General features: G+C 47.7%; 5 protein-coding genes and 2 long non-coding RNA genes across 12 annotated transcripts in view; 3 read left to right on the plus strand and 4 right to left on the minus strand.

Moving 5' to 3' along the window:
* Positions 1-8,366: 8,366 nt before the first annotated feature.
* On the plus strand, positions 8,367-36,072 carry LOC128342707 (E3 ubiquitin-protein ligase TRIM7-like). Its single transcript, XM_053290454.1, has 7 exons — positions 8,367-8,833; positions 14,185-14,280; positions 19,395-19,625; positions 22,423-22,445; positions 26,901-27,025; positions 30,336-30,368; positions 34,484-36,072. The coding sequence occupies exons 1-7, from the start codon at positions 8,411-8,413 to the stop codon at positions 34,999-35,001; spliced, it is 1,449 nt and encodes a 482-aa protein (XP_053146429.1). The 5' UTR covers positions 8,367-8,410; the 3' UTR covers positions 35,002-36,072.
* Positions 33,702-35,155, minus strand: LOC128342719 (uncharacterized). The gene is made up of 2 exons (XR_008315128.1): positions 34,989-35,155; positions 33,702-34,708 (listed from the first exon to the last, which is right to left on the minus strand). It is a non-coding gene; the product is annotated as an uncharacterized LOC128342719 (long non-coding RNA).
* Positions 36,073-55,126: 19,054 nt separating the features above from the next.
* LOC128342644 (zinc finger protein 397-like) lies at positions 55,127-67,844 on the minus strand. Its single transcript, XM_053290256.1, has 4 exons — positions 67,717-67,844; positions 61,017-61,757; positions 58,897-59,005; positions 55,127-57,374 (listed from the first exon to the last, which is right to left on the minus strand). Exons 2-4 carry the CDS (start codon positions 61,719-61,721, stop codon positions 56,431-56,433), a joined length of 1,758 nt encoding a protein of 585 aa, XP_053146231.1. The 5' UTR covers positions 61,722-61,757; positions 67,717-67,844; the 3' UTR covers positions 55,127-56,430.
* Positions 67,845-75,937: 8,093 nt separating this feature from the next.
* LOC128342656 (zinc finger protein 397-like) lies at positions 75,938-94,995 on the minus strand. 3 transcript variants are annotated; one of them, XM_053290297.1, is made up of 5 exons: positions 94,943-94,994; positions 90,358-90,389; positions 85,652-86,389; positions 80,728-80,854; positions 75,938-77,299 (listed from the first exon to the last, which is right to left on the minus strand). In XM_053290297.1, exons 3-5 carry the CDS (start codon positions 86,345-86,347, stop codon positions 76,797-76,799), a joined length of 1,326 nt encoding a protein of 441 aa, XP_053146272.1. In that variant the 5' UTR covers positions 86,348-86,389; positions 90,358-90,389; positions 94,943-94,994; the 3' UTR covers positions 75,938-76,796. The 3 variants fall into 3 exon arrangements, with proteins under 3 accessions (XP_053146272.1, XP_053146270.1, XP_053146271.1); XM_053290295.1 differs by having other exon boundaries at positions 90,266-90,389; positions 94,943-94,959; XM_053290296.1 differs by lacking the exon at positions 90,358-90,389 and having other exon boundaries at positions 94,943-94,995.
* Positions 94,996-109,042: 14,047 nt separating this feature from the next.
* Positions 109,043-132,933, minus strand: LOC128342582 (zinc finger protein 420-like). Of its 4 annotated transcripts, XM_053290011.1 has the most exons (6): positions 132,792-132,933; positions 132,474-132,614; positions 128,688-128,772; positions 126,752-127,733; positions 124,751-124,868; positions 109,043-112,220 (listed from the first exon to the last, which is right to left on the minus strand). In XM_053290011.1, the coding sequence occupies exons 4-6, from the start codon at positions 127,538-127,540 to the stop codon at positions 110,086-110,088; spliced, it is 3,042 nt and encodes a 1,013-aa protein (XP_053145986.1). In that variant the 5' UTR covers positions 127,541-127,733; positions 128,688-128,772; positions 132,474-132,614; positions 132,792-132,933; the 3' UTR covers positions 109,043-110,085. The 4 variants fall into 4 exon arrangements, with proteins under 4 accessions (XP_053145986.1, XP_053145988.1, XP_053145985.1 ...); XM_053290013.1 differs by lacking the exon at positions 128,688-128,772 and having other exon boundaries at positions 109,043-112,217; XM_053290010.1 differs by lacking the exon at positions 128,688-128,772.
* On the plus strand, positions 115,928-120,042 carry LOC128342710 (uncharacterized). The gene is made up of 3 exons (XR_008315112.1): positions 115,928-116,136; positions 119,072-119,304; positions 119,763-120,042. It is a non-coding gene; the product is annotated as an uncharacterized LOC128342710 (long non-coding RNA).
* LOC128342668 (zinc finger protein 24-like) overlaps positions 129,240-141,299 on the plus strand; it is a 13,510-nt gene continuing 1,450 nt past the window's right edge. Inside the window, exons 1-4 of the mRNA XM_053290326.1 lie at positions 129,240-129,280; positions 136,266-137,003; positions 139,680-139,797; positions 141,159-141,299. The exon at positions 141,159-141,299 is cut by the window's right edge and continues 1,450 nt beyond it. Of these exons, the coding sequence (XP_053146301.1) occupies positions 136,308-137,003; positions 139,680-139,797; positions 141,159-141,299 (955 nt within the window). The 5' untranslated portion in view covers positions 129,240-129,280; positions 136,266-136,307. The remainder of the gene's footprint in view (positions 129,281-136,265; positions 137,004-139,679; positions 139,798-141,158) is intronic.

The following is a 141,299-nucleotide window of genomic DNA, read 5'->3' on the forward strand; positions in this document are numbered from 1 at the left end:
CGAAATAAAGTATCTATCTGCAAGCTGCTACTGACGAGCAGCAGCATCCCTCTGGGATCCCGTGCGGTGGGCAGCCTCCTGCCTGGTGAGGGGCAGGTCCCGTTTGCCGTTGGGCCGCCAAATTGGGCTATTTCGAGATGAACTGGTTAGGCACATCCCTCCTACTACCACTCCCTTCTGAAAGCAGCTAATAGTGGCTGATCAGGGCTATAGCACCATCACTCTCTATTGTCTTGTTTACATCCTGGATTGACTAACCTTAAATGCCTGCCTGGAGGCAGTGACGGGCTGGATGAGAGATAAGGTTTTTAAATTGTGTTTTTAGAGGATTTTACATGGTTTAATATTTTATTTTATTTTATTTTTATTTTTTTACATTTCTATACCGCCTTTCGTTAAAAGAAAAGCCCAAGGTGGTTTACAAAAATTAAAACATACAATAAAAGCAATAAAAACATCAAGCAATAAAAACATCAAGCTAAAAACATATAAAACAAGCATAAAAACAAAACAACAGATAACAGATAAAAACACAGAGAAGCCGCAGTAAAACGATTATGTAAAAGCCTGGGTAAAAAGCCAAATCTTTAAAAGCTTTCTAAAAGCCGTGATGGAGTCTGAGGAACGAATGGCCACTGGGAGAGCATTCCAGAGTCTAGGGGCAGCAACAGAGAAGGCCATGTCCCAAGTGCACGAAAGCCAGGCCTCCCTCATTGTCGGCACCCAGAGCAGGGCCCCCTCAGATGTCCTTGTCAAGCGGGCAACAACCCTTGGGAGCAGGCGGTCCCTCAAATACCCCGGGCCCAAACCGTTAAGGGCTTTAAAGGTCAAAACCAGCACCTTGAATTGGACCCGGAAACGAACCGGCAGCCAGTGCAGCTCTTTCAAAATGGGGGTGATATGTTCCCAACGGGCAGCTCTGGATAACACCCTCGCTGCCCCCTTTTGCACTAGCTGCAGTTTCCGGATACTCTTCAAGGGCAGCCCCACGTAGAGCGCGTTACAGTAGTCCAGCCGTGACGTGACTAAGGCATGGGTAACCGTGGCCAGATCTGCCTTCTTGAGAAAGGGACGCAGCTGGCGCACCAGCCGAAGCCGTACAAAGGCACCCCTGGCCACCGCCTCCACCTGAGCTTCCAAAAGCAGAGCCGTGTCCAGTAGTACCCCCAAGCTGCATACTTGCTCCTTCAAGGGGAGTGCAACCCCATCCAGAACCGGTAAAATCTCCTCATCCCGATTGGCTCTCCTACTGACCAACAGAACCTCCGTCTTATCCGGATTCAACTTCAGTTTGTTAGCCCACATCCAAACCATCACGGCCTCCAGCCCCCGATTCAGGACATCCACCGCCTCCCTAGGATCAGATAACAAGGAGAGATAGAGCTGAGTGTCATCCGCATATTGCTGACAACTCAGTCCAAGTCCCCGGATGACCTCTCCCAGCGGCTTCATGTAGATGTTAAACAGCATGGGGGACAAGACCGAACCCTGCGGGACCCCACAGGCCAACGGCCACGGGGCCGAGCAGTAGTCCCCCAGCACCACCTTCTGGATCCTCCCCTCAAGAAAGGACCGGAACCACTGCAATGCAGTGCCTCCGATTCCCATACTCGAGAGGCGGCCCAGGAGGATACCATGGTCGATGGTATCGAATGCCGCCGTTGTTTTTAGCACTGTGTCTTAAATGGTGTTTTTATTAATGTCTTTTTAAATTTGATGTACACTGCTCAGAGCCTTTGGATGGGGCAGTTTATGAATGTAAATACATACATACATACATACATACATCAAACTGAGACTGAATCTAGATAAGACAGAGGTAATTATTGTGCAAGGTCGGAACTCGGGAGATGATTTTGATCTGCCAGTTCTGGATGGGGTCACACTTCCACAGAAGGAACAGATGCAACGCAATCTCTGGGGGTGCTTCTGCACCCAAACCTCTCTCTGGTGTCCCAGGCTGAGGCAGTGGCCAGAGGTGTTTTTTTATCAGCCTCAGCTGATACACCAGCTGCATCCATTCCTTGAGAGAAATGATCTCAGAACAGAAGTACATCTGCTAGTCACCTCCAGACTTTGAAGTACATCTGCTAGTCACCTCCAGACTTTGACTACTGCAATGTGCTCTATGTGGGGCTGCCCTTGTATGTAGACTGGAAACTGCAGTTGGTCCAGAATGAGGCAGTCAGGTTGGTCTCTGGGTCATCTCAGAGAGAGGGCCCGAACCCGCTCTCAGCGGCCCTGCTCACTACAATTGTACCAAATTTGGTTCAAATCGATTAGGCGGTCCATAAGGGGATGCCGGGATGCCCTTAGAGCTGCTTACAGAAATAGTGGCTCACAGACTGAGCAGCATCCCACGGGCGTTAACAAAAGTGCTCATACAGTCACACAAGCACTATTCTTTCCAGTGGCCGTCCATGACAGAATGCCATTTCTGCAATTCCAGTGCTAGCAAAACAGCCCTCTTACACAACTGCGTGGACACTTTTGTCTGGAGCACACATCAGGTTCCGTGCTGCTGACAAAGCCTGAAGGATGCTGCATGGGATGCTAGCCAACATCTGCATTTCGGAACGAGTGCAAAACAGGTGAGGTAGCGTAGCCCTCAAGTGGGATCAATTCATGCTTCGAATGCTGGAAGCAAGCACTTGAATGACATGGAACTCCTTTTTAAAAGCACAGTTGTCTAATGTTTAAATAACAAAACAGAAAAATAGACTTGGGTTGGTGCCAACCTTTTAGAACTTTGTATTTCACCAGGGCGCTTTCCAGATCACACACTACAACCGTGTCACTTCGTGTCCGTTAAATATGCTTCTGCGCTGCCTGTGCTTCAACATCGCACGGCATGCTTGCACAGCAGGGACCTGCAAGGTGCTGTTCCCATTTCCGATGCCTTCTTTTGGGTTTTATCTTTGCGTCACAGTGCTACAACGTTGCAAAAAGAGAGAGCGAGAGAAAGCTGTATTTTCTAGTGATGTGCACAGAACCGTGCCATTGCAGTTTGGCGCCGGTGGGGGTGTCATTCCTTAAGGGTGGGGGTGCACTTACCCCTCTTGCCACTTTCCCCCCACTGGTGCTCCTTTTTTTAAACAGTTCTTTGGGCAGCAGCATACCTCTCTGCTGCCCCTGCCCCTGTTTTTGGCTGGAAGTGGCGGAAAGTACCATGCGTGCATGCACACACGAAGTGCACCTGCCCATCCGACATGCACGTGCGCACACAGTACTTCCGGCCGCTTCCAGCCAAAAATGGGAGCAGGGGCAGCAGGGAGGTACGCTGCCAGCCCAAGAACTGTTTTTAAAAACTAAGTGCATCCACGAATCCATGTCTGATAACATCTGCTCCCAAACTGAAGTCCTTTCTACAGACAGAACATCTATAAAGCTTCTCTCCTGTCTGATCTCTCTGGGGTGTAACCAGGCCCCACGCTGGCTTGAAGCATTCCCCACAGTCTGAGCAGTTATATGATTTCTCTTCGGCATGGATGACCTCGTGGGCAAGGAGGTTAGTTTTCCGATAAAAACTTTCCCCACAATCAGAACATTTATGGGGCTTCACTCCTGTGTGAAAAAGGTGATGTCTGTTCAGGCTTTTCCACATATCGGGCATTTATGCTTTCCTGTCCCTTCGGGTAATCTTACAGAGGTCTTCGTTTTGCAAAGATCACCAGCCACTCCTGTTGCAGATGGATTCTTCCACTGATGGCTATAGGCTACGTCCAGGTTCAGAGGCAGGATGACAGTGAATATTTATATACCGCTTTTAAACATAAATTCACTAAGCAGTTTACACAGAGAAATAACAAATAAATAAAGATGGATCCCTGTCCCTAAAGGGCTCACAATCTAAAAATAAACATAAGAGAAACACCAGCAACAGCCACTGGAGGGATGTTGTGCCGGGGATGGATAGGGCCAGTTGCTCTCCCCCTGCTAGATAAAGAAAACCACCACTTTTAAAAGGTGCCTCCTTGCTCAGTTAGCAGGGGATGCTTCTGAGTACCAGTTTTGGGGGGGGGGGCAACTGGTACTCAAGGGAGAGGGGATGTCTTTGTCTCTACTTCTGAATGAGTGCAATACAGGAGAGGCAGCGTAGCACCCATGTTGGATCAGTTCATGCTTCGAATGCTGGAAGCAAGCGCTTGAATTACATGGAACTCTTTTTTTAAAGCCCAGTTGTCCAAAGTTTAAATAACAAAACAGAAATATATACTTGGGTTGGCGACAACCTTTTGGAACTTGTGTCTGTTAAGTGTGCTTCTCTACTGCAGTAAACGATCACGGTTGTAGTATGTAATCTGGAAAGCACCCAGCAGAGGGCCTGTAGCCAGGGCCAATGGCAGACTATTTTGCACCCTAGGCAAGGCTAAGTACTTGCACCCCGCCAAAAAAATTTCAACTTCGATTTCAAAAAACAGATGTTTTGTAGAAAAAATGAAAAGCACAAAACTTGAAACTGCTAAATTTATTTTAAATTGCAAGTTTAAGTAATACATCAATTTTTGATTATCTTTCTCAAATACAAAAGAAAATATTTTGGCACACAAATCATTTTGAACTAGAAGGGCACTTGGTAGAGCGCATACCTCCGCCAAGGGCAACACAACCCTCAACACCACATCAAAATCTCACTCTGCGGGCCTTTTCCTTTGCAAATGTTGTCGCCAGTTCAATCAGATCAAGTGCTGTTGCCTGTTCATGTTCAATTGATATAGTTGCTAAGCCAAGCCAACTAGTCTCTTTTGCAACATTGTTGAGCGTATGTCAGTTTTTATAAGTTTGAGCTTTGAGAAACTACATTCACCACAATGCCACTGATCCTGGAAGTGTGGGAAATCCTTAGAGCAACGGAAACATTAGGCACATGATCCAGGGTTTTTTTTGTTGTAGTATGAAGAGAAGTACTCCTCTTGGCGGCATAGACTTTGGAAGTCTTTGAGCTATTGCTATAAGTTCATAAAACAGATCTTCAGCATCAATATCTTTGTTCCCATTATACACCAATGATTTTTCCAAATTCTTGCAAGCCTTAAGTACATCTTCAGTAGATTTTTCTTTATAATTTATGAATTAATTTAACAGTATTGTTAGTGTTGAAAACAAGGAACTGGTTTCCCCCTCATATTTCTACTCATTATTCTGGTTTCTCATACTCTTAACGCATTGACCCTCTACACTCTGTGCCCCTCTGAGGTCTGCACCCTAGGCGGCTGACTAATTGGCCTCATGGTAGCACTGGCCCTGCCTGAAGCTCAGTGGTAGAGCAGGGGGTTCCCAATTTTGAGTCCCCAGATATTGGACTACTACTTCCATTCCATCATCCCCAGACACTGCCCTAGTGGCAGAGGATGATGGAGTGGTAGTCTAGCAACATCTAGAGACCCAAAGCTGGGAATCTCTGTGGTAGAGCACATGCTGCATCACTACTAATTCAAGTAGGGGGAAAGGCGTGGGCTTTTCCGAAATCAAGCTCAGCGACCCACTGGATGTCAGTGTTTTACTATGAACAACAACAACGACCTATGGATTATTTGAAGTGGCCAGCAGTGTAGACAGGGGTGGAGCTACCGTTGTCCAAAGGGGTTCAAAGAACCCAGGCCGTTGCCCCCCCTTCTTCAAAGGCACTTCATCGATACTAAGAAGGCACCCCCAGTCTCCACTCTCCAGCCAGATGGGGCCGTCGCCGCCCTCCACACTCCCAGCAGGAGAGGAGACTGGCAGCCTGAGCCTGAACTGCGCAGCGCAGCAAGACGCGAGTAAGCGGCAGGCTGAGAGAGTGAGAGAGAAGGTGGAGCAACTCTGTCTCCGCTTTTACTTAGGCAGCAAGCCAGCCGAAAGCAGCAGGGACCATCCGCTGGTCAGCCAAAGGAGCAAACGGAGCAGGGAGTGGGGAGAAGAAGGGGAGCACGGGTGGCGTGATCTCCAATCAGCAGCTGCAGCTCACACACACTCACTCTCTCCAGTGACTCCAGAGTGAGAGTCAGACAGACTCCTCCAGCCTGCTGCTGCTGCTGCCTTAACTCTCTGTGACTCAAGGTGTGTCCCGGACTCTGAGCTGGCTGGTGGAGCCTGCTTGGCCGCAGCAGAAGTGGGGTGGGGGTGGGGTGGGCAGGGGGCCCGTGCCCTGGGATGGAGCTATGGAGGGAGGGGCTTAGCTCACCGTTCAGTTCAGCTTCCCAATCATTCCAAGATTCCATTCCCCGCTGCGGCAGCCTCTTCTGAATCCGAGTTCCCCTTATACCAGGCAGGCATAAGAACATAAGAACAGCCCTGCTGGATCAGGCTCAGGGCCCATCTAGTCCAGCATCCTGTTTCGCACAGTGGCCCACCAGATGCCGCTGGAAGCCACAGACAGGAGTTGAGGGTGTGCCTTCTCTCCTGCCATTGCTCCCCTGCAACTGGTACCCAGAGGCAGCTCAGTGAGTTGCTTGCTCCTCTCTGTCCTCCCCAGCCCAGGCAGATGTTTTCACTTTGCAGGGCTTTTTAGTTTCCAGCTTAGCAAGAAATGCTCTCCGATGAGCCTGGCTGCAGCATGTGACAGCACCCAGCAGCCCAGCCTTCCACTCAGGAGGAGGCACTTTGTCATGTAATCTATGTGTTATTCTGCATTCTTCTTGGGAAAGAGTCCGACTGTGTCAGCTCAGCTGCTAATTTGCCTGAGGCGTTCTGATCAGCCCCTTAAATCGAGATCCTCCAGCAGGGAAGGAGCAGGCAGTCAATTCCTTATTTCCTGATTGTGTCCCGGAGTTGGAGAACCTGTTTTCAGTTCAGCAGCAGCTTTGTTTACTGAGACCACTGCTAGGCTGGCTGCTGCATGGCTCAGGCTCCTGGGAGCGTGCAGAGTGCAGACTTCACCATGAAGGATGCAGGGAGCAAAGCAAAGGGCGGCTGTGTGCCTTCACTGCACAGTGCCAGCACTATAGACTCTGGAGCAACAACAAGGCATGGTTAGAATCTCACCTGGTGCCCTACAGATGTTTCTGGCTGCCCATCCATCCATTAAAACCCATGCCCTATTTCCAGTAGCTCTTTGGGCTCTTTCAAGGAAGGGCTGTGACACTTAATTAGCCAGCCCTGTGCTCAAGTTCAACACTGCAATATTGCATTAAGAAAAATTTCATTTACCAAAGTTCTCTTTTTAGATCTAAATATTTATTAAGGGCAAACGTGCACATTTAGACTCTTGAGAGACAGGGAGTGGGGAGTGAGAATTCGCTGTGAAAATGTGAAATTTTATTGCATTTATTAGGCATGGATTCAGAAAATTGCAAACTCATTCAAGATAAGTGCCTGGAATCCAGCACTTGACTTTTGACCTTTGCACTAGTATAATATAAGTTGACTTTTGCACTAGTTCAAGATAAGTGCCTGGAATCAAGTCAACACTGCTGCGGTGAGGGACTGGCCTGGCCTAGAGGAGGACAGCTTAGCCAGCCTGGAAGCAGAGGGAGGAGGAGATTTTCTCGTTCTTAATATATTTGTTAAAAGGGGTAAGCTCTGGTTCCCACTTCCAGCTAGCTTGATATCAGTCCTGTGCTCTGCCTACTGGCTATTATATCATCTCTATTGATTGTTGAATGGGGGAAGGAGTCCCTCCCAAAGTCAGTCTGGTCTTTGTCTTCTGCACTCCCAAAGGTGGCTTTTAGCTCTGTCCTCCCAAAAATTCCAGTCCATGTTCCCAACAGGACCTCTTTGAAGGGTTTTCCTTATTGTATTGATCTATTACATTTTTTACCACCTTTCAATGCAGCAATCCCAAGGAGGTTTACCAGACACTTAAAATATAAGACTATGAAAAATGACAATACAAATATTGAAATGTTGTTATTCATTATAATTAAAGTCGTGTTTGCCTTTTAGTGTGTCCTTAAAGTTCTTGGCTCCTGCCTGGATACCCAACTTACCTGTCAGATGCTTGCTGCCTCTTGCCAGGATAGCAGAAGGAGACTGAAGCTGCTTTTCCCTCTAACCCCCTTCCTCTCTCTTTATATGGCACCACACACACACACACACACACACACACAAAGCAGCGGGGGGGGGCAATTTCAGTTCTTGAACACGGGCCCTTTCAGGGCTTTCTATGCCCCTGCTGACAACATCTAGAAAGTTGGGACCCTCTGGGGTAGTAGAGCACATGCTGAATACCTACTAATTCAAGTAGGGGAGAAGGCGTGGGCTTTTCCAAAAGCAGGCTCACTGGCCCACTGGATGTCCGTGTTTTACTAGGAACAACAATGACCTATAGATGATTTGAAGTGGCCAGCAGTGCAGACCATTCAGGCCGCTTTCCACATGCTGTTGAGATGTCCATCTGCAGACTACCAGGAAGGAGAACGCCCATTTGCTAGCTGGAAAGAGAGGAAACGAAAGTAAAACCTGGGATGTTTTCAGTCAGTGTGAGGCAGCCATGGCAGCTCCGGGTGCGGTCAGGGATCTCTGTGAGGAAGCCACTTGCTCCGTCTGTCTGGAGTATTTCAAGGACCCCGTGACCATCGTGGAGTGTGGGCACAATTTCTGCCGAGCCTGCCTGACCCAGTGCTGCGGGGAGCCGGACACAGAGGCTTTCTGCCCTCAGTGTAGAGAAACTGTTCAGCAAAGCAAGTTCATCCCAAATCGGCAACTGAAAAGTGTTGTAGAGATAGCCAAGAAACTCAGTCTTCAGGGAGGAAACAAGACCGAAGGAGAGGAGAGAGTCTGTGAGAAACACCGAGAGCCCCTGAAACTCTTCTGCAAAGACCACGAAAGCTCCATCTGTGTGGTGTGTGATAGATCCAAGGAGCATGAAAACCACAAGGTGATTCCTCTGGAAGAGGCTTACGAAGAGTACAAGGTAGGAAATCGCTGTGAACGGGGTTTTGTGGTGTGCGAAAAACATGTTATTGTTCAGTTCTCCCCAGCAAGTGATTAGAAGTCACCTGGTCTTTCCTTTCCTTTCTTCTTCTTTCTCTTGGCTGAAGTCTGCTCATCTGCAGCTGAAACCCAGGCATGAAGTCTCTATTTGGCCCCCCACCCCAAACAGGCAGCAGCCCTCTTGGCTGGACTGTGACAAGCCAGCTGCATCTCTCGGTCTGGCTAGTGAGCCTGAAGTTTCCTGCAATATGGTGACCCAAAACAACCAAGATTTTGAGAGCCCCAGAAGGTACAAAGGGTGTATATGATCATTGTGCAAGAGCACAAGACAAAGTACATGGAAAAATATCTGTGTGTGTCCCTCTGGAGAAGAAACCATGGAAAGCACAGTGCATGCTGTGAGAGGAGAAAAGCTGTTCAGTGAGAAATGGGTGTTTGTGTCTCAGTACTACTGTTTCAATATTGGTCAAAAACTTATAAAACATTTATAATCTTCCAATACTGTTTTATGCATTTTATGTAATTTGCATCATTTGGGGGAGGGGCTCCTAAGTTCCTTGTCAGGGCTGGAGGGCTTAGGACATGAATAGCCGCATGAGAGGCAGACAGTTGATAGGTGCTATTTATGAATACAAATACTATGCATATTTATATACTGCTTTTCAACAAAAGGTTCCCAAAGTGGTTTACATAGACATAAAATAGAAGGGCTCCCTGTCCCCAAAGGGCTCACAATCTAAAAAAGGAAACCTAAGATAGACATCAGTAACAGCCACTGGAGGGATGCCGTGCTGGGGATGGATAGGGCCAATTGCTCTCCCCCTGCTCAATAAAGAGAATCACCACTTTCAAAAGGAGCCTCCTTGCTCAGTTAGCAGGGATGATTTAATTTGTACCTCAGTTCTTTAATTTGTGCCCATTTGTCTGAGCTATAATATTCTGTACCTGAACTTGGGGATGGGTTGGGAGAAATACTGGCTGATGTCGTGCCCAGCTTGCTTCCCCTCACTTGTGAATGTGGAAAACTGTTTCTTTGCTCCTCAGCTGTGTGCAATGGCTGCTCTGCTGTTCCTGAAATTGGTGATGATGGCCAGTAGTGGCCCAACAGTGACTGTGCACCCCTTAGCAGCAGGCAGGGAAGAGGAAGGAGAAAGAGGGGCCTGTTCAGTGACTGGGAAGCAGCACAGACATGCCCCTCTTGGATGGGTGGCCTGCTGTGCAGTATGTCAGCCACTGCTTCTTTGTGTCTTTTCTATCTCAGAGGCTGGAAATGTCTTTGGCCTCATGATTTCAAGGGGATTTGGGAACTTGACTCACTTGGGACTAGTTCTCCTAATCATTTTCAGATATCAGGGTTAGCTCTGGGGGTTGGGCCTGCGTTGGATCACACAATTCCCCTCCCTGCTTGGAACATTGCCAGTTCTGCCCACACAGTCAACCTCTTTGGCTTGCTGCCAGCTCTGTGAGGTTGCCGCAGGGCATGACCCCTCCCCAATGGCTTCCTAGGCGCTGGATGCCCTCCCAACAGCCATTCCCCTGCTAACAGCTAGAGGGCAGCACCAATCCCACGCAGTGTTCCCTCTATAAGGGATTCCCAGATGTTGACTACAACTCCCATAACTCCCAAGCAAAAACCATTGCACCTGGGTATTCTGGGAGTTGTAGTCAACAGCATCTGGATATCCCTGTAAGAGGGAACACTGGTCCCACTCCCCTTGGCCCCGATGGAGGACCGGGCAAGCACAGCAGCTCCAAACACACTTGGGTGCCTTCGGCAAAGTCCAGAGCACTTTGAAACCGATTGGGCCACCTAGAAAAGCGGGGAGCCAGGAAAGCAAGTGGCACGTACTGTCACTCCTTCCCTGCTATGGGGCAGTTGGCAGGGCTGCACTCCAGTTGACCTGCCCTTCACCACAGCAGGAATGGGTAGGCAGAGGTAGGCACACTGTCCAGGACAGGATGCACAGGCTGGCTTTTCAATCATACTGCCCTGTCCAAAACCCATGTTGGAATAGGCAGATCCATGGAGCTTGGGGCATCCAGCGGGGCTGTTCTTATGTTCTTCTTGGCTTCAAAAGGGGCTTAGAGAAATTCATGGAGGACAGGTCTCTCTGGCTACTAGTCTGGTGGCTGTGGACCACCTTCAGCCTCAGAGGCAAGATCCCTCTCAATAACAATCGCAGGGGAGCAACAGCAGGTGAGCAGGCATGTCCTCACCTCTTGCCTGAGGGCTTTCCAGAGGCATCTGGTGAGGCGCTGTGTGAAGCAGGATGCAGGACTAGAGAGGCCTTGGGCCTGATCCAGCAGGGCTGTCCTTATCCGGACCGTGACCATTCCTGGCACACACACTGGGACACCAACATCAGCCACCCTTTGCAGCTGTTGATCAAGGGAGGGGAGATCAGGGAGGGGCTCTTCCCCCTCTCCACCTGCTGGGACAGAGGAAGCTCTTGCTCTTTGGCCGGGTTAGCAGGCAGGGGAGCCCTTGGGAATGAATGGTTGCTCCCCAGTCCCTGCCCTGGCCACATGAACTGTTTCCTCTGCATCCCTACCTTCCTATCTGAGCTCAATTTTTGGAGGAGGTTTCAGCCTCTCAACAGACATCTAATGGCGCAGCGGGGAAATGGCTAGACTAGCAAGCCAGAGGTTGCCGGTTCGAATCCCTGCTGGTATGTTTCCCAGATGATGGGAAACTCCTCTATCAGGCAGCAGCAATATAGGAAGATACTGAAAGGCATCATCACAAACTGCACGGGAGATAACAATGGTCAACCCCTCCTGTATTCTACCAAAGACAACCACAGGGCTCTGTGTTCGCCAGGAGTCGACACCGATTCAATGGCACACTTGACTTGAATTTCCGTCTCTCAGGCAGGAGTGCACAACACAAATGTTCCAGGGGGCCAGAAACAACGATGAGGATGTATCGGGTGGGGTGGGGGGCACTTTAAGTCACTTTTCAGTGCACTGATTATTTCAGTAAAATTAATTATAAAGATAAATATTAAAGCAATTACTAGTTAGTTGTGTCCTTCCCTCCCCCCATGGGCTGCATTCAACCAAAAATAGTGGACATAAAATAAGCCCTGTCCTTGCTCAGGTGCTTGTGTGTGACACCTTTCCAGCCCCACACAAATGCCAAATTTCGGGGCTCCTGCTGGCTACCTGGGCCATCAAAAATGTCCCCGTGGGCCAAATCCGGCTCCCGGGCCTTATGTTCTGCAGGGCTGCTCTCAGGTGAGAATGGAGAAGGTTCCAAGTTCTCTCCCTGGCAGCATCTCCAAGAAAGGACTGAGAGAGACTCCTGCCTACAGCCTTGGAGAAGCCGCTGCCAGTCTGTGTTGGCAATACTGAGCTAGATGGACCAATGGTCTGACTCGGTAGAAGGCAGCTTCCCATGTTTCCCTCCCCACTCACCACAGCCCCTGAATCACCTGCTGCCAGAAGCCACTGCCTCATTATACAGCCAACCAACCTGCTCAAGCCATTCCAAGTAACAAAGGATCTGAGAAGCAGGGCTGTCCTGGGCTTTGGTCTCTTTTGCAGGCTGTATACTCAATGACTGACATCCTGACTGTATGGCTCAGTAGTACCATTCAGCGCAGCGGGGAAATGCTTGATTAACAAGCAGAAGATTGCCCGTTCGAATCCCCACTGGTACTATATCGGGCGGCAGCAATATAGGAAGATGCTGAAAGGCATCATCTCACACTGTGTGGGAGGGCAATGGTAAGCCCCTCCTGTATTCTACCAAAGACAACCACAGAGCTCTGTGTTTGCCAGGAGTCGATACTGACTCAATGGCACACTTTACTTGACTTTCAGCCTCTCAGGTGAGAGAATGAAACTTGAGGCTGAGACTGAAAACAGCTCTTTTTGGCAGAGGTTGATGCAGCCAAGAATCTCTGGACTGTCTGCACATCCACCAGTTTTCTCTCTGTGTTTTGCAATGGGGTAGATGGAGTTCTGGCAGAGATCTGTGCAGCGGAGATCTCTGGAGGGAGGTTAGCAAGGCCCTTTCTCTCTGAGTGTTCTGGGTGGATTGTTTCAGGATTAGTGATCTGTGCAGCCAAGAATCCCTGGCTGGTTTCGCTCTCCAGGTTTTTCAAGGGGTAGGACTGTACAGTTGGCTGGTTCTGAGGTTGGGTTCCTTGAATTGAATGGAAGGAAGAAAAGATGTGAAGAGGTTCAGGAATGATTATGTGTTGAAGGGGAATGAAAAGAAAATCTTCCTCAGGATCACCTTGATGGTTTTTCCTATGGTTGTGGACTTAGAGAAAGAAACCTTTTTCTGTTGGATCCTGCTGCTGGTTCTTTCTCTTACAAATTGGAAGGGAAACCACCCTGGATACTTGGAAGTTTCTGATTGCTAGTCTTGGCCCAGCTGCAGACAAATCTCCATCTAAGGAGTTTTGTATGTTAATCACTGAGGGGGAGGAATCCTTCCTGGACCAGATACTGCTGTTTCTTAGTTTAACAGTCAAATTTAGAGATGAGTTAGGAAATTAGCTCCCCTGCTGAGCAAAGAGGCCCTCTTTTAAAGTGGTGATTCTCTTTATTGAGCAGGGGCAGGGGGAGAGCAATTGGCCCTATCCATCCCCAGCACAGCATCCCTCCAGTGGCTGTTTCCAGGGTCTATCTTATGTTTCTTTTTAGATTGTGAGCCCTTTGGGGACAGGGAGCCATCTCATTTATTTAAATCTATGTCAACCGCTTTGGGAACTTTTGTTGAAAAGCAGTATATCCATATTTGTCGTCGTAGTAGAAAGGCATTCCAATATCTACGTACCATCCCAGAAACTGCCAGTTCGATGACCCGGGATCTTCTCAGGTCAGTAGTTCAGACGTGTTCCCTTTTAGACAAAGGAGGTTTGCGAAGGATCTGGGCCTCTGACCTGCACGCACTCCAAACTTCCTTTTACACTGTACTTTTTCTTTAGCCATCTCTGGTAAATCTGGATCTTAGGTGCTGAGAAACTCCTGGGAATACTAAAGGGTGGAAAGAAGGGATCTGTCTGAAGCTTTGGACCCTGGATGTGGTGTTCCTCTCTGCCATCTCAGAGGGTCTGCAGCATGTACTTCAACTGTATCTGCTATGCATTATATGCCTTGACTGTTTTATAGGCATCAGTTTTTTTATTCCAATGGGATAACAATTCACAGGGGAACTGTTGGGGGAACCTTCCTGAAAAGCAATGCCAAGCACAGTGTTCAACCTTTTTCTTCGTGTTCACAGTTTTCCACAGTGTTCTGCCTTTTTCTTAGTTTTGATTCTTTCATATAGTAAATCTCCAAGGAGGAATCGAACGTGAACATTTGTTTTCTCTTCAGGATCAGATCTGCAGCCTTATAAAGACTTTGAGGAAGAAAGAGGAAAAAATGCTGGCGTATAAAGGAGACATAGAAAAGAAAAGCCAGGATCTGCTTGTAAGTGTCACTAGGAATGGGAAGTGGAAATCACACGAAACCATGTGTGGAGACATTGAGGCGGGTCTCCCGAATGGGAGAGCTAAGCCCACTCTCCCCGCAGACAATCAGCAAGCCCTGCCTGGGCGGGCGGAGAGACCCCCAAGCCAGGAGGCTGCTTTTTAGCCTCCCAGTCGGGGGTCTCCTTGTGAGTTGCCGCAGCACGGAGACGAGCCACGGCAGCACATGATCCATTAACCCCGGTTAGTGGAGCATTCACTTTGCTAACCTGGGCTAAGGAGAGGGCTTCTCAAGCGGGTTAGCCGCTAGTAAACCACCGGGCTCACCTGTGAGCCCGGTGGTTTACACAAGCAGCAAAAATCAGGCTAGGATCTCGTAGCCCGATTTTTGCTGGTCATGAGAATAGCCTCATTGCCTGACATTCTTGTTGAATTGACTAGAGGTAGTCCGATTGAAATTTAGGTCATAAGAACAGCCCTGCTGGATCAGGCCCAAGGATGCCCATCTAGTCGAGCATCCTGTTTCTCACAGTGGCCCACCAGATGCCGCTGGAAGCCACAGGTAGGAGTTGAGGGCGTGCCCTCTCTCCTGCCATTACTCCCCTGCAACTGGTTCTCAGGGCCATCCTGCCTTTGAAGCTGGAGGTGGCCCACAGCCCTCAAACTAGTAGCCATTGATGGACCTCTCCTCCATGAAGTTATCTAAACCCCTCTTAAAGCCATCCAGGTTGTTGGCTGTCATCACATCCTGTGGCAGAGAGTTCCACAAGTGGATCACGTGTTGTGTGAAAAAGTACTTCCGTTTGTTGGTCCTAGACCTCCTGGCAGTCAATTTCATGGAGTGACCCCTGGTTCTAGTGTTGTGTGAGAGGGAGAAGAATTTCTTTCTCTCCACTTTCTCCACACCATGAATGATTTTATAGACCTCTATCAGGTCTCCCCGCAGTCGTCTTTTTTCTAAACTAAAAAGCCTCAGGTGTTGTAGTCTTGCCTCATAAGAAAGGTGCTCTAGGCCCCTGATCATCTTGGTTGCCCTCTTCTGCACCTTTTCCAGTTCAACAATGTCCTTTTTAAGATGTGGTGACCAGAATTGTACGCAGTATTCCAAGTGTGGTCGCACCATAGTTTTGTATAAGGGCATTATAATATTAGCCGTTTTATTTTCAATCCCCTTTCTAATGATCCCTAGCATGAAATTGGCATTTTTCACAGCTGCCACACATTGAGTTGACACTTTCAACGAGCTGTCCACCACAACCCCAAGATCCCTCTCCTGGTCCGTCACCGACATCTCGGATCCCATCAGCATATACTTGAAGTTGGGGTTTTTCGTCCCAGTGTGCATCACTTTACACTTGCCAGCATTGAACTGCATTTGCCACTTTGTCGCCCACTTCCCCAGTTTGGAGAGATCCCTTTGGAACTCCTCACAATCCGTTTTGGATTTCACTACCCGAAAGAGTTTGGTATCATCTGCAAATCTGGCCACCTTGCTGCTTACCCCTGCTTCTAGATCATTGATGAATAAATTATAAAGCACCGGTCCCAGTACAGATCCCTGGGGGACCCCACTTCTTATTTCCCTCCATTTTGAAAACTCTCCATTTATACCTACCCTCTGTTTCCTGTCTTTCAACCAGTTAGCATTCCACACATGTACTTGTCCCCTTCTCCCATAACTGCTAAGTTTCCTCAGGAATCTTTGATGAGGAACTTTGTCAACAGCTTTTTGGAAGTCCAGGTATACTATGTCAACTGGATCACCTGGGTCCACACACTCGTTGACACCCTCAAAGAAGTCCAAAAGGTTGGTGAGGCAAGATTTACCTTTGCGGAAGCCATGCTGGCTCCCTCCCAGCAGGGCCTGTTCTTCTAGGTGCTTTACAATTTTATCCTTGAGGATGCTTTCCATCCATTTGCCTGGAACAGACGTTCGGCTAACTGGCCTGTAATTTCCCGGATCACCCCTGGATCCCTTTTTGAAAATCAGTGTTACATTTGCTACTCTCCAGTCCTCTGGTACAGAGCCCGATTTCAGGGATAAGTTGAGAATTTTAGCAAAGAGGTCGGCAATTTCACATTTGAGTTCTTTGAGGACTCTTGGATGGATGAGTCCTCAAGGACTCATCAAGGACCAAGTTACTCTAGGTCTTGTAGAGTAACTACTGAATAGTAAAGTAAAGTGTGCCATCAAGTCAATTTCGACTCCTGGCACCCACAAAGCCCTGTGGTTTTCTTTGGTAGAATACAGGAGGGGTTTACCATTGTCTCCTCCCACACAGTGTGAGATGATGCCTTTCAGCATCTTCCTATATCGCTGCTGCCCAGTATAGTACCAGTGTGGATTTGAACCAGCAACCTTCTGCTTGTTAGTCAAGCATCAAGTCTTTCCCCGCTGAGCTGAATGGTACTATGGAGCCATGCAGTCAGGATGTCAGCCATTGAGTATACAGCCTGCAAAAGAGACCAAAGCCCAGGACAGCCCTGCTTCTCGGATCCTTTGTTATTTGGAATGGCTTGAGCAGGTTGGCTGTATAATGAGGCAGTGGCTTCTGGCAGCAGGTGATTCAGGGGCTGTGGTGAGTGGGGAGGAAAACATGGGAAGCTGCCTTCTACCGAATCAGTCCATTGGTCCATTTTTACCTACACACAGACTGGCAGCGGCTTCTCCAAGGTTGCAGGCTGGAGTCTCTCTCAGCCCTTTTTTGGTGATTCCAGGGAGAGATCTTGGAACCTTCTGCTTATGAGCCTGCCAGGGCCCTCCACTCATCTCAGGCCCTGCTCATGGCCCCGCCACTAACAGATCCGGTTGGCGGGCAGTAGAGACAGGGCCTTTTCATTTGTGGCCTCTCGGCTTTGGAACGCCCTCCCTGAACAACTTCGCCATGCTCCCTCCCTCCCTCAGGCCCTCCTGCGCCTGGCCGCGGCTCCGTCAGGAGCTCCAGGAGTTGGGGAACGGGAGCACTGCTGTGTCCCCCCCCCCCGCTGAATCCCAGGAAGGCACAGTTCCTTCCTGCGGACCCCTCTCCCCCACACCCCAAGTGTGCCAGCTGCAGCTGCTGGATGACAAATTAGCAATAAAAATGGAGCACTCGTGCCATTAACCTCATTTAAGAGGAGGGTAGTTAGGTGGGCTAATGGCCAGAGGACCAATGGGCTCACCTGCATGGTTCTCATGACTGATCAAAACCGAGCGAAGGGAGCCCAGCCCGGTTTTGATCGCTTGTGTGAATAGCGTCATCTTTTAAATGAGGCTTTTTAATGGTTTGCTTGTTGCTTATATCTGGTAGGTTCTTTAGTTTTTATGATTCTCAGTTTTTAGCTTTTAAAAAACTTTTTATTTGAAACTTAAACAACAACCATAATTCTTGTTGGAAGTGAAGGACTATGCGCTGACTCTTGTCTCAATGATATAGGAGGACAGACTAGTGAGTCAGAGGGCTAGAGGGTCAAGACATTGGTCATCCCTTCTCTACTGCTCTGACAGTATCCCTTTGATATGTAGATTGCTACTCTTAGGGACTTCCTTCCTTTCCCCTCTCTTCCCTTCCTTCTACCTTGCAACATGCAAGGTCCTCTCCCCTGCACCATGTGTGCAGAGATGCAGAATCCATCTACATCCAGCTAGCTAGACAGATTAGAGATCCCATCTCCTTACTTTCCTATCTAGAATGGAGTTCTCTAATATACAGGTGAAACTCGGAAAATTAGAATATCGTGCAAAAGTCCATTAATTTCAGTAATGCAAATTAAAAGGTGAAACGGATATATGAGACAGACACATTACATGCAAAGCAAGATAAGTCAAGCCTTAATTTGTTATAATTGTGATGATCATGGCGTACAGCTCATGAAAACCCCAAATCCACAATCTCAGAAAATTAGAATATTACATGGAACCAAGAAGACAAGGATTGAAGAATAGAACAATATCGAACCTCTGAAAAGTATAAGCATGCATATGTATTCAGTACTTGGTTTGGGCCCCTTTTGCAGCAATTACTGCCTCAGTGCAGCGTGGCATGGATGCTATCAGCCTGTGGCACTGATGAGGTATTATGGAAGACCAGGATGCTTCATTAGCGGCCTTCAGCAATTCTGCATTGTTTGGTCTCATGTCTCTCATCCTTCTCTTGGCAATGCCCCATAGATTCTCTATGGGGTCAGGTCAGGAGAGTTTGCTGGCCAGTCAAGCACAGTATACTGTATACTTTTCAGAGGTCCGATATTGTTCTTTTCTTCAATCCTTGTCTTCTTGGTTCCATGTAATATTCTAATTTTCTGAGATTGTGGATTTGGGGGTTTTCATGAGCTGTACGCCATGATCATCACAATTATAACAAATTAAGGCTTGACTTATCTCGGTTTGCATGTAATGCGTCTGTCTCATATATCAGTTTCACCTTTTAATTTGCATTACTGAAATTAATGGACTTTTGCACGATATTCTAATTTTCCGAGTTTCACCTGTATACCATTTATACTGATTTGAAAATATGAACTGGCTCCAAGTTACATTACTCTCAGCATACACGCATGCCTAACTAAATCCGCTGTGTTGTGCCTCTGTGCACTCTGCTATAATGATAAGAGGTTTCTCTTCTCATAGATAATTCCCGACAATTCTGATTGTGGTTTTAGCCAAATTATCAATTTATACTTGGGTTTTTAACTGTTTAACTTAATTTGGTTAATTTCATTAGTCTTATTTTGCATTGTATCTATTTTATAAATGTTGTGAGCCGCACCAAGCAGTAGTTTACTGTATGGGTGGGGTAGAAATATTTTAAATAAATAAAAATAAATCAATAAGTCCCTCAGCACAACTTGGAAGAAGTAGTAAACAGGAAGGATTCAGGGTGAGTTTTCTGCTATCCCAGGCTATTTGCACAAGTTCAGGTTGCCCGATGGAGTTATTTTGGTCCCTCTAAGGCTTGTCTGACTTCTGGCTCCAAACGACTGTCTCTGGAACAGTTTCACTCAGGGTCAAGGCTAAATTTCAAAAGGGAGTTAGGCTCGCTTGCACCATTCTCATACATCGCTTTCTGACACTGCAAAGATTGACGGTATTCCTGACATCACTTGTTCTCTCCTCTTAAAATGTGCTTGTTCCAGGAGCAAACAAAAGCAGACAAGCAGAAGACGAGGGCTGAGTTCAGACAACTGCACCAGTTTCTGGAGGAGCAAGAGAAACGTTTGCTGGCCCAGATGGAGGAGCTGGAGAAAGAGATTGCGATCAAAAGGGATGCGCACCTGGCCACAGTCTCCAAGGAGCTCTCCTCCTTGGCAAGTTTCATTCAAGAGATGGAGGAGAAACGTCAGCAGCCAGCGAGTGAACTTCTGCAGGTGAGGCCTGGTCCATGCATGCCCTAGCAGGAGGCAGGAGAACCTGGATGGGGGAGAATGCGAGGCACCACTTCAGACTGCAGGGCAGGGATTCCATTTCGGAATTCTCTTCCACATGAAACATGGAATGGGAAGATGACAACTTGCACATCGGAGAAAGAGGTCCTAGCCTAGCCCTCCCCTCTAGGAATGTGCACGAACCAGTATGGCTAGTTCAGGGGGGAGGGTTGCCTTTAAGGAGCAGGGAGGGTGCTCTCCCCTCTTCCCGCCGCCTTGTTTCCGCTGCCGGCTGGCGTGGGGCAGCCTCATACCCTCTTGCCATACCCTCAGTGTCAGACCGGTGTGTGTGCATAATTAACCTATGGAATTCTCTGCCACAAGATGTGGTGACAGCCTACAACCTAGATGACTTTAAGAGGGGTTTGGATAAATTCATGGAGGAGAGGTCTATCAACGGCTACTACTCTGAGGGCTATAGGCCACCTCCAGCCGCAGAGGCAGGATGCCTCTGAATACCTATTGCAGGGGAGTAACAGGAGGAGAGGGGGCATGACCTCAGCTCTTGCCTGTGGCTTCCCGGAGGCATCTGGTGGGCCACTGTGTGAAACAGGGCGCTGGACTAGATGGGCCTTGGGCCTGATTCAGCAGGTCTGTTCTTATGTTCCCATTTTAATTTGCTACATGTGCAACTTCAGCTAAAGACAGTAGCAGAAACACCACGGACTCCTGTCCAGGGTAAGGCTACATCCAAACCTTTCCACAATTCCTTCACCTGTACAAGCAGTGAGGGAGTCTCGTTTATGGTGTTGATAACTGGGTTTCTTATGTTCAGGAACACCCAGGAGTCCTGTCTTTGGACCACTGTGAGCTACAGGATTCCCTTTCATGGCATTTCCTGCCATTTTCATCTCTCTGCTAATGCATGCTTTTCTCAAGTCTCCCAATAAAAGACTGTTGCCATCATGCTCTGCTTGTGGGCTTCTGGAAGCTAATCTGGCTGCTCATGGTTGGCAGCAATCAGGAGGCTGGACTGGAAGGTCTGATCTCTCAGGGCTCTTCTTTTGTACTCTTGCAGGGCTGAAATCTCTTCTCCTCCTCCTCATACTTCTTTATTTGTTTATTTTTAAGATCTTCACTGAATTTATCTTCCTGACTGCTCACAATGGATTTAGTTGGAGAAACATATAAAATGTCTGGATGGTGCATAATATGGACAGGCCACATCTTGTGGTAGCAAGCATGAAGTGTCCCCTTTGCTAAGCAGGGTCTGCCCTGGTTTGCATTGGAATGGGTGATTACATGTGGGAGCACTGTAAGAGATGGGGATCTCTTAGGGGATGGGGCCACCCTGGGAAGAGCACCTGCCTGCTTCCATGCAGAAGGTTCCAAGTTCCCTCCCTGGCTGCATCTCCAAGATAGGGCTGAGAGAGACTCCTGCCTGCAGCCTTGGAGAAGCAACTGCCAGTCTGTGTTGGCGATACTGAGCTAGATGGACCAATGGTCTGACTCGGTAGAAGGCAGCTTCCCATATTTTCCTCACCACAGCCCCTGAATCACCTGCTGCCAGAAGTCTCACCACACGTGTCCTGTTTAGGGCCCAATATTTTAAGAATACCATTGATAGACTGGAAGAGATTCAGAGGTTTGCAACCCAGATGATGAGGGGTCTGGAAACCAAGTCCTGTGAGGAATGGTGGAAGGACCTGGGTATGCTTAGCCTGGAGAAGAGAAGAGAGAAAAAGACAAGACAAAGGGGAGACAGGATAGACGTCTTTGACTATCTGAAGGGTGCTCTCATAGAAGAAGGAGTGGGCTTGTTCTGTTGCTCCTCATTGAGGGCAGGACTAGAACCAATGTGTTGCAATGACAAAAACAGATCGGAACTAGACAAGAGGCAGAATTTCCTCACTCTAAGAGCTCTTTGACTATGGAACAGTCTGCCTCATGCAAAGGCGAGATGGCCACTGCCAGGGAGACTTGAGCAGATTCCATCACTGAGCAGGAGGTGGGCCTAGAAGGCCTCCGAGGTGCCTGGCAGCTCTCACATGCCCTGCTTCTATGCTGCGGACTGGACAGTGATGGCTCCAGGCCCCTCCATCACTCAGTAGCTTCCCATCTCCTCTGACCCCCAGCAGAACTGCTGCTAACTGAGCAAAGAGGCACCTTTGAAAAGTGGCAATTCTCTCTTTATTTTGCAGGGGGAGAGCAACTGGCCCTCTCCAGCCCCAGCACAGCATCCCTCCAGTGGCTGTTGCTGGTGTCTGTCTTATGTTGCTTTTTTAAGATTGTGAGCCCTTTGGGGACAGGGAGCCATTCATTTATTTATATCTATTTATTTATTTATATCTGTGCAAACCGCTTAACGGGACTTCTGTTGAAAACTGGAATGTAAATATTTGTCATATTCGTAACCGCCAGTTGCAAAGTTCCCCAATCCCTGGTTGTACAGCCTGGGTATTTCCTTTTGTGAAAGCTGGACACGGACAGAGGCTCCTCCCCAATGGGACAAGCCACAAAGGGCCTCTTAGAATCCTCCCCTGATCTACTTCCGTTTCTAACTTCCACCTCTGTACCTTGGTTGCTGCTTTGACATCTGGAGGGAGCAGGAGGAGGAAGTGACAGACCTCCTTCCCTTGGTCTCCAGAGGGAGTGGCTCTGGCTTCTAAGAAGGAGATGGCTCTATTAACTGAAGTCTATAAGAAGAGCTTTGCTGGATCAGGCCAAGCTTCCTATTTCCTAAGCTCTCTGATGACATCACTAACTGAGTTCTTTCTTCTTTCTCTTCCCCCCACTCTAGGATGTTAGAAGGACCTTGGAGAGGTAAGTGGAACCCACTCATTTCCCTTACAGCTTCATGATGCTAGGCAGGGTCTAGATAGTATGTGACGAACCATTTCGGTCGTCACATAACCCGTCGGGCTCTGCGATTTGATTGGGCTGGTGGAATTTCCCCTTCCCAATAGTGCAATCTTGACTAATAGAGAATTCTGTTCCTGCATGGTTAACAGAAGCTCTTCAAAAGGCCAACTATCGGAGAAACTAAATTCTACATTTATTTCCAAGTGTAGCATTTATTTAAAATCACAGTTGATCTAGAGATTTGAGCAATGGTCTGTGATCTGTGCCCTACAACACGGAACACTTGATAGGCCATGTGGTGTAGTGAGACCTTGTCAGCAAGCGGAACAATATCCTGCCCGTAGCCAGAGCTGCGGTATTCATCAAATGGGCTTGGCGGAGGTTCAGTGGGGCATGCTACACATGGTTGCTCCAAAAGTAGCCTTATAGTGAATTTAATTACACTTCAACTTGCCCCAATTCAAATGGGGATTCCAATAAACTTTTTTAAAATAATTTACATTTATATCCCGCTCTTACTCCAAGGAGCCCAGAGCGGTGTACTACATACTTGAGTTTCTCCTCACAACAACCCTGTGAAGTAGGTTAGGCTGAGAGAGAAGTGACTGGCCCAGAGTCACCCAGCTATTATCATGGCTTAATGGGAATTTGAACTCGGGTCTCCCCGGTCCTAGTCCAGCACTCTAACCACTACACCACGCTGGCTCTTTCCCATCTGTTTCCCATCCCAACTTTCCCATCTTTTCTCAATGCCACACATCACTGATGATCACTTGAGAGGCTGCTTGCTGTGGTGCACAGCAAAAAGTTGATGTGGTCTGTTTGGTGAGTCGCTGATCTTGTGGAAGTAAACAGGGCCCCCCTCCGCAATTATAAAGGAATGAGGTACATCAAAACGATGTCCTGTGCACAAATGAAAAGACAGCATAAAACCCGGCAGAAGAGTGGCACCCGCAATTCTAACACAGGGTTTTTTTGTTGGGGGGGGGGGTTGGGGGGAAGGTCTGTGCCTGGTTTTGCAAGTCATCGCTCTAGCAAATGGCTCCTTCAAAATAATTTTTAAAAAATGGAAATGGAAAATAATTTTCATGGGTGAAATAAAAAGTTTCAGAAATGCACACGACGCATGCACAGTAGGTGAGAAAAGGAATGGCAGCCTGCCTCCTCTTGAGAGCCACTGGCCATAAGGGACCAGAGAAAGACCCGGGAGCAGGCGGTATGAATGGGGCAGGGTTAAAGTTTGGAAGGAATGGAGAGAAACTGCATCAAGGCAGCCCTATGCGAACGGCCCTCAGGTTTCTTCGAATTACTTTTATTTTGCTTATATGCGGGTAATATATGACCTCATAACTTGCCCTACTTGACCCCACTTAATCCTGCAGTAAAGCCTGCCATCTGGGAAAGGCCCCTATCTCTCCAGTGACACCTAGAGAAAGGAAATATCTGGTGTGATGTCATGGAGCTCAAAAGCTCCATGTCCCACTCAAGATGTGGGTCATAATATAGATACAGCAGCTTGGGGAAAATTATGGAAAACTGATTTAAAGTTCACTGCATGTTATACTTTAAAAGAAAATTATTATAAGATGATGTACAGGTGGTATTTGACACCAAAAAAAAATAGCATTAATGTATAAAAATGTTCCAAACAAATGTTGGAAATGTGGACAATGTGAAGGAACCTTTTTTCATGCAGGAAGGCAAAGGCCTTTTGGGATATGAAAATTTTTAAAATGTCATTTCCTAAGAGGCCAGAATCCTTCCTGCTGGGAATAACGCAAGGATAGTTCTCCAGAAGAAACTTAACATTTTTTATGTATGCAACCACGGCAGCTAGAATAGTATATGTGCAGAAATGGAAAGATAATAAAATGCCCTCAAAAGAAGATTGGTTGATACAAATTTTGGAATATGCTGAGATGGCAAAACCTACAGCACTTATAAGGGATGAAAACTTGGAATGTTTCAAAGAAGATTGGGAACCATTCTTACTTTACTTAAAGAACTATTTTTCCAATATGGTTTTCAGCAGGGTTTGAAATTTAGTAACAACAGCAGGTTGGGTAGGGTAAAATCGAGTTTGCAATGTGGAGTATATATGTTTTGAATTATTATAGCAATGGTAGATATGTATAGCTAATATGAACCATGCAGACTGGTAAGCGGGAAGTCAATATTTACTTAATTAAATGCAATTGGTTTGTTAAGATATTAACAATCTGTGCATTCCTGTCTCTTTTGAGGAGGTTTGTTTTTGCAGCCCCAGACCTTCTGAAGGACAGGCTTGGCTTGTGATTACTGCCCTGTTTCACCTGTGCCTTCTCTCTCAGTGCTTGACTTGTTTGTTTCACCTGTCCCCAAGGACAGGGTTGTCTGTTGTTAGTTCTCTCTTTTATTGGGTTGTGCCAGGCCTTCTGTTGTCATGTGTTTGGGCTCTCTTGGGCAGAATGATGCCAGGTGTGTGTCCAGTAGCTCAGGGGCAGCTATTACTGTCCTGGTGGGGAATAGAAGAATTGGCGTTGGCAGAGCAGCTGGCCATTACAGGGGAAGGGTAACCAGTAATTTAGTAACTGTTTCCACTTCCGGCTGTCTTGTCAGCTCTCTGGCCTCGGGGAGCTGTTCCAACTTCCCACAGAACCTAGTCTTGCTCCTTTGCAATGCCAGGTCGGTTCAGAATAAGACCGAAATCATCCATGACTTGATCATGGATGAGGGAGCCAACCTGGCTTGTATAACTGAGATCTGGATGGGGGAATCTAGTGGGCCAGTCTGGGCTCAGCTTCTTCCGCCGGGCTACTCTGTTGTGGAGCAGGCCAGGGGATGTGGGTGGGGGGTGGAGTGGCTGTGGTCCACAAGAATACCATCTCCCTTACCAGGGCCCCTGTGCGACATTTGACTTACATTGAGTGTGTTTTTCTAAGGCTGGCAACTAAGGATAGATTGGGGATTCTGTTGGTGTACCATCCACCCCACTGCCCAACTGACTCCCTAACTGAGCTGACGGAGTTGGTCTCTGAGTTGGTGTTGGAGTCACCCAGACTTTTGGTTCTGGGTGACTTCAATATCCATTGTGAGGCTGACTTGTCTGGTGCGGCTCAGGAGTTCATAGCGGCCATGACAACTATGGGCCTATCCCAACTAGTTTCAGGACCAACTCATGTTGCTGGCCACACACTTGATTTGGTCTTTTGTTCGGATCAGGGCGGTGTTCCGTGGGTGGGGGATCCTGTGGTCTCCCCATTGTCATGGACGTACCACAGGTACGCAGCTTGGGAGTGCTCTTGGATCCAGGCCTCACCATGGTATCTTAGGTGGAGGCTATGGCCAGGAGCACTTTCTATCAGCTTCGGCTGATTCAACAGCTGTGTCCATTCCTTGAAGAGAACGATCTCAAAACAGTGGTGCATCAGCTGGTAACCTCCAGGTTTGACTACTGCAATGCACTGTACATGGGGCTGCCTTTGTACGTAGTTTGGAAACTTCAGTTAGTCCAAAATGCGGCAGCCAGATTGGTCTCCGGGGTAACCCGGAGAGATCAAATTATGCCTGTCTTAAAACAGCTGCACTGGCTGCCAATGTGTTTCCGGGCGGTATACAATGTGCTGGTTATTACCTTAAAAACCCTGAACGGCTTGGGTCTGGGTTACCTCAGAGAGCACCTTCTTCGGTATGATCCCCATCGCTCGTTGAGGTCATCTGGAGAGGTCCGTCTCTGGTTGCCACCGGTACATCTGGTGGCAATTCGGAACCGGGCCTTTTCTGCAGCTGCTCCTGGTCTATGGAATGCACTCCCGGCAGATATCCGCAGTTTAGGCTCGCTGTCGGCCTTTAAGAGAGCCCTAAAAACCTATTTATTTGGCCTGACCTTCCAAGGCTTATAAAGTGTTGTTGTTTTTAAAAGTATTTTAATTAGTTTTAAATAGTTTTAATCATTTTTGAATTGTTTTTATATTGTTTTAGCATTGTTTTAATTGTGGTTTTATGTCTTTTAAAGTTATTGTACACTGCCCAGAGCCTCTGGATGGGGCGCTTTATAAATGTAATAAATAATAATAATAAATAATAAGATATTGTAAAAACCAATAAAATTTTAAATGCAAAAAAAAAGCTACATGTCCCTTGCAAAGAACAGCCATCAAGGAAGGGAAATGCTGAGCATGATGTCATATGATGTTTAGGAAAAGGAGAAATCACATGACTGCACACACACACGAGGAAATGTGAGGCTGCCACTAGTTTGGTTTGCAAATGCCTCACTTGTGGGGTGCCAGCAGCCATCATGAGGGACAATTCCCACCCCCAATCACCTCGATCACTTTTCTTTATCTCTCCTGTTTCATTGCCTTCCATTCATCTGCTGTGCTTGTAGATTCTAAATGGGATGGATGAAGCATGAATGTCTTTGCTCCCCACCAGGTGTGAGACGGAGAAAACATATGACAAGAAGAATCCAGTGGCTTTTCCTCCTGCCCTGAAGTGGAGGATCTGGGACTTCTCTGACATAAGCGCCTTTCTGGAGGGTGTCATGAAGCAGTTCCAAGGTAATGAGGAATGGCTTAAAGGAGAGATGACCAATGATATATCATCTCAGGGTGTGCTGGGTGGCGTGCTGCTGCCTGGAACAGCTTGCCGGTTCAGCTGGGACAGAGGTCAGCACCTTCTAATTTAGGGTTCAAGGTGCCTCTTGCTACCGTCCACCTGGGGGTGCCCTCACCGGCCACTACTGCCCTAGCAGGAGCCATGTTGCCCCAGAGCCCTAATACTTCCGAGTCCTGCCCCCACTCCAGAAGCACTCTGCAAGACTGGAAAGACACCCCTAATGATCTGATTGAGGTACCTAGAGCCATTTTTAAGAGACTGCTGTGGAATTAGGTCCATTTGTAGAGCTGTCATGATTTGTAATGTATCATGGCCGGCAGAAATCAAGGTGAACTGGCCCTGTGACAGGAGCAAGGCAGGGTCAACAGGCTAAGGTCCTGCTGCTTCTTCTGTCAAGAAGGAGCATGAATGGAGGTCCAACAAGCCAGAGTCAAGAGCCCGTAAGTCAGGTCTATGCAGGAGCTGTGCGAGTCACAGTCAAACCAGTGAGGGTTAAGATGCAGTAAGTGGGGTACAAGTAGAAGCAGGCGGGAGTCAAGGTCAAAGCAAGCCAAGGTCAAGCCAGTAAGCTGGGTCTACTTGGGAACTACTACAACTACTGTGTTGCTTCAGCAAAGTCCTGAAGCAGGCTGAGCCCTTTTAAAGGATCATGGATCCTGGCCATGCCCCTTTCTGTGGGGGGCTGGAGAGCTTAGAGGGCCTGTGCCCTATTCCTCAGACAGAAGCTGTGGTGAAGGTGAGGAGTCCCCCTCTCAGCAGGTGGATTGTCTGCGGAGTCCTTTGAGTCTGAGGACACCGTCCAGGGTGTATCCTCTCGTCCTTGTGGAGGGGGTGGATCTGGCACAGCTGGGACTTCCCATCCCAACTCATTCCCCCCACTGTCTCCTTCACCCCCTGGCTGAGATGTTTTGGGGCCCAGGGTTTCCTGTCCTGACTCATCCCCCAAACTGTCCACACCAACCCCTGGATGAGGGGCCTCAGAACTCAGGGTCATGATGCAAGTGAGATTTGTAGTGAAAAATGGCTTGAAGGGGATGTCATTAATTATATAACAATGACTACAAATACTTAGATACTGCTTTTCAACAAAAGTTTCCAAAGCAGTTCACATATAAATAAATAAATAAATGGCTCCCTGTCCCCAAAGGGCTTGCAATCTGAAAAGAAACATAAGATTGACACCATCAACACCCACTGGAGCGATGCTGCACTGAGGATGGATAGGGTCAGTTGCTCTCCCCCGCTAAATAAAGAGAATCACTTTTCTCAGTTAGCAGATCTAAATTATGATGTATTCTTACAAGATCCTTTCCTCAATCCCATGTTTTTAAACAATCCTTTAACCCTTTTATATGTGGAGATAAAAGGAAAAACCTGAAGGTGATCCAGCCAACCTCTTTGTTTTCCAGTGTTCTGGCCAATGAGTGAAAAGATCCTGTGGTAACTGGCAAGCCCAAGGTTTTATTGATCTAGTCAAGTGTTTTATAGAATTCTATTACTTCCCACATACAAGTCCACCTGTAGTTTCTTTCTACCAGCTCTGCACACTTCTATTGTTGTTTAACATCTACATGAAACTGCTGGGATTGATCATCAGGAGATTTGGTGCAGGGTGTTATCAATATGCTGATGACATCCAAATCTTTTTCTCCTTGTCAGCATCATCAGGAGAAGGCATAACCTCCCTAAATGCCTGACTGGTGGGGGTGCGCCCGAACCGGTCCGGAGGCCATTCTGGAGGCCTCCGAACCGGTCCGGTTCCGAGCCGGTCCAGCGGCTCGGCACGGAGGGGGTTGTAGCTTTAAGGGCGCGGGGGTAGTACTGCCGTGTGACGTGTAAGGAGCGCACGCGCGGCGGCGACAAATGCACACGCGCGCCAGAAGGGGCGCATGCGTGGAGTGTATTTTAGGTCTAGCAGGCTAACGACGGGGCCAGGGGCGGCAGGGAGGAACGCTGCCGCCCCAGAAACTTTTGCAAAAGTCACAGCACCGGAGGAGGAAGAGTGGTGGGGGGGGGGAAGTGCTACCCCCCCCCCCGCACTTAAAGCTACAAACACACACACACACACCCGTGCCCATCCGGACCGGTTTGGAGGCATGCACATCACTACTGACTGGAGGCAGTGATGGGCTGGATGAGAGGTAACAAGCTGAGCTGAAACCAGTTAAGACAGAGGTACTTAGTGTGTGGGGTCAGAACTCAGGAGATGATTTTGATCTGCCAGTTCTGGATGGGGTCACACTTCCCAGAAGGAGCAGATACGCAGTCTGGGGGTGCTTCTGGACACAAACCTCTCCCTGGTGTCCCAGGTTGAGGCAGTGGCCAGAGGTGCCTTTTATCGGCTTCGGCTGATATGCCAGTTGCGTCTGTTTCTTGAGATAAATGACCTCAGAACTGTAGTACTTATGCTGGTCACCTCTAGGCTGGATTACTGCAATGCGCTCTTTGTGGGGCTGCCTTTGTATGTAGTCCAGAAACTGCAGTTGGTCCAGAATGCGGCAGCCAGGTTGGTCTCTGGGTCATCTCGGAGAGACCTTATTGTTCAATCAATCAATCAATCAAATCCAATTAAAATATATTTTATTGAATACAGAGCAAGGTAGAGGTTATTGAAATATATGAACATGTAAGGCATTCCTCTATGACACAGAACACGCTAGATGGAATACGTGTCTGGGCACTAATGTTGATAAGATGGTTAGTGGATTGTCTTTGAGGCTTATAATGCTGGAACCTGTTTCCCCCCCCCCCAACTCACCTGAACTAAAGGGGCACCCGTGTGCTCTTTTGAAGGAGCATACAATTTAACCTTAACACTTCTATTCTCCTGCATGTGCAGTAAGTTAAAAAGTTCTAAATACTAAGTTATAACACCTTCATATATATGTTTCTCCAACGTGTATCCATCGCTAATCCCATGTGTGGCAGCTCTCACGAGAGTTTGCTAGCAGCTGCCTGGATAGCGCCAGGGACGGGGCGAGAAAATGGCGGAAGTGGCGGGCCGGGAGGGAATGTGCTGGCCGGGCTGGCCGGCAAGGGAAAGCAGACTGGGAGGGGGAGAATGGACTGGGGCAGAAGGGAGGGGGGGAAATGAAGATGGGGAGGAGAGACAGGGAGACTTTGGGGCTTGTTTCAGCTATTTCATGGCTATCTCGCCAGGAGTTCCAATGACCCAGCTACTCAAGGAAAGTGGATTTGTTATCAGCATGGTGATATGATGATGCTTAATATCTGTTCCCTTTGCTTCCCCAGACACTCTGGTATCTGGACTTCCACTGCAGAAAGGTAAATATGGAGAACCAATCAAGGCAGAAACGACCCCAGGTTTCAGAGGGCCCTCAGCTAATTGCCCTTGATGGGTCCCGTAGTACCAGTGGGGTGGGGCTCCAAGAATGACCAGCCACCTACAGACACAAAGGTTGTGGGCACAGATGGTCTTGGGGATCTGGAATGTGGCACATCAAATGGAGTCAATACAGGCATGAAGAGCAATATGGTAACCTTTATAATAGCAAAGATTGGGATTGGTTCTAAGTAGGAATCAATAGAAGCCAAATCGGTGAGTTTAGTGAAAGGCATGTGTCAGGCTCTCAGTCACACGCAGTATTTTATACTCCACAAAATGCTCAAGAAAAGGAATGTGCTCAACACACTGACCTGCAGATACTACATTTTGCATTGACAATCCTGCCAGTCCTGGCCATGCAGAGTGGGAGGGAGATTGGGCACTTGGATGCCACCTTCACCAGTCATGCTCAGCTGCCTGGTACAGCACAGGCCGGTGGCACAGCTACCAGACCACCCAGGACAGACTAAAGAGAATTTGGGGGCCCCAGAGTGTGTGGAGGCCATGAACCTCCACCTGGAAGTTGAGGGGTAAGAGCATCTCTGTCCAGGTCCCCTATAAGAACATAAGAACGGTCTTGCTAGATCAGGCCCAAGGCCCATCTAGTCCATCCTATTTCACACAGTGGCCCACCAGATGCCACTGGAAGCCTACAGGCAGGAGTTGAGGGCATGCCCTCTTTCCTGCTGTTACTCCCTGCAACTGGTACTTAGAGGCATCCTGCCTTTGAGGGTGAAGGTGGCCTATAGCCCTCTGACTAGTAGCTGTTGATAGACCTTTCTTCCTTGAAGTTATCTAAACCCCTTTTAAAGCCATCCAGGTTGTTGGCTGTCACCACATCTTGTGGCAGTGAATTCTACAAGTTGATTATGTGTTGTGTGAAAAAGTAACTCCGATTGTTGGTCGTAAATTTCCTGGCAATCAATTTCATGGGATGACCCCTAGTTCTAGTGTTACGTGAGAGGGAGAATTATTTCTCTCCATCCACTTTTTCCACACCATGCATGATTTTATAGACCTCTATCATGTCTCCCCACAGTCGTCTTTTTTTTAAATTAAATAGCCCCAGGTTTTGGAGCCTTGCCTCATAAGAAAGGTGCTCTAGGCCCCTGATCATCTTGGTTGCCCTCTTCTGCACCTTTTCCAGTTCTACAATGTCCTTTTTTAGTTGTGGTGACCAGAATTGTACGCAGTACTCCAGGTGTGTCCACACCATAGTTTTGTATAAGGGCATCATAATATTAGCAGTTTTATTTTCAATCCCCTTCCTAATGATCCCTAGCATGGAATTGGCCTTTTTCACAGCTGCCGCACATTGAGTTGACACTTTCAATGAGCTGTCCTCCATGATGCCAAGATCCCTCTCCTGGTCAGTCACCGACAGCTCAGATCCCATCAGTGTATACTTGAAATTGGGGTTTTTCGTCCCACTGTGCATCACTTTACACTTGCCAACACCGAACCACATTTGCCATTTTGTTGCCCACTCACCCAATTTGGAGAGATCCTTTTGGAGCTCCTCACAATCCATTTTGGATTTCACTAGCTGAAAGACTTTGGTATCATCTGCAAATCTGGCCACCTCACTGCTTACCCCTACTTCTAGATCATTGATGAATCAATGAAAAACCCTTCTACATAAACCTGCAAGGAGAGGCCATCTGAGGTTTGAACACTGTTAGAAGGCTGATGACATCCCACTCAATCTCACTATGCCATTCGATCCCAAGAAGGTGGTGGTCATTTCAATGGGTGCCTGGAGGAAGTGATGGTCTGAGACTTGTTCCAGACTAGACAGAGGTGCTTTTGATCAGTAGGAGAGCTGATGCAGGAAGAAGGGTTTAGCCTTTTTTGGACTGGAGAGCACTCCCTCTGCAAGAAGAGAGGCAATCTCTGGGGGTCATCCTGGACTTGGCTTTATTCCTGGATGCCCACCAGTCAGCTGTGACCACGATTGCCTGGCATGAGCCCTCTGGCACCTCATGTGCCTGGTGAGCAATCACTCACAGCCCTAGTCTCCCCCACACCTTCTTCCCACTCACCTGCTGAATCTCTTTACAGAGATTCTCCTGCAGCATCTCCCTGCAGAGGAGAGCTGGTCTTGTGGTAGCAAGCATGGATTGTCCCCTGAGCTAAGCAGGGTCTGCCCTGGTTGCATATAAATGGGAGACTTGATGTGTGAGCACTGTAAGATATTCCCCTCAGGGGATGGAGCCGCTCTGGGAAGAGCAGAAGGTTTCACGTTCTCTCCCTGGCTTCTCAAAAATAGTGCTGAGGGAGATTCCTGCCTGCATTTTGAAGAAGCCACTGCAAGTCTGTGAAGACAATACTGGGCTCAATAGACCAATGATCTGACTCAGTATATGGCAGCATCCTATGTTCCTATCTCCCTTGTAGCAGAGATGTGTGGAGTACTCCATGCAACCTTTTCCACCACCCAGATCTCTCCCCTTCCAAACACCCAATTTCCCTGCAACTCCCACCCAGCAGATCTGCACATTATTCTCCCATCATACCTCTCTCCCAGCTCCCAGATGGTATTGACCTTTTGCCCTGATAACCCAAATGACCACTAGGGGCATTAGGAGTAGAGATAGTCAGGGCCTACTTCTCTTTCCTGCTTTATCTCTGCTTCTATGACTCCTCCACCTTGATAGAAAATATTCGGGGACCTCCTGGGAGAGTGACCTCCTCCTCCTCCTTCTTCCCAGAACTTTGTCTGACGACCATGTAGGTAGCAGCTAGGGTTTAGGTCTTTCTTACTACCATGTACTTGTGAATAAAGTAGATTAGTGTAACCTTAAATCAGTCTTCATGCTTATTGTTTACAAGTTGTTGCCCCTGAGACATTGTTCGTTTTTGATGTAATGGGAGTGAGTTAGCACCTGAAATACTCTGCGCTCTCTCTCGTCCCGCCCACCCCAATATCTGTCTATCTCCTGCCCATAAACCCTAACAGGTTTGGGCACCCCAGGCTCAGGTTTTATATACTATGACTCTAACAAACCCCACCCAACCTAACCAAGTGCATAGCTTGGTCATAATCTGCAATGCGTTCCATGTGAGGCTGTCCTTTCAAAGTCTTTGGAAGCTGAAATTGCTGCAAAACGTGACGGCCAATCATATCAGGGGCATCTGGTCTGGAAGATATTAGGACTATCTTGCTCTCTTTTGCACTGAATGAAAGTTTGTTCTCAGGTCCATTCAAGGATCTGTCTAAAGCCCTAAACAACAAGAACCTGTCTTCATCTGAATCTATCCAACATAGCAACTACAACTACAAAGATTTATATACAGCTTTTCAACAAAAGTCAAAGCAGTTTACATAGAAAAAGGAACAAAAGTTGCTTCCCTGTCCCCAAAGGACTCACAGGCTAAAAAGAAACACCAAGTAGACACCAGCAGCCACCACTGATGCTGTCTGTGCTGGGGTTGGAGAGGGACAGTGGCTCCCCCCCACCCCCCATTCAGTACAAGAGAACCATCCCTTTCAATGGTGCCTCTTGGCTCCTTTAGCAGGGATCACTGCTAGTGAGTTCCTCGGCCTGGTCCGAAGTGTGGGGGGGACAAATTCTTGCCCTGGGCCCTCCAAGTCCTGAATAGACAGACACACGTAAGGGTATCTTATCATTTGCAAGCTTTGGAGCTGCCCTTCCTCCAAGAAGCACAGGCTAGTCTAAATTGTTTTTCCTTCTCCATTTTATTTCCACAACAATCCTGGGAGGCAGATGAGGGGGGTGGAGAATGTCTAGCTAAGAGTCATTCAGTCAGCTTCATGGCTGACCAGGGGAGGGTTTGAATCCAGATCTCCCCAGTCCTCCTCCAGCTCTCTATCCACTGCACCACATTGGCTCAGGGGATGTAATCCTATTCTCCCTTCCCAAGAAAGAAGAAGCCATTATTCTTGGAGGGTGGGCGTGATTGAGTTGGACTAAGAAAGGGCCTGTGGACCTTGGTCCCGAATCATTGAAGAACCTCGTAAGGCCCCTGACTTCCCTCCATCTCTCAGCTGACTCTGCTTCTGTTCCCTTCCTTTTCTTCTCCCCCTCAACAGCAAACGTCATTTTGGATCCAGACACAGCAAATCCCAGGCTCATCATGTCCGAGGATCCTAAAAGCCTGACATGTGGAGAAAAATATCAAGATCTGCCCCAGAATCCTGAGAGATTCGACTGCTGGCCTTGCGTGCTGGGATGTGAGGGATACTCAGCAGGCAGACATTCCTGGGAAGTGGCTGTGGGAGGTGAGGGAGACTGGGCTGTGGGGGTCGCCAGCAAGTCTGTGAAGAGAAAGGGCTGTTTTGAATTAGGTCCTGAGGAAGGGATCTGGGCTGTCGGGAAATTGGGAGGTCAATACAGGGCCTTCACCTCCCCTAAATGGACTCCTCTGTCCCTGTGTGGGGCGTTGAAGAGGGTCCGAGTGTCCCTGGATTGTGCTGGGCCGCGACTGACGTTTTCCGATGCTGATACAGCAGCCCCACTCTACGCTTTCTCAGGAGCCTCCTTCACCAGAGGGACCGTCTGCCCCTTCTTTCTTGTGTATAGAAATAGTCTCCTCACCCTCTCCCTCTGAGGCAGCCACGTGATCTTCCTCCCAGGCCCAGCTCGTTTTCTTCTCCAGACCAGGGCAATTAAGAAGAAATCAAAGCTTTTTAGACCAGGAGTCCCTTTTCTGGCTTCCTCTCCCTTCAACCAAAGCTGAAAATAGAAGTCTGATTTCTCCCCCCGCCCCCTTATCCAGAGTCCCCCCACTTTCCTCAGAAAATATTTCTTAAAGACACCGTAGTTCATTAATGGTTGTCAACACCACAGTTTAACTGCATGATGGAAGAAAAGAGGGATATAAAGGTGACCAGCAAAATAAATTACACTACAAACTCTTCTCAGAAAAGGCAAAACTCTGTCAATGGGTATCTCTCCAGTCCTGGTTCCCACCTCCCTGTTCTTCTCCCCTCAGGTCCCAAGATACCCTAACCCTGTTCAAATGTGGAAAAACCCACCACCCTTATTTATCATGGATCCCTGATCAGGAGGCTGATGTGACATTTCAGGCAGAATCCCTCTCTTCCCAAATCTCTGGCCCCAGCTGGTGCAGAATGCTGCAGTCAGAGTGCTGGCAGGGGCCGACTTTTTAGAGAATGTTTTTATGGTGGTGTTTAACTTAGATTGTAAGCACCTTGGGGCAAGGACTGACATCATATTTTTATGTTGTATGATTCATGTTGATGTTGCTTTTTAAAAATAAAATGCAGTGGTATTTTTCAATTGTGATGTTAACTCCTTGGGCATTTTACTGAAATGGAAAAACAAGAAATACAACTATATAAGTGCTAGAGAAAGTGATGGCCACTAGCTTAGATATCTTTAAAAATGAATGAGTCAAATTATTGCTGTTAGAGTGTTGCACTAGGACCAGGAAGACCCGAGTTTAAATCCCCATTCGTCCGTGAAGCTCACTGGGTGACTTGGGGCCAGTCATATATCTTTCAGCCTAACCTACCTCACAGGGTTGTTGTGAGGAGAAAAATAACCATGTACACCTCTCTGAGCTCTTCAGAGGAAGAGTGGGATATAAATGTAATTAATAAATAAATAAAATCAATAATACTATACATGTTTGTACAATAAAACCTCCATATATGAAGGCAGTCTATGCTTGAATACCAATTGCTGGGGGCCAATGTGGTAGAAAACAGTTGCAGTTGTGCCCTACATGAGGACATAAGAACAGCCCTGCTGGATCAGGCCCATCTATTCCAGCATCCTGTTTCGCACAGTGGCCCACCAGATACCACTGGAAGCCACAGGCAGGAGTTGAGGGCATGCCCTCTCTCCTGCTGTTACTCCCCTGCAACTGGAACTCAGAGGCATCCTACCTTTGAGGCTGGAGGTGGCCCACATCACTCTGACTGGTAGCCATTGACAGATCTCTCCTCCATGAAGTTGTCCAAACCCCTCTTAAAGCCATCCAGGCTTTAACCCCTCTTAAAACCACATCCTGTGGCAGAGAGTTCTGCCACAGTCTGGCCCAGCCCTACATCTGGGCTTTTCAAGGGCCTCTGGTTGGCCACTGTAGAAAGCAGGATGTTTCCCAAGATGGACTTGGTGTGATCCAGCAGGATTCTCCTTGCGTTAACTCCCACTTAGGGGTGTGCATGGACTATTTTTGTGGGGCCCTGATGAAAATTGAGCTGATTTCAGACCAGACCGTGTGGCCTGAACCAACTCTAGCAAATGGACATGGTGGGGCAGGGAGAAGGTCTTTGAAACGGTAAGGACTGAAGCATGCTTAACACGAGTGACCTCTTTGAGAAGAACTGGACTGAAGAGTGCCTCCGGCCCAGCGGTGGCAGCACTTGCAAGCTACTACTCACAAACTGGTGAACAGACATCTCTTGATTCTGCTCTACGCTGACGATATGGTCTTGTTAGCACAGACCCCAACTGGGTTGAGGCTCTTGCTTCGTTAAGTGCTTATTGTGCAGCGGAGGATTTAGAAGTTAACTAATCGGAAATGAAGGTGATGGTCTTTGCTAAACGACCCAAGCCTCACTTATGGTGTATGAATGGTCACAAAATTGAACAAGTGAGAACCTCCAAATACTTTGGTGTCGTTTTTCACTCCGCTGGATGCCGAAGAGCACACCTCAATTATGTAACCCCAAATGCCCAACAATCAGCCATCGCTATCAGGTCCTTCCATTTTACCAGGGGTGCTCTATCTCTCTATCTCTCTCTCTATCTATCTATCTATCTATCTAATTAAACTTATTTGTAAACCGCCCCAAACCAAGGTCTCAGGGCGGTTTACAATAAAACAGAAACGAAACATTAACAGAAACAAAACATTATTCCAGCTACTATAAAACTTTTTACAGCTAAAGTTTACCCGCAGCTTCTATATGGTGCTTAATTGGGCACTTTCGGGAATTTCACCCCGTTGGAAGTAATACAAACTCCTTTCTTGAGAGCTATCTTCCAGGTTCCTTGTAGTGTTCCCAATACTGCTCTCAGACATGAGGCAAGTGTCTTTGGGTTAGAAACGAGACATTGGCTGAGCATCATTCTGTTTTGGCTGAAGCTGAACTCCCAAGTGGGAAGGTGGCACTAAAATCCCAGCTACAACTTTATGGTCTCCCCCAGGAAGAGCTCATTAGGATGGGGTATGACCAAGCCACATGGGTTACTGAACAGCGTGTCCTGGATATAGAACTGAGAGATGAATGAGCAAAGTTGCTGAGGGGGTTGCATATAAGCAATCGGGCCTTAAATGCAAGGCTGCAGAATATCTAAACATCTTGTTAAGAGCAAAATTCAGGACAGCCATGACTCTTGCTCACCTAAATGCACTCCCCACTGCAGTTCTAGAGGGGAAGTTCAAAAAGTTACCATATTCAGCTCGCTTATGCCCATGCGGCTCGGGTGAGTGATATAGAAGCACTGCACTCATAATTCTTTACTGTGCACTTTTGAGAAGGATCTTCGTCTAAATTTTATTTCCCCGTCGTTAAAGAAGTTTCCTGGCCACACTGATGAGTTTTATTTAGACTATCTGCTGTCCAATTTTAAAGAAACGGTTTCTGACAATGTGGCCAAGTTTTGTTACAGGGTTTGTAAAACTCACAAAGAATTTATTACTTAATTGGATGTTACTATGTATTATTTATTTTATGCTGGTTAATGACCAAAATAAAGTATCTATCTTTATTCCAAAGTATCTATCAAGATTCCAAAACAAATCTTTGCATCGCTTGCAACGTTATAGGGCCATAACACATCGATAAAGCCCGAATCAAGGCATCGGAAATATGGATGGCACCCGATGACAATGCAGCGACGACAATGGCAAAACACGGGCAGTGCGGAGGGGTACTTAATGGACATGTTACTTTAAAAAAAACAAACACCAGTTTTAGAAATGAATTTTTTTTAAAAAAATCATACTGCCAAAAACTTGCATCTCTTGGAGGTTTACAGTAAAACAATACAAATTACAACAGAATAAAAAGATTGAAACACTTCTTTAAAACAATGCAAAAACTCTTAAAACAGTATTTAATTAAATGCCTAGCTGCACAAATGTGTCTTTAAGGACTTTAAAAAAGGTTGTCAGAGATGGAGAGGCTCTTATTTCAGCAGAGAGTGCATTCCAAAGCCTTGTAGGCAGCAACAAACAAGGCCTGTCACTCAATAGTGAGAAGCCGGTGGCAATTATAGACAAACTTCTCCTGATGATCTCAATGGGCGGTGGGGTTCATGGCAAAGAAACTGTTCTCTTAAATGCCCAGGGTCTAAGCTTTTTAGGAATGTATAGATTATAACCAGCACCTTGTATTTTGCCCAGAAACCTATTGGCAGCCAGTGTCATTCTTTTAGGAAAGGAGTAATATCATCTCTCTGAGATGATCCAGAGATGACCCAGAGACCAACCTGGCTGCTGCAATCTGGACCAACTGCAGTTTCCGGACTACGTACAAAGGAAGGCCCCACATAGAACACATTGCAGTAGCCAAGTCTGGAGGTGACCAGCAGATGTACCACTGTTCTGAGGTCATTTAAAAATCACAATGTAAATGGCCTGAGTGAACAAAAAGTTCTTAACCTGTCATCTAAAAGAACTAAGTGATGAAGCCAAGTGAACCTCACTGGGGAGCCAATTCCATAAATGGGGTGCAATCACCGTCTGTCACTCAGTGACACAACATTTGCTTGACACATAGAAGGTTCCAGATTCTATCCCCGGTAGAATTTCCAGGTTGGACTGAGAAAGACTCCTCCATCCCAGAACAAGCAGCAGAAGCCAGCTAGGTAGGAGACTCCTCCAGCCTCCCAGGAGCCAGGCCAACCCCTTCACTTCCTTCCTCTCCAGGAACTGGGCTGGGTGAGACCACGTGCAGAGGGGTGCAAGGACATATCCCCCTGCAGATCTCAGTTACCCTAGTATTGACCTCTTTCCCCACTCCAGTCTTTCCTGCCACATGGTCTTGGACAGGAAGCAGAAACTAGCCTGGAAAGTTCAGTCCAATCCAAAAAGACAGTCTTTTCTAAGAGGAATCGAGCCCATTTTCTGAATATGTTTGAAAATGACAAACAAGCTTCAATAATAATGCCAGTGAACAAACATTACTTTATCTCTGTAAGTATTTAATGTATAGCAAAATCCTCACTCATCTAATTTACTATTTTCTTTCTTTATTTATTCGATTTCTATACCGCCCTTCCAAAAATGGCTCAGGGCAGTTTACAGAGAAATAATAAATAAACAAGATGGATCTCTGACCCCAAAGGGCTCACAATCTAAAAAGAAACATAAAACAGACACCAGCAACAGTCACTGGAGGTACTGTGCTGGGGGTGGATAGGGCCAGTTAATCTCCCCCTGCTCAGTAAAGAAAATCACCACGTTAAAAGGTGCCTCTTTGCCAAGTTAGCATGGGGTTAATATCGGATAACATTCTAATAACATTCTTTGCCCCACCTTTGTTTCCCCAAGCTAGTTGTTCTAGAGTTGCCCCCCTGTATCTGTGAGTGTCTTATAAGGAAGGGAGGGCCTTGGGAACAGTTTCCCTCTGAGATGGCATGAAGATATAGTGCAGTAATTCCAAAAATGGCCACCAGGGTGCACTTGTGTGCCATGAGAGAACTCCTAGTCTGTCCTGAGAAAGAAAGCACCCAAGCCAAGAGCGAGGCTGCCCCACTCTGTCTCTTCATGATGCCCTGATCTGGTTTTGCCTCGTTCCATGCAGCCTCTGTGAGGGTGGGCCGTTCTCCCCATCAGCTGTACTGGGGGCAATATCTTCCAGTACAGAGGCATCGAATAATTAACCGGCCACAGAAGAGGTTGCCTCTTACACTTCTGTGTGAGTAACAGCTCTGGAGCTTTCTCCTTTCAGTCAAGAGGGAGAAACACAGTAGGCGGAGGAGTCCTTCCTGCAAGGACGCCCTTGAGAAGCAATCCTCAAACATAAGACTGGAGCACACTTCTCGGGCTTGATTTGGGGGAAAGCGGGACTCAGCTGTCAGACGGACCCTTGAGACACAGAGGTCTTTGGTTCCTCTCTCCTGTGCTTCCTCACCACATGCCTGCTGACATGAGCTCTCGGACTGAAGTTCTTCCTGCAGATGGAGCACTGGGAGGGCTTCCCTCCTGAGTGCATCCTCTGGGGTATCCAAAGCACCAAAGCTTGCTTGTAGCTCTTTCCGCACTCACAGCATTTGTGCGGCTTGTCTGCTGTGTGGATGATTGTGTGGGGAAGGAGGCTCGATTTCTGACTGAAGCTTTCCCCACAATCTGAGCACTTGTGTGGCTTTCTTTCCTGTGTGGATCCTCTGGTGTCTCTTGAGGGTGGATTGTGTGGCAAAGATTTTCCCACACACGGCACATGGGCTGTCTCTCTTCCCTTTGTATAATTTTTCCGGGACCATCACATGACAAAGGTTGCCACATGCTCTTTAACTGATTCCCACACCTGTGTTTCATTTCCCACCTGCCTCTCTGGTCCATCTTGGCCACCGCTGGTTCTTTCCTCCTTCTCACAGTCTGACCTTTCTGAGGACACTCCCGGCTGCGTTCCTCTGTCCACATGCTCATTCGCCAGCCTGTGTCTGAGAACCTTTGCCTTGTGACCAAAGCTTTCCTCACAAGCCGGACCTCTATACCCCCTCTCCCGTTTGGTTCCTCTGGTGTGCAAGAAGACTCAGTTTCTGTCCCACGGCTTTCCCACAGTCTGTGCATTTGTCGGATGTCTCTTCCATGTGGATGACCTCAGGGGCAGTTATGTTTGCTTTCTGGTTAAACCTTTCCCCACAAGCTGCAAACTTATAGGGCTTCTCGCCTGTGTGAATAATCTGGTGTCTATTAAGGGGCGATTTTCGAGCAAAGTCTTTCCCACAAATGCAGCATGTATTCCTACTTGCCCCGTTTGGTACTTTTGTGGGATGGCCATTTTGTGATGGTCACCAGTTGGACCATTCATGGATATCGCCATTCTCTTCTGCATTTGGCTTTCCACTTGCCTTTCTGGTCCATCTTCATTGCCATAGGGCTCTTTCACCTTCTCAATCGTTGGTTTTTCTAAGAGCCATCCCTGTGACTCCTTACCACACTCACTCACCATGATTTCGCCGCCTGGAACAGAGAGGGAATCTTGCCATAGTGAAACGAAGTCTCTAGAACAAAGACAAATAAAAACAGCGCACAAATTGAAAAAAAGGATTTGAAGGAACAAAAAATAGCCAAAAGCTAGAAACATCCAGACATTATTCCACAGCTTCTCAGACTTGGGCCCCTAGATGTCGTTGGACTACAACTCCCATCATCCCCAGTCACAAGACATTGTGGGCTGTTTTCAGAGCTCTGTACACCTGTACATTTTTTTAGTGTGAATGGCTGTACCTGCTCATTTTAAAAGTGAACCTGGGTATAGGCCCCCTGAAAAGCATGGTACAGATAGGAAGAGTATTGTACCCCTGTCTTCAACATAACCTGTGAATAATTGTACCTGCAGACGGATCTGCACCTGTGTACACTGTACACAGTTTATGGCATATGCTGTACGCAGGTTGTACAAGTGTTGAACATCAATGAGTAAACAGAGGAACACAACCAGATGCAAGGCACATATCTAGCAACCATCACCATACTGTAATTTAGTACCTGGGGAAATGCTTGACTAACAAGCAGAAGGTTGCCGGTTCTAATCCCCGCTGGTATGTTTCCCAGACTATGGGAAACACCTATATCGTGCAGCAGCGATATAGGAAGATGCTGAAAGGCATCATCTCATACTGCACGGGAGGAGGCAATGGTCAACCCCTCCTGTATTCTACCAAAGAAAACCACAGGGCTCTGTGGGCACCAGGAGTCGAAATTGACTTGACGGCACACTTTACCTTCACCTTTAAGCTGGAGTGATAGCTACTATGAGCCAGATTCACGCAGTAGATATCCTAAAGGAAGCCTCCAGGTTCTGAAGCAGTCTACCTTTGATTATTAAATTCTGGGGACAAACAACAGAGGCAGTGGGAAGCCGCCTTTATGTACTGCTAGGGGTATCTGGCAGCCACGGCTGGAATGAGAATACTGACCAAGATAAACCGTTGGGTCCATCCAGGAGGGAAATTCTTGAGTCCCCAGGGTAGATACCTGTGCTGAGAAGGGGTGGAAAGGAGGAAGCTATACCAGTCTCTGGGGGGAGATCTAGTTAGCACAGACATAGGAAAACTGTACCTAGCAAGCTGGTACCTCTCTTGCTCTCCTGCTTGATCTCTCTGCAAGGATGCCTCTCCTCGGGGTCCGTTGAAGTCTGGCTTGCTTCAGAGAAACCCACTGGCAAATTCTCAAGCTTTCCCAGCACCTAAAGCAAAAGAGGAGTCCCATAAGGCAGTGATTCCCAACCTTTTGTTATCCTGGGGCACACATACATTTTAAAAAATGGGAGTACAATCCCCCTTCCCCCCGCCCAACATAAACACGCCTTCTTTTTGTCAGGGTTTGCAGATCTATCTATCTATCTATCTATCTATCTATCTATCTATCTATCTATCTATCTTTGCTTCCTCCCTCCTTCAGCCTCACATCCGTCCTGGGCATAATACTCCCTTATGCACCACGAGGGATGTGTCTTTCCCAGTGCATTGTGGGGCAAGTTAGCTCTGGAACTGGGGGATTTAAATGCCCCACATTTGGAGCTGATTCAGAGTGAGCCAGCAGGGCACACCAATTGGGAAACACTTACATCAGGAGCTGTTTTCTATATGAGCCAAATTAAAATGTCCCTTGAGGCAGGATTTTCTCCTTCCACTCATGGAGAGCTGAGGGCAGCTTGCAGTAAGAACCAAAATATGAACTCAATGAGAAAGGCAACACAAAATCGACAGGATGTCTCTTCTTCCCGCTGGCTTCCAGTTCACCTCCTAGCCTCACCATGGAAGTGTTAGAGATCAGGGGCCAGGCAGGATGAATTCCATGTTCTCCTGGCTGCCAGAAGACAGGAATTGTCTTCTCTGATTGGCTCAAGAAAGCTGAGGCAGAAGATGGCCTTTGGGTGCCCTGAAGCCTCCTGAGGTCCTGATCACGGAGGAGGTGGGGGATGGAATGTGGCTCCTTTTCCGTTCAGACTTACTTACAACCCTGAGCCACTGTAGGCAGAGAGAAGCAAGGAGCGGAATAGCAATGAGGGGAAGGGGCCACATTCTGTCCCACTTCATCACCAACTCCAGACCTCACAGAACAACAGAAGGTCAGACGTTCTCACCTGTTTCTCCTCCCTCTTGGCCTCTCTGTGCCGGAGCAGGAACTCCTCAGCCAGGGCCACTGCATGGCCACAGGTCTCTGGCTGACCTTCCCTCACCCAGCTCTGGATCTCCAAGGGCAGGATGGCCAGGAACTGCTCCAGGATCACCAGCTCCGGCATCTGCCCCTTGGTGCACCTTCCTGGCCTCAGCCACCCATGGCAAAGTTCTTGGAGGCGGCTGCAAGCCGTTCTTGGCCCCGCTGCCTCCTGGTAGCAGAAATTTGGAAATTGCTGGCGCTGAATTTCCATCTCCACAGGCGGGTAACAACGATCGGGCAAGGGGAGACAGTTGTCTGGGGGCCCCACTGCCTGGAGGGGCACCCCAGGGGCACCTCATGTGACTCCCCATTGCCCCCTGCCCAGTCCCATAGCCTCTCAGCCACTTGCCCTCTTCGCCGTCTCTCCTGCTTGTTCTGCTGGCCCGCAATCGAAGCAGCAGGCAAGCTGCCAAGAGCTCCTTTTCTCCCGCCTCTCAGCTGATCGGCGGGTGGGCGGGGCTTCCACGGAGGCCTCCGTGTAGGCCGCAGTGAAGCCTGAACTCGAGTAGGGCCCAAGCCAGCCAGGAAGGAGGAGGCAGCCAGAGTGTTCTCTGCAGCAGAAGACCCCTTGCTGCCCTGCTTAACCCAGACCAGCATTTGCCAGGTAGAGTGTGAACTCCTTTTTGTGGTTACCTTTCCCGCCCCCCCCCCCATATATAGGGATCTGCTTGCCATAGGGCTTGGATATGGGGGGGAGGAGGGACCGAGAAGTCTCTGAATATTTATTTTGAAACAGCTTGGAAAATTTGCTGACTTAAAAAAAACTATCTAAAAAGTCCTATAAGTGGCTTGTTTCATGGCAGAAAATTGCAAAAACTTCTGGAACAGTATTTTATTAATTTTATTTATTCATTCATTCATTTATAAATGCACTTATGTTCAAGTTGTTTTGCAACCCAGAAGGTCTGAGTGAGAACTGTGAAGCATGTGTGGTGCTTTTATTTTATTTTTCTTGTGTGTGAACTGCTCCCCAATAACTTGCAGGGACTTCGGGGTAAATCTGGCCAACGTGTGAATGCAGCACCTCCGTTCCAGAGGAGAGGTGTGTTAAAGGGCTTTAAAAGCCTCCTGTGAAAAACCTCCTGCAATCAAACTTGACTGAATTTGTTCAGAATTCTGGGAAAACAAACATAGGTTCACCCTGCATGGTTGAAAGTCTCCTTTGCTAATCTGCAGCGAGGGGCCCATTTTAATAATTCATCTTTCTAGTGTGTTCTAGGCATTAAAAGTAATACAAATGTATAGTACTCAATGTATATCACTATATATTGTGATGTGTGTGTGTGTATTCAGTGAAATGTATTTGCAGGCAGCATACTTATTTTGGAATATCAGACTTAAATCCTTGGGGGCCTGGGGTATGCGGAGGCCCTGGACTTTGGGGGGGGGCATTTTAAAATCTTGTCTCTGGGCCCACTCCAACCTTGCTACGCCCCTGCATCTCCACAATCTCATCACTCGGAATTCCTCCTTCAGTTTTAGGCAACCCTCTTGGCCTCTAGGTTTTGGGGTCCTAGAGAACGTTTGTTCTCCCTCCCCAAAGGCTGGCAGGAACCTTGCTGCCTCCTTTTCACCCTCGCAGATGCCAGAGAGAACCAGAGAGATCTTGCCCTCTGAGGGGGGGGGCTCTGTGTTTTCTGACCCGGAGGGAGGAGACTCGACCTTCTTCAGGAGCTCCTGCAACTTGGCTTCCCAGCACTGCAGCTGCCTCTCCTATGGCTCCAGTTTAATCCCCTGTGAGGTCTCCTGATGCAGACGTTCTCCTTCGGACCCTGCCTGGACAACGTGGAGGCCGTTTCCAGATTCTTCTGACGCCCTGTCAGATGTGGGGCCTTCTGGAATCTCCTCTTTTCATTTTCATCCCTGGATGGTGATCCCTCTCTACCAAATTCAGTGACTAGGAGAAAGAAAAGGAGGTATTCAACGTAAGGGCAAAAGCCTCCTTATTTCACATATAAGTTCATGGGATAATATACATGTACGGTGTGGCCATATTTGGAATGCTGCATACATTTCTGGCCACCCCATCTCAAGAAGGAACCCAGAATGATGGAACAGCACGAGCATCTTCCTGGAGCAGGGGGAGCTATAAGGTTCTGGGCATTTGAGTTTAGGGCAGGCCTGCTCAACTTAGGCCCTCCAGCTGTTTTGGACTACAACTCCCATAATCCCCAGCCACAGTGGCCAATAGCCAGGGATTATGGGAGTTGTAGGCCAACATCTGCAGGAGGGCCGAAGTTGATGCCAAGTTTAGTGGGGTGGGTGGGTGGGAACGGGACAACCAATAGGGGACACCATGACTGAATGGTCCAAAAGAAAGAGGGAGGATTTGGCTAGCAACATTAGAACTCAGAATAATTTTTTTTGATAAGATTAAGGACCAAAGGCCTTCTCTTCATGTCATGAATTAAAAAAATTGATGCAAAAATGGTAGCAAGCATGACTTGTCCCCATAGCTAAGCAGGGTCTGCCCTGGTTGCTTATGAATGGGAGACTAGAAGTGTGAGCACTGGAAGATATTCCCCTCGGGGGATGGAGCTGCTCCAGGAAGAGTAGAAGGTTCCAAGTTCCCTCCCTGGCAACATCTCCAAGATCGAGCTGAGAGAGATTCCTGCCTGCAACCTTGGAGAAGCCGCTGCCAGTCTGTGAAGAGAAAATTGAGCTAGATGGACCAATGGTCTGACTCAGTATATGGCAGCTTCTTGTGTTCCTGTGTACAGTAAGACTGCCTTCTAGTCAGACCATTGGTCCATGTACAGTGTATCATCTACTCTGGCTGGCAGCAGCTCTCTGAGGTATCAGGAAGAGGCTATTCCCAGCCCTACCTGGAGACTACTGGGGATTCAACCTGCCTGGGACCTTCTGCATGCAAAGCAGATGCAGAGAGAGAGAGAGAGAGGGAGAGAGAGAGAATTATCTTTATCACATGCAAAGGGGGCATGGCCCGGCCTGCCGAGAGCCCGAGCGAGCTCTCAGTTCGTCATATCAGGTAGTGCCGGCTGCCCGATAGATTGTTTCCCCCTTTCTTTCCCTCTCTAGAGCTAGAGAAAGGGGAAAACATCCTATTGGGCAGTTATCACTGCCTGAAATAACCGACAGAGAGTTAACCCAGGCTCTTGGTAGCCCGAGTGGGAGGAGGGAGTTCACTCTGGGCTCCTCTGAAGCCCGAGCCACACCCCTGTGGATGTGACGTCACGCGCACAGGCATATCTGGAGGGGGCTGCCGAGCGGGGCCAGATCCAGGCCGCCATTTGGCTGGCTCCGCGGCTGCCCTTCTACCACAATGTCTTGGACCAGGAGTGGGGGGAACTAGCCTGGAAAGTAGATGGGAAGGTTTGACCTCATCCTATAAGGCAGTGGGGCGAGTCTCATGATCGCCGAGAGCAGGCAGGGAGGGTGCAGAGGGAAGGCTTTTAACTCACCCCCCCCGCCCCCAAAACAGAGTTCTTCTGTTATGAGTGTGAACTGCCCTCCCAGACGAGCAGCACTGCGTGCCTGCAGTGCTGAGCTCCGGAGGGCGGGAGAACATGTCCCAGATCCTGGAGATCCCACAATGCTGGAGATCCTGGAGATCCCACACACATGAGTGTGTGGTGCATTGTGGGGACACCACCACCACCACCACCACCCCAATGATGGCTGGGAGCCTGCTCCTGTGCCAACTCTGGCTGGGAGCAGCCGGAGCTCATCCAAGAGCAGTTAGCCTGAGTTAAGGGTGCACTTAGGCCCTTAACCTCGGCTAACCGGTGGGCTCCCTAGGTGGGTTTGATGCCGCATGGATCCCAGTGGTTTTCACAGGACGCCAAGCCCGGACTTAACTGCCCTAGCCCATTCTTGGCTGCTCATGAGAACAGCCTCAGTATTTTCTAAGAGGAATCTAGCCCATTTTCTGAATATGTTTGAAAATGATAAGCAAGCTTCATTAATAAGGTCAATAAACCACATTATTTAATGCAAAGCAAAATCCTTGCTCCCTGAATAACATTCTTTGCCAACCCTTTTTCTCCCCCGAACTATTTGTCCTAGAAGAGGGGTAGGCATCGTTCACGTGCTACTGAACTACAACTCCCATCACCCCCAGGCACAATTTATTACAGCTGGAGATGATGGGAGTGGTCGTTCAGCAACATCTGGAGAGCCACATGATACCTACCCTGGTTCTAGAGTCAGCCCTGGTCATGCCCTTTACATTTAATAAATAAAATAAAACCTCCCTATTTTGGTATGCCACTTGCAACAGGCAGCTCAGTAGAGCCATTCTGGGTGGTCCATGGTCTGGGGGGCTAAAGTCTATTCAGCACTCAGGCAGGGAACAATGTCCTCTCTCATTTTTAGCCTATTTTCCAATGGGCTTATAAGATCACCTGGCATTCCGTGTGTGCGTCCGTCCCTGTTTCCATGCCCCCCCACTTATTTATTTATTTTATTTTTATTTTATTGTTGCATTTATATACCGCCTTTCGTTAAACGACAACCCCAAGGTGGTTTACAAAAGTTAAAACATACAATTAAAAGACAATAAAAGTATTAAGCTAAAAAATATAAAACCAAAGCAAATTTAAAATCTATAAAATACAAACATAAAAATGGTACAACTGGTAAAAACACATAGAAGCAGCAGTAAAAACGATTATGTAAAAACCTGGATAAAAAGCCAAGTTTTAACAAGCTTTCTAAAAACAGTAATGGAGTCTGAGGAGCAAATGGCCACTGGGAGAGCATTCCAAAGACTTGATCAACTTTGCAATGCCTGGACCAATATGAACCAAATCAGGTACAGTTGTAGGGACACATAGGGACACCTCAATGGGACACATAGGGACACCTCAATGGCATCATTTGTGATGATGTCATCCACCCCAATTCAAGACGGCAGACGAGTAAACCTTTGAGGTGCAAGTGGACTAACTTGTGGACTGCCTAACCGATTTGAAACAAGTTGGCTGCCACTGTAGGGACACATAAGGATGCCTCAATGGGATAGTTTATGATGATGTCATCCACTCCAATTCAATATGGTGGATGTGTGAACATTTGAGGCGCAAGTGGGCTAACTGGTGAACTACCTAACCAATTTGAACCAAATTTGCTACAGGGATAGGGACACAGGGATGCCTCAAAGGCGTGGTTTATGATGATGTCATCCACCCAATTCAAGATGGTGGACGCGTGAACATTTGAGGCACAAGTAGCCTAACTTGTGAACTGCCTAACCAGTTTGGATCAAATTTAGTCCAGTTGTAGGGATACAGGGGAAACTCGAAAAATTAGAATATCGTGCAAAAGTTCATTAATTTCAGTAATGCAAATTAAAAGGTGAAACTGATATATGAGATAGACGCATTACATGCAAAGCAAGATAAGTCAAGCCTTAATTTGTTATAATTGTGATGATCATGGCGTACAGCTCATGAGAACCCCAAATCCACAATCCCAGAAAATTAGAATATTACATGAAACCAATAAAACAAGGATTGTAAATAGAACAATATCGGACCTCTGAAAAGTATAAGCATGCATATGTATTCAGTACTTGGTTTGGGCCCCTTTTGCAGCAATTACTGCCTCAATGCGGCGTGGCATGGATGCTATCAGCCTGTGGCACTGCTGAGGTGTTATGGAAGACCAGGATGCTTCAATAGGGGCCTTCAGCTCTTCTGCATTGTTTGGTCTCATGTCTCTCATCCTTCTCTTGGCAATGCCCCATAGATTCTTTATGGGGTTCAGGTCAGGCGAGTTTGCTGGCCAATCAAGCACAGTAATCCCATGGTCATTGAACCAGGTTTTGGTACTTTTGGCAGTGTGGGCAGGTGCCAAGTCCTGCTGGAAAATGAAGTCAGCATCCCCATACAGCTCGTCTGTGGAAGGAAGCATGAAGTGCTCCAAAATCTCCTGATAGACGGCTGCATTGACCCTGGACTTAATGAAGCACAGTGGACCAACACCAGCAGATGACATGGCTCCCCAAATCAACACAGACTGTGGCAACTTCACACTGGGCTTCAAGCATCTTGCATTGTGTGCCTCTCCATTCTTCCTCCAGACTCTGGGTCCTTGGTTTCCAAATGAGATGCAGAAGTTGCTCTCATCAGAAAAGAGGACTTTGGACCACTGAGCAACAGACCAGTTCTTTTTTTCTTGAGCCCAGGTAAGACACTTCTGACGTAGTTTGTTGTTCAGGAGCGGCTTGACAAGAGGAATACGACATTTGAAGCCCATGTCCAGGATCCGTCTGTGTGTGGTGGCCCTTGATGCACTAACTCCAGCCTCAGTCCACTCCTTGTGAAAGTCCCCAACACTTTTGAATGGCCTTTTCCTGACAATCCTCTCCAGGCTGCGGTCATCCCTGCTGCTTGTGCACCTTTTTCTTCCACACTTTTCCCTTCCACATAACTTTCTATTAATGTGCTTTGATACAGCACTTTGGGAACATCCAACTTCTTTTGCAATTACCTTTTGAGGCTTTCCCTCCTTATGGAGGGTGTCAATGATGGTTTTCTGCACAACTGTCAAGTCAGCAGTCTTTCCCATGATTGTGATTCTAATGAACCAGACTGAGAGACCATTTAAAGGCTCAGGAACCCTTTGCAGGTGTTATGGATTGATTAGCTGATTGGAGTGGGACACCTGGAGCCTAGACTGTTGAACCTTTTCACAGTATTCTAATTTTCTGGGATTGTGGATTTGGGGTTCTCATGAGCTGTACGCCATGATCATCACAATTATAACAAATTAAGGCTTGACTTATCTCGCTTTGCATGTAATGCGTCTATCTCATATATCAGTTTCACCTTTTAATTTGCATTACTGAAATTAATGAACTTTTGCACGATATTCTAATTTTTCGAGTTTCACCTGTAGTGAAAGGAAAACAGGCAGATTAGTTTGTACTAGAACAACTTGTTTTCATGTGTGTGTAGAATGAGTTTTGTTCTGGGTGGCAGTGTGCGCGCACCTGCATTCAGAGTGAGGCCTTCCTGATTCAGCCTGAGCAGGATCTAAAATTAACTGAGCGGACATCAAAAAATGTGTGAGCGCATGCACACATGCAAACCCTAGGCAGGCCTGCTCAATTTAGTCCCCCCCCCAGCTGTTTTTGGACTACAACTCCCATAATCCCCAGCCACAGTGGGTCAATAGCCAGGGATTATGGGAGTTGTAGGCCAACATCTGCAGGAGGGCCAAAGTTGAGCAGGCCTGCCCTAGAGGGAACACTGGCAGGGAGACAACCCAGCTCACGGCAACCGTTTTGCTACCGTCCTTGCAGACAATATCGCTCGTAGAGAAAATAGCTTGTATTCAGTTTGATCCGTGGACAGCTAACCTAATCCCAGGATGAGGGGTCCAGGGTATCAGATTCTGCAAGGCACCAATGGGACCATACCACAAAAATCTCAACGCAGGGCGCCTTATTCTCTGCGCCACTGAGGGAGCTCTTGGACAGGGAGAGCGATTGGTTGGTCTTTACTGAGCTGCATTGCCAGGCAGCTAACGTACTTCCGGCTCAGCAACTTGTTGCGCCATCCTGTGGGCCTGGCCGGGCCTCTTCTGGAAGCGGACCCTCTGGTGTGACTTTGGCTGTGGTCTTCCTCCTGAGCCTTCTGGCCTTTCTTCGCTGCTCTGGCAGGACCTGACGTGACCTGATAGATGTTTTATTCTGGCCCTTCCACCTTGCCATGTGTAGGCTTGAGCCGACAGGGTCCTGGCAGATCTGCCTTCTCCCTCTTTGTTTCTGCCAGGGCCACCCAGATCCTGAACTGGATGAATCTGCCTCCTTGGCAAAGGACCCCAGCAGCTCCCGGTAAACGTTCGGGCTGGTGCAATGGGAGTTGGTGTAGTACGACGGACACCCTAAGGCTGGAAAATGCCCAACACACCCAGCTCCAACCCTCCAGTGGGACCCCCATTTATGGGGTTGGATGACACAAGATCATATGGGGCTGCCTTATAAAGAGTCAGACCCTTGATCCATCTAGGCCAGGGTTTCTTAACCCTGGGCCCCCAGATGTTGTTGGACTACAACTCCTATCATCCTCAGCCACAAAGGCCATGTCTGGGGATGATGGGAGGTGTAGTCCAACAACATCTGGGGGCCCAAGGTTAAGAAACCCTGATCTAGGCTAGTACTGCCAACAGTCTAGCAGCAGCTCTCCAGGGTTTGGGAGTTTTTTTCCAGGACTGACTCAGTATAAAGCAGCTTCCAGCAGAGAGGAGAGGAGGAAAAATCAGCAAGGGAGAGAAATCAGTGTGCTTCTGGCCCTGGAGCTCAAAGAGAGCATCTAATCCCAGTCCAAAGAGCTATGATAGATTCAGACTTGCTTCCATTAAACAACACCTGTGAGACAAACCTAAACTGGATTTTATTGAAAACCACTTGGGGATTTCAACATTTGATTCTGTCAGGGAAGAAGGAAATGAACAGTATCCCATCTACCACATTATTATTGTTTCTACCAGGAACAAGGTCCCCATATGCAATATCTTAAAGTGCAAAACTATAAGACAAAAGAGCTGTCATTACTTCACTTATTACAACTGTCTATAACAAAGAATGGAATTTAACTAACTGTAAATTACATTTCTTCATTGTTTAATTCATTACTGTTACCCGCCCCCATATACTTTTCATTACTGATCTATATTTCTTCTTTTTCCTCGTATAAAATTTCTATTATTATGTTGTGTCCAAATTGTTCTGAAACACCTTATATTCCAAGGTCCTACGGTGCTTATTTTATCCTGAGGGCAAATTTAAATTGAACTGAATAGTTACAAAACCATTCTATACAGATAGGACCTGGGAAAACATATCCCACCCCCACAAGAGAGAAGGAATATAGTAGGACCCCTATTTAGGGTTAGCTCTCCCTACAAATGGCTGCACTTGCTCAGTCATTTTGAAATGTCAGTCTTCAGGGTATCCTTTCCACCCCAATCTGTTTGCCTGGTGATAAGGGATGTGTGGAACCGGTCCAGCAGTCCGACAGTTCGGTCCGGGGGTTCGTGATTGAACCGAAACCCACCCACCCCCGGTTCCGTCAGACCGGAACTGGACCGCCGGGTCCGGTCCACGGATTTTTTTAAAAAAATTCTAAATATAAAAATCCAGTACCTGTAGCCCCTTCGGGGGGCTTGCTGTAGACGCAGGGTGGGGGTCCCACGCGGGTTCCCTCTCCCCCCGCCGGCCTTCGTCATCTGATTACAGATGACTACAGCAAGCCCCCCGAAGGGGCTACAGGTACTGGATTTTTATATTTAGAATTTTTTAAAAAAAATTCGCGGACTGGTCTACGGACCAGTTGGGGGGGTCAATGGGGGGGCCAGACGGTTCCGTGCACACCCCTACAGGTGATCCATACACTCCGGGACTGTTCAGACAATATTCTCTTCCTATAACTGGAACCATGTGATTATAAAGGGGGATGCATCAAGAGCATGCCCATCCTGATAGTCTGGTGGCTTTCAGCCACCTGCAGTCTCAAAGGCAAAATGCCTCTCAATACCAGTTGCAGGGGAGCAACAGCAAGAGAGAGGGCATGCCCTCACCTCTTGCCTGTGGGCTTCTCAGAGGCATCTGGTAAGCCACTGTGTGAAACAAAATGCTGGACTAGATAGGCCTTGGGCCTGATCCAGCAGGGCTGCTCTTATGTTCTTATGATGTCTTATGATCTCCCAGTGTCCTCCCAGAGCATCCTTTTATTGCATTGGTGGGGGGGCGGGGGGCAGTTTCAGAACAGAGTAGAATTATTACTTCTCATGATCGGAACACTAGGCCTGTGATCGCAGCCCAAGATTGCATTGGCTCTTTTAGGAGTTGCATCACATTGCTGGCTCATGTATATTCACAGCCCATTTGTCTACCTAGCTCAGGTAACTCAGGGAAGAGAGATGGTCTTGTGGGAGCAAGCACGACTTGTCCCCTTAGCTAAGCAGGGTCTGCCCTGGTTGCATATGGGAGACTAGAAGTGTGAGCACTGTAAGATATTCCCCTCAGGGGATGGAGCCGCTCTGGGAAGAGCATCAGAAGGTTCCAAGTTCCCTCCCTGGCAGCTTCTCCAAGATAGGGCTGAGAGAGATTTTTCCTGCCTGCGACCTTGGAGAAGCCGATGCCAGTCTGTGTAGGCAATACTGAGCTAGATGGACCCCATGGTCTGACTCAGTATACGGCAGCTTCCTATGTTTCTATGATCTACTCCGCTACTTTCTCAAGTCTCCAGCAGAGATCTCCTTCCCCACTCTGCTCTATGACATTCTTTTTAAGTGGAGCTACCAAGGACTGAACTCAGGATATTATGCATGCTAAGTGTGTCCTCACCCGCTGAGCCTCTCCCACTGTCCCTCTTCAAAATTAATTGGCGTCTCTAACCTAGTATGGACTCTTCTGATTGGCACTGGCTCTCCAGTGTCTTTCCCACCTCTTCCACTGGAGATCCTTTTTCACTGCTGGCACCAACTCTCCTCCCTACGGGAGCCCAGCTGTGCCCCACACGTCAAACTTTCAGTAACATTTTGTAGAAATGTGTCTTTTTGTGATGATTTTGGGGCAGGTGGAGCTAGTAACTGATGCTACTGATTTTGCACCAGTTGGGTTTGGGGATGACATATCTGCTGTGGATCACTACTTTTTTGTACTGTCCACTAATTAATGTTTATTTTATTGATTTCTTATGTTGGTGTTTTATTAAGTTTTGATTGTATTATTTTGTTTTGTTTGTGAACTGCCTCGGGTTATCGGGGTAAGAAAGATGGCACAGAGATTTTTTAAAATACACACATCCTTTTTTAACAGAAGATGTTAAGACTGAATCTGGGACCTTTTACATGCAAAGTAAAATGTTACAAAAGGAAATGAACAAAATGATCCTCATTTGCATTCCTGAAAAATATGTTCCAGATATAGCCTATGGCTCTCCCTAAGGGAAAGTGAGATGGACACACTTGTCAATGACAAGATAAAACAGATGAAATTACAACAGTATACTCCCCTCTGGATCTAATTTGAATTTAATTATCAAAAACATTCACACAGAGAGAGAAAATGGCACAAAGTTCCTATTCTTCTCCCAGAATCCAACAGGGATTATAAATATCGTATTTCATAAGTCGCAATTTCATCTGTTTCCTACCCCTCTGCGTATCTGTGGGCAGAGGGCAATTCTTTCATGAGGCAAGGTGAGGCTCAGATTGGGGCAAGATGCCCCAGGAAGCGATCTTCAGGACCAAACTGACCCTTGCAAGCTTTGCATGGAATGCCTCTCCTCTAAACACCAGTTGCTGGGGAGCAACAGCAGGAGAGCAGTGTTCCCTCTAACAGGGATTCCCAGATGTTGTTGACTACAGCTCCCAGTATCTACAACATCTGGGAATCCCTGTTAGAGGGAACACTGCAGGAGAGAGGGCATGCCCTCACCTCATGCCTGTGGGCTTCCCAGAGGCATCTGGTGGGCCACTGTGGGAAACAGGATGCTGGACTAGATAGGCCTTGGGCCTGATCCTGCAGGGCTGTTCTTATTAGCTCGAGTCCCTCTCTGTTTAAGAGGGCTTCCTTTTCAGCAAGCCTGCCCAAGACTGTGGCATGCCTTTTCTTCTCCTCCCCGCTGACCCTCTTTTCTTCACCAATAAACTGTCAAGCAGAGAGTATCTCCCTCAGGCCTCAAAATTACCTCAGTATCCTTCTGCCCATCCTCCACTGCCAGAATGCTGGCAGGAGAACTGAACTGGACTTCTATAAGAAGGTCCCATTGACTTCTGTGGGCTTGGCTACTTCACCTAATTTATAATTAAAACAAACAACACACACACACACACACACACACACACACACACACACACACACACACACACTCTCTCTCTCTCTGAGGTAATCTCAGGAAAGTCTAGCCTGCTTGTTTACAAAACCCTATTCAAGTTGCAGGGGAGGAACAGCAGGAAAAAGGGCATGCCCTCACCTCGTGCCTGTGGGCTTCCCAGAGGCATCTGGTGGGCCACTGTGTAAAACAAGATGCTGGACTAGATGGGCCTTGGGCCTGATCCAGCAGGGCTGTTCTTATGTAAAGCTTGCAAGAAGCACAAGGAGAGTACAGGGGGCGGCTGGCAACCCTCTGCACCCCGTGCCACTTTCAACGCTTGCAAGAGTCAATCCTGAAAGAGAGCTGACCCCCACCATGGTCGTGGGGCAAGGCAACATTGGGCACCTTCCTTCAGGTGCCACAATCCCTTAGGCCACCACTGTCTGTGGGTGTCTAAATAAAGAGGGACCCACCGGAAAGGTTTCCTCTGAGGTCATACAATGGTATATTGCCATCATTCCCAACATGGCACACTCTTGGAAAGTGTTGCAAGAAATAAAGCACCCAAACAAAGGGAAGGATGGCCCACCATGCCTCCGCATGAAGACCTGATCCATTTTTGTCTCATTCCATTTAGTCTCTGTAGAGGTGGGCATTTTGCCCCACCTCCGCCTCAGATGCAATGAGAGAATTCACTTCCAGTACAGAGTTGCAGAATAATTAACTGCCCTCAGAAGAGGTTGCCTTTCATGCCTCTGTGTGAGTAGCAGTACTGGGTTTCTCTGCTGTCAACCTTGCAGTGACATTCTCTAGAAAGAAGCCTTTTCAAAGGTAAGACTGAAGCTCGCCTCCCATTTTTAATTTGGAAGAAAGTGGCTTTTCAGCTGTCAGAGGTTTGTGAAACACAGGCCTTCTGTTTCTCTCTCGTGTGTTTTCTAATAATATGTCTGTTGACATGTGCTCTCTGGCTGAAGCTCTCCATGCAGATGGAGCACTGAAATGGCTTCTCTCCCGTGTGCGATCTCTGGTGTATCAAAAGCACCGAGGCTTGCTTGAAGCTTTTCCCACAGTCGGAGCATTTGTGTGGCTTCTCTTCTGTGTGGATCATTCTGTGGGTAAGCAGGCTCGATTTCTGAGTGAAGCTTTTCCCGCAATCTGAGCACTTGTATGGCTTCTCTCCTGTGTGGATCCTCTGGTGTCTCTTGAGGGTTGTTTGTGTCGCGAAGCTTTTTCCGCAGACAGGACAGGAAGGCATCCCCTGGGTCTCCTGATCTCCGTGCTCGTTTGCCAGCCTGTGTCTGATGACGTCGGCCCTTTGACTGAAGCTCTTCCCGCAAGCTGAACATTTATACAGCCTCTCGCCCGTGTGAAACTTCTGGTGCCCAAGAAGGCTTGAGTGTTGTCGGAAACTCCTCCCACAGTCTGTGCACATATAAGATTTCCGCTCTGTGTGGATGACCTGGTGGGCGGTAAGGCTTGCTTTCTGATTAAAGGTTTTCCCACAAGCCGCACACTTAAAGGGTCTCTCTCCTGTGTGAATAATCTGATGCGTTTTCAGGTGCGATTTCCGAGAAAAGCCTTTTCCGCAAACAGGACAAGTATGCCTAATTGTCCTTTTGGGTAATTTTTGTGAGAGGGTCATTTTGCAAAGGGTACCAGTTGGATCATTAATGGATATCACTGTCCTCTTCTGTGCTTGGCTCTCCACCTGCCTTTCTGGTCTGTCCTGGTTGCCACAGGTCTCTTCCTCCTTCTCGGTTTTTAGTTTTTCAGAGGGGAACCCCTGTGGTTCCTTACCATGCTCACTCACCAGCATATCACCTCCTGGAAGAGAAGAGCGAATCCTGCAATAGTGAAAGGGAATCTCTAAAATAAAAGACAGCACCCATTGAAAAAGGGGAAAGGAGAGCCGGTCTTGTGGCAGCGACCATGAATTGTCTGCTTTGCTAAGCAGGACACACCCTGGTTTGCATTTGAATGGGAGACTACATGTGTGAACACTCAAGATATTCCCCTCAGGGGATGGGGTCATTCTGGGGAGAGCACTTGCATGCAGAAGGTTCCAAGTTCCCTCCCTGGCATCTCCAAGAAAGAGCTGAGAGAGACTCCTGCCTGCAACCTTGGAGAAACTGCTGCCAGTCTGTGCAGACAATACTGAACTAGATGGGCCAATGGTCTGACTCAGAATAAGGCAGCTTCCTATGTACAAGAGGATAGCCTAAATGCTAGAAGCAGTTAAGCCCATTCAGAGATTATGTTGTACATACATACAGATGCCCATTAGGTGACCGCAGTTCTCCATAGTCACATTCAGATATTATGTTGAACCTGCATTCAGATGTCTGCACCCATGTACCTGTTTCTGTGTAAATGACTGTACAGGTGTTCATTTTAAAAAATGATTCTGGGTAGAGGCCCCTCAAAAGCAGGATACAGACAGGAAAGGCACGGCTGTACCTGTATTCAGCATAACATGTGAACAACTGAACCTATGTACAGATCTGTATCTGTGCACACTGTACACAAATTATACAAGTGCTGAACATAATGTGTAAATAGTGATAGAGTCAAGAAGTGCTATTAGTCAAATGAGCAGTTAGAACACAAGAGCCCTGAAGGATCAGACCAATGGGAAGGAGCATAGCTCAGTGGTAGAGCATCTGCTTTGCATACAGAAGGTCCCAAGTTCCATCCCTGGCAGCATCTCCAGATAGGGCTGGGAAAGGCTGTTCTAAAAACCTTGGAGAGCTGCTGCCAGCCAGTGTAGATCAAAACTGCACAACTTAGGTTCTCCAGCTGTTGTTGTACTATATACCACACTTCAACAAAAAGCTCCCAAAGTGGTTTAAATAGGAAATGGTTTAAATGGGGGGGGGGAGAAGACAATTCCCTCTGCCCCAAAAGCTCACAGTCTAGAAAGAAACACAAGGGGGACACCAGTAATTTCAACCAGGAGGGGTGCTATGCTGGGCTGGACAAGCTCTCCCCTTGCTAACTATAAAAGAGCCAGCGTGGTGTAGTGGTTAGAGTGCTGGACTAGGACCGGGGAGACCCGAGTTCAAATCCCCATTCAGCCATGATGCTTGCTGGGTGACTCTGGGCCAGTCGCTTCTCTCTCAGCCTAACCTACTTCACAGGGGGGTTGTGAGGAGAAACTTCAGTATGTAGTACACCGCCCTGGGCTCCATGGAGGAAGAGCGGGATATAAAATGTAAAAAATAAAATAAATAAATAAAATAATTTTTTTTAAGTGCCTCTTTGTCCAGTTAGCAGGGGTATCAACCCAAAAATATAACACCTAGCAAGCTCTCCTGCTAGGTATATACCTACCATTACCAATACCTACCATTGCTCTCCTGCTTGATCTCTCCGCAAGGATGCTTCTGTCCAGGGTCCAGCGAAGTCTGTGCTGCTTCGTAGAATTTCACAGGCAGCTCCTCAAACATTTGTAACACCTAAAGCAGAAAAAAAGGGTTCCATAAGCTGTGCTTTACATACAGAGTCAGATTAATTGTCCTCCAAGGCATGCATTTTTTTTGTTATTTGTTGGCAGACATTTTCATCCCTCCTTCCCACTTAGGTAGTGCCCAAGGTGGCTTACAAATAGAATCAAAATACATTTTTTAAAAGCAACACTAAATCAACAGGCTGTCCCATCATCCTCTTGGCTCCCAGCTGGCCTCCTACGTCTCACCATGGCAGCGTCAGAGAGCAGGGGCTGGATGGCAAAACATCCCTCCTGCTCCTCTGCTCTTCTGGCTGCCACAGGGCAGGGATTGTCTCCTCTGATTGGCTCAATAATGTCTAGACAGAGGAAGGCCGTTGTGAACCCAAAAGCCTCGTGAGATGCTCAACACTGAGGAGGTGGGGGACTGAACCGGGCTGCTTCTCCAGGCAAACTTCCTGTGAAAACTCTGAGCTGCTGCTGCTACTACTACTACTTATATACTGCTTTCAACAAAGGTTTGCAAAGCGGTTTACATAGAAAAATAAATAAGATTATTCCCTGTCCCAAAAGGCTCACAGCCTAAAAAGAAACCTAAGGTAGACACCACAACTGCCATTGGAGGGATGCTGTGCTGGGGCTGGAGAGGGCCAGTTGCTCTCCCTCTGCTAAATATAAGAGAATCACCATTTTGAAAGGTACCTCTTTGCCCAGTAGGCAGGGGTCTACTGAGGGCAGAGAAAGAAGTAAGGAGAGACGTAGCAAAGGTGGGCAGGGGCCACATTCTGTCAAACTTTTTTTAAAAAATGCTTTTTATTCTATAGAAAGGTAAGAAAAAGGTTACACCTCTGAGCCACCAATTTGTCCAATAACACATAATATAATATAACACACTAGTAATTTTAAGCCCGTTATAATAACGGGCGCTAGTTTTTTTTCTTTGTTTGTTTTCTTCTTTTTGTGTGTCATCATTTCTTGCATTTTCTTCCTCTTATTGCTATTTCTTTTCCTCTCTCTCTGTTTTTTATTTTGTTTAGTTTGTTTATTATCCTTTTCTCTTTATTTACCTCTTTTCTTTCTGTAATGGGTGTGATCTCTGGCACTGGTTTTTTGTTTTTTCCTCCTATATGAAACCCCCCCCCCCACGTTTAAGGGCCAAATTGGCCCATGCACTTGCCCCCGCGGCCACTGCCGCGGCCGGCCCGCCCGCCCTCCCAGCTGCCGAGACCTCTACAGCCCCGGGCGACGTCCTTCGCTCAATCACATTTCCTATTTAGAGAAGGAGAGAGGAGCTCGCATGCAGAGCTCCTCTCTCTGCAAAGGCTCTGGCCGAACTGGCGCTCTGGGCGCAAAGGACGCCTGTTGCGTCCTTTGCATTCATAGCGCCAGTTCGGGAAGAGGCTTTAAAGAGAGTGGAGCTCTGCATGCGAGCTCCTCTCTCCTTCTCTAAATAGGAAATGTGATTGAGCGAAGGACGTCGCCCAGGGCTGTAGAGGTCTTGTATGGGTAAGGAGAACTCGGAAGCTGGGAGGGTGGGTGGGTGGGCGGGCGGCGGCGGCAGCCGCGGGGGCAAGTGCATGGGCCGATTTGGCTCTTAATCGTGGGGTGGGGGTGGGTTCAAATAGGAGGACTCGGGGAGCTGGGAGGTCGGGTGGGTGGCGGCGGCCGCGGGGGCAAATACATGGGCCGATTTGGCCCTTAATCTTAGACAACATGGCCGCCCGTGTCTAGGCGGCCGTATCTTTTTCGGCAGTTCTGAGCATGCGCAGAGCGCATGCTCAGATCTGCCGAAAAAGACACGGGCGCACGGGATCACACTCAAGGCTTTTATTATATAGGATGTTCATACCCATGTATGTGCTACGTACTTTCATACTTATCATAGTTAATTGTTTACATACAGAACAAATGCAAAAATAAACTAAATCTTGCCCATCAATAACTTTTTAACACACACATTCTGCCAAACTTCATCACCAACTCTGGTTCTCCCAAAGTGACAGAGGATCAGATGCTCTCACCTGTTTCTCCTCTCTCTCAACCTCTCCATGCTGGAGTAGGAACTCCTCAGCCAGGGCCACCGCATAGCCGCAGGTCTCTGGCTGACCTTCCCTCACCCAGCTCTGGATCTCCAAGGGCAGGATGCTGAGGAACTGCTCCAGGATCACCAGCTCCAGCATCTGCCCCTTGGTGCGCCTTTCCGGCTTCAGCCACCCGTGGCAAAGTTCTTGGAGGCGGCTGCAAGCCGTTCTCGGCCCCCCGGCCTCCTGGTAGCAGAAGTTCCGGAAACGCTGGCGCAGGACCTCAGTGCTGATGGTCTCATCTCTCAGAATCTCCACCTTCACCTTTTGGCAGCTGCCTTGATCTCCAGGTTTTAGGGTCCCAGAGGCAGTTGGGTCTCCCTCTCTGAAGTCTGGCTGGAGCCTCACTGTCCCTTTTCCACTCTGGTAGACATCAGAGGGAACCAGAGACATCTCAGCCTCTGAGGGGGGCTCTGTGTTTTCTGACCTGGAGGGAGGAGACTCGACCTTCTTCAGGAACTCCTGCAGCTGGGCTTCCCAGCACTGCAGCTGCCTCTCCTCTGGCTCCAGTTTAATCCCCTGTGAGGTCACTTGATGCAGACCTTCTCCCTTGGACCCAGCCTGGACAACATGGTGGCTGTTTTCAGAATCTTCTGGTGCCCCAGCAGACGTGGGGCCTTCTGGAATCTCCTCCTTCATTTTCATCTTTGGATACTGATCCTTCTCTACCAAACTCAGTGTCTAGTGGGAAAAAGGAAGAAATGAGATTCAGTGTAAAGGCAAAACTATACACACTGCTGGGGCAAAACCTCCTAATCTCACAAATAGGCTCATGGGGTACATATCTATGGTGCGGCCATGTTTGGAATGAAGTTTTGCCCACCCCATCTGAAAGAGGTTATAAATGATATAGTAGAATTATGGGAAACACCTCTATCGGGCAGCAGTGATATAAGAAGATGCTGAAAGGCATCATCTCATACTGCACGGGAGGTGGCAATAGTAAACCCCTCCTGCATTCTACCAAAGACAGCCACAGGGCTCTGTGGTCGCCAGGAGTCGACACCGATTCAATGGCACACTTTACCTTTAGAGGGTATCCAATATGAGAAAGGAAATGGAGCACTTTCCCTCTAATGAAAAGCTAAAAGGTTTCGGGCTTTTTAGTTTTGAAAAGAATAACATTGGGCAGCAGCGGGGGGGCGGTGTTGCTAGCAATGCTTTTTTGTTGGCTTCCAGGAGCTTCCTCATTTGTGTTTGAATCTCCAGGCTTGGAGCTCTCACTCTTGACATGCTCAGGAGCCTCACAGCATGGTGAGCTCTCTGTTTAGGGCACATGGGGACAGGTCACTTAGTGGCAGTGAGCCAGTCACCCCTAGATTTGGCTCCTAACAAGCAAATTGGAAAGGGGAGCAGATGCACGCTCTCCCTATGCTGGGATACTCTAAGTCAGGAATTCTCAACTTTGGGTCCGCAGATGTTATTGGACTTCAACTCCCATAATTCCCAACCAAAGGCCACTGGGGCTGGGGACTATGGGAGTTGAAGTCCAATAACATCTGGGGACCCAATGCTGAGAATCCCTGCTCTAAGTAGAATGATACGGAAAGCAGGTTAACTCTCAGCCAAGGCCACTCTGCCCTCAGAGTGAACCGTCTCCCCCATCCTCTCCTTTTGCAAAAAGGATGGCAGCCAGCTAATGTGCCAATTAGCTCAGCAGGAAAGAACACAGATAAGGCTTGCAGAGGTAAATTTCCCCCTTCACAAAAGAGGCTGAGTCAGCAATAAGGCTCTAAGAGATGTACTCATTAAAAGTCCTGACTGGATTATTGGACCTTCCATCCATGCAGATTTCTTCTCACGTCTACGCACTCTGTTTTCATGACAAAAGCCTTGGCATACCTCGGCAATTCCCACATTATTACACGCAGGAAGAAAGATCAGCAACAATGGAATCCTTGCCACTTCCACCCAACACTCTTGTCCGACAAAAAGGGTCACTTGGAATGTGCCCTGAGGATATGTTCTTGGGTATAAGAAGTCCCAACTACATAATCCTGCGATCTTCATGTTCTTTGCGTACTCAATACCTTGGAGTCACCAGCTGCTGTTTCGGCGATTTACTGTCCACAGGCCACGCCAGGCTGTGTTCAGTTCTTCATGCCACCCTTCAGATCGGCTTTCTTGCCCAGCCTGATCTGCCCAGTCTTCCTTACCAACATAGGAAGCTGGCCCCACAGGGGAAGCACCCTCGTGGATTCATCTCTCTCAACTAATCCCTCCAACCTCTTGCACCTGCCTTTGCCCAAGATCTCCTGGTGGAACGAGGCCCCTCGGTGGTTCCAGGAGCCTTGAGATCCCTTCATCCCGATCAGGTGATATGAACATTTGCCCCTTGCTGGGCCCAATTCTATTTCTATTCCCCTTTCTTAAATCCAACCGCCTCCATCTCTAAAAAACCTCTTTCTCTTGCCCGCCTGGGAGCTTATACAATTAGAACCTTAAGCTAAAGTGCCTCATTCATTCATTCATTTGATTTCTATACCGCCCTTCCAAAAATGGCTCAGGGCAGTTTACACAGAGAAATAATAAATACATAAAATGGATCCCTGTCCCCAAAGGGCTCACAATTTAAAAAGAAACATAAGATAGAGACCAGCAACAGTCACTGGAGGGGTACTGTGCTGGGGATGGATAGGGCCAGTTACTCTCCCCCTGCTAAATAAAGAGAACCACCACATTAAAAAGGTGCCTCTTTGCCAAGTTAGCAGTTAAAACATATTTTTATTGCGTTAACCACACATTTCTTTCTGCTGTACCCCTTCCTACAATAAATACCATATTTTGATTTGGGAACTTAAATCTTGTCTCAGTCCAGTCATTGCCTGAGTCCACAACTTTGCGCAAATTATATCTGACATGAAACTGTCCTTTCTGAGCTAATTTTCCCACGCAAGCCTGAACACAGATTTAGGGGTGTTCACCAGATCGACTTTCTTGCCCAGCCTGATCTGCTCAGTCTTCCTCACTAACATAGGAAGCTGGTTCCATGGAGGAAGCATCCTTGTGGGTTCACCTCTACCAACTAACCCCACCAACTTTCTTGAACCCACCTTGGCCTGAGCTGTCCCTGAGGAACAAGCCCCTCACTGGGCCCAAACTCTATCTCTATTTCCCTTTCTTAAATCCAACTACCTCCTTCTCTAAAAAACCTCTTTCTCTTGCCCACTTGGCAACTTACACAATTAGGAGTCTAAACTAAAACACTTCATTGCAGTTAAAGGGCCTTCTCTGTCGTGAACCCTGTCGCCTATAAAGATCATCTGGAGAGGTCCGACCAAGGGTGCCACAAACTCATTTGGTGGCAACTCAGGACCGGGCCTTTTCTGTGGCTGCCCCAGGGCTTTGGAACGCGTTCCCTGCTGAAATAAGAGCATCTCCTTCTCTGTTTGCTTTTAGGAGGACCCTGAAAACGTACTTGTTTTCCCAGGCCTTCGATTTGATTTTTAGATTTTAACATGTTTTTATCTAATTTTTATCTTATGGATTTTAAGTGTGTTATATTTTATGTTTTAATTCTGTACACCGCCTAGAGATTTTTATACTAGGCAGTAAATAAATTAAATGTAATTACATAAATACATAAATAAATTTTTGATAGTAGTATTGCTTTAACCACACATACTTCTCTCCTCTGTACTCCTCCCTACAATAAATATATTTTTATTTTTGAAATCTGAATCTTGTCTCAGTCCAGTCATTTCCTGAGTCCACAACTTTGCTCAAATGAAAACTAACGTGACACTGAGCTAATTTTCCAGACACAAGCCGAAAAGCAGATTTCGGGGTGTTGGCCAATAACCCCGAAGCAGTTTCATTAACAGGTAGGTGTGTGTACGAAGACAGTGTGACTGAATGGTCTGGAGCAAAGTTCTTCGTTCCAAGGCCCAGGACCCATTGGCTGTTCTCATCAACCCTAAGTGCGGCTTCCTGACTAATTGTTTATTAGGCCTGTATGAAGCTTCAGCTGAATACTCTTCATAGCCTTCCTGGCTCCACTTGTAGGCAGCCATTTCCACTAAGCAGTGCTGTATATTGCCCCACGGGGTGTGCCTCCTTTAAGGGAAACAGAGCTCTCTGGGGCCCCTGTGTTGTCTGGGAAGGGGTGCACGGAGTGCTGGGAAGCCCAGTCCTCCATAGAGTTCTATGTAGAAAGCACCGGGAAGAACTACACTTCCCAACACTCTGTGTATCCCTTTCCAGATGTCACGGGGTTTGATGGGGCTCGTTTGCTCTTAAAGCCCACTCCTTATTGGCACTGGGGAAAGCACAGCACTGTACAGAAGTTAATGCAGTAGGAAATGGGTCTACTTTTGAAGGATGGTTGTGTTTTTTATTTGGACAAAGTGGCCCCTGCTTGAAAAATAGTGAAGATCACTGGTATGGAGAGAGAAAGGGCGGGGTGTGTGTGTGTGTGCAGGTTTGCTAGTAACTTTAGAACTCAGTGTGACAGTTTGAGTTTTGTGTTGGTTGTTATTACATATGTCATTTAAGGCCCATTCACACATTATGTTCAACACTCATACAATGAGTCTACAGCAGGACTGCTCAGCTTCAGCCTTCCTGCAGATGTTGGCCTACAACTCCCATAATCCCTGGCTATTGGCCACTGTGGCTGGGGATCATGGGAGTTGTAGTCAAAAAACAGCTGGGGGGGCCTAAGTTGAGCAGGCCTGGTCTACAGTGTACACAGGTCAAGATCTATACATAGGTACAGTCATTCACATGTTATGCTGAACGCAGGTACAACAGTCTACGTCCTATTTGTACTACGCATTTGAAGGACTTGTATCCAGGTTCACTTTTTAAATGAACCCAAGTACAGTCATTCACACACACATATGTATGAACATACAGACATCGTACAGCATAATGTCTGAATTGGGCTTTAGATGTGCTTAATTGTTATTCTATTGAACCAGTTGTTGTAGGTCTGTGTGGGAAGATTGGCAGCAGGACTAGTGAGATCCTTGCAGGAGGGAGCGGGCAACTCTGCCCTCTGGAATGCAGGGAGAGGCAGACAGAGCGAGAGGAGGCAGTTAAAGTCAGATGAGGACCGTTTGACTGTGAGTGAAGAGGGGAGAAATCATAAAGAGTTAGGGTTTCTGAACAAGAAAGTGTAGCTGGTGTGAAAAGCCAGGATCTGTTCAGGGGAGAACTCCAACAGACCTCAAGAGGGAGGCTGTCAGTAACTCTGAAACAAGCAAGATACCTGAACCCCAGTGTGGAGAAAGACTGTCTCCGTCTATGTAAGCTGTGTCATCTCCTTGTAACCACTACGCTTTTGGCCTTGAAACCATTACACTTTTGTACTACCTAAAATTGTAACCACAACCTTAAAAGAACTATTATAGAACAATACATTTTGTTGTTTGTTTCAGCAATTTTCTTTATTTCCTCTCCCTCAAAAGAGAGGCCCTTCCCCACACTACAAAAGAGCAAAGACGGGGAAAGAAATAATAGTCTTGGATCCAGTCAATAGATCCGAGTGGTGGCAGCAAAAAGGTACCCTGAAGCAGGATAGATCCTCACACTCAGGATCAACGAAATGGACAACTGGTCCTAAATTAAGTACCAGAGTATGTCTTCATACAATGAATAATCACATATGATCTTCAGTGCCATAGGACGGTATGAAGCTCGCTTACATAAAACCAGACCTTTGATCTAACTAGGTCAGCACTGTCAACACAGACTGGCAGCAGCTCTTTGGGGCTGCATACAGGAGTTTTTCCCTAAGTTCAAATCCCCATTCAGCCATGAGACTTGCTGGGTGACTCTGGGCCAGTCACTTCTCTCTCAGCCTGACCTAGTTCACAGGGTTGTGTGAGGAGAAACTTAAGTATGTAGTACTCTGGGCTCCTTGGAGGAAGAGCGGGATATAAAATGTAATAAAATAAATAAATAAATAAATAAATAAATAATTTAAAAAAAAAAAAATACTGAGTCAGACCCTTAGTCCCTCTAGCTCAGTATTGTCTACAGTGACTGGCAACAGCTCTTCAGCATTTCAGACAGAGGTCTTTCACAACTCAATCTGCAGATGCTGCCAGGGATTAAACCTGGGACTTTCTGCTTGCAAACCAGATGCTCCACCACAGCCCCTCCCTGATGATGAAATGATAAGCCACCGCCTTAGCTGGCTTTTGAAGGGGACCACACCCAATGATGAAGGCCAGGTCTACCCAGAAACATCCTGGGCAACCCAGTATGGGAAACAGGATACTTGGCTTTACGGGCCTTGGGTCTGACCTAGCAGGGCTCTTCTTGTGCCGTTAAATAACACTGAGCTGCCCCTAATTCCAGGACAATTCACACCACCCGTCTCTGCAACCCTCACCCGCTTGTTGTCAGCAGTTCTAAAACAGCAAAGGAAAATCAGAAACAGAATGCTGCACTGCGAGACTCGCATTGCTGGGAGTTGAGGGAGGAAGAAAGAAGCCCCCAACTTCCCTTTGTTGTCTCTGGGTCCTGTCCCTGATCCGAGCAGGGGAGAGCAAAAACCACTGCATGACTCCAGTTTCGAACCCTGCAGCCTCTCACCACCCCCATATGCCTTCCTCCTTTTTCTCTCCCCCACCTTAGACCCTCATCCCACCCCCCCTACCCGCATCATCCACATCTGCCCCCTTTCACTCACTGATCCCACATGGATGTCAGCAAAAATCCCAGTGCTGAGAAATTCAAACTCCAGCTTTGGGGGGGAAGGGAGGGGCTTGCAGGGAGTGTGGGTAAGAGCCAAAGACCCTCCCAGCTGCAGAGGCAGCCCCCTCCTCACCCCGCGGCTGCTCTAGGAATCCAGTCACCTCCCAGGCCGCCGCCGCTCTAGGAATCGGTGTGCTGCGAGCTTAACCCTTCGATGGCCGTCAGAGAATGTTGCTCGGAGCATTCTTGCCTTTTCCTGCCAAAGGGAAATTCTGTGGCTGAGGCCAACTTCGTTTATTAATTATTTTGTTGTTGGTGTTGTTTTCTTGTTTACACAGTCAGACAGGTGTTATTGACTGGTTTGTTTTATCCAGACATCGAGTCCTTCCCAAAGACCTGGGATGGCTGAAATATATTATCAATATTGTTCTTGTTGACTTGTTTTTCTTTCTTGACATTTTGACTTGTTTTTCTTTCTTCTCGACTACAGTTATATCTGGTGTATTGTGTGGCAGATGTTTGTCTGTTTGTAGTTGGAAGTCCCATAATAATAATTATTATTATTTATTAATTATTATTTTTATATAATGTTTTGTTTTAAATTGCACTAGCCTTCTTCCCGGATCTTTCACATGAACCTCAAATTGTAGACACTTAGCAAGGCAGAGAAATTTTTGGAGGGGTGGACAGGGGGATAAAGCAACAGGAAGAGGACACAACACCCCATTGGATTGGAGAGAGGGTTCATCTGCAAGTTTAATCAACATATGGCCCATTACGGCACAGCCCTCTCCTAGCTTGGCTGACACAGGTCACAGCAAGGTTGACATTGGTCCCGGGTGGGAAGTGAAAGTGGATTCTGGGTGAAAGTGGGAGAAAGTGGTTCTGAGGTGGACTGGGGAGGAGAGCTGGTCTTGTGGTAGCAAGCATGACTTGTCCCCTTAGCTAAGCAGAGTCCACACCGGTTGCATATGAATGGGAGACTAGAAGTGTGAGCACTGCAAGATATTCCCCTCAGGGGATGGAGCTGCTCTTGGAAGCGCAGAAGGTTCCAAGTTCCCTCCCTGACAGCTTCCCCAAGATAGGGCTGAGAGAGATTCCTGCCTGCAACCTTGGAGAAGTCGTTGCCAGTCTGTGAAGACAATCCTGAGCTAGATAGACCAGTGGTCTGACTCAGTATATGGTAGCTTCCTGTGTTCCTATGTTCTGCACATGCAGTCAATCAGAGGTTCAGCTTTTGGCATCTCCGCAAAGAGCTGAGAAAGATCTCTTTTAGAAGCCCTGCGAGAGCTGCTGCCAGTCTATGTAGACAATGATGAACTAGCTTCGTAGCAGTTCCTGGCACCTTCAGGTAGGTCTGGGAAAGACTCCTGCCTGAAACCTTGGAGATGCTGCCAGTCAGTGCAGAGAATACTAAGGTAGATTGACCAAGGGCCTAACTGATGAGAAGGCAGCTTCCCATGTCTTCTGTGCCCATAGAATTTTAAAAGATGGGGCTTGAGCTCAGTCATCTGCTTTGCAGGGATGTGCATGGTCCGGACCGGCACCGAGGGTGTGTGTCTACCTTTAAGGGCGGGGGGGTAGAACTTACCCCTCCCGCCGCTCTTCCCCCTCCGGCGCTGTAGTTTATAGCGAAGTTTTTGGGGCAGCAGCGAAAACTTCGCTATAAACTACAGCGCCGGAGGGGGAAGAGCGGCGGGAGGGGTAAGTTCTACCCCCCGCCCTTAAAGGTAGACCCCCCCCTCGGTGCCGGACCGCCGGACCCGAACCGGTCCGGAGACCTCCAACATGGCCTCCGGACCGGTTCGTGCACATCCCTACTGCTTTGCATGCAGAAGGTGCTAGGTTCAAACCCTGGCAGCATCTCCAGATAAGACAAAGACCCCTACCTGAAACCTTGGGAAGCTGCTTTCAGTCAGTGTAAACAGGGTAGATGGATCAGGGGCCTGCCTGACTAAAAGATGATTTGATATGTTCAAAAGATATACCTTAAATACCTCCAGATTCACCAGGTCCTGCTGCTTCATTCCATTTTTGCTGGTAAGGCTTGCTTTGCCAAAAGTGAAATAGAGAGGTTAGGGCCTAGGCAGTGAAATAGACCTGCTGGGCAGAAAACCAGGAGTGGATTTTCCTGAGGAGTGGGGAAATGATGCACTTAACTCTGTGGCCAAAACCAAATGGTTGGGCCAAGTTTGTGTTCAGAGACATCCCATTCCTTAATTCTGAGAGTACATCTTATCTTCATGGAGGAGAGGTCTATCATCGGCTACTAGTTGGAGGGCTACAGGCTACCTCCAGCCTCAAAGGCAGGATGCTTCTGAGTACCAGTTGCAGGGGAGTAACAGCTGGAGAGAGGGCATGCCCTCAACTCCTGCCAGTGGCTTCCAGCGGCCTCTGGTGGGCCACTGTATGAAACAGGATGCTGGACTAGTTGGGCCTGATCCAGCAGGGCTGTTCTTATGTTCTGATTTTGTCTGGTACAGAAAAAGCGGTGGGAAGAGTTATGAAAAGAGAAAAGAACGAAACTGGGCCCCAACCAGAGTAAGTTAGTCATGACTGATCACCACTGAAATCAGTGAGACAAGCTATTCATGTCTAAGTCCTGATTGCCTAGTAGTGCATGTGAAAGGAACCCAGGTGTCTTAGTGAATAACAAGCTGAGCATGAGCCAGAGGTGTGATAGAGCTGCTAAAAAGGCAAATACAATCTTAGGCTGTATTAACAGAAGCATAGTGTCCGGATCACGAGAAGTGATCACCCCACTCTATTCTGCACTGGTCAGACCTGGCTTAGAATACTGTCTCCAGTTCTGGGCCCTGCATTTTAAGAAGGATGCTGATAAGCTGGAAGGAAAGGGTCCAAAGGAAGGCAACCAAGATGGTGAAGGGGTCTGGAAAGCAAGTCCTATATTGCCTCTGAACCTGGATGCTCCATTTAGGAGTTTGCTTAGGAAACCCTGTCAAGTGTTGCGTACATTGTTGGAGCTGTACGAATCCATCAGTACATGACATTCATTATTACCAGGTATAACTATAAACCAGGCATCTCTCTCTGTACTGTATTCAACTGTCAGTTAATGTATCTATTTAATGTTTCATCCTGACTTTAAGAATGCAGTGTGTGTGTGTGGTGTGTGTGTGTGCTTTGGGGGGAGGGAATGAATTGATTGGGGCGGGGAGTCTGTTTTGTATTATCGATGCATAAAAGATCAACATGTTCGTAATTCGTATATTTGTATTTTTGTCAAATTAATACACATATAGTAAATTATTATTATTATTATTATTATTAATAATAGAATGCCATTTTCACAAGGCAGCTAATTTCTGCTAATCACAGAACGAAGCAGGGAGCATGTAAAGCACAGTTCTCAAACTGGGGTCCTCAGATTGTGTTGGACTACAACACCCATCACCCCCTGCCACAATGATATTTGGCCACAGTGGCTGGGGATGATGGGAGCTGCAGTCCAACATATGGGGACATAAGCTAGGAACACCTGGTCTAGAACCTTTTAAAAAGCCGTCCAAGTTAGAAGCTGCCATGACTGCATCCCCTGCAAGTGAAGTTTAGCTTCTAACCCTGCCCCATGCCTCGCTAGAGAGAGCATCTCATAAGCAGGATCTTCCGCCAATGAGAAGGGTGTTTCTCCCGTCACCACCTCTCTTGTTGGGGTCACATGAAGAAAGGCCCCAAAGATGTCCTTAGCATCTGGGTAGGTTCAGCCTGGAGCACATGGTAGGGATGTGCACGAACCTGTTCGGAGGCCCTTTTACAGGCCTCTGAGCAGGTTTGGAAGACCGGCAGTTTGGCCAGTTCGAAGGCAGGGAGGATACCTTTCAGAGCGAGGGAGGGTGCTCTTAACACCTCCCACCATGTTCCCCCTGCTGGCGCTGCACTTTAAAAGGGTCCAGTGGGGCGGCAGCGTACCTTCCTGCCACCCCATTGCTTCATTGGACCGGAAGTACCTGGCGCTCATGCGCTAGGTAGTTCCGGTCACTTCCGGTTCGGTGAGGCGAGGGGGTGGCAGGGAGATACACTGCCACCCCACTGGACCCTTTTAAAAAGCAGCACCAGCAGGAGAAACATGGCAGGTGAGGTAAGCGCACCCTCCCCCACCCTTAAAGGTATCCCCCCACCTTCAAGCCGCCCCCCCCACACACACATCCCTAGCACATGGTTCTCCATGTGCTCCAGTCCCAATCCCAGAGAGGGATTTAAAGGGGAGTACCAAAACTATAGAAAAAAATGGACCCTGGTAGAGAGCAAATGAGAAATGGCAAGGCATGTTCCCTTTTTAACCATCAACGCTTCTGGTGGCAGTGTGTTTTCCAGGTTAATTGTGTGTTGTCTGAACTCTCTTTCCTTTGGACAGACCAGCACTACCTTGCAGGACCAGAGGGAGTCCCATGTGGTCAGACACAGACATAACTTCGTGGTTTGCACACGGAAAATTCTAGGCTCGGTCCCTGGCATCTCCAGGTAGGGCTGGGAAGACCCCTGTCAGAAACTCTAGAGAGCTGTTGCCAGTCAGAGCAGACAATACTGAGTTAGTGGGACCAAGGGTCTGACGCCGTTTAAAGCAGATACCTATGAACTGTGATTACCTCCCTCAAAAAGGTTTAATAATATTTAGCAGCTGTATAGTGCTTTTGGAACAGAGGACTATAGAGTATCTGCTCTGCATGCAGAAGGTCCCATATTTAATCTTTGGCATCTCCAGGTAAGGTTGGGGAAAGCCTGAAATCCTGGAGAGAAGCCGTCAGTCAGTGCAGGCAATACTGAGCTAGATGGACCAATGATCTGACTCAGTATTAGGCAGTTTCCTAATATTCTGGGAAACCTACAAGCAGAGAACAAAGACCATATCCTTAGTGATTGTCCTTATTTTTGTTCCTTAGTACCTTGTTCCTTGTCCTTAGTGTCTGGTATTCACTGGTACAATGTCTGTGAAAATGGAAGTTCCACTTAGATATCATCACCAAGAGTCGTGAATTTGTCTAACCCCTTTGTAAAACCATCTAAGCTAGTAGCTGGCACACGGTCCTGCAACAATGAATTTCCTAAGTTCATTAGGCCAGAGGTTCCGCGAGGTTCTTGGATTACAACTCCCATCGTCCTTCGGCCATTGTGACTGAGAATGATGGGAGTTGTGGTCCAGAAACATCTGGGGACCCAAGGTAGGGAATCACTGCATTAGGCAATGAAAGGAATTCCAACTTTTGTTAGTCTCAGAACATAGAATGCTGCCTTATACTGAATCAGACCTTTCGTCTGTCTACCTCAGTATTGTCGACACTGATTGGCAAAGAGGCCTCTCCGACCTGGTACCTACTGCATGCAAAACCACTGAGCTATGGCCCGATCCTATACCTGCCACCAGTCAACTTCATGAAGAAACCCATCCCCGGGTTTTAGTATAATGAAAGGACAACAAAAAATCAACCCAAGCCACCCTGTCATAACTATGTAGGCTTCTCATGACCCCAGTCTGGCATTGCACCAACTATTCTGAGTGGCCCACGGAGCTTAAGCTGGCTCAGCCTCTAGGCAGGGGGAACCCTCTGCCCTGTGGTGACCTTTTTGCAGACAAAATTGCTTCCATTCAGCTTGACTTGCAGCTTGCTAGCAGGGGTGTTCCAAGATACTACTGCACCTAGCAGGCCTGCTCAACTTTGGCCCTCCAGCTGTTTTTGGACTACAGCTCCTATAATCCCCAGCCACAGTAGCCAATAGCCAGGGATTATGGGAGTTGTAGGCCAACTGCTGGAGGAGGGCCGAAGCTGAGCAGACCTGACTAAGATGAAGTGCTAAATGCTACCTTGCCCCATGCCCCTAGTGGGGGCAAGCCCCCTTTCCAAAGTGACACTTCCAAGCTTTAAGAACATAAGAACAGCCCTGCTGGATCAGGCCCAAGGCCCATCTAGTTCAGCATCCCGTTTCACCCAGTGGCTTACCAGATGCCTCTGAGAAGCCCACAGGCAAGAGGTGAGGGCATGCCCTCTCTCTTGCTGTTGCTCCCCCGCAACTGGTATTGAGAGGCATTTTGCCTCTGAGGCTGGAGGTGGCCTGTAGCCCTCAGACTGGTAGCCACTGATAGACCTGTCCTCCATGAATTTGTCTAAGCCCCCTTTAAAGCCATCCAAGCTGGTGGTCATCACCACATCCTGTGGCCGAGAATTCCATAGCACTGTTCAAAAAAGTACTTCCTTTTGTTGGACCTAAATTCCTCGGCCTTCAGTTTCATGGGTTGACCCCGGATTCTAGTGTTGTGAGAGAGGGGGAAACAATTTCTCTCTGTCCACTCTCTCTACTCCATGCATAATTTTATACACCTCGATCATGTTGCCTCTTTTCCAAACTAAAAAGCCCCAGATGCTGTAGCCTTGCTTTAGGTGTTCCAGGCCCCTGGTAATCTTTGAAGGCGGCACAGAGAGTGGGGAGGAGGGAAGGTTCCCAGAAGCCTCCATTTCTCTCCTCATACTTATTGCAAGGAGCAGCTCACAAAGCTTCCAAGGGTCAGATTGGTCCCAAAGAGCTGCTCTGATGGCAGCAGCAGCGGGCATCTTGACCCCCTGAGGCCGCCTCAATAAGCTGCCGCCCAAGTCAGCCACCTCACCTTCCCTCACAAAAGAACAGCCCCTGCTCAGTGGACAAAGAAGCCCCTTTCAAAATGGTGATTATATATTATAAAGCAGGAGGAACACAACTGCCCCTTTCCAACCCCAGCGCAGCGGCCTTCCAGTGGCTGGCTTCTCCCTTACGTTTCTTTTTAGATTGTGAGTCCTTTGGGGATGGGGAGCCATCTTATTCTTTTATGTAAATCGCTTGGAGAACTCTCTTTGTTGAACAGCAGCATATAAATAGGAGGAGGAGTACTATTATGAGGTCGTGTCCTCACCTCTTGCCTGTGGGTTTCTGAGGCCTGCAGGGACCTTTTTGCTGGCTCGGAGGTAGGAATATTCTGCAGCAATAGAAGGAGCCATGAAAAGTGCTTGGCATGAAACATAGGAAGCTGCCATATACTGAGTCAGACCATAGGTCCATCTAGCTCAGTATTGTCTACACCAGGGGTGGGGGACCTTGGCCCTCCAGCTGTTTTTGAACTACAACTGCCATCATCCCCAGCCACAATTACTGTGGCTGGGGATGATGGGAGTTGTAGTTCAAAAACAGCTGGAGGGCCAAGGTTCCCCACCCCTGGTCTACACAGACTGGCAGCGGCTTCTCCAAGTTGCAATAAGGAGTCTCTCTCAGCCTAATCTTGGAGATGCTGCCAGGGAGGGAACTTGGAACCTAGATGCTCTTCCCAGAGTGGCTCCATCCCCTGAGGGGAATATCTTATAGTGCTCACACTTCTAGTCTCCCATTCATATGCAACCAGGGCAGATCCTGCTTAGCTAAGGGGACAAGCCATGCTTGCTACCACCAGACCAGCTCTCCTCTCCCTGAGGAGCAGCAGCGGCTCAGTGCAGCTGGCCACTTGAGGACAGAGGAGGGGTACGTGACTGTGATGGACCAATGAGTGAGCCAGGAGCAGCAGTGGTGGCGATGGATGGAGTGGGCTGAAACAGCATCCGGCAGGTGCAGGCAAGTGCACCTCAGGAAGGCAGAGAGTCACTCAGTCTGTTTTCTCTTCTCGGGGTGTGTGTGTGTGTTGGGGGGTGGGGTCCTCTTTGAAACCTGGCTGACAATGACATCCTACTAAGCACGTTGACTTGGAAATATATCTCACAATGTACCCAGTAAGGCTTATTACTGCTAACTGGGCAAAGAGGCACCTTTACCATGGTGACTCTCTTTATTTAGCAGGGGGAGAGTAACTGGCCCTATCCACACCCAGCACAGTATCTCCAGTGACTGTCGCTGGCGTCTATCTTATGTTTCTTTTTAGAATGTGAGCCCTTTGGGGACAGGGAGCCATCTTATTTGTTTGTTATTTCTCTTTGTAAACCGCCCTGAGCCATTTTTGGAAGGGCGGTATAGAAATCAAATTATTATTATTATTATTATTATTATTCCCAAATACACATGCCAAGGATTGCAGCCTGAAAGCAACGGTGATTTAGGGAGAAGGACTGTCCTTTGTTTGGGGCCGGCCTGCACTCCAGCTGCCCCACTGACTGGGTAGGGACAGGGCCTATTTTCTAGCCACTATCCTTGGTTAACATTGTGGGTCCCTTAATGGGCAGAAAAGATCCACACGGCACTAAAAATGGCTTCTGTTAATAGTTAGTTCATTTTAACATAATGTGCTGAAAGTTGACCTTAGCTCCCGCACACCAAAGGCACCAGCCCCTCCCCGCCCCAGAGCATTTGAGTTGTGCATCCCTGGAGCAGAAGAACAGCCCCCGGCCGCCAGTCCAAACCCAGGCTCCGCCTATAAAATTCTGCAAGGTGCCAATGGGATCGTAGCAGGGACTCTCAAAGGAGGCCACCTTACTCTCTGCACCCTTGGGGCAGCTCTTGGCAGAGAGTAAGGGGCATGATCTGGTCTTTTGCTGTGCTGCAGTGCTACTTGGGTGATAGCCACCGAGAACAGAATCCGAGTTTTAGAGCTGGAGAGGACCTTGTCTTCTAATCCAACCCTCTGCTCAGTACAGGCATGTTCGTGGAGGGATGCTGACCACGTTTGTTGGGCATCGCCATGTGAACTGAGCATGAGCCGGAGAACACACAGAATGCCCTACTGAAGCAGTCCGTTGCACGGAAAGAGCAGCAGCGTCAGATCTCTGCATGAGTCACTGTTCTGGCGTCACCTCCTTCCAATCAGCGTCTACTTGGAGCTATATAATTCTGCCGTATCTTTGCATCATATGCAGTAAGCAGTTGTTTTTAGTGGGGAGACACAGCATAATTACTTCTCCTCAAGTGCGGCTGCCCACTGCACCTCTGCGTAACGGTTCTGTTTTCCCACCCCACCAATCAAGGGGGCGTGTACAGCATAACGCTTTGTGCAGAAACACAGCGGGCGGGTTCCTCCGAGGGAGCTTTATTCTTACCATTGCACACCCTACAAGCAGCCATTTCCAAATGCAAAATGCGTCCCGTTTTGAATTCAGAAAAGCATTTGCCTCAAAGAACAAAAGACTGAGAAACACAGGCGCTTTGTGTCTCTGTTGCGTGGCTTGTCTGATGCCTGCACGCATGTGCTTGATCGTAGCTTTCCCCGCAGGCTGAGCATATATAGGCCTTCTCTCTGGCATGGATTCTCTGGTGCACGATAAGGACCGACATATATCTGAAGTTTTTCCCACAATCGGAACACTGATAAGGCTTCTCTCCTGTGTGGATTCGCTGATGTCTAGTGACACTTGATTGCCGAGTAAAGCCCTTGCCACAGACGGGGCATATGAACCTTCTGGCGCCTTCGGGAATCTTTTGTGGGGCAGACACTCTGTAAGCGTCGCCACCTGGACCAGCAATGGATTGAGTCTTCGATTGCTCCATGCTGATCTCCACCTGCCTCTCTGGTCCAGTTTGATTGCTGAAGATGCCTTCCTCTTCTTTATGCTCTGATTTTATCGAAGCCATCCCCTTTGATTCCTTACTGGGCTCGTTCGCAGGCATTGTCCTCCCTACAGCAGAGGGGAGATTTTGTCAAAGTGAAAATGAATCTCTTAAACAAGGAAAACAGCATAGAACACAGGACTGCACAAGAGAGGAGAGCTGGTCTTGTGGTAGCAAGCATGAATTGTCCCCTTTGCTAAGCAGGGTCCACCCTGGTCTGCATTTGAATGGGAGATGACATGTCTGAGCACTGAAAGGTAATCCCTTAGAGGGTGGGGCCGCTCTGGAAAGAGAATCTGCATGCTTGCATGCAGAAGGTTCCAAGTTCCCTCCCTGGCATCTCCAAGATAGGGCTGAGAGAGATTCCTGCCTGCAACCCTGGAGAAGCTGCTGCCAGTCTGTGTAGACAATACTGAGCTAGATGGCCCAATGGTCTGACTTTGTATATGGCAGCTCCCTATGTTCCTAAACTCAACCCTCCAGTAGTTGTTGGATTACAACCCCTATCACCCCTGGACTACTGGCCACAGTGGCTGGGGATGCTGGGAACTGTAGTCCAGCTGGAAGACTGAAGTTACACACCCCTGGACAAGATGGCCATTCACAACTAGCGGAGCAGGGTTCTCGGCTGTATGGAGCTGAGAGGCCTTGGCTGGGGTTAATGGGAGCTTCAGTCCAACCATAATCGGGGCACACAACTCTGAGGATGCTGAAATCATTGTCCCCGTTTGTACCTATGGGAGAATCTGGGGGGGATACATTTGGAGGGTGAGGAACAGCATGCACACCATGTAACCCAGCTTCTTTTCCATTGCTCCACCGCCCTATAGCGAAAACCATGCTGCTAGACATTGAAGTCGTTCTCACAACTAGGGATGACCATGGAACTGGTTCCATGGACTCCTGGGAAGGCGGTGGGTCGGGGGCGGTTACTTTAAGGGACAGGGAGGGCGCCTTCTACCTGCCCATCCCTACCCCGCCACTTTCTCCCTGCCGGCACTCTTCCAAAAAGCATGGGCACGGGGTTGCAGCCTTCCTCCTTTCAGTCCCATTCAGTGTTGCAAATGGCCGATGCGTGTGCGCGCACACATCATCCATTTGCGTGATAACGCTGAGGAACGCTGCAGCCCCGTGCCCACATTTTGGGGGAGAGCACCGGCAGGGGAAAAGCGGAGGGGCGGGGATGGGCTGGTAGAAGGCACCCTCCCTGTCCCCTTAAGTAACCCCCTGCCCTCCGAACCAGTTCGAACACCGGTCGACGGAACCGTTTCGGTGCTCCGGAAAAGGAGTGCCGAACCGGTTCCATGCACATCCCTACTCACAAGCAGTTCTACATGGACTAGAGCAGCCCGACCCAGGTAGAGTTGTGCATCAGAACTACCGGGATCAGGACCAATCCCGGCACTCCTCAGCCAGGTAGCCTGGGTTTTTTACCCGGTCTAACAGTGAGATAGAAGGGAACAAGTGCACCTTTCTACCCCACTCCTCGGTCGTGTGGACTTTCAGGCTGCCTGTAGCCCAAGCGTCCACAGAGCCAGGCAGCAAGAGTGCCCAGCAGTGGGGAAATCCCCCAATGCTCCTGGTGTAGTGCACTGTGGGATGCCGGAGGACTCCTTCCTCTGGCTCTGGGCTCTGCCACTCGCCACGGCACTGCTCATTTATTTATTTATTTTATTTCAACATATTTTTATACCCCAAAAAAATCTCTGGGCGGTCTCTGCTTATGTGCCGCACAAGCAGCAGAGCCCTCAGTAAAATGGCAATCCCGTGCGGGGAGGCAGGGAGGAGCCTGTCTCCCTGACCCCGGTTAAGTTGGTTGTGAGAACAACCTCCAGGGTTTTCAAATCTGTGTCGCCAGACGTTGCTGGCCTAATGAAGTAAGGCTACAACATTCAGGGCTTTTCCGTTTAGAAAAAAGGCAAATTCAGGGAAGACAGAGGTTTATGAAGTTAAGCATGGTGTGGAGAGAGTGTGTTTCTCCCTCTCACACAACACTAGAATCGGGTCACCCAGTGAAACTGATTGTAAGAAAACTTAGGACCAACCAAAGGAAGTACATTTTCACAGAGTGCAAAATTAATCTAAGGAATTCTCCACCACGGGATGTGGCAATGGCCACCAGCTTGGATGGCTTTGAAAGGGGCTTAGACAAATTCATGGGGGACAAGTCAACGGCTACTTGACTCGATGGCTACCTGCTACCTCCGAGTCCAGAGGCGGAACGCCTCTGAATCCCAGTTGCAGGGGAGCAATGGCAGGAGAGGGGGCATGCCTTCGCCTCCTGCTTGTGGGCTTCTCAGAGGCATCTGGCTGGCTACTAGGGGAAACAGAATGCTGGACTAGATCAGTGGCCATCGCTATTTTTCATGCAGGGGCCACTTTGGCAAGTGGAAGAACTCAGTTTCCCTTAAAAAGGAACCATGCTCCCCAGCACTGGGCAAATCTGAATAGAGTCAGGGGGACTGTACAGAGTATTCAGCTGATGCTGATGCTTCACACAGGCCCACTAAACAAGGGCTGGACTTTGGGTTGATGGGGGCTCTCCCTGTCCCCCGGGCCTTACAATGAAGAACACGGGATGAAATGGACTTTGGGCCTGATCCATAGGAAGTCGCCATATAGCGAGTCAGACCATTGGTCCATTGAGCTCAGTATTGTCTGGCAGCAGCTTAAGAACATAGGGAGTTGACATAGGAACATAGGAAGAACTTCCAGCAAGGCTCTTCTTAGGTAACTCCCATGATCCCCAGCCAGGGGTTGATGGGAGCTGTAGTCCAACAACATCCAGGGACCCCAAGTTTAAAAACCTCTGTAGCAGAGCAATTCTTAACATTTACTTATTTATGTTTATTGTTAAATTTTTATGCCGCCTTTCATTAAAAGGCTTTTAAAAATCAAAATGAATTGATTCTCTGCTGCTGCTCTTTGTACTCTGTATTGCTTTTATGCTTTTGTTTTAAATTTTTAATCAGATTTGTTTAATATTTTTCACTTAATATTTTAATTGTGTCTTTTTTACCATCTTGTTTTTAAATTTTACTGTAAACCGCCTTGGGATTATTTTAATGAAAGGCGGTATATAAATTTAACACTAAATAAATAAATCTCAAGGCAATTCACAAAACGTTTAAAACAATATGAGACTATAAAACAGTTACACAATTAAAAAAATATTAAATTGATGGAATATTCAAAAAATAAATAAAATATTGAATTGGAATATAAAAATACAAAATAATCAAAAGTTTCAAGAACCATACACCACAGGACCATAAAATACAGAGCAGCCGCTGCTGCAAAAACAAACACTCATATAAATAAAAAGCCAAGATTTGACTTGCTTTCTAAAAACTGGGATGGAGACTGAGATGGAGAGATGGAATGGGAGCAGCAGCAAAAAAACCACAGAGGATTATACTGGCACACTGTCAGCAGGAGGCCAAGGGGCAGGCTGCTTGGACAGGGTTCAGTTAATACAGACAGAGGAAGCCCTTACCTAGCGAGCCAGTGTCTCCATTCCTCTCTGGCTTCATCTCTCTGCGAGGATGCTTCCCCCCACGGTCCGAGGACGTTGGCTCTGCCTTGGAGAAGCTCTCAGGCAGCTTCTCAAATCTTTCCATCACCTAAAAGAGCAAAGGGAGGTCCCAACAGATAGAAGCTGTGAATACAGACACGCCATTCATGTCTTTGTACGTACTTTGTAAGCTGCAATTGGTGCAGAATGCTGCTGCCAGATTGGTCTCCAGGACGTCCTGCAGAGACCACATTACTCTGGTTCTAAAAGATCTACATTGGCTACCAATAGGTGATGGGCAAAATACAAAGTGCTGGTTATTACCTATACAGCTCTTAAAGCCCACAGTATTGAAGAGGACACCTTCTTCATTGTGAACCCCACCGCCTATTAAGATCTTCAGGGGAGGTTTGTTTGAGGGTGCCGCCGGCTCCGGTGGTGACGACTCAAAGGAGAGCCTTCTCTGTAGTTGCCCCAGGGCTGTGGAACGCACTTCCTGCCGAGATGAGAGCTGCTCCATCCCTCTTGGCTTTAAAGACCAGGGACACATCTAGATGATTTTGGTGCCCGGACCAGCCCTTCCGCGAGGGCCCCCCCACCAGGCCCCCCCCACCTGCCATGGCGATGTGGGGAGCGACCGCTGGGCACGTCCTCTCTGCCCAGCAGCTGCTATGAATGGCAAGGTGCACCTGCACCGTTTCAAAAAAGATCATTGCAAGCCACAGGCTTACGACGCTCTTTTTCTGAACTGGGCTGGCGTGCCTCACAGTTCACAGCAGCCGCTGGGCAGAGAGGACACACCCAGTGGCCTCTCCCATCACCACTGCTGGGGAGGGGAGGTCGACTACTCAGCTTGCCCCCTGCCCTTGTAGGCACCCCTCGGCCATAAGGCAGCTTAAAAAAAAACGGCACAAAGGTTAGCCAGGGTGCCATGCGCACATGCGGGGTGGCTGTAGGAGACCGACCCCCTCCCCGGGCATTTGGAACACCTCCCAGACCTTGGAGGCCATGGACTGGGGCCCCAAGGTCCGGGGGTTAGAACGCCTCTGCTAAAGACATATCTCTTCAGCCAAGCTTCTTACTTAGTTGGGGTGTTTCAATGGGTATTTTCATTTTTTATTATTTTTATTATTCTTATTAACATTTTATATCCGGCTCTTCCTCCAAGGAGCCCAGAGTGGTGTACTACATACTTCAGTTTCTCCTCACAACAACCCTGTGAAGTAGGTTAGGCTGAGAGAGAAGTGACTGGCCCAGAGTCACCCAGCTAGTATCATAGCTGAATGGGGATTTGAACTCGGGTTTCCCCGGTCCTTGTCCAGATCTTGTATATGTTTTAACTGTTAAATTCTTTGTTTGTTTTATGCTGTAAACCTCCTAGAGACTTCGGTAGTGGGTGGTATACAGATTTGCTTAATAAAATAATAAAATTTATCTATCTATCAATCTATCATGTTTTTATACCGCCTGATATGTAAATCTCTAGGCAGTGTACAAAATTTGAAATACTTAGAAGTCACAAAATTTAAATACAGGACAATAAAAACAGTAGAATACAATAATTATTAAAACCAGTTTTTAAAATTATTAAATTAATTCTAATTAAAAGCCTGAGAAAACAGGGGAGTCTTGAGGTTCTTCCTGAAAAACAAACAGAGAAAGAGATGCTCTTTTTTCAGCAGGAAGCTTATTCCAGAGCCCTGGGGCAGCCACAGCGAATGCCCAGTCCTGGGTCAGCACCAAAGGAGCCAGTGGCAACCCTAACCGGACCTCTCCAGAAGATCGTAACAGGCGGCAGGGATTATGACAAAGGAGGCACTCTCTCAAATCAATGATATAGAGTCAGGACAATTCTCCTTCCAGCCCAGAACTGTCTACTTGATCTTTTCCAAGGTCTCAGGCAAAAGAAGGTCTTTCCCAGGCTGGCTACCTGACCTTTTAAATAGAGATAATAGACAGGAGTTGGGGAGTCAGCCTTGCGGTAGCGAACATGAATTGCCCTTTGCTAAGCAGGGTTTGTCTTGGTTTGCATTTGGATGAGAGACTACATGCAAGCACAGCCTGTTGTGAGGATACTGCCCTAAGGGGATGGGACTGCAGCAGCTCAGTGGCAGAGCATCTGCTTTTCATGCAGAAGGTCCCAGGTTCACTCCCTGGCAGCATCTCCAGGCAGGGCTGGGAAAGACTCCCACCTGAAACCTGGAGAAGCCGCTACAAGTCCGCATGGACAGCACTGCGCTAGATGGATCAATGGTCTGACTTGGTATAAGGCAGCTTCCTACGTTCCTAACTTTAGAGTTGGAAGGGATCCTGGAGATTTTCTAGTCCAACCCGCTGCTCAGTTTAAGACTCTGCTACAGCAGGGGTTCCCACCCTTTAAAAAACAACAACAGAGGAAGCTGCCTTATACTGAGTCAGACCATTGGTCCAACTAACTCAGTAATGTCTGCACAGACTGGCAGCAGCTTCTCCAAGGTTACAAGCAGGAATCTCTTTCAGCCCTATCTTGGAGGGAGGGAATTTGGAACCTTCTGCATGCAAGCAGGCAGGTGCTCTTCCCAGAGCAGCCCCATATCTTACAGTGCACACACATGTAAAGTAAATAAAACTGTGCCGTCATGTCAGTGTTGACTCCTGGTGACCACAGAGCCATGTGTTTTTCTTTGGTGGAATACAGGAGGGGTCGACCATCCCCATTCCCACACAGTATGAGAGGATGCCTTTCAGCATCTTCCTATATTGGGGCTGCCTGAAATAGGTGTTTCCCATAGTCTGGGAAACATATCAGTGGGGATTTGAACTGGCAGCCTCTGGCTTGCTAGGCAAGTTACTTCCCTGCTGCACTATTAGGTAGCTACTCACATGTAGTCTCCCATAAAGGGGACATTCCATGCTGGTGGACCCTGCTTAGCAAAGGGGACAATTCACCGCACAAGACCAGCTTGCTACCACAAGCCCAGTTGTCCTCCCATAAGTTCACCTCTTCTGTCACGAAACTTTAGCTCAAGTACCGTATAGAAATAGTGTGTGTGTGTTCACAAATCTAAATGTTACAGTTAAGAGACAGGCTACTCTAGTCACTGGCTTACAGCCACACTAAGTTACTCTACTCCCGCTAAAATTAATGGGACACGTTTACTTGTCCGATACATTTCAATGGATGTCCCAGCGCTAATTTTCTGAAGGCTGTCAGCCAGGCTGAAGGGAGGAGTCTGCTCAGCTTCGGGGTAGCCCATAGCCATCAAGACATGCATGGATCTGTACATGCATACACTAGGGATGTGCACGAAGTTTCTAGTTAAACTAGGGATGTGCACGAAGTTTCTTCGGCACCGGCGGGGGTAGTCCTTTAAGGGCGGGGAGGGGTGCACTCACCCCTCCTGCCGCATATCCCCCGCCGACGCCTGCATGGCAGACGGGCACATGCATGCCCGCAACAGGCGCACACGCGGTTACTTCTTCCGGCCGATGACAAAAACGGGGCGGCAGGGAGGAACGCTGCCGCCCCGAGGGGCTTAAAAGTGACGGAGCGCCGGCGGGGGATATGTGGCGGGAGGGGTGAGTGCACCCTCCCCCGCACTTAAAGGACTACCCCTGCTGGTGCTGAAGCACCGAAATGGCCCCTGGAGCCGAAACGTTTCGGAGGCCTCCATAATGGCCTCCGAAACGTTTCGGGCACAAGCCTACTGTGAACAGATTGTACGTGCGTTGAACATAATGAGGCGATTCTCATGATAGTTAGGGTGTGTGGGTCGGTGGGGGCAGGGAAGGCAGGGCAAACCTTACCTCCCCCACAGACGAGCAATGTGAAGTTGCTGGGAATGTGCTTCACGCTCCCACAAAGGCAGCCCTACTCCACGAAGCTCTGTGAAGCAAGGAGCAGGGTGGAGGGATTGTTGTTCCGGCCTCCAGGCATCCCACAATGCACTGGGGGATTTTCCCGTCAGACAGGTGCATAGTAGGGATGCGCCCGGAGCCGGTTTGTAGGCCCTTTATGGGCGGGCGGGTCTGCCGGTTTGACGGTGGGGTGTGTGCGCATCTTTAAGGGCAGGGGAGGGTGCACTTACCCCTCCCACCGCATTCCCCCCACCGGCGCTCCGTTTTGTTAAATCCCCGCGGGGCGGCAGCCTACCTCCCTGCCGCCCCATCTGCCGGAAGTAACTGGAAGTAACAATAACTTCCCGTTGCACACGCTCGTGCCCAGTACCTGCTCCGTTAGACGCAGTGACGGGGCGGCAGGGAGGTACACTGCTGCCCCGAGGGGCTTTAACAAAACAGAGCACCGGCGGGGGAAATGCGGCAGAAGGGGTAGGTACACCCTCCCCCACCCTTAAAGATGCTCCCGCCCCCCACCATCAAACCACCCCCACCTGATTCTGTGCACATCCCTAGTGCAGAGTCTCCTTGGCCTGAACTCATCCCGAGGAGACACACAATACCTGGCAGCAGTTAAGGGTCCAAGCGCACCCTTAACATCGGCTAACATCTGGGTTACTTAGGAGGGTTAAGGGGGTGGAGGGATCCGCGAAGATCCTGCCACTCCTCACCACCAACCTAATCCATGCTAGACTGCCCCAGGCTGGGCGTGAGGACAGCCTCAATGTGTGAATAGGGCCTTCTCCCTCCATTAAGACTGGAGATTGCACTTGGCACCTTATGAGAAGGACCACACTATGAGAAGGACCCCACAATCCGCATAAAAGGATCTGAAACAAAGAGTTCAAATCACAACCCAACAGATCCAACGGTATAAGAGAAGGTGCAAAGCTCAAGCTGTGAGCCTGAGCTTTGCAGTCAAGAGCGAGAAGTGAGCAGAGGCACAGCCAGGGGCAAGGGCCATACACCCTGTCCATCCTCATCGCCAGCTCGGCACCCCACAGAATGTTGCGGGAAGACACGTCCTCACCTGTTTCTCTTCTCTCTTGGCCTTGCGCTGCCGGAGCAGGAAACCCTCGGCCAGGGCCACAGCTTGGGAACAGGTCTCTGGGCCAAATGCCCTGACCCAGGTCTGGACCTCCGAGGGCAGGACGTTCAGGAACTGCTCCAGGATCACCAGCTCTACAATCTGCTCCTTGGTGTGTTTCTCCGGCATCAGCCACCCATAGCAAAGCTCCTGGAGTTGGCTGCAAGCCTTTCTTGGCCCCTCGGTGTCCTGATAGCAAAAACTCCGGAAACTCTGGCGCTGGAATTCCATCTCCAAGGTCCCATCGCTCAGAATCTTCTTTACTTTTTGGCAGCTCTCTTGACTTGGCTTCAGGGTCCTAGAGATCACCTGGCCTCCCTCTCCTAAGGCTGCTTGGAGCCTGGCCACCCCCTTTCCACCTCGTCCCCGATAAACATCCGAGAGGACGAGAGAGGGCTTGACCCTTGAGGGCTGCGTGGGGTCCCAGACCGTGTGGGAGGACTCAACCTTCTTCAGGAAGTCCTGCAGCTGGGCTTCCCAGCACTGCAGCTGCCTCTCTTCAGGCTCCACTTTAATCTGAGACGGGGTCACCGGATGCGGCAGCTCTCCCACAATCCCCACCTGGACAACATGGATGCCGTTTCCAGGATCTTCCGGCGGGCCAACCGTTGCGGTGCCTGCAGCGTCCCCCTCTTCCATCTTGATTCTTGGATAGTGATCCTTGTCTACCAGATTCGACAGCTGCGGAACAAGAATGGGACATTTAAGTCCAAAGTGATACCCAATGGGGCAAAAATTCCTCATGCCATCTACACACGTTTGGCCCAATGTGCACACAAATTGCATGTGTCTGCACATGGAGTTTTGTACACTCATATACGTTCAACACACCTACACAGGGGCATAGGGACCATGGAGTAAGGGGGGATGATCATCCACCAGCTGCCAGGTTCTGGGGGGCGGGGGGCACCAAGGTGCTCCCTCACACACACACACCCCGCACCCAGCCAGCGAACAAAAAGCTCGCCATCTGGGAATGTGAGGCGTTTCCCTCTTCACTGGGGAGAAAAGCACAGCCAGACAGTGTTTCACTGAAACGATGGCTGGGGAGGGATGGGAGAGGGCACGAACGGACCCCTTCCGGGCACTGGCCCCACCCCTGCATCTGATGTCAGACCCAAGGGGGTGGAGCCAATGCCATCAGCCCCAGCAAAGCTTCTCTTCCCCAGTGAGTGGTTTGACTGGGAGCTCCTTTCCTTGCCTCCTTGAGAAAGCAGGGAAAGGAACACCCAGTCAGCGATTCCACAAATGGCTGCCTGGGGAAGGGAAGCTCTGCCGGGGCTTATAAGCCCCGCCCTCGGCATTGGCCCGCCCCCTTGCGTCTGATGTCAAATGCAGGGGCGTGGCTTGGGGTTGTGCGAATGCTTTGAGCATGTGATATTAAAGCCTAGGGGAAAGGGGAGCCACCAGAGAACTTGGTCTACCAGCCACAGCCAAGCTCCCTACGCCCCTACACCTACAGTATTATTTATTTATTTAACATATTTTTATACTGCCCAAACCTTACATCTCTGGGCGATTTACAACAAGATAAAAACAAAAAGTAAAACATTAGTTAAAAACAAAAACAAGAAATTTATAACACAATTTAAAAATGTTAAAACAATATTTTAAAACAACATTAAAAACAATTAAACAGCAGTATACTTCCTATCCCTATATGTGTATAGTAGGGATGTGCAAAAAATTTCGGGCACAGAACGATCTGTGCCCGAAACGAGCAATTTCGGGTGATTCGGGTCCGAGCCGAATCACCCCGATGTCCCCCGATATTTTTTGGGGCCGAGCCGAATCACCCGAATTTCAGGCCCGAAAAATTCGGGTGATTCGGGAATGACATCTCTTTTAATTTCCCGCCTTTTTGCATCCATTGATTTGAATGCAAAAAGGTCTGAAGTGATGTCAGCCCGCATTTTGGGTCCCAGGGGCAAAATAGTGCGGTGGGGTGGTAGTGCCCAATGGTTGGAGGCTACCACCCAAATTTCAGGGGAATTGGGCAAAGGGCTGATTTTTGGGAAATTTTTGAAGTTTAGTGTCTTTGGGGCAGTTTGGGGGCATAGAGTGGGATCTGGGCAAAAAGAGTGGGGTGGGGTGGTAGTGCCTAATGGGTGGAGGCTACCACCCCAATTTCAGTCTTTCAGTCTTTAAGGTTTTTCCTCATAGGGTATACATGGAGCTTTCAGCAGCCCCATAACTGCACTCGGGGGGTGCTGGGGTGGCCCAGAGCGAGTGGTAGTGTAGTGCATAGGATGTGGAAAAACCTTAAAGACGCGTAAACTTTAACAATTCCCAAAAAATCAGCCCTCTGCCCAAATCCTTTGAAAAAATTCAGGTAGCTTCCTTGATCCTACCTGGCACTACCACCAACCCCACACTGCTCTAGGCCACCCCTTTGCCCCCCACGTGAAGCTACCCATTTGCTGACACCTCAATGCTTCTCTATGGGGGAAAACCTTACAGACGTGTAAACTTCAACAATTCCCCAAAAATCAGTCCTCTGCCCCATCACTCTGAAATTGGGGTGGTAGCCTCCACCCATTAGGCACTACCACCCCACCCCACTCTTTTTGCCCATATGCCACTCTATGCCCCCAAACTGCCCCAAAGACACTAAAACTTCAAAAAATTCCCAAAAATCAGCCCTTTGCCCAATTCCCCTGAAATTTGGGTGGTAGCCTCCAACCATTGGGCACTACCACCCCACCCCACTATTTTGCCCCTGGGACCCATTTTTCCTTCCCGAATCAATTCAGATTCGGATTTAATCCGAATCCGAACCAAATCAGGGGTGATTCGGGTGGCCCAGATTCGGGCACAGAACAGATCGGGGGTGATTCGGTTCGGGTCCTGAACCGAATCACCGAAAACCCGAATTGCACACCCCTAGTGTATAGTACACTACCTACATCTGAGTAGTACATTTCCTGTACCTATACTTGAGCGGGCCTTGTATTCATTCATTCGTTCGTTCGTTCATTCGATTTCTATACCGCCCTTCCAAAAATGGCTCAGGGCGGTTTACACAGAGAAAGAATAAATAAATAAGTTGGATCCCTATCCCCAAAGGGCTCACAAACTAAAAAGAAACATAAGATAGCCACCAGCAACAGTCACTGGAGATACTGTGCTAGGGGTGGATAGGGCCAGTTGCTCTCCCCCTCCTAAATAAAGAGAATCACCACAGTAAAAGGTGCCTCTTTGCCAAGTTAGCAGGGGTAGCCAGATTTACTATTTTTAAAAACCAAGAAGTTCTGGTAAGAATTAATCTGCCTACTTGCTTTTCACTACAATCTTAATGGATAATTACCATCTTCACAAGTTAGCCCACTTGCCCCTCAAACGCTCATATGCCATCTAGAATAGGGATGGATGACATCATCAGAAACTACACCGCTGAGGTGTCCCGACAACTGGACCCAATTTGGTCCAAATTGGTCCAGGTATTGCAAAGTTAATAAGCAGACCGACAGGGACACACACATAGCGCTTGATGATCTCATAAACTTACTTTCCTTAAGGAAAGTAGGCTAAAAAGGAACGAATGTACTTTCATTAATACGAAAACACGTACCTGTGTGTACAAACAGCTGTACACACGGAGAATATAAAGTCTGAATGGGACTCACATATGTTCAGTGCACGTACAGTCTGTGCACAGTTTATGCCTGTACAGGGACTTTGCACAGAACTAATATTTAACCTTAATACCACATGATGTCTGAACTGGCTCACTCTGAACATAAACAGGTTACATTATCAGATGCTTGCCTCACTGGCCAACTCTGGGTTATGCTGGAAACAGTGAGATGTATTCCAAAATGAATACACACAGGATGTGGATTGATTTAAATCAATCCACTCTGCAGCTGAACCAGTTACAATCCAAGGGAATTGAATGAGTTGCAACTGTAAGTTAGGAACAGAAGAAGCTGCCATATACTGAGTCAGACCATTGGTCCATCTAGCTCAGTATTGTCTTCACAGACTGGCAGCGGCTTCTCCAAGGTTGCAGGCAGGAGTCTCTCTCAGCCCTATCTTGGAGAAGCCAGGGAGGGAACTTGAAACCTTCTTCATGCAACCATGCAGAGGCTCTTCCCAGGGCGGCCCCATCCCCTGAGGGGAATATCTTACAGTGCTTGCATGTAATCTCCCTTTCATTTGCAACCAGGGCAGACCCTGCTTAGCAAAGGAACAATTCAGGCTTGCTACCACAAGACCAGCTCTCCTCCTCCTCAGCCCTTGTGACTCATTCAATTCCCTTGGATTGCAATTTTTCCAGCTGCAGGGTGGGTTGATTTCAATCAAGCTGAGGTTGTATGATGTAGGGCACATGATGTAGCCACCTTGTTAAAGCTAAGCAGGTCTGGGTCTGGTCAACACTTGAATGGGGGACCACCAGGAACCTCCATCTTGGCTGCCATGAGTTCCACCACGGAAAAAAGGCAGGATATTAATGAAACAAAATAAAATCACCAAGACAACTGCTGAAGTGCCTTATTCCAAGCCTCCCAAGTCATGTATTTTCTGAACAAGCATGTTCTATAGCAGGTGACTTACTGGGAAAGAATTGTGCCTAGAAGATTCAGGCTGAAAGCCATCAGGTGAATGGTAGCAAGTGACTGGGGAAGCTGCACCTATTGAATTCCTACCTGGATGCATCCCTCACCAGCTCAACGTCCAGCTGAAAGAGCAAGGGAAAGTGTGGGTGCACAGGGCCTAATCTGTAAATCCAGCATAATATACATGATTATATAAAGCCTTTACTGCTTACATGGTACAAAAGTTAAAGGAGAAAAGATTGCTTAAGTCACACTTCTTTACATGGGCTTTTAGTTACATTTAAAATTTGTTTTAAATTATGTTATTGTCACCTTATAAACACTGCATTGTATTTTAAAAGATTTTATGTAAACGGGTAGAGATGTGTATATTAGGCGGTATAGAAATACAAATGGAAAAACAAAACAAAGATGACAACTTTAACTTGTGATTTCCACACTTTTTAGAGCATGAAAGAAAATGGCAAGCACCTTAACGTAAAAGGTAAAAGTGTGCCGTCAAATCAGTTTCAACTCCTGGCACCCACAGAGCCTTGTGGGGTTTTTTGGTAGGATACAGGAGGGGTTTACCATTGCCTCTTCCCGCGCAGTATGAGATGATGCCTTTCAGCATCTTCCTATGTCGCTGCTGCCCGATATAGTACCAGCGGGGATTTGAACTGGCAACCTTCTGCTTGTTAGTCAAACATTTCCCTGCTGCGCCACTTAAGGTGAAGCACCTTAATTCTCATCGAAAACTGAAATTTTTATATTTGAATATTTATACTTGTCCTCACATCACATATCTTACCTGCCTTAGGTAATGAAAGAGGCAAGATCTACATTACCATTCATTTGTTCTTCACACATAAAAGCAAATTTGTAACTACAGTAATGTGGTTGGTTTGTTTTTTAAGAGGATCACAGTTTAAGTTTAAAGAGATTATGACTGTAGGCTTTGTTATGTTACTCCTGATACATTCAAGTTTTTTGTTGTTGCCTTAAGCTTTAAATTACATGATACAACTGCTATTTTAATCCAGTTATTATTAAATATTAACTATTATTATATTTCAATAGTTATTCTTATATAATTTTTATATTCCTCCCACTGTCAAGCTGTAATCCTGTACTTAAAGTAAAGGTAAAGTGTGCCGTCAAGTCGATTTCAACTCCTGGCAGCGCCCACAGAGCTCTGTGGTTTTCTTTGGTAGAATACAGGAGGGGTTGACCATTGCCTCCTCCCGCGCAGTGTGAGATGATGCCTTTCAGCATCTTCCTATATCGCTGCTGTCCAATATAGTAGCAGCAGAGTAGCAGGGTTCTCAAACAGCTACCTTCTGCTTGTTAGTCAAGCATTTCCCTTCTGCATCATTGGATGGCTGTACTTACAGTAGAATAAATCCCAGAGAAATCCATCTGAGCAAAAAGGCACCTTTTAAAAGTGGCGGCTCTCTTGTCTTTAGCAGGGGGAGAGCAACTGTCCTTATCCAGCCCCAGCACAACATCCCTTTAGTGGCTGTTGCTGGTATCTCCCTCAGGTTTCTTTTTAGATTGTGAACCCCTTTGGGACAGGGCACCATCTTCTCAGTCCTTTTGGATATAAACTGCTTTGAGGACTTTCTTCCGGTTGAAAAGTCATATATACATATTCTACATAGCTTCTGATTCAGCATGAATAGGATCCAGCTGCAGCAACCCACTATTCCATGGGGATGGAGCCATAGCTTAGTGGTAGAGCATCTGCTTAGTATACACAAAGGTCCCAGGTTCAATCCACAGCATCTCCAGGAAGGTCTGAGAAAAAATCCTCCCTGAAGCCTGAACCTGGAGAGCTGCTAAGAGTCAGAGTAGACAACACTGAGCTAGATTGACCAGTGGTCTAACTCAGTAGATGGCAGCTTCCTATGTTCTACTTCCTGGAGAGTAAACCCCTTCAAAAGCAACCGCTCTAATTAAACACGGTTCCCATCAGGTGAAGAAACAGAGCTACATGTCGGACTCGGGAAAGTCCCTTTTCAAAACTTGCTTTTGTGATGAGCTTATTGTAGCCTCAGACAAGCCACTCACACTGGAGCTCAGTCTCCTCTCTTCCAACTCATAGGAACATAGGAAACTGCCATATACTGAGTCAGACCATTGGTCTATCTAGCTCAGTATTGTCTACACAGACTGGCAGCAGCTTCTCCAAGATTGCAGGCAGGAATCTCTCTCAGCCCTATCTTGGAGATGCTGCCAGGGAGGGAACTTGGAACCTTCTGCTCTTCCCAGAGCGGCTTCATCCCCTGAGGGGAATATCTTGCAGTGCTCACACATCAAGTCTCCCACTCAGATGCAACCAGGGCAGACCCTGCTTAGCTATGGGGACAAGTCATGCTTGCTACCACCAGACCAGCTCTCCTCTCCACTCATCTGCACTATGGGGAGAATCATATCCACCTACCTTACAGGATTGTCGTAAGGGTGGCTGCAGTCATAGACATGAAATCTAAAGCAGTGTTTCCCAATCAGTGTGCCACAACACACTCACTGGTGTGCCGCACTGACTCACTCTGAGTCACCTCCAAAAGCAGGGAGTTTTGACACCCTGCTTTTGAAACTCCCTTGCAGTGCACCATCATGCACCAGGTTCGCTCCCTTATGCACTGGGAGTGACACATCCTTTCTGGTGCATTATGGAGTGAATTCGCTCCAAGGAGGGTGCAAGAGATGGCCGCAAAGAAGAATGACAACTATGTAGGAATAATCATTTTATTTATTTTATTTTATTTATTTTCCAAATTTGTAGACCGCCCCAAATATCCGTCTCTGGGTGGTTTACAATAACACAAAACAGACCAGAAATTTTTTTTAAACAACAACAACAACTTTAGAACAATTTTTTAAAAAACAAGTCTTTAGAGCCTTTTAAAAAGTTGACAGAGATGGGGAGGAGGAAAGAAGCTAAAATAAATAAATTTCACACTGCAGGTTTAACACCACACACACACACACACACACACACACACACACACACACCGACTATGTTACAGGGCCAGTGTGTCCATATTTTTTGATATATTTAATGTAAGTGTGCCTCCTGATGAAAAATATTGGGAAAGACTGGGCGATAGACCTAGAATTGACTCTCATTACCCAAACCCCAGTGAGCCTCACTTGGAGCCTGAATCCTCTTTTACCCCAGCAAGTGTTTTGCCCTCTCCGTAAAACAGGGTTCTCATACTTGGGTTCCTAGATGTTGGACTACAACTCCCATCATTCCCAGCTGTAATGGTAACACCAAAACTTAATGATGCCTCTCCAGGCAGAGGGAGAAGTAAGACCAGCAGAACTGGTTTCCTAGCTGCAGAGTTTTCCTTTGGGAGGAAAATGTATTTATTTGCAAATGGGAAACTATTTATAAATAGCCTCCCATAAACCTTATCACAAGGTAGTTTACAGAACGAAAATAGAACAGTAAGATGCACCAAAATCAAATTAAAATAACCAATTTTATTACTTATAAAATGCTGCAGAAGCAGCAGCAGATGATCAGAGAATTTAGTTATAGTTAATTAGTTAGGTAATCCCATAATACAAGGGGTCTGAAACTTGGGTCTCCAGATGTTGCTGGACTACAACTCCCATCATCTCCAGCCTCAATGGACTGGGACCAGGGACCCAGATCTGAACCCCTCCTTTAAAACATTAAAGGACCACGCACATACACACACAAACACACACACTCTCTCGCAACAGAAATGACACTTGGTTCAATGCAATCCTCTTTTTTTTTCCCCTCTGGTTACGCAAGCTGAGCTAAATTGTGCAATAAACAGAAACTCTGAGGTCCCAGAGGCTCAAAGCTCCATCTTGTGCGCTTTTACCTGGGAGTAAGGGAGGGGCATAGTTACAATTGAACAAGGTGGGGGGAGATAAATGTCCCTTGACCCCTGAGTGGGGGGGGGGCAGCTTGCTCTTCACTGTACCCCTAGTGCCCCTGACGAAGTGGAGTGGGGGCAGAGGCCCATCTTTACTTTTTTGTCCCAGGGCCCACTCCAGCCTTGCTACCCCCCCGAATTAAGGTAACTGAATGGGGCTCCTTCCCAAGTCAGCTGTGCAAAAGAATCACCACTTCGGAAGCGTTTTCTCTTTTTAAAAGGAAGAGATCAGATTGGGGTTGGAGCGGAGGGCCAAAAGAAGGCGAAAGAGGCATTCTCCCAACTTGGTGCAGGTCTCATGCTGACCCCGGTCAGCCCCAAAGGAATCTTCTCCCCAGTTCCCCCCAGGGGAAGGAACTCGAGCCAATGACAGGCTAGCTAGCAAGCAACCACGTGCACAGCTATGACAGCCCCGGGAAAGGGAGGTGCAGGGTGGGTTATTCCATATTTGGGATCTGGCCTGAGGAGCGAACTCAAGGCAAGGCAGGATCCATCTCCCCTGCTGGCCTGGTTCCCCCACTACTTTCGGCTCCGCGCGCCAGGCTCCCCGCTTCTAGCAAACTCAGCTCTCCAAAGAAACCCTCTGGCCCAAAGCCTGCACGCCCTTTCTCTCGCTGCCCTGCTCCCGATCTGAACAGGGGTGGTGGTTTCCCACACTGTGGACCTCCAAGAACCAAAGCGAGGAAAGCTCTTCTCTGCTTTACTGCCAATGCCACCCACCTCACTTTCAAAGGGTCCCCCTTTTCTTTCCCGTGTCCCCCACAACCGACACTCACCATTCCCACGTTCTGCCTCCACCAGCCTTCTTCCTGCTGACAGAGAGTCACAATCCTTTTCCGGGAGGTTGGAGGGAGGGGGCGGGGCTTGCCCTGGCACCTCCCTCTTCCTCCTCCGGAATCTCACACATTGGGTGGCATGCATTGCTATTAGCTTTGCAAGCGAGGATAGTTGGAATATTTTCCTTCCCAAGAGAGATTTTCCAGCAAGGGACCAAATAATGGGGAGTCACCTAAGCCTTCCAGCTCCTGGGAACATCGTGGGAGGCTTTGTCATGCGCGCGGGGGGAAGGGTTCCCAACACAAAGGCTATCTCACCACTAGGCAGTGCTACCGCATTTGAACTGATCGGATTCTTCTCTTCCTTCCTTCTCTATTATTATTATTTTTATTATTTTATTTATTTTCTGAAACTGCAGTTTTGCGACTGTCATCACCTAACCGCCGGTAATGTGTTGATTCTTTCCCTCCGTTCTGGGTGCCAAAAATTCCCTCCTCCTTCTTCTCATACTCTGATTTTTCTAAGACATCCTCTGCAGTTCTTCCTCACCACATTCATTCACTAGCAGATCACCTGCAACAGAGCATCTTGTTAACGTGAAAGGGAATCAGAATCCTCCTTTTCCCCCCACCCACCCTGCCTTTATGTTGAGATTAGCTTCTTTCTTCCCCCTACAAAGTCACAGGAGACTCAGGAAGAAGCTGAAGTGTCTGATTTGGGGAGAAAACACCTCACAGTGGTTGCCACTTCACCCCCCTGGTAGGGCTCCTATGCATAACAACAGCAGACGAAAGGGCACACAGACTGGAATAGAGCCAATGTGGTGAGGTGGTTAGTGCTGGACTAGGACTGGGGAGACTCGAGTTCAAATCCCCATTCAGCCATGAGACTTGCTGGGTGACTCTGGGCCAGTTATTTCTCTCTCAGCCTAACCTACTTCACAGGGTTGTTGTGAGGAGAAACTGAAGTATGTAGTACACCGCTCTGGGCTCCTTGGAGGAAGAGCAGGATATAAAATGTAAAAATAAATAAAACAAATAAATTAAGATTTCATTCTTGATCTGGAAAATCCTTCTGGAATAGAAGATCATTTAATCACTGCACAAGGCAGACCGGCCCACTGTTGAACGGCTCTTACCATGAGAAAAACACAGCCCACCAGTTTTCATAGTACAGGCCATAAGTCTGTCTTGGGTCATGGGGTTTTATTTATTTTATTTATTTTAGGTCCAATTCTTCTCCAAGAAGCCCAGAGTGGTGTACATGGTTATGTTTATCTTCACAACAGTCCTGCCAGGTGGATTAGTCTGAGAGAGATGTGACTGGCCCAGAGTCACCCAGTGGCTGAATGGGGATTTGAACTCCTGTCTCCCCAGTCTCAGGCCAAGACTAACCACTATACCCCTCTGGGTTTTTAGGCACTGGATCCTTTACTATTGTTATGGTCCCTTGAAATATTGTCCAAAATGTTTTTGAAGTAAAATTGCAGTCATTACAGGGCTAATGTTTCAGGCAACACGGCTAAATTTCAGCTTACACACTCCTAACACAACATAGCAGGTTTGACCATAGTCAATCAAGTCAGAGAATGGGGCCATAACTCAGTGGAAGAGTACCTGCTTTGCATAAAAAAGATCCCGGGTTCAATCCCTGTTATCTTTAGGTTGGGTGGGGAAAGACTCCTACCTGAAACCTGGAGTGCGGCTGCCAATCAAGAGTAAACAATACTGAAAGAAGCCAGGGTAGGGTTGCCAACTAGGGACTCTTAGAGAGGACATGCAGCTATTTTGGGGACCCAATGACTTTTTTTGCATTGGGAAGAACAGAGACTATTTGGGGGACCAAACACCTTTTTCTTTTTTCTTTTTGCATGTGTTACCCCTGCTAACTTGGCAAAGAGGCAACTTTTTAATGTGGTGATTCTCTTTATTTAGCAAGGGGAGAGTAACTGGTCCTATCCACTCCCAGAACAGCACCTCCAGTGACTGCTGCTGGTGTCTACCTCATGTTTCTTTTTAGATTGTGAGCCCTTTGGGGACAGGGGTCCATCTTATTTATTTATTCTTTCTCTGTGTAAACCGCCCTGAGCCATTTTTGGAAGGGAGGTATAGAAATTGAATTAATGATGATGATGATGATGATGTGTGGTGGTGTCTAAAGTTCTGAGGAGTGGGATATAAATGTAAAATAAATAAATAAATCAGTTAAAAAACCTATGTAGATGGACCAGTGGTCTGACTCAGTATAAGGCAGCTAGGTAGGGTCTGTCCACAAGTAGATTTAGCAGTTCTTATTGTAGGCTGCATAAAAGATGCTGTGAAACCACCAAGTGATGGAAAATCCTTTTTCATTAAATGTCAATGAAATCCTTTTTCATCGAATGTCAGATGCAAGGCAAGATTTATATGTTGATGACAATATTTGCAGCCGTAGCAAAGACCACCATATAGGAACAAAGCATATAGGTGTTTTTCAGTTCACATGCATTATAACGGAGGTGACCAACCTGAGGCTCTCCAACTCTTGCTGAACTACAACCCCTATCAGCCCCAGGGGCTAGGGATAATGGGAGTTGTAGTTCAACAACAGCTGGAGAGCCTCAGGTTGGCCAGATCCCTGCATTATAAGGTTATTGATTGTTTGGTGCTTTGGGGATTCCTGGAGTGATGAAAGATTTTTGTGTGTGTATGAATTATATGATTATATACCTGGAGAGAATTTATCTATGTGGTCGCTAAGAGTCGACACCGACTTGAAGGCAGTTAATCAATCCATCCATCAATCAATAATTATATAATCAATTTAACAGTATACACACCACCCCTTTTCAAGAGGAACAGGGCAATCAACATGATCTAGAGCAGGGAATCTCAGCGTTGGGTCCACAGATATTATTGGACTTCAACTCCCATAATCCCCAGTCCCAGTGGCCTTTGATTGAGGATTATGGGAGTTGAAGTCCAATAACATCTGGGGATCCAGTGCTGCATATCCCTGATCTAGAGCAGGGCTCTTAACATGGGGTTGGTCCTGGTGGTCTGCGGAAAATCTTTGCAGCTGCACTGCATTTAATTTGCTTCCTCATGATCCAGAACAAAGTTATTGAAAATAACAATCCTGTGCACTTCCGCCCCACTTTCATTTTTTACTGGAACCTTAGGGGAATAAATTACATAAATTGGGTGGTGGGTTTTCATGGGTAATAATAAACTGGGGGGCTAGGCGCAATATAAAGATTACGAACCTAATCTACAGCTTGTATAAACTTCCCTATGAGAAAAGGCGTTTGAAACTTTTCAGTTTAGAAACAGGACAAGGAATGGGGAGGCACCATGGAAGTTTATAAAACTCAGAGCAGCGTGAAACGGGGAGAGTAAGTACTTTCCTTTCTCTCGCAATACCGGAAGTTGGGGACAGTCAATGAAACAGAGTGACACTAGATTCAGGATGCAGAAACCCAACGACTTCTTTGCACAATTTAGGAAGAACTTGTGAAATCGCTGCCACAGGTTGTAATGGCCAGTGGATCAGATGACTTTTATATTTTAAAAAAGCAGATTGGACAAATTCATGGATGAGAAATGGCTTTCAAGGGGACTTAGACAAATTCATGAAGGACGGGTCTGTCATACCTGCCAACATGTCACTATTTTCCCATTTACCTGAATGGGGAAATAGGGGCATGTTGGCAGGTATGCTATCTGTGGCTACTAGTTTTGAGGGCTATAGGGGTATGTATGAACCCAAAATCACTGTTCTGCTCAATTTTGAATCGAATTTGAGCCGAACTGCATGCTGCCGTACCGGTTCGGTTGAACTGACTGGCTGGTCTGGTCCATTTGACTGAACCGGTTCGGCAGTTCAGATGGCTAATACTTGTAAAGGATAATCTGGTCAGGGGTGGGGATTGGGTGTCCTAGGAATGCTAAGGGGTGGCTGGGTGGGGTCAGTGAGAGGTAGCAAGGTTCTTATCCAGCTGGTGCGGCTGCCGATATGGCTGCTCACCACCCCTGGCATGGTCCCAAGCGTGTGCGATGCCTTCTTAGGAAGCTGCCCATCGCAGCGGTGTAGTTCCAGCCTCTGCGGATGCACGGAGGCCATTTGCATGTCATTCGCGGATGCGCAGATGCCATTTGCATGGCCACAAAGAAGGGAACGTCGGGGTGGGGGGTGGGAATGGGGACGGGATGCCAGCAGCCATGATGGTTGAGGAAGAACCTTACAACCTCTTGGGCTGCCCCTGCCCGGCCAGCTATTTGCTGCCGAACCAGTTCGTCCAAACTGCATTGGGTTCGGTTCGACTGCACTCCCAATTCGGTTTGCGGCCGAACCGGCGAACCAGCCTGGTATGAGGCGAACTAGTTCGGCAGCAGACGGTTCATGCGCACCCCTAATCGGCTACCTTCAGGCTCAGAGCAGTGGCAGGATGCCTCTGAATACCAGTTTTAGGGGAGCAACAGTAGGAAAGAGAGGGCATGCCTTAATCTCTGGTCTGTGGGCTTCCCAGAGGCATCTGGTGAGCCACTGCTTGAAACGGGATGCTGGACTAGATGGGCTTCCTCCGTCTTGATTCATCAGGGCTGACCTTATGAAAACAGTCCCACTCAACATGTATCTTTCAGTCATCATATCTAAATTGAACACCAACCTCCAGTTTCAGAGGCAGAATACCCCCTCTGGATATCATTTGCTGGAAAACAACATGGAATGTGATTTCCTTTATGTGCTGCATGTGAGCTTCCTGGGAATATATGACTGGCCACTGTTGGAAGCTGGGTGTTGGACGACATCAGGAGTTTGGCCATCGGGGGAGGATTAAAGTTGTAGTCCAACAACATCTGGATACCCAAGATTGGGAACCCTTGGACTAGATAGGCTTTCTGTCTAATCCAGCAGGACTCTTCTGAAACTTTAGTCATGGTAGTTAAATGGAACCTCCATGTACAGAGGCAGTCTACCTCTGGATACCAGATTCATTTTTTAATATGCACATCATAGGCCAGATTGCAAGAGCAACTGGGAGTTGGACTAGATGACCTCAAAGGGTATTTCCAACTCTGAAATTCAATTATTCTATGCTTTTTTAAATTTTGTGTGGCCCCATTTGTGAGCCAAACTCCCCCTGCATCTGAGACACAGGGGCGTGACTTAACTACGTGCCCTACATCTGATGCAGGGGGTGGGGTTAGGGGGCCGTGGCAGCAGGCTGAACCCGGGCTGATGCTGCTCTCCCTCCACCCCGGGTGTGGCCAGTACCAGGGACAGGATCACTCAGTCCCGCTGTGGATTCCAGAGTCATCTCCCCAGTCAGCAGTTCATTGAATCACTGTCAGGGAGCAATCACTGCCTCCTCGCAAGGCACAGAAAGCAGCTCACTGCCATCAATTCAACAAACTTCCTCCAAGGAGCTCATACATGGTTATTTTTATCCTCACAACAACCCTGTGAGGTAGGTTAGGCTGAGACTCGCATGACTCGCCCAGACTCACCCAATGAGGTTCATGGTTGAATGGGGATTCAAACCCAGGTCTTCCCGGTCCTAGTCTAATACTCTATAACCACTACGCTATGCTGGCGCAGGGGTGTGTGGCTGGGGCGCGCCCACCCACAAGAACAAAGTTAGTTGCTGGTGCAACCTTGTCCCACCCCCCCCCCCGACTGCCAGCGAGCTCCCTCCAGCCCTGCTCCCTTTGTGTTTTTTTAAAAGAGCGCTGGAAACTTCGGCCTGGTCTTTTAAAACGGGCGTCTCCCACAGCTATACTGTGAGTGCTTTCAATCTGCTGTGTTTTGTCATACAGAGGATATATTAGCTCACAGACCGTGCACGGCAATGCAGGCAGTTGGAGCACTGCCCACACTGCTGCTGTGTGTGTAACCACCACTGAGAGTTGCACCACAGGGCCACTTCACTCTGACAGAGAGCTGTGCAAAGGCATTTGTGCAGCAGGACATTATTTCCAGCGGCGTCCCGTTGCATAACTGTGTTTGTGCAACTTTCCAACAGAGTGGAACTGCCCTGTTGTGCAACTCTGTTGGCGGTGGTTACACACACACACACAGCATTAGCACGGGGCGGTGCTGTAGTTTATGGCAGCATGTGATTTGATTTGCTAGCTGCCTCAGGGTGACATGTAGCAGGAAAGCAGGAAAGGCAGGCTATGACTCTGCCTGCTAGAGTGGTTTCCACCATAAGGGAGGAGAGCTAGTCTTGTGGTATCAAGGACAGATTGTCCCCTTTGCCAAGCAGGGTCCACCCTGGTTTGCATTTGAATGGGAGACTAGATGTGTGAGCACTGTAAGATATTCTCCTTAGGGGGTGGGGCCGCTCTACGTGCACCTACAAACTTGCATGCAGAAGGTTCCAAGTTCCCTCCCTGGCTTCTCCAAGATAGGGCTGGGAGAGATTCCTGCCTGCTACCTTGGAGAAGCCACTGCCAGTCTGTGTAGACAATACCGAGCTAGATGGACCAATGGTCTGACTCGGTATAAGGCAGCTTCCTATGTTCCTAAGACCTGGGGAGCAGTGGCAGCTCCCGTCAGCCCCAAGTATGGCTCCCTGACTAATTGCTTGAGCTGGATACTCTGCACTGTCCCCCTGGCACTGTGTTGTGGGCGGCTCCTTTAAGGAAAACAGAGCCCTCTTTAGCCCCTGTACCCTCTTGGAAGGAATGCATGGAGTGCTGAGAAATGAGGAGAGCTGGTCTGGTGGTAGCAAGCATGACTTGTCCCCTTAGCTAAGCAGGGTCTGCCCTGGTTGCATCTGAATGGGAGACTTGATGTGTGAGCACTGTAAGATATTCCCCTCAGGGGATGGAGTCATTCTGGGAAGAGGATTTAGGTTCCAAGTTCCCTCCCTGGCATCTCCAAGATAGGATAAGATTTATTTATTTTTAATAAGACAAGTTTGTTTTTTTAATTGAACCAACAAACTCCAAAGCATACAGTACGTTGATAGGGCTGAGAGAGATTCCTGCCTGCAACCTTGGAGAAGCTGCTGCCAGTCTGTGAAGACAACACTGCGCTAGAGGTCTGACCCAGTATATGGCAGCTCCCTATGTTTCTATGTTCTTATGTAGCCTTCCCAGTGTTTTCCCCACAGCTCTCCTAAGAGAGGGCTCCGTCTCCCTTAAAGGGCCCTTGCAGCACTGAGAAAAGCAGAGTACTGTGCAGAGATCATCAGCACAGTGGGAAATGGCTCGCAGATTGGAGGTTTTTCGCCAAAGTGGCCCCCGCTGGAAAAATAGCAAAGATCACTGCTCAAACAAACAAACACACAAAGCCAAGGAAAAGCACAATGTTTAAATTTTAAACAAACTGTGCTGTCTCAAGACAAGTTTTCTTCTCAATTTGCTCAGGGTTAATCTATATCTAAAGAAAGATAGCTTTCTTTCTCAGGAGTAATTTATTCAAACATACTGGAGCATATTCTATAAGTCCAGGGCATAGCAGGTACTACTCCAACGCAAGAGGATTTTTTTTATCCTGGACATAAATTGGGCTAGGTTCCAATATGGACGGAGGGGGAAACCCGAATTGTGTGTGAAGTGCTCTCTGAAATATCTCATGGACTTTGGGGTAAATCTGCCCGATATGTGAACCCACACCCACCCTCCCAAAGTAAGGTCGTGGTAGTCGCCATCTGAAAAAGCTCATGGGGAACCCTAGGGTACCTTGGAGTATTATGAGGTTAGTAATGTAGAATGGACCTCCCTGTGAGACCCCTGGCCCATCCATGGGAACGGGCTAATAGCTCAGTGGAGAAGCCTCTGCTTTGCATGAAGAAGGCCCCAGGTTCAATCCCTGGCAGTATAACCAGGTAGGCCTGGGAAAGACTCCTGTCTGAAGCCTTGGAGAGCTGCTGCCAGTCAGAGTTGACAGTACTGATGAGCCAGATACAGGGGTGGTAGCCTTAAACCGCAGATTTTTGGAGCGCCAGGGGGACAAAATGCCCCCTGCTGCCTCACCTGCCAGCACCTCCCTCTAGAGATGAGGACAGAGTTCAGTGGCAGCACCTCTGCTCTGCATGCAGGAAAACCTCCTGCTCAATCCCTGGCACCTCTAGGTATGGCTAGGAAAGACTCGTGCTTGAAACCTGACAGAACTGCTGCCACTCAGTGGATACAATACTAAGTTAGATGGGTGGCTCTGAGCAGGTCACGAAGTCTCCTCCCAACTTACTTCACAGGATGGTTGTGAGGACAAAAATAACCATGTACACTGTTCTGGGCTCCTTGGAGAAAGAGCGGGATAGAAATGTAAAAGTAAATAAAAAACATAAAAAGAATGATCTGACTAAGGCAGCTCCCTATGTTCCTATGGACCAGTCATCCCTGCAAAGTGCACCCGCAGTAGCATGTTGAGTATTCTGAGCTATATGTATTCAAAACACTTCCCAGAATCCTCTGCAACAGACAGGGGCTCCTTGGCAGTGCGGATGTGCAAAAGGTCCCATTAAAACAGGAAGGTTCCATGAAAACATGCTGCCTTCTACGGAGTCAGATCATTCAACTTAGGGAGCTGCCATATACTGAGTCAGACCATGGGTCCATCTTGCTCAACATTGTCTACACAGACTGGCAGCGGCATCTCCACGGTTGCAGGCAGGATCTCATCCGTTTTGACTGGCAATGGCTCTCCAGGTTTCCAGAGGGGCATTTCCCAGCCCTACCTGCCTGGAACCTTCTGCATGCAACGTAGGTGCTATACCACTGAGCTACAGCCCCATCTCCAAAACACAGGGAGTGCTTTACATAGGAAGTAGCCTCATACCGTGTCAGACCATCTAGTTCAGTGTTTCTCAACTGCTGGTCCGCGAGTTGTTGAGCACCAGTCCATGAAGAATGTAACCCCCCCCCCCCAAAAAATTTTTTTGGGCTGGTGGAGGCTGTGGCTGCAGGGAGATCTCCAGAGCTCGTTTCTAGGCAGACAGCCTTCGCTGCTGGATAACATTCATTCCTGGGACCCACGGAGCCCAGGTGAGCTCTCCGGAGCTCATTTCTAGGCAGGCAGCCCTTGCTGTTGGATAATGTTCATTTCGCTTCCTCAAAATGAATATTATCCAACAGCGAGGGCTGCCAGGAAATGAACTCTGTAGAGCTCCCAGCGGCAGCAGCCCCCACCGGCCCAAAATTGGGGGGTTTTGGGGGGGTTGCCTAGTGGTGGGGGCGAGGGGGGCAGCCCCTTTACTAACTGCTGGTCCGGGAAACTGCACACAAAGAATGTACCAGTCCATGACTTCAAAAACGTTGAGAAACACTGGTCTAGTTCAATATAGTCTACACAGACTGGCAGCAGCTTCTCCAAGGTTGCAGGCAGGAGTCTCTCTCAGCCCTATCTTGGAGATGCTGCCAGGGAGGGAACTTGAAAACTAGATGCTCTTCCCAGAGTGGCTCCATGCCCTGAGGGGAATATCTTACAGTGCTCACACTCCTAGTCTCCCATTAATACACAACCAGGGTGGACCCTGCTTAGCAAAGGGGACCAGTCATGCTTGCTACCACAAGACCAGCTCTCCTCCCATTTGGCTGAGTCAGACCATTGGTCCAAGTAGCCAGTGGTGGCCTGAGACCTCAGTGAGCCTGAGGCAGGGCAGCAAATGCCACCTGGCCCTTACACACCCCTGCACAAAGGAGGTGCACTGGGTTGGGAAGCAGTAGTGGTCCACCTCGGGGTGGCTCTTGGCAAAGTCCTGCTCTGGTGGGAGGTGAGCATCAGAGGGAGGCAAGTGGTGGTTTGTGCCTCACCTGCCTTCTTCTGATGCCCGCCTCCTACCAGAGCAGGCATTTGTTAGCAGGGGGCACCTTGTCACAATGATGTCCCCAAACCTGGTTGCTACAGGCAACCATCCCTGAATCTTACTGAGTATTGTCTACACTGACTGGCTTAAGTTTGCCACAGATTCAGGCGGGAATAATTTCCAACCCTACCTGGATACTTTTCCAGCAGGGGCATAGCTACTATTGTGCGAACAGGTTCAAAGAACCCAGGCCAAGCTGCCGAAGCCCCCAGCGGTGTGCGGCTCGGGCTCTTTAAGAGCCCTGAACGAACACACACACACCCCGCCGCCTGGGCTACCGGGAGCTCTAGTGAGCACTTGCCTATCCTTTTCAGGCAGCATTTGCTGCATGAAAGAATCTATTCCCCTTTCTCTCCCTCTAGAGAGGGAAAGGGAGAATAGACGCTTTCAGGCAGCAAGTGCTGCCTGAAATGATACGGAAGCGCTCTCTCGGGCTCTTTGGAGCTCAAGGCCACGCCCCCTTTGTGCGTGACATCATGTGCAAAGGCCATGAGCTCCGAAGAGCCCGAGCGAGCGTTTCCGTATCATTTCAGGCAGCACTCTCTCTGGAGGGAGAGATAGGGGAATAGATGCTTTCAGGCAGCAAATGCTGCCTGAAAAGGATAGGCAAGTGCTCACTCAGGGCTCCCGGTAGCCTGGGCGGGGTGTGTGTGTTTGTTTGGGGCACACCCCGTGCGCGTGATGTCACGCGCACAGGATGCCTTCAGAGGGGCAGCCGGGTGGGGCTGGACCCAGGCCGCTGCTCGGCTGGCTCCGCACCTGGCTGCCAGGGTTTGAATCTGGGATCTTCCGCATGCAAAGCAGGTGCTCTATAACTGAGTTATGGATTCACTTGAACATATAATGCTGCCTTTTACTGAATCAGACCCTTGGCCCTTTTGCTCAGGACTGTCTGATCTGACTGGCAGCAACTCTCTGGGCTCTTTTATCAGATAGGAGTCTTTCCCAGCCCTACCTGGAGATGCTGCCAGGGATTGAACCTAGGACCTTCTGCAGGCAAAGCAGAGGCTCTGCCAATGAGCTACAGCTCTGTCTACATTGACTTACCTTATTCAGTTAGGTTTGTAGAAAGAGGATTCTAAAGAAACTGCCCCAGTGGATCTGGGTTCTTTTCTAGGTGAATGTTCTGAAGTCCAGTTAACTTTAGGTCAGAACTGGCTGTAATACTGACCATGGGTTTGCTGTCAAATGTGGCAACTCTGCTTCAATTCTCCCATTTCCCTCCTGGAATGTTTAGTTCCACAAATGTGCAGCATGATTTAATAGCACCTAAAACTGCTAGCCCCTATATTTAACTTACAAATTAAAAAACAAGGCGGGCCCCATCCAAAGGCTTACAATCTAAAAGGTAAAGAGGACAGACAGGGAGGAAAGGACAGAAAATTAAAGGGCAAAAAGATCCATTGGCAACAGGCAGGATAAACAGATGCATCTTTCAAGGAAGTGCTTGAAAATAAGCAAGCAGTTCAGGTACAAATGCGCCCACTTTCCATGCTGCACCTACTTTCCATGTGGCCGCCTTCTTGAATCAGGGTGCACGAGGTCATTCTGGTGTCCCTAAATAGCACAATATCTGTAGCAGATTTGGTGCAAATCAGTGCAAGGACTGCAAAGTTGTTGGGGACACACATGGACAGACAGACAGACAGACAGACAAACAAACAGCAAGGCAATTTCATAAGGGTATTTTCCATGCAGGAAGTAGGCCAAAAAAGAAGAGTAAGGCAATCAAACAACAGGTTTGGGGGTATTCCAGTGGTCAGTAGCTGCGCAGGATGCAGACAGAGAAAAGAGAAGGTAATTTTAGGCTGAACCAGAAGATCAGTATCTGTGGAACGAAGGGTCAGAGGAAGGGTATATAGAGGAAGAAGACAGATATGGTCGAGACATTTAAAAGCAAGCACAAGCAGCTTAAAGTGAAGGCGAAAATAAAGAGAGAGCTGGTAAAGAGAAGACAAAGTGGTGATACAATCTGATCTGGTGAAAAATATCAAACAAGCAGTAGCATTTAGGACAGATGATTAAGAGCAGGGGCGTATCTAGGGTAGGGCAGGCAGCGCACGTGCCCTGGGCGCCACTTGAAGGGGGCGCAAATTCTTAAAATTAAACTTTTTTAAAAAAAAATGGCCACCAAAAACAAAATGGCCACTGCACATGCTCAAATGGTCTCTGCGAGGCCCTAGAGGCCAGCAGTAGGAGGGGTAACCTTTGCAGACCCCCCCCACAGCCTATAAGAAGCGCCCTGAAGGGGCTACAGGTAAAAAAAATTAATATAAGTCACTGTACACATATTCAGTTTGGCACTATGTACAGAGAATCAGGGCTTGTGAATACTGAGTTGAAGCTTATGAGCTAGGATTGTATTCATTTGCTCTTACTTTGCTTCTTATGATAAGTGAGTTAAATGTGGTGTCTTAAAAATATGGTTATTAATGGTGAGTTTGTCTTTGAATCAGTGTGAAATCTTTAGTATTAAGGCCCACTGGGAGTTTCTTGCTCTCTTTCTCTCATTTTAACTGTCTTCCTGAAATACTAGAATATATTCCAAGCAGTGACACAGTTTACTCTGCATATCCTTTAATTATTCTCAGAGTATCTGGGAAAAGCCAAATTCTCCATTTATTTTTAAAACTTATGTAATAGTGATGCTAGTAGATGCATAGTAAGGAATTAGACAGGCACTTCTGTTTAGTTTTCCAAGTACACCTCCACATAGTATTTGGGTATTTCATGAGCCCCAGCATACTGAAATTTGTAGTTTTCCAGCATTTTTTGGTCTGGCTACGTCCACTGCTAAATAGTTTTTGAAATTTTAAAAGATTAATAAACTTGACTTATATTTTTAAACTGATATTATAGTAAAGTTATCTGAAAGTTGGGTGTCAGATGTTTGGACAGGGGGCGCAATTTCAGTGCTTGCCCTAGGCGCTATTTTCCCTAGATACACCTCTGATTAAGAGCAGAAGCAGGAAAGCCAACAAGAAAAAGGCTGGAATAATCAGGGAGGAAAATAATAAGAGACTGAGCTAAAAGTTTGGTGGTGTCTGACAAAAAGAGAGAGAGTTCATTTTAGATATCAATCAACTGAATGCGACAAGACGTTAACATATCAATGCCATTGTGGCATTTGTCCAGCATTCTGTTTGGTAAAAGAGGATTTTTGCGGAGGCAGTGATTACTTAGCGATTAATTAAGAGTTACGTATTGGGCAGATAATTTCCGACCTTCAGCAAAGAGGCCCATGCCAATACTTGCAAAGGACCTGGGCACAAGGGCTGACTCACACTGCACTGGGGCAGTAGTGTTTTACGTCCTGCAGGGGGGCACATTTTTCAGTGGTCTCCCTTCTGCCCCCTTTTGTGCCTCCTGAAAATATGATCCTCAGCACTGGGGGACCCACGAGGATATATTTTTGGGAGACCCAAATGGCTGCAAGGGGAAGGGAGAATAACTGGAAATTGCAACCCTCTGCTATGGAAAATGCTGTTGCTCAGGCATGTTATTAGTCTGGATGCTGGCCAGTAAGAAAAGGAGATGGAAGACTTCAAAAGGACGACTCATCATGCAATCCCCGCCCACTCTGCTGCATGACTGGCTGCCACAGGGAGGAGGTGGGGAAACACACATGACCTGATGACATCACACCACACATTTCAGGAAGTAAACATCACAGGAGAAAGTCTGGTCTAATTCTGCCCTTATACTCTAGTTGAGTGTTTCACTAATACGCTGCGGCACACTGGTTGGTGTGTCACGCTGATTCACTCTGAATCCGCTAGGAAAGAAAGAGTTTACACTCCCCACTTTTGGAGTCCACTTGCCCCATAATGCACTGGGAAAGACATGTCCCTCATGGTGCATAAACTCCAAAGTGGGGACTTTAAACCTCCCGCTTCCAGAGCGGACTCTAAATCAATAAATAAAAATCGCAGCAGCTTTGCCACCACAAAAGAAGAACAGCATGTTTGTACTCGGGATGGGTGGGTGGGTAGGGTGCCCTCCAGTGTTCCCTCTAACAGGGATTCCCAGATGTTGTTGGCTACAACTCCCAGAATCCCCAGCCAAAGGCCATTGCAGCTGGAGATGCTAGGAGATGGAGTGAACAACATCTGGAAATCCCTGTGAGAGGGAACAGTGGTGCCCTCATTTAAAAATAAAAGTGTGCTTTGGGACAACTCCTATCATCCCTGGCTGCAATGACCTTTGGGTGGGCATGATGGGAGTTGTAGTCAACAACATCTGGGAATCCCTGTTACAGGAACACTGGTTGGGAAACACGGCTTTAGTTGAACATTTCCTAGCCTTCTAAGCATTTAAAATGTGTTTATTGTTGTGATTTATAAAGCGCCTACATGTGCTAGGTGCTGTGTACATTGAGTCAAGGAGAAGAAAAGCCCTGCCCACAGGCTTACAGTCTAGGAAAGGAAGGACATGTTAGTGGGGAATTGCAAGGAGGGGTAAAGGGAATGGAGAAGCCCAGTTTTGAGAAGCTGCAAGAACATAGGGGAGACCTGGACATCAGGGACAGGACATTCCAGGGATAGGAAATGATGGAGGCAGGAGATGGAAATCTTAGGCTTTACTAGGACTCGAGTGCCAATAGAGCAAAGAGCAAGTTCTAGAAGCTTGAACTGAAGATGAGGAAGCCAACAGAGAGGGCAGAATTAAGGATTCCAACTTGGAGCATTCCAGGCCTAGCCTACAGAAGTGCGGGCATTCGGTAGTTCAGGAGCTGTTGGTAGCTCCCGGGTTTGTCTGAAGTAGCTCTCCAGGCCTTTGGGCCTGCTTCTCTTCCCTTCTAGACAATACTGACAATCTGTTTGGCTGGCTGTGTGGAGGCATGGTCGGGCATCCATCTTTTTTTCTTTGGGTACTCAGGGTTGCTTTTACGTTATCTCCAGTTTCTCCCCACCAACAGAAAAGAGTCTCTCTTGCTCGCCTCCAAAGGTCCCCTGGAATTCACCAGTTTGGATGTTAAAATCCTGTCAGTGTAAGCTTTTGTATAAGCTGCCATTTTGTGACTGCTTCTGCCTCCTCAAAGCCACTATTTCATGATGGTAGTTCTCAGGGTTCTGCCCCCCCCCCCCAAAAAAAAGGTTCCCGGAAGCCTTAAGTCTGCCCACCCTTGGCCTAGAGTATGCACCAAGGACACTCTCTCTGACTGCTGGTAGTGGACACATAGTTTGGGTCCTGTCTTCAGTAAGTCGTTTCATAGGAGAAAGCTTTACATTCAACTGAGCTTTCCTCACAGTACAAACTTTCATAGTTCTTCCCACCACATATCTTTGGCTGATGGAGAGATGGGATGAGTGACAAAGGAATGTTTCCCTCCAAAATCAACACCTCTTATTTTTGCTTCTCACAAGCATGGGTTCTCTGATGCCTAATCAGGTTGGATCTCTGGCAGAAGCCTTGCCCACAGTCTGTGCACCTGTGTGGCTTCTCTCCTGTGTGGATTCTCTGGTGCACAATAAGATGTGCCCTTTGACTGAAGCCTTGCCCGCACTCAGAGCACCTGTGTGGTTTCTCCCCTGTGTGGATTCTCTGGTGTACAACCAAGTGTGTTCTTTGACTGAAACTCTGACCACAGTCCAAGCACTGGTAGGGCTTTTCGCCTGTGTGAACTCTCTGATGTCTGATAAGGTTGGATCTCTGACTGAAGCTCTGGCCACACTCTGTGCATGTATGAGGCTTCTCTCCTGTGTGGATTCTTTGATGGATGACAAGGTGTGCTTCCCATGTGAAGCTTTGCCCACAGTCTGTACATTTGTAGGGTTTCTCTCTCATGTGGATTCTCTGGTGGGCAATGAGGTTTTTTCTCCGATTGAATCTCTTTCCACAGGCTGAGCATTTAAGCAGCTCCTCACTAGCATGGATCTTCTGATGCCTGATAAAGTTTGATCTCCAGTTAAAGATTTTCCCACACTTAGGGCATTCATATGGGTTTTCTCCCATGTGAATTCTTTCGCGTCTACTACAGTTCAACCCCTGACTGATCCTTTCCCCATAATCCAAACTTATGTGTGATGTCTTCTCTTCTGCATGGATCTTCTGATGTTTAATAAGGTGCGGACTCTGACGGAAGCTCTTTCCGCAGTCCAAACATTTGAAAGGTTTCTCACCTGTGTGAATTCTCTGATGGCTGATGAGGTTTGTTCTCTGATTGAACCTTTTCCCACAATCTGAGCACTTGTGCGGCTTCTCTCTGGTGTGGATGCTCTGATGTCGAAGAAGATTCCCTCTCCGGGAAAATATTTTCCCACACCTGAAACATTTATATGGGTTTTCTCCAGTGAGAATTCGCTCGTGCCTAATACGGTTTGGTCTCTGATTGAATGTATTATCTCCTGTGTGAATCCTCTGATGTTTAATGAGGTTTGATTTTTGACCAAAGCTCTTCTCACAGTCTGAGCATTTGTATGGTTTCTCTCCTGTGTGGATTCTCTGGTGCCTCACAAGATTAGATCTCTGGCTAAAGCTCTGCCCGCAGTCAGTGCATTTGTGCGGTTTCTCCCCTGTGTGCAATCTTTTGTGTATGATCAGGTGCGCCCGCCACCTAAAGCTTTTCCCACAGTCTGGACACTTATAAGGTTTCTCTCCTGTATGGATCCTCTGGTGAGCATTAAGGTTTGTCCTCTGGTTGAATCTTTTCCCACATTCTGAGCATTTATGTGGTTTATCTTTCGTGTGGATGCTCTGATGTCGAAGAAGGTTCCCTTTTCGGGAAAAGATCTTCCCACATTTAAAGCATTTACATGGATTTTCTCCCAGGTGGATTTTCTCAAGTCTATTGCGGCCTGGCCTCTGACTGAATCTTTTCCCATACACTGAGCGCCTATATGGTTTGTCGCTCAAGTGGACACTCTGATGTTTGATAAGGTTGGATTTCTGAGTGAAACTCTTTCCACACTCCAAACATTTATACGGCTTCTCTCCTGTGTGGACTCTGTGGTGTCTAACAAGATTGGAGATTTGACTAAAGCTTTGTCCACAGTCTATGCACTGATGTGGTTTCTCTCCTGTGTGAATTCTCTGATGGATGATAAGGTTTGCACTCCGACTAAAGCTCTTCCCACAGTCTGTGCACGGATAAGGCTTCTCACCGGTGTGGAATCTCTGGTGTCTAATAAAGCTAGTTTCCCAGTTAAAGCTTTTCCCACATTTAAAGCAATGGAACTTTTTTTCTCCCATGTGGGTTCTCTGGTGTCTATTTAGATTTGATTTCTGTGTAAAGGCTTTCCCACACATATTGCACACATGCCTCCTCTTTCCAGCATATATCCTTTGCTGGACTGCAATTTCGTCGGAGTCACCACTCTGACAAAGCATAGATTTACTCTTTCGCTTATCGATTTGGCTTCTCTCCTCCCACCTTGGTCCATCTGGATTCCCAAAGTTTTCTTCTGGGTCCCGAGGTGTGATTCTTTCCAACGGCATCTCAAATGAAGTTCCTTCGTTTTCACTCTCCCACTCATCATCTGCTGAAATAAAGAAAGAACCTTGTAAGTGGAAAAAGAGAAACCAAACATATTGGGCTGCTTCAGATGTCATGCATAACCTCTGTTAAGAGTCAGGCTCCACGCAAGTCCCCGGGTCTCGAGAACAGGTGCTCCCCACTTCCATCCCTATGTGAGTGTTTATGTCCCATCTAGGTTAAAATAAGCCGAGATTGGTCGGTTCAGTCAACATGACCAATCTCAGCTTATTTTAACCTAGATAGGAAGTAGATGCTCATGCAGTGATGGGAGGCAGGGAGCATATGTTCTCAAGGCTGAGGGAGGTCACATGGAGCCTGGCTTTAACCGAGATTCCATATGACGACTGAACCAGCAGAGAAAACATCAAAGTTACTGTGAACCTAGAGACAGAAGAGTTAGTTCCTCTTTCACTAGGTGAAAGTACTCTATGGATAGAGAAGAACTCTTTCTCGCAGCTTTACTGTAGTAGTAGGAAAAATCATTAAAAATCACAAGATTGGCCTCGAAATAAAAATACAAGAGTCCTGCCATCTTGGGCTACATGTATGCCCAATTTCTGAACTCTCAAGTCCAGTCATTCTGGAAATGTAAAACGTTGGGCAAAATTGCACTTTTTTATTAAGGCAAAAGGCAAAATCACATAGGTGTGGAATGATGGTCCAGGGTGGTGAAGCCCTTCACTTCCAGATGTTCTGGTAATTTTCTGAAGTTTTTTGAAGTTTTTTTTTTTAAATTAACAAAACCGTTAAAAATCAACAGATTGGCCAATCAGCTTCAAAATGAACACACAGAGTCCTGCTAACCTGTCCTACATCTGTGCTAAATTTCAGAACTCTAGGCCAAGCCATTATAGAAATACAAAATGGACTCTCTTTTCCCTTTGGGGAAAATCATGGAGCCCTCTAGGAGAGTGGGCACATGGACCTGTGCCCCCAGGTCTGAGCCTAATGGCACCCCTGTCTGTATATCCTCTGAGGCTTCAAAGCACCTCCGCTCCGATGGAAAACCCTGCAATAAGGTGAAAATAATACATGCTGTGTTTGTAGTAGAATAGGTCAGACAAGAAAAGGTGGTTTGTTTGTTTTAACCAGAGAAAGCAAGGATCGTATCCCAAACTTCCAGAAATATATATTAATATATTGCAATGATGGCGGGGAGTGGGGGGGGGGCCTCAGCAGTATGCCACATTGCATACCAGTTGCTGAGGGCAGCAGCAGGAGAGCCAGCGTGGTGTAGTGGTAAGTGTGCTGGACTAGGACCGGAGGGATCCGAGTTCAAATCCCCATTCAGCCATGAGACTTGCTGGATGACTCTGGGCCAGTCACTTCTCTCTCAGCCTAACCTACTTCACAGGGCTGTTGTGAGGAGAAACTGAAGTATGTAGTACACCGCTCTGGGCTCCTTGGAGGAAGAGTGGTATATAAAATGTAATAAAATAAAATAAAATAAATCAGGCCTGCTCAACTTTGGGCCCCCAGCTGTTTTTGGACTACAACTCCCATAATTCCCAGTCACAGTGGCCAATAGCCAAGGATTATGGGAGTTGTAGGCCAGCATCTGCAGGAGGGCTGGTGTTGAGCAGCCCTGTCTTCGTGCCCTTCTGGACTTCCTGGAAGCATCCTGATTCTCTAGTCTACATCTGAAGTTATTTAATCTGCCCTCAAGGAAATGCAGTTGGTGTGTCTGCAAAATGCAGTCTCAAACCAACCTATTGTTGAAAATAGCTCACTGCAGGCTGTGGGGGTAGGTAGCTCTCCCCCCAAGGCCATTTTTCCTCATCTATCATTCCCCGCCCCCCCCCCCCAAATTGTGGTTTACCCCAAAGCAGGTTTTCCTGCTGCAACAGCAGCTTTATGAGAGTGAGAGATATCGATGGAGAGCAGTTTAGCTCAAGGAAATGGTGCTGTGTCTTGCCTCACCCCATGCTTCATTTCTGATTAAATTTGGAGTGCCTGTTACCTCACAACTGATTTTAGAGTAAAAATAAAAATGTTGGGAGTTCTCCTTTCTTTTCATCCAGGGTTACACAGCAATGTTTTACTTATGACATTTTCAGCCTGCTTTTCCATAAAACCGCTCTGAGTTCCCCAGCCAAATAAAGTGAGGTGGGTGGCTACTAGGGAGGAGGCCTTTTTGTTGATCCGCGTGGAACAGCCTCCCCAGGGAGGTTTGCGCGCAACAGGGAAATGCTTCACGAACAAGCAGAAGGTTGCCGGTTCAAATCTCCACTGGTATGTTTCCCAGATTATGGGAAACATTTATATCGGGCAGCAGCGATATAGGAAGATGCTGAAAGGCATCGTCTCATACTGCGGAGGAGGAGGCAATGGTAAACTCCTCCTGTATTCTACCAAAGAGAACCACAGGGCTCTGTGAGCACCTGGAGTCAAAATCGACTTGACAGCACACTTTACCTTTACCATCACTTTGTTCTTTTAGAAACCAGGTGAAGACCTTTTTGTTCACTCAGGCTTTTTAAAATTGATCTTTTAAAAAACAAGTTTTAACATTGTTTTGTATTGTATTTTGTGTGTGTTGTGATTTGATGTGTTTTATTGGATGTTTTAATGTTGTTTTTGTAAGCTGCCCAGGGAACAATTTGTTATGGGGCAGCTAACAAATACATTTTATTATTTTATTTATTATTAAAACTTTGCTCAAAATGGTGTTATCTGTCAGGAAGAAAAGCATCACTTCTCTGTAACAGGCCTTGGGGCCTCCTACGGTTAAACTGAGCAATTGTGTTGCTATGGAATTTATGCCAGCTCTCCAGTACATGAACAAACACGATTCCTCTCTGGTAAGCCTAAGCTTCCTTGTGGAAGTCTAACCAATGTGCTAGTCCTGAGAAGGCTGAACTAAAAAACAATCCATTTGAAATAATGCTATTTTTAAAAAAGTTTGGGCAAGTGGTGAGGCCTCCTGCCCAGATGCTGCCACCTGCTGTCCCAGAATCCTCATTTCTGGACAATGTAGCCACCCTAAGGCAACAAATGGAGGGTTTTTTCATAGATACTTATCACGCTTAAGGTTGCCAACCCTCTAGGATTGGCCTGGAGTTCCAGGAATCTGTATCAATAAGTAGCTATTGAAAGAGATCTTGGAGATTTAATAACTTGGTAACCGTGAGAAATACTGGAAAGAATATCTTTCTATGAATAGCTTAAGTCAGAGTTGGCAACCCTACTTGGAGTACCTCACACTATTTTTATCTGCATCCTATTTTAAGTGCGTCCTAAACAAAGGACGCACTTGTGTGCAGTGGGAAGGCCTAAAGCGTGCTTTGAACATTTAAGTGGCCATATTGGAAGCAATACAGTGTGCACACAGACTTGAAAAGAGGAAGCAGGGTTGGTGGACTGGTGGCCCCAGCCCTGTGGACACATTTATATGCGAATGTTGGGGTTGTCAGCCAGATCGACCTCAATCGACTCCAGGTGACTCTAGAAAGCATTCCTGAAGATTTCGGTGCTTTGGTTTTGCACAAAATACTGGGGGAAATAATCTCCAGGAATAGCTTCAGTCAAGGCTGGCAACCCTAATGGTATGCTTGGATGGGTTTTTAATTGAAAGCAGACAACATATATAAAGCAGACGACATATATAATGAATGAATTCACTCTTTGAGAGGTGAGGCAGCCAAGAGGAGTACAGTGATGCCTCCCCATTGGCTGCTGCCTGCTTGTGATGTCACAAAGGGACATGGGCAGCATGAAGCACAAACAGTTGAGCTAGCGGTGGAGCCTGCAACTGCCAATGCCAAGGAGGGAATGGAGGCGAGAAGAGTCCCCGAAGGAGGACGGATGGGCAGAAGAAGCTGGGGCCAAGGAAAAGGAATGGCGAGATGGGACCAGCAGGACATACAGGAGGGTTCACTGGCCTGTGGAGTTCTGGATTTAAACTACTGCAAGATTTCAAGGTGAGGACAGGTCCCTGACGCCCCAAGAACTTGTACATCACAAGAACTTGCCAATGGGGAGCGTCATCTGTTTCCTGGTGGGCTGAGGCAGAATTGCCTTCAATAAACCGATCTTGACACTGTAGTTCTGTCATGGTTGACTCTGGTGGATAACTGTTCACACCCCAATATTTAAACTAACTGTAAACTATATCAGGACAGGAAACTGTGGCTTGCAAGGCTCCAATATAGACATTACACCGCACATTAAGAGAAAGATTGGAGAGAGAAACTCTTATCAAAAGATTAGTTTACTTATATAGCATCTACTACAGCATATCTAGGCACTATAACTTAGACCAGGGGCTCCCAACTGTTTTTAACAAGAGTAACCCTCCTGTCACAAACCTTCAGCTTCACAGAGACCGTGAATTAGTGAGTGAGAGAGAGAGTGAGTGAGAGAGAACAAGCACTCTTGTTGTGTGTATGGTTTGGTCTTTTTTTTTAAAAAAAAACACCCTATGATTTCTGAGCATTGGGGGTTGCGTATCCTGGGTTAACGCTCTTCTTATCTGCTCCAGATTATTTTCACAACAGCACAACAAAGTACCAATAGGCATAAACCAAAGCTGTTATAGAACAAACACGTAAGAAACTCCCCAATATTTTCTTATGAGTAAATTAGTTAATATAAAAGTATTGAAAGTTCCAAAAAGAAGAAGAGAAGATATGCTCTGTTTTTTGGTTTTTATTTCTGCCTTTTGGTTTATCGTGGTGACTGTTGAGGTGGGGGTTGAGGATAAAGGTAAAGTAAAGTGTGCCGTTGAGTCGGTGTCGACTCCTGGCGCCTACAGAGCCCTGTGGTTGTCTTTGGTAGAATACAGGAGGGGTTTACCATTGCCATATCCCTCACAGAATGCGATGATACCTTTCAGCATCTTCCTATATCGCTGCTGCCCGATATAGGTGTTTCCCATAGTCTGGGAAACGTACCAGCAGGGATTGCTAATGAAGATAGTAGATCCTTAATATACTGGCTCTAATCTGGTATGTGTTCTTGTTTGGTATGTATATATGTGCCTTTGGCTTATTATTATAAACAAGTGAATTTTAGCCCATTGAAAAACGGCGCTAGTAATGCTTTCGGCCCCCGCCGCCGAACCACCCTCCCAGCTGCCCGATCCCACCATTTGTACAGGAAAGAGGAGCTCGCCAGCAGAGCTCCTCTTTCTGCAAAGGCTCTTCTCAAACTGGCGCTTTGAGCGGAAAGGACGCCCTTTCCGCTCAAAGCGCCAGTTTGAGAAGAGCCTTTGCAGAAAGAGGAGCTCTGCTAGCGAGCTCCTCTTTCCTGTACAAATGGTGGGATCGGGCAGCTGGGAGGGCGGTTCGGCGGCGGCATTTTTCAGGGCCAATTTGGCCCTTAGTAATTTGGCGGGGGGACGGGAATGGTGGGATCGGGCCCCAAGGTTTCCCCCCCCGCCCGGCTTTACTGGCGGCGCCAGGCCTCGGCGGCGGCTCCGCCGCCACCTCGGCCAGCTTCCCCGCCGCCTCTTCCCCCGGCGCCTCTCTCCTTTATTTGCGGCGGCCGCTTCTGGCCCCGCCGCCGCCTCACCCGCACTCCCGCCGCCAGTTGCCCCGTCGCGGCCACCGCCACCTCTGGCCGTGGCCACGGCTGCGCCGCCGCCTCTCCCGCGCTCTCTTCCTGGCGTAGGCGGCGGCCACTTCTCCTTCTCCCGGCCCCAACATGGCCGCCGGGTCCTGCCGTTCGTGCCTCCCTTGCCCTGTTCTGGGCATGCCCAGAACAGGCCAGGCACGAACGCACGCTTGGTGTCCGTCCACGGACGGACACCAAGCGTTTTATTAGAGAGGATATTTATATACTGCTTTTTAACAAAAAGTATTCAAAATTTTGCATAGTTTTTTTGTTTTAAAAGAAAATGCCCCCCAAATGGCTCAACGTGCACAGGCGCATCCACTACTTCCGGGTACTTCTGGTAAATGTAGTGAAGGGGGCGGCAGGGAGATATACTGCAGCCCTGGGGGATGTTTAAGGAACCAAGCACCGGTGGGGGAGTGCATCCTCTCCTGCCCTTAAAGCTGCACCACCACCCCGGCCATCGAACCGGCCCCCGCTGGTTCCGTGCACATCCCTACTTCACACTACGCCTCGGTGTCTGGCCTAAGGTCACATAGTGAGCTTCACGGCTGAGTAGAAAAGGACTTGAATCCAGGTCTTCCCAATCCTAGACTTAACACTCTTAACCACCACACCACATCACACCGGCTCTCAATTGTGAGGTAAAATCCTGATTTTAACTGTGAAACAGATTAGTGGGGAAGAGATTGTTGGATTCCTTTAAAGAACATTTAAAGGTTTAATTATCAAAATGGGGGGGGAGGCTATGGCCCTGAGCCCCAGATCTTTTCAGTACCTACCATCGCCCGTTTGGGAAGCAAGAGCAAATTAGTTCCTAAAACATCCTGTGAAGCAATTAGTTCACATAAGCATCTTTGAAAGACACTCCGTTGCAGGAGCAAAAGTTGTAGGTAAAAAGGGTTACCTACAGAAGGTCATCACCACCTAATGGTGCGGTGGAGAAATGCTTGACTAGCAAGCAGAAGGTTGCCGGTTCAAATCCTCGCTGGTACTATATCAGGCAGCAGTGATATAGGAAGATGCTGAAAGGCATCATCTCATACTGTGCAGGAGGAGGCAATGGTAAACCCCCCCTGTATTCTACCAAAGAAAACCACAGGACTTTATGGGCGCCAGGATAATAATAATGTGAAATAATAATATTTAATAATAAGGCAAAATCAACTTGACAGCACACTTTACCTTTACCTTACAGAAGGTCATCATCTCTAGGCCTAGCTGAATCAAAATAAAATAAAGGAAAGATGGCATGGATTTATTCCAAATATCCATGACAGTTCTCAATTGTTTCCCTTCCAGGAAGAGAGCGGTGAGCATGCAGACAAAGCCTGACTGACCCCAGGTTGGAGGAGATGATTTGGCAGCAGTGGAAGCAAGTGATCTCTACACAGACGGGAGTGGGTCATGCCAAGTTCTCTTAACTTGCACGGAAGGCTGGAGGCGAGTCTGCACGTAAAGCCTGCTGATGCCAGCGGCTTGAAGCTGGTGGACGCCAGCTGAGTGGACCCGGCGGAAGCTGGTGGATGTTTGGGGTACGGAAGCCTGTGGCCGTCCGTATTCAGAAGCCGCTGGATTCTGTCGCAAGGCGGAAGAAGCTGGTGGATGTTTGCAAATGAAAGCTGGTGGAAGTCCCCCTGTTGAAGCCCGTCTCCAGAAGCTAGTGGATACTTGTGGATCGAAGCTGGGGAGTGTATGTGAATGGATGGTGACCGAAAGGGAGTGAATAGATGTCGGTGGTGTCCCTCACAGGCTGCCCTGGCATGCGAATGTCTGTGTGCGTGGTTGTGAATGTGGTCGAGGTGAATGTTAGTGTATAGTGAAGTGTGAAAGGATAACCGGTGGATTGAAGCGGTTGAAGCTATGTGGAAGTTGACAGGTGGAAGCTGGGGATGATGTTGGCTGGCCGAAACTGGCGGATATGCCCGGGCGTTGCTCGCGGATGGTGCGGAGAAGCCGACCCCTTCCATGGCTGTCTTTCTTTTTCTTGCAGGGATGTCTAAAGCTGGTGTGGGTTTCTCAAGTGGCGATCTCAGAAAGTAAGCCAGAGAATTGATGGACATGGTGAAACCAGCAGATATCCACCACCTCCTAGGACTTGGTTTCTGGACCCTGCACCATCTTTGTTGCCTTCAGAACCCATTCCACGTTGTGGAGGAAAACTTCAGAAGCACTTTTCCTCCTGATTTATGATTGTATAACCCTTTTTCATATCCCCTTCTTCTTCATCATTTGTATGTTTTCTAGACAATAAAGTCTCCTCCTGCCAGTCACTACATCTCTCTGCCTGTTTCATTCCTGGTCAGGGTGCAGATGTCAGAAGACATGGGGAAAGTCTGCCGATGAGATGTAGGGGAATCTACAGGCATTGGGATGGAGCAAGGAGCATCTTCCCTTGTAAGCTCGCGAGACAACTCACCTGAGAATGAGTGTGCCAGCCCAACACATTACATTGGCTGAAATGGCTTTTCTCTTTGTGAGGGACGTTTGGCCAAGATTGAGTACTAGCCCTTGGCAAAGTGATTTCTTATGGGACCCACCCAGACTGACTTTGAGGAGATAATCTCAGAGGAAGAGGAGAATGAGGACGTCCCAGTCAAGACCCCAGCCCCAGTAAGAGTCTCTCTATTTCATCATCCAACAGACCTCGAGCAGCCAGAGCCTGTCATCCCTCCAGTAACCCACTTGGAGAATTCCTTGAGCCCTGGGAATTTGGTGCCCCAGGAAAGAGATCCTGTCCCCAGAACCCTCTCCATCTCCCCAGGACCCTAGAAACAGAGGTGACACCATCCTAGGACCAAACTCCAGCACCAGATTCTGAGGGCTCAGCTGGCTGCTTGGGCCTACTCTTCCCAATGGGCCTACTCAGGAGGAGGTCATCCTGCCAGCCAGGAAGGTCCAGGGCTACGCGACCTCTCCTGCTGCAGCCAGCAGCCAGTTGTATCCAGTCAACTGGGCAGCAGGGAAGTACAGTGCCACCCCGATTAACTTTGGAGAAAAGGAACGCCAGCGGGGGAAGAGCGGAGGGAGGGGTAAGTGCACCCTCCCCCACTCTTAAAGCAGCACACACCCCTGCCATCGAACCAGCAGAACTGGCCGCCTTTCGAGCCGGTTCGGAGGCCCATAAAGGGCCTCCGAACCGGTTCCATGCACATCCCTACTGCCTTTGGCTACTGACCCATAGAACAAGCTGGCCGGAGGGATAGTGATATCTCTGCCAGGAAGCTTTAGGAAGGACTGCAATCTCTTTATGCACTTTCTTGGCCTCAGTGAGCAACTTTTTCCAGGGGAAAGCATTCTCCAGCGGGAGGTTTTGGTATATTGGGCCAGACCATCGGTCCATCTTGGCCAGTACAGTCTATTCAGTGTGTTCTCCAGGGCCTCGGCCCGTGGCAGGACCTTCCCAGTCAGACTAGCTCAAATCCTTTTAACTTCAGGGAGGGCCACAGGTCTGCCATCTTCAGGTAGGGGCAAGAAGGACCCCTGCCTGAAACTCTGGAGCACTACTGTAATCAGTGTAAATACCGAGCCAGATGGATTAAGCATCTGACTGAGTTAGAAGGCACAGCTCCCTGTGTTCATCAGGAGCACAGATAGCTTCAGTAAAGCTGGTAAAGATGCCAGTGCCCAGAAGCAACCCCTCCTGTTGACTGGCAACAGTTCACCAAAGTGTCATTGCTGAGGTCTGTCCCAGGTGTGCAGACGGAGATCCATCACAACTATAGATGCCAGGGATTGGACCATCTGCATGTGGAAGCATGCGCTTGGCCAGCCACTGAGTTACAGCTGTCCCCCAGTCATTAATGTCAACCGGTGTTGTAATCCCTAGCAACATCTCCAGGCAGGGCTGGGAAAGACCTCTGTTGCAGACCCTGGGGAGCTGCTGCCAATCAGAGTAGACAGTACTGGGCTAGAGGGGCCCATAGTCTGCCTTCATATATTTTGGGGAGGAGCCATGGCTCAGCACTGGAGGTCTCAGACCTGATCCCTAGCGGCGGCATCTCCCAGCCCACCTCGGAAAGACTCCTGTCTACGACCTGAAGAGCTGCTGACAACATAGAGTCAGATGGACCAATGGGGTGGACCTGGTATAAAACAGCTTCCTCTGAAATAAGCTGCATCCTGTGCTATTCACTGCTGCTAACTGGGCAAAACAACAACAACAAACCACTTTTCAAAGTGCTGGTTCCCTTATAATATTTAGCAGGAGGAGAACAACTGTCTCTGTTCTGCCCAGCACGGCATCCCTCGCCATCTGTGCCTGTTGCTGGGGCCTCCCTTGGGTTTCTTTTTAGATGAGCCAGGGAACCATCTTCAGGCCAGGCCCTCTTCTGGTCTACAGTCTGAGAATCTTCCCTGCTAACTGGGCAAGAGGCCCCTTTTCTCTTCAGCAGCACAGAGCAACTGGTCCTATTCAACCCCAGGATAACATCCCTCGCAGGGGCTAAAGCTGGTGCCCCCCTCCTGGTGTTTCCTTTGGACTGTGAGCTCTTTTGGGACAGGGAATCAGTCACTCCTGCTGACCTGGCAAAAAGCCACCTTTTCAAGGGTGGCTTTACTCTTCCATTTAGCAGGCCGAGCGAAAATCCCCCTTATTCAGTTCAGCATTGCATCTCTTGCTGCTCCTATGTGTTTCTGTAAAATTCTGAACCCCTTTGTGATAGGGAACCATTTCATTCCTTATTGCTTTGAGATCTTTTGTTGTTGTTGTTGAAGAGCATATAAATAAGCAATATTAGTGGGATAGTCATATCAGTAATATATTTACAGGATATATATAATCAGTTCCTGGATCAGTGGAAGTAGAGCCGGTTTGCCTGCATAGGGTTCAATCCCTGGCATCTCAAGGCATGGCTGGAAAAGATCATGCTTGACCCACAGCCAGTCAGTGTTGACAATCCTGATCTAGAGGAACCAGGGGTCTGCATCGTGTGATTTGTGAAGGTGGAAGAGAGAGGGTGAAAAAAGGCATTTGGACTAGGCATTAGCATTCTTGTCAACTACAAAGCGAATGACGCAAGAATAATGTTACTTTATTTGCTTACTTAAAACATTTATTATATTATGTCTTTTCACATTTTCACCCCAATCCTTTTTCAGGGCGGTTTTAAAATTCAGTTAAAACAACAGAACATGAAATTTGCAGGGGTGCAACTAGGTAATTTTGGACCCTGAACCGAATGTGCTTATGGGTGGAGGTGTGGGGAGGCCTGCAAAATAAACATCCTCTCCCTATATATACACATTTCACCACAGACACACAGGTCTAGGCCAGAGTGTATTTGAGAAAAGAAAAAGACTACACAACTCCCAAAGGATCCATACATTTTCTTGATCATTCACCACAATCCCACAGATCTTGACCAGAGAGCATTTGCCCCTCCGACCCCAAAAAACCACTTTGCTAGCCCCAAGGGATTCACACAGCTTCCTGACCATTCACAAACTAACTGGGACACAACACGTGTCCCTTGCTCCACAGTTCAAACACAAAACCAACTTGGACATATAGTGCATTTGTAAGGGGGTGGGGAATTAAAACCACAGCACATGCCCCTTGCTTCACAGTTCTCATGCAGAACCTTTGGATTGCAAATCAACTTGAACACAGTGCATTTGTAAATATATATATAAAATATATTGATTGTTGATTGTTTATTCAGACGTAACAGTTAGTTCCACTTTCACTGGGTATGAAGTACTTTATGGATAGAGATAACTCTTTCTGACAGCTTTACTGCAGTAGGGGCAGGAGAATCATTAAAAATCACAGGATTGACTGATTGAGAGTGCCAGGGTGGTGTAGTGGTTAGAGTGCTGGACTAGGACCAGGGAGACGCAAGTTCAAATCCCCATTCAGCCATGATATCTGCTGGGTGACTCTGGGCCAGTCACTTCTCTCTCAGCCTAACCTACTTCATAGGGTTGTTGTGAGGAGAAACTGAAATATGTAGTACACTGCTCTGGGCTCCTTAGAGGAAGAGTGGGATATAAAATGTAAAAATAAAATAACAATAATAATAAATAAATAATAATTTCCTTGAAATAAAAATACACAACAGTCCTGCCATCTTGGGCTACATATATGCCCAATTTATGAACTCTAAGCTCAGCCATTCTACAAAAGTAAAAGGTTCAGCAAAAGGAAGTGGGGCATATTGCACTTTTTTAAATTAAGGCAAAAGGCAGAATCCCTCCCATGGGCATGGAATGATGGTCCAGGGTGGCACGGTAGGGTGGTGGGCTTCACTTCCAGAAGTTTTTGTAATTTTCTGCCATGAAACAAGCCACTTATAGGACTTTTTTGAAGTTTCTTTTTCAATAATTCACAAAATCATTAAAAATCAACACACTGGCCAATCTGCTTCAAAATCAATACACAGAGTTCTGCTAACCTGTCCTATATCTTTGCCAAATTTCAGAACTCTAGGACAAGTCATTCCAGAAATATAGAAGGGGACCTCTTTTCCCCTTGGGGGAAAAGAGGGCACACAGACCTGGGCCCTTGGGTCTGGGCCTAACGGTGCCCCAGTCTGTACCTTACTGAAGATGCCACAGAATGAGACAATATTAAAAGGGGAGGGGTTGTAGCTCTGTGGCAGAGCCCTTGCTTTGCCTGCAGAAGGTCCCAGGTTCATTTCCTGGCTGCTCCCGATCTTGTCAGAAACCCTGGAGAACTGCGGCCAGTCAGTGCAGACAGGACCAACCTAGATGGATTAAGGGCCTGACTCAGACAAGGCAGCTTCTTATGTTTTTCAGGGGCTTCCATTGCTCAGTGGAAGAGGCCTGCTTTGCATGCAGAAGATCCAGAGTTTAATCCTTGGCAGTATCTCCTGGCAGGGCTGGGTTAAGCTCCTGTTTGAAACCTGGGAGAGTTGCTGCCAGTCAGAGCAGGCAATTCTGAGGCAGACAGACCAACAGCCTGACTGAAAATAAGGCAGCTACCTATGCAAGTCTATAGGCAAAGTGAATCTTTCTTACCCAGCAAGCTGGTCCCCTCCTGCTTGATCTCTCTTGAGGGCTGCCTCTCCTCAGTGCCTGAAGGAGCCTCATCTTCTCGAGAGAAACTCATGGCCACCTCCTCGAATTCTCCCAGCACCTGAAATCCATAAGCAAGAATCTTGGAGGGTGGAAATCAACACTGGCATTGCCTAACCTGTCTTTTTCACGAGACTGCTTTGAGGAATTTCCCTCATCATGTCAGCCCTCGGAACCCTGGCCCCCGTTATTCCACAAAGTTCCCAATGGCAACAATTCAGCGCAACAAACTACCCAAGGTTCTTAACCTTGTGTCCCCAGAGGTTGTCGGACTACAACTCCCATCATATCCAGCCAGTGGGTAGGATGATGGGAGTTGTAGTCCAACAACATCTGGGGACACAAGTTTGAGAATCCCTGGGTTAGCTATTTGTGCTCTAGCCTGTGTCCAAGCAACATAGCTGTTACTACTGAACGTCTTCCTAGAGCTGAACCTTCACTGTGATCCTACTACATTAGCCTTATTCACACATTATGTTCAATGCTCATACAACCTGTGTACAGTGTAAGCAGGAGCCCTCTTCAGACGTTAAGGCTGTATGAGTGTACAGATGTCTGTACACTTGTACATGTTTTGGGTGAATGACTATAGCCCTGTTCACAAGTTATGTTCAGCATTCATAAAACATCAGCTCTGTATACAGGTACAGCTATTCATTTACATGTTATGTTGAACGCAGGTTATAATAATAATAAACTTTGCTTGTTAGCCGCCCCAGAACAAATTGTCCTCTGGGCAGCTCACAACACAGCATTAAACTATCAAATAAACACACACACACACACACCCCACACACACACACACCATGAAATGATAGAGGTCTATAAAATCATGTATAGTATGGAGAAAGTTGATAGAGAGAATTCTTTTCCCCTCTCTCATAACACTAGAACCAGGGGTCAACTTATGAAACTGATTGCCAATTTAGGATCGACAAAAGGAAATACTTTTTCCTTTCCACACAAAACATAATCAACCTATGGAATTCTATGCCACAAGATATCGTGACAGCCTGGAGGGCTTTAAGAGGGGTTTAGATAAATTCATGGAGGACAGGTCTATCAATGGCTACTAGTCTGAGGGCCACCTACAGCCTCAGAGGAAAGATGCCTCTAAATACCAGTTGCAGGGAGTGAGGGCATGCCCTCAGCTCTTGCCAGTGGGCTTCTCAGTCACATCTAGTGGACCACTGTATGAAACAGGATGCTGGACTAGATATGCCTTGGGCCTGATCCAGCAGGGCTGTTATGTTTTTATGTTCAAAGTGATGATACCAGGCAAACCTTAATGGGGAGGCTATTCCATAAATGGGGTGCCACCAAAGACCCTCTCTCTAGTAGCCACCCACCTTGGAGCAGGGCCTCCGAAAAATATCTCAAGGTCCGGGTCAGGACATATAGGGCAAGGCACTCTCTCTGTACCGTACAGCAATACACTACCTATCTGTATCCTGCATTGGAACAGCCTGTACCCAGGTTCACTTCTAAAATGAACACAGATACAGCCATTCATACAAAAACATGTACCTGTGTACACTATTGCAACATCATGTCTGAATAAGTCTAGGTACAGATCTGAACACTTGTACAGTTATTCACAAATTTTGATTAAGACAGGTACAGCAGTACCCTTCATTTCTGTATCCTGTGTTTCGAGGGCCTGCATCCAAGTTCACTTTTTAAAAGAACACAGATACAGCCATTCACACAAAGACACGTATGTGTACATAAAGATCTGAAAGCAGGTAAAACATAATGCCTGAATAGAGCTTTATCTGCAGCGTCACCTCAGCTAATCCAAGTGTGTACCTGCTTGTGCTACCCTAATTGACCTTTCAAGGTACTACCCTTCAGCCCCACTTGTCATGCAACAGAAACAAGGGCCATGCCCATCACTAATTCTAGACTGATTCCCTGAGTTTATCAAGAGCAAACTGCTTTTACCTCTTGCTGCCATCTCTCGGCTTCTCGCTGCCTCAGCAGGAAATCTTCCGCCAGGGCCACCGCCTGGGCGCAGGTCTCTGGGCTGCCTTCCCCAACCCAACTCTGGATTTCCCCCGGCAGGATGGCCAAGAACTGTTCCAAGATGATCAGCTCCACAATCCGCTCTTTGGTGTGCATCTCCGGCCTCAGCCACCGCAGGCAGAGTTCCTGCAGCCGGATACAAACCTCCCGAGGCCCCTCCGCCTCCTGGTAGCAGAACCACCGGAAGCGCTGCCGCTGCACTTCGACCCCGAGGGCCTGCTCATCCACAATCTCTCCCTTCACGCCTCCAAAATCTGCCTTCCCTCCAGGATTCGCATTCAGATCTGTCTTTGGGGAGCCCTCTCTCAGTCCCAAAAGGAGTCCGCTCGCTGCCTCTTGTGTGGGCCCCTGGTAGATGCCGGGAGATGTCTCTGATGGAGCCAGAAAGGTGGTGGTTCCTGAGAACTGTGAATTGCTCCAGCCTGAATACGGAGACTGAACCGTCTTGAGGAACTCCTGCCACTGGGCTTCCCAGCACTGTGACAGCAACCCATCGTCAGGCTCACGGTCGGCCTGTTTTGCGGCTGCCCAGCTCAGACATTCCCCAATGGTTCCGGAATGGGCAACGTGAGAGGATTTTCTGGATCGCTTTGGACCCCGTGACGGTGCAGGACCTGAAACATCCAGCTCTTCTGTTTTCACTCCCTTCTCCGTCACGCCTTCAAACTGGAGACCTGTGATGGCCACCGCACCTTCTTCTGAGGCCATTTTGCTCTTTGCTCAGCCCAGCTGGCTCTCCTTCTTATCATAACCCCAGCCTTTTTCTGCATAGGTGGTGGAAGAGTCCCACAACAAGTCTCTGGCAATTTTGTCAGGTTGATCAGAGGGAGATGGCGAGGTTTTGAAGGATCCGTCTCCTGACAGAACAGGGGCTATGTCGAAGGTGATTGTGTCCCCTTCTCTGATTAAGGAGAGAGAGATAAACACATGTGAGAGTTGAGGTACAAAAAGGCTCAATTATTCATTGCTGGATCCACAAACTCAGATGTTCAAACATCAGAGCAGGGATAGGCAACCTTGGCCCTCCAGCTGTTGCTGAACTACAAGTTCCATAATCCCCAGCCACAACTGACTGTGGAAATTGTAGTTCAACAACAGCTGAAGCTGTAGTTCAGCAACATGCCAAAGTCACCTACCCCCCACCATAGGAGAATAACCACTTACAACCAAATACGCATAAACATCTTGTACTTGGGCTTCATGTTCCATTCACTAGATTTTTCAGCTGGTAGTCACATATATTTATTTATTTATTAACTTTACAGCCTGCCTGTCTTCTAAGGAGCTCAGGTCAGCATCTGAGATAGGATTTTTTGGAAAAAATTAAGTTTATTTATTTATTTATTAAAGCTCCTTATATACTGCCTCCCCCAAAGACTCTAGGCGGTGAACAACAGAAATACCAACATCAATCATTTTTTTAAAAAAATTATTAAAGGGCAAACACCTGGCAAAACAGGTGTGTCTTAAAAAGGGCCTTAAAAGCAGCCAGAGAGGGGGCTGAATGAATCCAGCAGGGGGAAGAGTGTTCCAAAGAAGAGGGTCAGCCACAGAGTGGTCGAAAGATTTTCTGGGGAAATGTGCAAATCATTTCCCAGAAAACTTCCCTATGCATTTCCTCCCCATTTGCCTACAATTTACATACATTTTTCTTCATAAAATTTTACTATGCAAATTTTCCTGATGCCCTAAATCAGGGGTAAGCAATATATGGCTCTCCAGATATTGCTGAACTACAACTCCCATCATCCCCAACTGTAATAAATTGTGGCTGGGGGTGATGGGAGTTGTAGTTCAACAACATCTGAAGCGCCACACATTGCCTATCCCTGCTCTAAACAGATTGTGATCTCACCTGGCATTTTACCTTCATATTCAATTTTCTAAAGAACACCAAACCATATTGATTTCCCACGCTGTATCTTTTTCAAGTAGCTGAACTGAAATAATATTTGTGAGGGGTGGGGATAGGGGATCAATAAGAACAAAGCAGCTTAAACAATATACTGAAACAAATTCTTGGCTCAACATAGAAAGAATTTATTGGAATACCCAATAAAGCAACAAAACATCTATAAAATAAAGCTGTGTGTCCCTCACTCACTGACTGACATGAATCTCCCAGACCAAATAAAAAAAGATAGAAACATGCCCTTTTCGCAGGTAGATTCCAGACCTTGCCAGTCTGCCAGAAAAATTCATCACTTTCCAGGAAAATCTGGAAAAACTCTCCCATTGGCAAACATGGAGAATGAGACCTCACAGAGCTAGAAAAAGACTAGAACAGGCCTAGTGTTCTATGCCCCCCCAGCTGTTTTTGGACTACAACTCCCATAATCCCCAGCCACAGTGGCCAATAGCCAGGGATTATGGGAGTTGTAGGCCTACAAGTTGAGCAGACCTGGACTAAAATCACAGAGAGATAAGACGTCCATATGCTTGCAAACTGTAAGCTCTCACCGACTGACATTAAACTCGCAGACCAAACCTCAAAAGATAGAAACATGCCATTTTCGCAGGTGGATTCCAGACCTTGCACAGACGGTCAGAAAAATCTAAATCACTCCTGCTAACTGGGCAGGGGGAGAGCAAGTGTCAGTTTTCAGCCCAACTGTCAGTTTTCAGCCCTCTACTGGCTGTTGCTGGTATCTCCCTTGAGTTTACTTTTGGATTGTCAGCCCGTTTGGAACAGCGAACCATCTGGCTGAAACCTTGGCAAGCTGTTGCCTGCCAGAGCACACAATACTGACCTAGATGGATCAAGAGTCTGACTCAGTATAAGGCAGCTACCTAAATGCAACTGGTCACAGTTTGACATGAAGCTTAAGGGATTACCCCAGAAGGGCACAAGGAAAGGTGGGTGTTTGTTTATTTATTTATTTATTCGATTCTGATACCACCCTTCCAAAAATGGCTCAGGGCGGTTTACACAGAGAGATAATAAATAAATAAGATGGATCCCAAAGGGCTCACAATCTTTAAAAAACAACAACACAAGACAGATACCAGCAACAGTCACGGGAGGTACTGTGCTGGGGCTGGATAGGGCCGGTTGCTCTCCCCCTGCTAAATAAAGAGAATCACCACATTAAAAGGTGCCTCTTTGCCAAGTTAGCAGGGGATAAGGAGGGGGTTGAAGGAGGAGTTATCCATCTAACCCATTACAGCCTTCTCTGACAGGAAGGGATCCCCAGGGTCCCACTTTTAAGCTGAGTTGCACCTGGACTTTTCTGCACACAAAGCAGATGTTCTGCCACTGACCTACGGATGCTTCTGATGAACCATTGGAAGCTGCCTCCTACTGAGTCTGTCCATTGGATTGTCTAGCTCAATACTGCCTACTCTGACTGGCAACATCTCTCCAAGATCTCAGGCGGAAAGTGTTATGAGAGCTGCACCTAAGATCCTTTAACTGGGAATAACAGGGCTCTCCAGCTGGGACTTTCTGCAGAGGAAAGGGCAGTGGTACAGTGCATGCTTTGCATGTGGAAGGTCCCAGGTTCAGTCCCTGCCAGCATCGTCCAGGTAGGGCTGGGAATGCCCCACCTCCCGCCCCGCCTGAAACCCTGTAGAGCTGCTGCCAAGCAGTGTGGACAACAGCAGGTTTATGTCAGGCCTGCTCAACCAAGATCCACCCACCCCCAGCTGTTTTTGGACTACAACTCCCATAATCCCCAGCCACAGTGGTCAATAGCCAGGGATTATGGGAATTGTAAGCCAACGTCTGCAGGAGGGCTAAAGTTGAGCAGCCCTGAGTTAGATGGACCAAGGGTCAGACTTGGTATAAAGTAGCTTCCTATGTAACCTGCTGGTGTGGGGCTGTAACTCAGTGGTAGAGCCCCTGCTTTGCATGAAGGAGGTCCCAGGTTCAATCCCTGGCATATCCAGGAAGGGTTAGCCGGGGGAAGGGTTGGGGAGAAATCCTGAAATCCTGGAGAGCTGCTGCCAGTCAGGGTGTAGACCAGGGATTCTCAACATTGGGTCCCCAGATGTTACTGGACTTCAACTCTCATAATCCCCAGCCCCAATGGCCTTTGGTTGGGGATTATGGGAGTTGAAGTCCAATAACATCTGGGGACCCAACGTTGAGAATCCCTAGTGTAGACAATACCAAGTTAGTTGGACCAAAGGCTGGATTCAGGTTCCAAGGTTTCCTCCAGAGGAAAAGCCCTTCCATCTCTCTACAGAGCCTTGGGGCCATAGCTCAGCAGTAGAGGAGGTTCAGTCCCTAGCATCTCCAAGCTGGGTTGGGAAAGGACCCACCTGAAACCCTGGAGAGCCACTGCCAGTCAGTGTAGACCATACTGAGCTAGATGGACCAAGGTATAAGGCAACTTCCTATGTCCTTTCTAGCTCCTGGCAGTGATATGGCGATACAGCCCAGCTTGCAGGCTCTTCCCTCCAAATTCATGACAGTACAATAATTGCCTAATTAATATATAAGATGCACAGTTAGATGCAAACCATTAAGACAGATTAAGCTGTGCAGAATCAGAGGTATGCATATACCGGCAAGCAGCTAAGCCAAATTGTCTCAGGTGTGAGAAAGGTTGTGACAGCAATACAGGATCCCTCCTTCATTCTAAGAAATAGCTCATAAGAAGAGCTTTGTTAGAAAGTATTTTACATTTGGGATGGACGTTCTTTCTAAAATAAGAATGATGGGACTATAATTGCTTTTTCTGATTACTTTGCATGTGCTTGATAAACACCCTTTGCAATGCCCATATTTTGCTGCACTGTGGATAATTTTTTGTATGAAACTTTTTTGGGAGGTTGGGGTTTTGATATCTAACGTTAGTGAAAATTAATTCTGTAAAAAGAGCCTTGTTAGATCATACCAAGGGACTGTCAGTCCAACATTCTGCTTCCAACAGTTGTCAGTCCTGATGGTTCCGAGAATCCCCCAAGTAAGACATAATTCTCCCCTGTGGCTTGCCCCCCCCAGCAACTGTTGTTCAGAGGTAGACTGCTTCCAAATATGGAAGTTCCATTCAGTCATCATAGCCAAGAATGCAAGAATAGCTCTGCAGAATCCTATCATGGGAATGTTTAGGCCTGCAGCCCAATCCATGGTCCCCTTCTCTGCATTCACTCTCTCTTTTCCCAACTGTTGCCAACTAATGCCTCCAGGAACCCTAGAAGCTTAGAAAGGTGACACTCCCTCCCCTATTGCTTGCCTCCGCAGCAATCACTATTCAGTGGTGCCTGCTACTACAACATGTATTTATATATTGCTTTCAACAAAACTTCTCAAGGAAATTTGCATAGAAAAATAAATAATCAATCAATCAAATGGTTTCCTGTCCCAAAAGAGCTCGCAATCTGAAAAGAACCATAAGGTGGATGCCAGTAACCACCGCTGCAGATAAACTGTGCTAGGGTTGGACAGGGCCAGTTGCACTCACCCTGATAAATACTGAATAAGAGATCCACCCCCTTCTTTGAATTCAGTCTTCCCCCCCAGCCCCCACCAGACTGCTAACTGCCTCCAAATGGGAGTCTTTCAGTTCTCAGCACAGTGAAATGTGCAAAACCGAGACAGGCTCTCTCACCCCATGGAGACACAACCCAGACTTGGGAAATAACAACATACAAAAACAAAAAACCCTTCCCTTAAGTTCAAAAAGGCTCCCTGTACCTTTCATGGGAGAGCAGCACAGAAGGAAGAAATGCACCAGCAGAGGCAGCTTCACAGCCCTCCAAGGGCAGAGAGGAAAGATCTTCTGCTAGAAATCCCCCAAACTAGAAAAGGCACTAAGAAGCCTGTCTCTGTTGCATCCTGGGGAAGTAAGCAGAGGGAAGGATATGTCTCAGTTCTCTCTCCCCAGTCCCCACACCCATGCATTTCCCAACCAATTAGGACTGTTAATCCTGGGGTTCCCCTCCCTCGGGACCCCTCCATGCCCCCCTTCTTTGAAAGCAGTCTCCACCCCTCCAAAAAAAAAAAAAATGTTACCAGCTACTATCCCTCTTGCCCTCTGCTGAGAATTTCAAAGTGCAGCTTCTAGTTGCAGGAAAGGAAAAGGAAGCAGCACCCTCTCCCCTAAACGCCTCCTTCTCCTCCCCCCCAACAAAATTCCCACGCCTCTCTAGGAGGCGCCACTCTCTGGCTTTAACCCATTGGTCGAGCACATGAAGTCTCTCTCCTCTCCCAAGGCCGTTTTACCCCAGGCCCCCAGGTTGAGAGGGAGCCGCGGAAGAACCGGGCTCTCTGCTTGCATCCTGCGCAGCTCTACGAAGCAAAAGCAACTAAAGTCTTGCGGCACCTTAAAGACGAACAAATTTGTCGTAGCATGAGCTTTCGGCATCGCCTGCTACAAGAAAACCGAAGTGCATGTGCATGAAATAATCAGATGCTGTATTTACCTTAATCAAAGACTAGGTTTTCCCCAAGTTCTTTGGGGTTAGAAATTGAGAAGTCGTCTTAAATTCAGGCTCCTCTTCCTTTTGGGTAATAACCTTTCTTTAAACCATATTTTAAGAGGGTCGTCTTAAATTCAGGATCCTCCTCTATTCAAGTAAATGCAGTCTTCCCACTACTTCAATTTCCCTCTATTTCCGCTGTTGCCTTCTTTGTGTTAATATTTAGATCGTATGCTCCTTGAAGCTGATAACCTCGTCTGCTTTGTCTTATTGATTATGTATATATCATATTTATATACCGCCTGAATATGTGTATCTCTAGGTACACATAATTAATTTAAAATACAAAATTAAACACCCTTAGATGATAAAGGGTGAAAGGGATTATAACAGATGATAAGGAGATTGCAGAGAAGCTGAAAGAATTCTTTGCATCTGTCTTCACGGTGGAGGATATACCCTCTCTGGAGCTTCTTAGGCTTGGAGGATGAGGAACTGGCCAATTTGAGGTGAAGAAAGAGGATATTTTAAACTATCTTGATTAGGATTGAGAAGGAGTCGGCACGGACCCACTGAGAGCATGCCAGTTGGGATGTCCTTCAGGGGGTGTCTCCATTTCCTCTTGGATCATTCCTCTGTCACTTAGTAAAGATTCGACTCCTGTGGTTTTGTTGGTAGGATACAGGAGGAGTTTACCATTGCCTTCTCCCTCACAGTGTGAGATGATGCCTTTCAGCATCTTCCTATATCTGCTGCCCGATATAGTAGCAGCAGGATTCGAACTGGCAACCTTCTGCTTGTTAGTCAAGCATTTCCCCGCTGCGCCACTTAAGGTGACTCTGTCACTTGGAGGGACTGTTAATCCAAATGGCCACTACACATGCATTCCAGGTTGAACAGGAAGTGCCCCCCCCCCACACACACACCGTAATAAAAGCTGCTGGAAGTTTATGGCTTAATGATGCAGCACCAGGCACAGAAATAGCGGGGGGCAGGGGGGAGGGTGCAGAAAATGTACAATACAAAGTTGTCTTCCCAGTTGAAGAATTTTCCTTTGGGACAGATATATTTCATGTCATACATTTTATCCCAAGGCAGTTTACAGAATGAAAATACAATAAAAATCCATCAAAATCAAATTAAAACTATGCAACAATTGAAAAAAGAAACAAACAGCAGCCAGGATTTTTAAAAAACCCAAGTATTTATTCATTTATAGGTATATTAGATTCATTAGGAAATTCTAAAATGTGGCGGTTCTCAGGCTTGGGTCCCTAGATGTTGTTGGACTACAACCCCCACCTTCCCCATCAATTGTTTCTGGGAATGATGGAAGTTGGAAGTCCCCAACAACATCTGGGGACCCAAGTTTGAGAATCTATTCCGACCACAATGTCCAATAGAGAGCACAATTTTGTACCCTAGTCTAAGGGGTTAATCTGGCCGAGCACTGGTTCCTAGAGAGGCATGGGAATGTGGCGGAGTGGGGTGGGTGGGTCTAGGCAACAGGATGGTCCTTCTTATTTCCAAAGGAGAGGCGCGCGCCTCCCTTTCCCAAAAACTGGATTTTCAATTTCTCAGCACAGAGACTTTTGTGGGGATCACGTGAGAGCAGTGAATTCTAAGGGGACTTTTTTGGGTTGGGGGCAGCAATGCGATTCTAAAGCAGTGGCAGCAAAAAGGCAGTAGACGGAATATCCTTTGGGTAAGAAGAGGGAACACAGGATTGGAAACTGGAGTACCTTGTTTGTACTGCTATTTCCTTATGCACCCAGCTCAGCTCGTCAGGGACAGGAAAGAAAGGGAGAGGACCCTTATTCAAACATTATGTTGCACGAGTGTTCAGATTCCTGTACACAAACACAGAGACACATTTTTGTGTGAATAGCTGTACCCACTTTCATTTTAAAAGTGAACCTGAGTGCAGACCTCTCAAATGCGTGTTACAGACAGGAAGTGTACGGTCGTGCCTGTATCCTGTATCCAACATAATGTGAGGATAACTGTACCTGTGTGCATGGTACCCTTGCTACCACAAGACCAGCTCTCTTCTCTAATCGAGCTAAAGACAGAACAGTATCTTGTTTCCAGTAGTCAATGGCTAGATGCTTCTGGGAAGACCACAAGTCAGGCAGGAAGGCAACAACCCTCCCCTATTCCTCCCCCCCAGCAGCAGGTATTCAGAGGTAGATTGCCTCAGAACCTGGAGGTTCAATTTAGCAGTCCTGACTAAAGGCCATTGAGAGACCTGTCCTCCTCCTCCATGTCTGGTCTCCTTTTCAAGCCATCAGCCTCACAAAATCTTGGCTCCGTTAGCAGTTAGAACTCACTAAAGGTAAAGTGTGCTGTCGAGTCAGTGTCGACTCCTGGTGAACACAGAGCCCTGTGGTTGTTTTTGGTAGAATACAGGAGGGGTTGACCATTGTTATCTCCTGCAGCTTAAAAAAAAACCTGAACAGGCTGCCAATATTGTTTGTTTGTTTGTTTGTTTGTTTGTTTGTTTGTTTGTTTGTTTGATTTCTATACCATCCTTCCAAAAAATGGCTCAGGGCGGTTTACACAGAGAAATAATAAATACATAAGATGGCTCCCTGTCCCCAAAGGGCTCAAAATCTAAAAACACACACCATAAGATAGATGCCAGCAACAGTCACTGGAGGGGTACTGTGCTGGGGGTGGATAGGGCCAGTTACTCTCCCCCTGATAAATAAAGAGAATCACTACGTTAAAAGGTGCCTCTTTGCCAAGTTAGCACCGTATATCTTATGGGGGTTTTTTAGATTGTGAGCCCTTTGGGAACAGGGTTCCATCTTGTTTATTTATTATTTCTCTGAGCCATTTTTGGAAGGGTGGTATAGAAACCAAATAAATAAATAAATAAATAAATAAATACCAGTGGGGATTCAAACTGGCAACCTCTGGCTTGCTAGTCAAGTCATTTCCCCACTGCACCATTAGGTGGCTTAGAACCCACTGCTCTGCTGTATATGTCAAATGAGGCTTTATCTGCTCCAATGTGTATTATTTTGCTCTTAGGCTGAATATCATTTCTTGCTTTGTTGGCTAGACACTGAATTTGGAAGACAAGAAACATCATCCAAGAACGAAAATGAAAGAGGAGGTCCCAGAAAGGCACACACTTGTTGGGGCACCAGAAGAACTCCCAAACAGCCTCCATGTTGTCCAGGTGGGGGTTCTGGGAGAGGTTCTGCATCAGGTGACCCCACAGCAGATTAAACTGGAACCAAAGGAAAGGCAGCTACACTGCGGGAAAGCCCAGCGGCAGGAGCTGCTGACAGCAACGGAACCCCCTCATTCTTTGTGGGGAAATGTATGCCTATCAGAGGCCAGGACCTCTCTTGTTCTCTCTGGCATCCGTCAGGGAGAGAAGGAGATGACGAGGTTCAAGCCAGCCTTTGGAGTGGGAGAACAAACATTCACTAGGACATCAAAACCTGGTGGTCGAGAGGGTGGCCTAAAAGTGAAGGAGGCGATTCTGAGGGAGGGGACCATCAGCACTGAGGTCCTGCGCCAGCGTTTCCGGGACTTCTGCTACCAGCAGGCAGGAGGGCCGAGAGCAGCTTGCAGCCGCCTCCAGGAACTTTGCCACGGGTGGCTGAAGCCGGAAAGGCGCACCAAAGGGCAGATGCTGGAGCTGGTGATCCTGGAGCAGTTCCTCAGCATCCTGCCCTTGGAGATCCAGAGCTGGGTGAGGGAAGGTCAGCCAGAGACCTGCGGCCATGCGGTGGCCCTGGCCGAGGAGTTCCTGCTCCAGCATGGAGAGGCCGAGAGGGAGGAGAAACAGGTGAGCGCATCTGATCCTCAGTCATTTGGGGGGGACTAGAGTTGTTGATGTAACTGGGCAGAATGTGGCTCTTGTCCACCAACGTTAAGCCTTTCCTTTCTTCTTCCTTTCTCCTCAGTGACTGAGACTGTTGTGACTGAGTGACAGCAATGGAACCCCCTGAAAACTGGGGTTCTGTTCAGTGTTCTCTCTCAATTATTTCATCTGTGTGCGGAGTGAGTTTTGTTTGGGGCAGCAGTATCAAGGCAGTGTGTGCACATGTGCATTCAGAGTGGGGCCTTCCTGATTCAACCTGAGTGGGATCTAAAATTGTTGACATCAAAAAACTTGGGAGCATGCGCACATGCACATGCCTTAGAGGAAACACTGGTTCTGTTGCCGTCAGCTACTCCTGCCATTGGGCTTCCCTGCAGTGCAGCTGCCTCTCCTCTAGTTCCAGTTTTATCTGCTGTGGGGTCACCTCAGTGACTGAGACTCAGTGACTGTTGTAAGAGGGTGATTCAGAGGGTAACGGAATCAGGCATGGTACCACTTTTTCAATGACTGTAGCCAACAGCAAATTTTCAGGTTGATTGGCAAGAGAACATCTCCTACGACATGTCCATGTTTTTACAAAACCGTTAAATATTATTGATAGAGTATGAAACCTGCAAAATATGTCAGTAACGGAATCAGAATTTTTGGACATCATTTCTGATTCTGTTATGGACATTTTTGCACATTTCAGACACTATGTATAATATTTGAAGGGTTTAGTGGGGTCCCCCAGGGATCTGTGCTGGGACCAGTGGTTTTTAATTTATTCATAAATGATCTAGATATTGGGGTAAGCAGAGAGATTGCCAGATTTGCAGATGACACCAAACTATTTAGGGTAGTGAAATCCAAAACGGATTGTGAGGAGCTCCAAAAGGATCTCTCCAAACTGGAGGGAGTGGGCAACAAAATGGCATTTGCAGTTCTGTGTTAGCAAGTGTAAAGTGATGCATATTGGGGCAAAAAATCCCAACTTCACATATACGCTGATCAGGCTTGAGCTGTTGGTGACTGACCAGGAGAGGAATTATGGAGTTTTGGTGGACAGCTCATTGAAAGTGTCAACTCAATGTGCAACAGCTGTGAAAACAGCCAATTCCATGCTTAGAATCATTAGGATAGGGATTGAAAATAAAACTGCTGATATTATAAAGCCCTTATACAAAACTATGGTGCGGCCACATTTGGACTACTGTGTACAGTTCTGATCACCATACCTCAGGAAAGGACATTAAAGAACTGGAGAAGGTTCAGAAGAGGGCAACCAAGATAATCAGGGGTACAGAGCAGCTTGCTTATGAGGCAAGGCTACAACACCTGGGACTGAGGGGGGCGACATGATAGAGGCCTATAAATTATGCATGGCGTAGAGAAAGTTGATAGAGATAAATTTTGACCCCTTTCTCACAACATTAGAACCAGGGGTCATCCCATGAAACTGAAGGCTGGGAAATATAGGACCAACAAAAGCAAGTCATTTTCCCCACAGCACATAATTAATCTATAGAATTATCTGCCACAGGATGTGGTGGTGACCACCAGCTCGGATGTTTTAAAGGGGCTTAGACAAATTCACGGAGGACAAGTCTATCAGTGGCTCCTAGTCCAGAGGCTATAGGCCACCTCCAGCCTAAGAGACTAGATGTCTCTAAATACCAGTTGCAGGGGAGTAACTGCAGGAGAGAGGGCATGGCCTCACCTCTTGCCTGTGGGCTTCCCAGAGGCACCTGGTGGGCCACTGTGTGTGAAACAGGATCCTGGACTAGATAGGCCTTGGACCTGATCCAGCAGGGCTGTTCTTATGTAGATTACAAGAAGTCATAGTTCCACTCTGTCTTGCACTAGTCAGACTTCACTTGAAGGACTGTGTCCAGTTCTGGGCCCCACCTTTTAAGAAGGACTTTGACAAACTGGAACGGGTTCAGAGGACTGGAGGGCAACCAAGATGGGCAGAGGTCTGGAAACCGAGTGCTGCGAGGCACAGTTGAAAGAGCTGGGCATGCTTACCATGGAGAAGAGAAGACTAAGGGGAGATATGATAGTCATCTTCAAATATTTAAGGGGAGGGAAAGAATTATTCTATGTTGTTCCTGATGGCAGGACTAGAACCAATGAGCTGAAATGACAAAGCAGCAAATGCAGGCTAGACATTAGGAGGAATTTCCTAACTGTTAGAGCAGCTCAGCAGTGATGGACTTTCCTTCCCTGGAGGTTTCCAAGCAGAGACTGGCAGCCATCTGTCAGGGATGTTGTAGCAGTTTCCTGTACTGATCAGGGGCTGAACTAGATACAGGGATCCTCATCGTGTGGGTCGCCAGATGTAATTGGACTTCAACTCCCACAATTCCCAACCAAAGGCCACTGGGGCTGGGGATTATGGGAGTTGAAGTCCAATAACATCTGAGGCCCACACGTTGAGAAACCCTGGGCTAGAAGACCTCCAAGGTCTTCCCTTCCAACTCTAACTTTCTGATTCAATCTTTTGTTTTGATATTCTGCTATGTTTATGCGTTTTTGTGGGCTATATACATGCATTTTAAATTGTATATTATGATTGCTGTTAGCCAACTTGGAAGGGGTATTCGTTTTAACACGTCCATATTCAGCAGCATCTGATGGGACCCTCTTTTGCTCTTTTAGACATTGGCGGAGTTGCCTGTCAGTTTCTCCCAAGTGGACCAGACTCCACTGGACTCTGGGAAGAGGCGTCCCTGGAGAGAGTTCAAGCAAGAGAGCCACGGATATGCCAGCTTAGCAGGTGAGGATTTCCTATTACTCTGTTGTCCAGTTCCTCTCTGGCCTTCCTGGGATGCACTTCTTGGTGTGGCTGTATAATCCCTGGGGGTTTGTGTTGCTTCTCCTCCAACAGCTACATCTATCGTACCCTTGGGGACAATATCTACATCTATGCTGGGAATGTAGAAATTTCTCTGTTGACTGAGACCAAAGTCTGTCTAACGCAGTTTCTGTTTTCAAAGTAGCCAGCAAGATGCTTCTAAAACATCACAAGTATTGCATAAAGGTCGTTCCCTGCTTTCTCCTCGGCATCTAATAATCAGAAGTGGACTTCCTCTGACACTGGGTGTTCTCTTGAGCTGGTATAGGTACATAGAAAGCTGCTTTATACTGAGTTCAGTCTGGTCCATCTAGCTCAGTACTGTCTGCTCAGATTGGCAGTGGCTCTTCAGGGTTTCAGACAGGCGTCTCTCCCAGCCCTACTTGGAGATGCTGCCAGAGATGTACCTGGGACCCCTAGGCAAAGCCACTCCTGGCAACAGGCACATAGGAAGCTGCCCTATGCTGAATCAGACCTTTGGTTCCTCTAGTTCAGTACTGTCTACTCTGACTGGTAGCAACTTTCCAGGGTTTGGAGTTACCAGGGATTGAACCTGGGATCTTCTGCAAGCAAAGCAAGTGTTCGACCACTGAACTATGGCCCCATCATCAAGTTACCCACTTACCCTACATCCTTCATTTGTCTAATCCTTTTAGTGGCTTTCACCACAACTGGGTATAGGACTCTGGTGATGGCCAAATCCATTCTGATCCAACTGTGTTCCATCTGGCATCGGGCATTACATCTCACTCGTATAGCCTTGGCAAGGGTTCCCAGTCTTGGGTCTCCAGATGTTGTTTAACTACAATTCCCACAATCCCCATCCACAATGGCCTTTATGGCTGGTTTGATGGGATTTGTAGCCCAACCACATCTGGAGACTCAAGGTTGGGAACTTCTGCATCAGAGTACCCTTTCTGTTGTATTTTTCTCTGCTTTATTTTATTTTATTTTATTTTATTTTTTAATCATATTTTTATACCGCCTGATATATAAATCTCTAGGAGGTGTACAAAATTTAAAATATTTATAAGTCGCAAATTTAAAAACATGACAATAAAAACAAGAGAATAAAATAATTATTAAGACGTTTTTTAAATTCTTAAAATGAATTCTAATTAAAAGCCAGAGAAAACAGGAGAGTCTTGAGGTTCTTCCTGAATACAAACAGAGAAAGAGATGCTCTTATTTCAATGATTGTTCCAAAGCCCTTGGAGATTCCTTGCTTTGGAGGGGCTTTGGAGATTCCTTTTAACTGTGGCGAAACGTCCTCTTTATTTCAGGAGGTGAGATGCTGGTGAATGAGCATGATAAGAACCCACAGGGATTGCCCTCAGAAAAATCAGAGTGTGAGTTGGAAGAAGAACTCTTTGGCAACCAGGACAGACCAGGAAGGCAGGTTGAAAACCATAAGACCACGGTGA

This window comes from Hemicordylus capensis, chromosome 2 (assembly GCF_027244095.1).
Source record: "Hemicordylus capensis ecotype Gifberg chromosome 2, rHemCap1.1.pri, whole genome shotgun sequence".
Lineage (NCBI taxonomy): Eukaryota > Metazoa > Chordata > Lepidosauria > Squamata > Cordylidae > Hemicordylus > Hemicordylus capensis.

Excerpts from the sequence above, each read along its gene's own strand:
- LOC128342707 (XM_053290454.1), top strand. The coding sequence starts at position 8,411 with ATGGCAGCTCCGGGTGCGGTCAGGGATCTCTGTGAGGAAGCCACTTGC. Across the intron at positions 14,281-19,394 it reads AGAAAAGCCAGGATCTGCTT|GAGCAAACAAAAGCAGACAA; the intron begins GTAAGTGTCACT and ends TGCTTGTTCCAG. Across the intron at positions 19,626-22,422 it reads CAGCGAGTGAACTTCTGCAG|GATGTTAGAAGGACCTTGGA; the intron begins GTGAGGCCTGGT and ends CCCCCACTCTAG.
- LOC128342644 (XM_053290256.1), bottom strand. The coding sequence starts at position 61,721 with ATGAAAATGAAGGAGGAGATTCCAGAAGGCCCCACGTCTGCTGGGGCA. Across the intron at positions 59,006-61,016 it reads TTGAGAGAGAGGAGAAACAG|GTGTTACAAATGTTTGAGGA; the intron begins GTGAGAGCATCT and ends TTTCTGCTTTAG. Across the intron at positions 57,375-58,896 it reads GATCAAGCAGGAGAGCAATG|GAGGTGATATGCTGGTGAGT; the intron begins GTAGGTATTGGT and ends CTTCTCTTCCAG.
- LOC128342656 (XM_053290295.1), bottom strand. The coding sequence starts at position 90,367 with ATGCATCCAGGTAGGAATTCAATAGGTGCAGCTTCCCCAGTCACTTGC. Across the intron at positions 80,855-85,651 it reads CCAAGAGAGAAGAGAAACAG|GTGATGGAAAGATTTGAGAA; the intron begins GTGAGGACGTGT and ends TTGCTCTTTTAG. Across the intron at positions 77,300-80,727 it reads TGGAGACACTGGCTCGCTAG|GGAGGACAATGCCTGCGAAC; the intron begins GTAAGGGCTTCC and ends CCTCTGCTGTAG.
- LOC128342582 (XM_053290010.1), bottom strand. The coding sequence starts at position 127,540 with ATGGCCTCAGAAGAAGGTGCGGTGGCCATCACAGGTCTCCAGTTTGAA. Across the intron at positions 124,869-126,751 it reads CCGAGAGATGGCAGCAAGAG|GTGCTGGGAGAATTCGAGGA; the intron begins GTAAAAGCAGTT and ends TATGGATTTCAG. Across the intron at positions 112,221-124,750 it reads GGAGGGGACCAGCTTGCTGG|CAGATGATGAGTGGGAGAGT; the intron begins GTAAGAAAGATT and ends TCTTTATTTCAG.